This window comes from Thamnophis sirtalis, unplaced genomic scaffold (genome assembly GCF_051295495.1).
Source record: "Thamnophis sirtalis isolate CommonGarterSnake01/CBP01778 unplaced genomic scaffold, rThaSir2_p1.2 scaffold_6, whole genome shotgun sequence".
Classification (NCBI taxonomy): domain Eukaryota; kingdom Metazoa; phylum Chordata; class Lepidosauria; order Squamata; family Natricidae; genus Thamnophis; species Thamnophis sirtalis.
This window is the reverse complement of record NW_028261386.1, coordinates 4,741,838-4,886,016: the sequence shown is the minus strand read 5'-3', so window position 1 is coordinate 4,886,016 and position 144,179 is coordinate 4,741,838. Positions and strand designations below refer to the sequence as shown.

The following is a 144,179-nucleotide window of genomic DNA, read 5'->3' as shown; positions in this document are numbered from 1 at the left end:
CAACGCTCTTGCTTAGCAACCAACATGTTGGCTCAGAAACCCTGGCATTTGAAGCACGCAAGTCTTAAAGCTGTTAAATTACAAGACCCTTGCACCCCTAACCTTTTAGGAAAAAAAAACCCAGGGGTGTTCAAACTTGACAGCTTTAAGACTTGTGGACTTCAACTCCCAGAATTCCTCCTCTCGCTCTTCATCTTGATGATGTATGGATGGGTGGGGGGAGGGAGCTGGAACCGGTTCTAAATGGCACAGTAGATTTGTGGAACCTCTTCTATAGAAGAGGTTAGAACCCCTGGTCTGAACATCTGGCTGACTATGCAATGAGCCAATAATAGCGGCAACAATGAAAAGTGTAGCTCACAACAGCTGCAGACTGAACCAATACGGATTTAGTTTCAAAACAACTTTTGGCCGTGACCTGTTTCGGTCGATGAAGAGTGTTCTCATCAAGTAGTCGAAGGCATTCGTAAACCAAGCACTGCAACTGGACTAAAAATGGATAAAGCAGAAGCAAAACCAAAAAAATCTCCCATACCATCTATATTTTATTGTTTAAAAGGATTTAAATTACACTGCGGAAAAGGAAAACCACTGAAGTTGTGGGCATAAGAGCAGAATAAGACCATTTCAATGGTCATCAAGCACCAGTAGGTTGAAGCAATGTTTCTCCCAGAAGTCCACCCATCATCTTAAAGCATGCCAGTTAGGGGATTCTGGGAGTTGAAGTCCATCATCTTAAAGCATGCTGGCTTGGGAATTCTTGGAGTTGAAGTCCACCCATTTTACAGCATGACAGCTGGGAGATTCTGGGAGTTGAAGTCCACCCATCATCTTAAAGCATGCCAGCTGGGGGATTCTGGGAGTTGAAGTCCACCCATCTTAAAGCATGCTGGCTGGGGGGGGGGGTGTATGGGAGCTGATGTCCATCCATCTTAAAGCATGCTAGCATGAGGATTCTGGGAATTGAAGTCCACCCATCTTACAGCATGCCAGCTGGGGGAATCTGGGAGTTGAAGTCCATCCATCTTAAAGCATGCCAGCTGGGGGATTCTGGGAGTTGAAGTCCGCCCATCTTAAAGCATACTAGCATGAGGATTCTGGGAGTTGAAGTCCACCCATTTTACAGCATGCTGGCTGGGGGATTCTGGGAGTTGAAGTCCACAAAGCATGGATTGACCAGGGATTCCTGGGATGGACGTTCACCCATCTTAAAGCATGCTAGCATGAGGATTCTGGGAATTGAAGTCCATCCATCTTATAGCATGCCACCTGGGGGATTCTGGGAGTTGACATCCACCCATCTTACAGCATGCCGGCTGGGGGATTCTGGGAGTTGAAGTCCACCCATCTTAAAGCATGCCGGCTTTGGGATTCTGGGAGTTGAAGTCCACCCATCTTAAAGCATACTAGCATGAGGATTCTGGGAGTTGAAGTCCACCCATCTTACAGCATGCTGGCTGGGGGATTCTGGGAATTGAAGTCCATCTGTCTTAAAACATGCCGGCTTTGGGATTCTGGGAGTTGAAGTCCACCCATCTTAAAGCATACTAGCATGAGGATTCTGGGAGTTGAAGTCCACCCATTTTACAGCATGCTGGCTGGGGGATTCTGGGAATTGAAGTCCACCTGTCTTAAAACATGCCGGCTTTGGGATTCTGGGAGTTGACATCCACCCATCTTACAGCATGCCAGCTGGGGGATTCTGGGAGTTGACGTCCACCCATCTTAAAGCATGCCAGCTGGGGGATTCTGGGAGCTGAAGTCCACCCATCTTAAAGCATGCTAGCATGAGGATTCTGGGAATTGAAGTCCATCCATCTTACAGCATGCTGGCTGGAGGATTCTGGGAGTTGAAGTCCACAAAGCATGGATTGACCAGGGATTCCTGGGATGGACGTTCACACATCTTAAAGCCTGCTGGGTTTAAAAGGAGTTGACGTCCACACAGCGTAGGGTTTCCAAGATTGAAAAACATTAAGATGGAACATCCATCTTCTGAATGGTGCCGTGATGTCTAATTACATCATTATTCATTAAACAAATCTACGCCGACTCGGATATTATACAGTAGCTGAAAAATACACCTTTTTTCTTCCACTGTCATTAAAGGGGGGGGGGGGAGTCTACTTTGATTCAGCTCCTGATGACTTCATAGCTGCTTCCTTTTTAAAACAATAATAGGGAAATGTTTTTGTCTTCTTCCAGGATGTTTTTACACTTCCCATTCTAGCCTAAAGGCCGGGGATTTCCTGGGTACACTAATTCACACTCTACAAGGAAAATGCTCACTGGAGAAGAGCCTAATGCTGGGGAAGATGGAGGGCAAAAGAAGAAGAAGGGGACGACAGAGAATGAGGCGGCTGGGTGGAGTCACCGAAGCAGCCGCCGTGAACTTAAATGGACTCCAGAGGATGGTAGAGGACAGGAAGGCCTGGAGGAACATTGTCCATGGGGTCGCGATGAGCCGGACATAACCTCGTAACTAACAACAACAACAAGGAAAATGTCACCTAAGTTCAAAAGCTGCACCACGAAGCTTTCTCTGCCTTCTACCATTAGAGAGAGCAAAATCCTGTTTTCTAGGTCTGTTTTCTACTCAATTCCCCATTTTTCAAATCTTCAGTTCCATCCCTTGCGATGAATAAATAACATGTATGTTTTAAAAAAAAGTTTTGCTCAGACCTATAGATATATCAGTGGAACATCTTGCCTTCAGAAGTTATGGGTGTTCCAACACTGCAGATTTTTTTTTAAAAAAAGAGACTTGACAACCATTTGTCCGGAATGGTACAGCTAGTCCTCGACTTATGGCCACAACTGAGTGTAAAATTTCCATTCCCAAGTAACCCACTTGTTAAAGAGAGTTTTTGGCCCATTTGGATAAAAATGCCAAATCCAGCCTAAATACCTGGCTGACTGTGTGACAAACCGTAATAAACAACTGGAGCACCACGTGAATACCACTGGCATTGACAACTTCCCCATTGGTCAATTGCAAGAGGCAGCTTTACACAGAACAGCTGACAGCCAATGCTATAAAACATCAACATCTGTCTATCCCAAGAACTTGGGAAGGACTCAACAGGTGGATAAAAATGCCGACCTTTCTTGCCACAGGTGTTAAGTGAATCACTGCAGTTGTTGAGTTAGTAACATGGTTGTAAAGTAAATCTGGCTTCCCCATTGGCTTTGCTTGCCAGAAGATTGCAAAAGGGGGACCACGCAATTCCGGGGACACCGCAACCGTCATAAATATGAGTCAGTTGCCTAGTGTATGAATTTTGATCACGTGACCATGGGGAGGCTTCAATGGTCATAAGTGTAAAAAAGAGTTGTAAGAGGCTTTTTCAGTGCTGTTGCAACTTTGAACGGTCCCTTAACAAACTGTTCAGTAGGGGGTTGGACTAGAAGACCTCCAAGGCCCCGTCCAACTCTGTTATTCTATTATTCTGTTACATCCTCATTCCAAGGATCTGCACTTTGGCTCCAACAGCCACACCTTTCTCAAGCCACGTCTTTTCCGAACACTCCACCATAAGATTGCAGCATGGAAAAATATTTGCACTGATGTAATCCTCAACTTGGGATGTGGTGGCTCAGTGGCTAAGACGCTGAGCTTGTTGAACAGAAAGGTCGGCAGTTCGGCGATTCAAATCCCTAGCGCCGTGTAATGGAGTGAGCTCCCGTTACTTGTCCCAGCTTCTGCCAACCTAGCAGTTTGAAAGCATGTAAAAATGCAAGTAGAAAAATAGGAACCACCTTTGGTGGGAAGGTAACAATGTTCCATGCATCTTCGGCGTTGAGTCATGTGGCCACATGACCACAGAGATGTCTTTGGACAGCACTGGCTCTTTGGTTTTGAAACAGATGAGCACCGCCCCCTAGAGTCAGGAACAACTAGCACATATGTGCGAGGGAAACCTTTACCTTTTAGTCCTCAACTTAAGACCACAATCGGGACCAGAATTTCCATTCTAAACAAGGCGGGTACCTTTTTTTTGGGCGTTGTTAAACAAATCATCACAGTTGTTAAGTGAATCATGTGGTCGTTATGCGAATCCGCAGGTCGCAAATGGCAGTCTCATGACCCCGGGACGCTGTGACTGTCATGAGTACAAGCTGGTTGTCAATCATCTGAATTTTGAACACATGACTGTGGGGATGCTTACAACAGTTGTACGTGTGAAACGGGTCTCTAGTCAGTTTTTTCACTGCTGTTGTTAACTTCAAAAGGTTGTTAAACCAATGCTTGTAAGTCAAGAGCCAATTGAGTTAAAGCTGATTTGATTGTCAGCCTAAGGACAGAGCCCTCTTTTTAAAAACTGAATCAGTTTTGGAAACAACAATAGAGTTGAAAAGCAGGGTAGCAATACACTAAATCAGTATTTCTCCAGCCTGGCCATTTTAAGATGTACGGACTTCAACTCCCAGAATTCATGCAGGCTGGGGAATTCTGGGAGTTGAAGTCCACACATCTCAAAAAAAACTAGAATTGCATCAAAAAAACTAAACACACAACTCAAAAAACCTAGATCTTAGATTACGGTCTGACCTAAGAGTAGTACACACAATTATCTGCTACAACGTCCAACTTGTCAATGACTACTTCAGCTTCAACCGCACTAATACACAATAGATACACAATAGATGCAAACTCAATGTAAACTGCTCCAAACTCGATTGCAGGAAATACAACTTCAGCAACAGAGTGGTCAATGCATGGAATGCTCTACCCCACTCTGTTGTTACATCCTCAACCCCCCCCCCAACTTTAACCTTAAACTGTCTACTGTGGACCTCACCCCATTCCTAAGAGGTCGGTAAACGGGGTTTGCATAAGTGCACCAGCGTGCCTACTGTCCCCATTTATTGGTACCCATTTCCTGTGTTCTTATTCATGTTTATTCTTATTACTGTTATCTTGTACACGAGTGACAAACTAACGAAATAAATAATGAAATAAATAAACAACTAAATAAAATAAAATAAAGTGGTCAAAATTCAGAAAACTGCAGAAAATGACGTGTGTCTATTGAAAGGGATCTTCAATCAAGCCACAAGTCTTACAGTTTCCAATCCTGCTGTGCAGATGCCGGGGGCCAGCTGGGGACTCTCCAGATGTTGTGGACTCCACATCCCATCAGCCCCAGCCACAAAGTCAGAAGCCAGGGATTGTTATCCTAATCAGCCCCCAAAGAAGGGAGTTGAACGTCTCTAATCAAAGTAACTCAGAACATGCCAAAAAGTCAGTGGGATGTGGGTATTGGTCCAGGAGTGAGAAGCCCCCCCCCCCCCCCCCCGGTTCAAATCTAGCCACAACCATGGAGATGCCTGCAATGGCTTTGAGCCAGTCATCTCTTTCTCAACCCAGCCTACCTTGTTGTGTTGTTTTGAAGAGAGAAAAAAACCGAGAAGGGAGCCCTGCGCACACTGCCTCAAGCTACCGAATGAAAGACAGGATATAAAACCTAGGAACTAAATAATATTTGACGATGTTCCATGATCCTTTGTGATCCTAAACGCCTTTAATTTCCTGATCTGGGCTTGTTTTCCCTCTTTGCCCTGGGTTCTCACATTGAAACAAGCCACAGTGAGTCTGGCCTGGCTTAAGGAACCTAAGCCATCCTAGCTTACAAACCGTTGTTTGTGGCTTAGCCAGAGGATTGACCTCATCGTGGCTTAATGGCTCCTTCCCCCCCTCCCCAAACACAAAATGGCTTTTTTTAACACAATGCATCCATATTCCACCTTCGATTCTTGATGAAATGTTTTTCTCACCTCTCTCTCTCTCTCTCTCCTCTTCCTCCCTCCCTCTCTCTCCATCTCTCCTCTTCATTCCTCCCTCACTCTCAATCCTTCCCCCTCCCCCCTTTATTTACATGATATTTCTGAAAATCAGCAAATCGTTATGAAATCCCCCCCCCCAAAAAAACCCCAGCCCATTTTGGTCGAGGGGATGAAAATGCGGACTATTGAAAAACAACAACCGCAAAACCTTGGAAAGTTTGTCAGAGGCTGAGGAGGAGGGCAGGGGGAGAAAAACACACAAACACACACACACACACCGTTCCCCAACTACCCGAATCAGTCACAAACAACACAATCATCTGCGTTGTCTCGACTAAGGCGAAAATAATAATAATAATCCAGGCTGAATTGGAAAACCGGAGCGGCGCGGAGCGGCGGGTGGGATAACAATAAACCAGCATCTCCAAAATGCCATGCTCCGTTTCTTAATTTTTTGTTTGAAAAGGTCGTCTGTCTGTCTGTCTGTCTGTCTGTCTGTCTATCTATCTATCTATCTATCTATCTATCTATCTATCTATCTATCTATCTATCTATCTATCTATCTATCTATCTATTCTCTCTCTCTCTCTCTCTCTCTCTCCCTCCCCCTATCTATCTATCTATCTATCTATCTATCTATCTATCTATCTATCTATCTATCTATCTATCTATCTATCTATCTATCTATCTATCTATCTATCTATCTATCTATCTATCTATCTATCTCATTTAATTTGAATTCTCTCTCTTGCTTTGACAGCCGGACAGGCTGAGAAATCCAACCGGGCTTTTAAAAAGCTTTTCCGCTTCGCCTTTTTCCTCCTCCCCGAAAATAAAAGTCCTCCCGAGGTAACGAATTGCATCTCCCGAGCTTCCAGCGACTTTATTCGGCGCTTAAAAGGGCTCGGGGGGGGGGGGGGATTTTGACCCGCTGCCCCAAAGCAGGCTCCAAACAGTCGCCCTTATGATCGCCCCGCACAGGGAGCAGCACCCCCCCCCCAAAAAAATCCCTCCTGGCTGCCCCCCCCCAAAAAAAACTCAGGACAAAGAAACGGGAATGAAAACAGCAGAGCGGATGCTTCCTTCTCTCCCCCCCCTCCAAAAAAATAACACCTTAATTCTTGACTCCCATGTTTCCCACCAAGTCCTATTACTTTATTTTTTTCCCCTCCCCCTTCCAAACCCAACTTCAAACCACAACCGCCTCTCATTTTGTGCAGCAAACGATGAAGAGGAGAGGCGGGGGGGGGGGGTGTCACCCAACAGCTGGATGGTGTTTACAACTGAGAAGCCCCCTCCCCAAACTCCCCCCACCACCACCATCCTCCTCTTCCTCCCTCTACACCAGGGGTCACCAACCTCAGGGACCACTCAATTCATCATTTTAAATCCAGCGGACCACAAATATTTTTTTGTTTTAAAAAGATAAATAGTATTTATTTGGTGCCATATTTTTTAAAAATGCAAATGCTTTTTATCTCCGGACCACCCCATTTTTCTCGCCGACCCCCAGCGGTCCCAAGGGCCACTGCTCTGCACTCCTTCGGCTCCCACCCTCACTTTCCCAAAGCAAGGCGCTTCGGGAGCAAATCCACACACCACTTGTCAACAACCGCACGCAGTTTTGGTCTTGCCTCTTTCTCTGCCTTGGAAAGAGAGGGACTTTGTTCTGCCTTTGCCTGGTTTGGGGGGTTCCCCCCCCCCTCTTTCACAGGACGAGCCCCCCCCTCCTCCTCCTCCATCTCCAATCCCTGGCCACCCCATGCCTTACCGGTCCTGATGCGTTGAGCTCAAAGGTGCTTCTGCTTCTGGCTCCCTGCGAGGGCTTATGAATGGCTGGACGCCTCTGGTGTTAGCGAGCACTTGGGAATGTGCTTTGGGTTGGCCCTGGCAGCTGACAGCTCACCTCCCAGGCTCCGCCTCCTCTCGCCTGCCGCCCCGCTCTGAATGTGTGGTTTGTGAGTGTGTGTGGGTATGTGTCTGAACTACCCGGGGGTTACTAAGAGACGGCTGTTTGCGCTGAACCTGGAAAACCGCGGCTGCAGCAGCAACAGCCGCGTGGAAACATGAGTAGGATGAGTCAAAGGGAGTTGAGGGATGTTTTCGACCAATCTAGGGAAGGTTGGCGCTGCCCATCTCGGCAGGAAGCCCCCAGGGCCAGGTGTGGCCACGGCCTTGAGAAACAAACTCTCCCCCCCCTTCCCCAGTAGTGAAGTCATCCAAGTCCCCTGAGTTTTGACAGAATGCCAGCCAGGTGAGGCCTTGGTCTCCTCAAGAGAGAAAGGCCTGACAGGTCAGCATCCTTTGCTTGCTTGATGGTGGTGGAGGTATGAGTTGGCCCCCTCCTCCTTTCTTCAATATTTGAAGGGCTGCCACAAGGAAGAGCCCCCCCCCTTTCCCCAAAACTTATTTACCAAAAACACCTGTAGGCAGGACAAGAAACAATGGATGGAGACTAACCAAGGAGGGAAGCAATCTAGAATTAAGGAGAGAATGCCTGACCGTGAGGACAATTAACCAGTGGGACAAAATTGCCTTTGGAAATTGTGGGTGTACCCCCAACACTGTGGAGGCTTTTAAAAAGAGACAGGAGAGGACAGCCATCTGTCAGAAATAATATAGGCCTCCTGCGAAAGCAGGGGGGTTGGACTAGATGACCTCCAGGGACCCTCCCGACTCTCGTTTCTGTTACTGAGGTGATGGAGTTGTGCTACTGAGTACAGATGAGCAACAGGCAGGAGCCCCCCACTCCCCAAAATCCAAGCACACACTCTTAGGCTAAACTCACTTGTCTTACAGGATAGAGATGGGGGGGGGGGGACACTGAAATATATCTCCCCAGTTAGGAAGGGCATCAAGATGATGGAGTGACCCACTCATTCAGGATCCTAGATTGTCCTTTCAACCTTGCTTCCTCCGAGGTGGCGCAGTGGTTAGAGTGCAGCACTGCAGGCTACTTCAGCTGACTGCAGTTCTGCAGTTCGGCGGTTCAAATCTCACCGGCTCAGGGTTGACTCAGCCTTCCATCCTTCCGAGGTGGGTGAAATGAAGACCCAGACTGTGGGGGCAATTTGTTGACTCTGTAAACCGCTTAGAGAGGGCTGAAAGCCCTATGAAGCGGTATATAAGTCTAACTGCTATTGCTATTGCTATTGCTCTTCCCCCAGGTTGCCACCCCCCCCCCAATAGACACCTCAAGTCATTCAGTACAGGGAATCCTCGTCTGACGACCAAAATTATTGAACCGCAAACTTCCGTTGGGCTCAATTATTACAGATAATTCAATTGTTACAGACGGTTATGAGGGGAGCTTTGCCCCATTTAGAAGCTTCCCTGCCGCAGTTGTTAAGTGAATCACTGCAGTGGTTAAGTTAAGCAATGTTGCTAAGTGAATCTTGGCTTCCACATTGACTTCGGTTATCAAAAGGTTGCAAAAGGCGATCACATGGGAGTCGGTTGTCAAGGAGCTGAATGTTGATCACGTGACCAGGGGGGATGTTGCGACGGTCGTAAGTGTGAAAAACGGTCATAAGTCTTTTTTTAAAATGACATTGTAACTTCAAACAGTCACTAAATGAACTGTTGTAAGTCGAGGACCTCCTGTATTTGTGGCACTGTTGACATGCTGAGACCTTTGGGTATATTTTTAAGGTTCTCTCCGTTGGTTTTTTGCTGGTCTATTCACACTTTGGGGGGGCCTTCTCCCCGCTTCCTGTTAACTTCTCCTGAATGGAGGGGGCTGTCTGGCAGCTTCCAAGAGAACAAATTCACTATAATTGTATAAGATGGGGTGAAACTCATATCTACTTGCTGTAATCCAGGGGTGTCAAACTCAAGGCCGGGGTGGGGGGGGCGGATCTGGCCTGTGGGGTGCTAAAACCTGACCCACAAGCCATCCCCCCCCTTGGAAACAGTGAAGGACTGTCCTGTGGTGCTTCTGCCAGCGAAAACTTTTTATTTTTGACTCTTTGCTGGCCATCTGTCAGGTGCTCCTTCATTTAATAATCAAGAAACCACTCAACTCCATGCTTTAGAATTAAGTGTACTTTTACTAATTACAAACGATGAGTAGCAAAGCACAGCTGAGTCTGAGTAAAAAGGCACGAAAGCGATAGATATCATGTATGATTCAATCCCCTCCCCTTGGCACCCCATTTCATAGTCCAATAACAATTCACCCAACCGTCAGGTGGGAGATGTCTTCGAAAAGCATCATCAGGGTGGAATGCTGGACAGTTAGCCTTGGCGGGAAACTCCCTTCTTTCACATGCGCAGATAGATGGTCAGGACAGCTCCTAATAACAATCCTCCAGTACATAATGATTCCCCTCCCAAATACCATGCCCCCCCCTCCCCGTTTCAATGGCAGCCAAAAAGCAGCAGTGAAGCAGAGGCTGACACCATCTTATGGACCAAAGGAACTCAACGGAGCATTTAAGCCCAGGATGGCAAACTTATGGCACGCGTGCCACCGGTGGCACATGGAGCCCTCTCTGAGGGTGTGCGAGCCGTTGCCCAGGTCAGCTCCATCGTGCATTTGCGCGCACCACCCACCGGCTAGCTGATTTTCGGGTCTCTACCAGGAGACGCGTGCGCATGTATGGGGGAAACATCGGGGGGGCAGCGCCCCCCAGGTTCCATTTTTGGTGCCAGGAGGATTCAGGGAGGGCCTCTGGAACCGGAGGGAGACTGTTTTTGCCCTCCTGGAGGCTCGAGAAAGCCCCTGGAGCCTGGGGAGGGCAAAAACCCCTCTGTGTGATGCAGGAGACTGCACAGCGGAGGTTTTCACACGTGCATGTGCAGGGCGCAATCCATTGTGGGCACGCGCGCAATAGTGTGCACGTATAATTTTGGCACGCGAGCACAAAAAGGTTAGCCGTCCCTGGTTTAAGCTATTCAATTAATAATGCATCTTGGAAAATTTGGATTTCGTAATCCCAGGAGGGCTGAAAGGAGGTGGAGAATGACTGAATTGAGTGGCAAAGAAAAATTCCCACAGAAACAAGAAAATGTTGCACAGATCCCTGGTGGGAAGACGAAACCCTTCAAGGCCTAGTGGTTGGAGTCAGGGAGAGGCTTCCAAGGCAGGGAGAAAATGTGAAATCTGAAAAATGGATACCGAGATCACCTCTGCTTCTCCCTCCCCAAATCTGGGCATTTAAAAGGCCAGGCTGTTGCTCCATACTGTAGTCCTCATTTAGCAACTGCTGGAGAATTCTGGGAGTTGAAGTCCACAAGTCTTAAAGTTGCCAAGTTTGGGAACCACTGCTGTAATCCAAAGGAAAGCTGAAGCAAAATCGTAATCATAGGTGTGGTTTCACTTAGCAAATTGTTCACCTTGAGATGATGGCAGATTTCTTCATTTAAAGACCAAGTTGCTGGTCATAATTGTGGTGCTAAACACGGACTACCTATATACACCTGCAAATGTTTTTCAGAAGGAGCTTAACATAATGTTGAGGTGCACCAGTCATTTTGCAATCAGGATAGAATTTAATTTCCCACCTAATGGCCCAGGGGAATTGCACAATTCGCAAAAGTTGTGTAGGAAAGAGATATTGCTTGGAAAAAAAAAATCTCTTCTTGTTTTTAGTAGTCGTTTGCAACTGGAGTCGGAGAGAAAAAAAAGTATTTTCTTGGCTGTCTCTCTGTCTGTGACTTTTGCTTAACGAAAAGACATTTGCCCGTTTCTTAACTATGCTTTCAGATAGGTTGGAGAGACAAAACAGAATAACAGAGTTGGAAGGGACCTTGGAGGTCTTCTAGTCCAACCCACTGCTCAAGGCAGGAAACTTTATAGTATTTCAGACAAATGGTTGTCCAGTCTCTTCTTAAAAGCCTTCACAACTTCTGGAGGCAACTTCTGTTCCACTGATCAATTGTTCTGTGTCAGGAAATTTCTCCTTACTTCTACGTTGCTTCGCTCCTTGATTATGAACCTTCCTATTCTCTTAAATCCATTATTCTGTCTTTTACCTTTCACAACCGTGACCCGTCAAAAGCGCGGAGGACAAAATTGCGCTCGACGAAAGCGCGCATGTGACGTCATCACAGCGCGACGAAAAAAATTAAAAATTGAAATAAAATTAAAATTAAAGCAAGCCGATTCACATAAAGGTAAGGGTTAGGTTTAGGGTTAGGTTTAGGGTTAGGTTAAGGGTTAGGGTTAGGTTTAGAGCGTTAGCGTTAGGTTTAGCGTTAGGTTAAGGGTTAGCGTTAGGTTTAGCGTTAGGTTAACGGTTAGGTTTAGGGTTAGATTTAGGGTTAGGTTAAGGGTTAGGTTTAGGGTTAGGTTTAGGGTTAGGTTTGGGGGGGGTTAGGGTAAGGTTTTAGCTTTATTTTTACATTTTTCGATCACAGCGCGATGTTTTCGTCGCGCTGTGATGACGTCAAATGCGCGCTTTCGTCGAGCGCGATTTTGTCCTCTGTGATTTTGTGGTGGAACCTTCACAACAAGCAAGACCACACCTTCTATCTTTTCAGGGATTTGAAGAGGGCGATTGTGTCTGGTGAACTGTCTCTTCTAAGGCTAAACATAAATCGGTTCCTTCAATTGCATTTTGTATGACTATCATTTCTAACCTCTTGATCATAATGCCACTTTAGAAGGCCTTGGTAAGGCCACCCTTAGAATACGGCATCCAGTTTTGGTCACCACGATGTAGAAAAGATGTGGAGACTCTAGAAAGAGTGCAGAGAAGAGCAAGAAAGAGGATTAGGGGACTGGAGACTAAAACGTATGAAGAACGGTTGCAGGAACTGGGTATGTCTAGTTTAATGAAAAGAAGAACCAGGGGTGACATGATAGCAGTCTTCCAATATCTCAGGGGCTACCACAAAGAAGAAGGAATCAGGCTATTCTCCAAAGCATCTGAAGGCAGGACAAGAAACAATGGAGGGAAGCTAATCAAGGAGTGAAGCAACTTAGAATGAAGGAGAAATTTCCTGACAGTCAGGACAATTAATTGGTTAATTGTTAATTAGTTAAATAATTAATTGCCTCCAGAAGTTGTGAATGCCCCAACACTGGAAGTTTTTAAGAAGATGTTGGATAGCCATTTGTCTGAAGTGGTGTAAGATTTCCTGCCTAGGCAGGGGGCTGGACTAGAAGACCTCCAAGGTCCCTTCCAAGTTCCAACTTTGTTAATGTACTATATAATTTGTGTTGCCATTCTTTCAACCTCTTCCAGTTTCTCTTCTTTCTTCTTGGAGCCTGGTGCCCAGAATTTGTGGTCTGCTGTGACCAAAGCTGGATTTGTAATGCGAAACAATTATTTCCCTTGCTTAATTTGAAAATTATTCTGCTATTGATGTGGCCTAAAATTGTATTTGCCTTTTCTGAAGCCATGTCACACTTTTGGCTTATAATCCCTTTGACTTCAAATATATTTGAAATTCTTCTGGAGGTATGCTCCTTTGGGAAACAATCATTATTAGAAACTAGCCAGAAACTAGCCATGTTAAGTTAGTGTCATGGTTGTTAAGTGAATATGGCTTCTCCGTTGACTTTGCTTGTCGGAAAGTTGCAAAAGGTGATCACATGACCCTGGGACACTGCAACTGTCATAAAAACATGCCAGTTTCCAAGCATCCAAATTCTGATCACCTGGTCACAAGGATGGTGCAAAGATGGTAAATGTGAAAAAATGATTCTTTGTCTCTTCTTTTTAGTGCCTCTGAAACTTTGAATGATTACTAAATGAATGGCTGTAAGTTGAGGACTACCTGTACAATATCCTTGTCGTAGTTTCATGCATTTCAGGATGAGAATAACAGAATAACAGAGTTGGAAGGGACCTTGGAGGTCTTCTAGTCCAACCCCCCTGCCTAGCCAGGAAACCCTATACCATTTCAGACAGATGGCTATCCAACATCTTCTTAAAGACTTCCAGTGTTGGAGCATTCACAACTTCTGGGGGCAAGTTGTTCCACTGATTAACTGTTCTAACTTTCAGGAAATTTCTCCTCAGTTCTAAGTTGCTTCTCTCCTTGATTAGTTTCCACCCATTGCTTCTTGTCCTGCCCTCAGGTGCTTTGGAGAATAGTTTGACTCCCTCTTCTTTGTGGTAGCCCCTGAGGAATCAGAACACTACTATCATGTCTCCTCTAGTCCTTCTTTTTGTTAAATTACTAGACATACCCGAGAGAGTTTCCCAGCTGATCAAATCAGCTAAGAACTGGGCTTTAGGAGTTCTAATGAATCTCAGAACTGCTTGTTAGGAAAGCTTGTCCTACTATTCTTCCTTATATTCTTCCTTTAGAAGTGTATTCATCACTTTTAAATAAGGGAAGGTTAGGGTCCCACCCTTAGTCGGAGAACTTGGACCTCTGTGTTGCTTTGATCGCATCATTGCAACCATGAAACAATAGAAGGGGTTTTAGGGTGGCCTAGAGTGGGCTTGTAGACTTCAACTCCCAGAATTGAAGACGTGTGGCCTTCAGCTCCCAGAATTTCACAGCCAGCCAGTTGAGGTCCACAGGTCTTGGAGACCCCTGGCCTAGAGCAATAGATTGACTCAATAGTTTGAGTCAATCTCAGTAAGTTTAAGAATTGAAGCCCATGTATCGTAAGGTTCCTGGGTTTGCAAAACACAATTGTTGGCAAGACAGAGGATGCCTTATTCGATTCCATGGTCACGTGGTTAAAATTGGGAACTGACTCATATTTCTGAGGTTGCAGTGTCCCAGGATGACCTGATCACCTTTTGCAACCTCCTGACAAGCAAGATCAATGGGGAAACCAGCTTCTCTTAACAATCATGTTACTGCAATGATTCACTTAACACCTGTTGCAAGAAAGGTCAAAATGGGGCCAAAGGTCAAAAATGGGGCAAAACTCACTTAACCACTGTCTCACTTAGCAAAATAAATTTTGGGCTCAAATGTAGTTGTAAAATTCTATTCTATTCCATTCCATTCCATTTCCATTCCAATCTCCTATTCTATTCTATTCTATTCTATTCTATTCTATTCTATTCTATTCTATTCTATTCTATTCTATTCTATTCTATTCTATTCCATTCCATTCCATTCCATTCCATTCCATGTTTTCTATTCTATTCCATTCCATTTCCATTCCAATCTCCTATTCTATTCTGTTCCATTCCATTCCAATCTCCTATTCTATTCTATTCTATTCCATTCCATTCCATGTTTTCTATTCTATTCTATTCTATTCCAATCCCCTGTTCTATTCTATTCTATTCCATTCCAATCTCCTATTCTATTCTATTCTATTCCATTCCATTCCATTCCAATCTCCTGTTCTATTCTATTCCATTCCATCCCAATCTCCTATTCTATTCTATTCTATTCTATTCCATTCCATTCCAATCCATTCCATGTTTTCTATTCTATTCTATTCCATTTCATTCCAATCTCCTATTCTATTCCATTCCCATTCCCATTCCCATTCTTATTCTTATTCCTATTCCTAATATATATGGCCATCCATCCCACTAAATGTGACTATTAGCAGAACACAACCAACAACAATTAACAGCAATAGTGTAGTGGCTGTTAAAACAATTAAAACCAACATAAATAAAAAGTAAGTTTGCGGTAGAGTAAACTCCATCCAGGTACAATACCATCCTCTCGCAGCTCCTTCATGTTTATAATCCTGCCTTAAACCTGGATCAACTCAAGATGACATCATGTACTTAATGTTCTCACTCTTCTTTTCCGCACCAGAAACCCTGTGTGGTGGGCTGGGATGTAAGAGAGAGGGAAGGGATTGACCCAATATCTCCCAGCAGTGAACCATTACACCAAGCTGGCTCTCAATCTTGGATTTTACTTTGGGGTGTGTGTGTGTGTGTTGCTTTTGTCTGTTTTTGTGATCTTGACATCTCTGCTCCTCTGTTTCTTGCGGTGCACCAGGGGTCTCCAACTTTGGCAACTTTAAGCCTGGAGGACTTCAACTCCCAGAATTCCCCAGCCAGCTGGCTGGGGAATTCTGGGAGTTGAAGTCCTCCAGGCTTAAAGTTGCCAAGATCGGAGAGTACTGCTGTAGGCTACCTACATTAGAGTCTTCCAGAATTTGGACTGGGTACAAGTAGCATCCGTTTTAAAAAGCAAAACCTTTCTTTTTTTTACTACAATTCTTTTATTTTTTTTACAACTAAACCTAAAAGAAATAGTTCATTGGTTGATTTATAAATTAGGTTAATTCTGTGTATTCAAAGAACCGAACACACAGCCTTTTGAGGACAGATCCTTCAATCTGCTAGGGGAGACCTAACATCACAGTAGTTAAACTATTGGATAAGGATCTCTACGAAGAGAGATTTTCATACGGAGTATGACGTTTCTCAGTCATCAGCGTCATGGCCCCCTGCTTTTTCCAAAGGCAACTGGACTTTGCTTCTCCTTGAAGACATTTCACCTCTCATCCAAGAAGCTTCCTCAGTTCTGACTTTTGAACAAAGAACTGTTTCTTCAGCCTGGCGACTTGGGAGATGGGTGGACTTCAGCTCCCACAATTCCCCAGCCAAGCACGCTGGGAGTTGAAGTCCACCCATCTTCAAATTGCCACGGTTGGAGAGAATAAGATAAAAGGAGTTGAATTGAATTCAGCTAAGTTTGAGCCGAGTTCAACTCATCTGAATGCAATTCAAGTCAGTCCCTCACCACCACCACCACCCCATGACCTGAGGGACAGATTCACCCTAATTTTCTTATCAACAGTGTTAATTTGCCTTTGTTTTCTTCTTCTGGCATGTTTTATTGGTCTTCCTGTCTAGGACAGCCTGGGGATTTCCTGGTGTTTTCCCAGCCTTGTTAAATTAGGGTTAACCCTCTCTAACTTTAAAAAAAAAACCCAGCCAAGATCAGCATCTGTGCATCTCCTGACCTGCGATGACTTCCTAACAGGGAGAGAGACAATTTTAGATCTTCTCTTGATTTTAGAAACCAGCTGGACAACTCTTCCTCAACCTAACCTACCTCGCAGGGTGATGGTGGAGATACAATTTGGTGAGCGCCTTGTGTAAATAACCTTCAGCTGCCCAGGAGTAATCGAAGCAGTTAATTAAGAAAAATTCCTCTTAAGGTTGGTCTGCACCTTAGGGATGCAAATGGTTTTACCTAAAGTCATTTTTGGGACGTCAGTCCTGTGGCTAAACCTGGACACTTGGGTTTCCGGTTGGGCTGGCTTCAAAGCAACCCTCCTCCCTCGCTTTGACGGTTAAGCGCATGTTGGTTTGTGCAAAAGAATGGCACTGAGGCTTTTTTTTAATTCAGCCCGATCATGCTTGGAATGACGGACCGCCAACTCATTCCGCTTCTCCCGCCTGCAAGCTCATGTTCTCACATGTGCCAAAACACAGCGCACTCCCCCCCCTCCACTTTTTTTCCCCCCTCAGTTGCCTTGGATACCAAAACAATGTACTTTTCCCACATCCTCATTGGATGGAGGCTGGCAGAGCTGAATTCGCTGCCGTCTGACGTGAAACGCGCACCGACCCGAGCGGGCGGAAGGGCTGAAGGAGACCTCTTACCTAAGGAGGTTTTGCATCAGCTGCAGATGTTTGTCTCTGCAGCTGATCGAAGGAAAATAGCAGGTTGGCTACGCAGCTGACCATCCGGCGTGCTGATTCCAGGTTCGGGGGTCAAAAGGGCAGTGCTGGTTGACAGATCCCGAGAGGGGAAAATTTTAAAAAAACTGGACCACGTTATGATTACACTAAGGAGCAAAACCCAGTTGCATTTCAGCGTCACAAAATACCATCATGATCCTACGTGGTTCATTAGATTTGTAAGGTTGCCAAAGCAGGTGAGGCTTGCATCACTGCCATGATATTTATAGAGTATAGAATAACACAGTTGGAAGGGACCTTGGAGGTCTTCTAGTCCAACCCCCTGCCTAGGCAGGAAACCCTACACCACTTCAATGGTCATCCAACATCTTCTTGAAAACTTCCAGTGTTGGGGCATTCACAACTTCTAGAGGCAAGTTGTTCCACTAATTAATTGTTCTGACTGTCAGGAAATTTCTCCTTCGTTCTAAGTTGTTTCTCTCCTTGATTAGTTTCCACCCATTGCTTCTTGTCCTGCCCAGGGGTTTTGGAGAACAGCTTGACTCCCTCTTCTTTGTGGCAGCCCCCAAGATATCGGAACACTACCATCATGTCTCCCCGGGTTCTTATTTTCATAAACTAGACACACCCAGTTCTTGATATTTTTAACCTCCAGTCCCTAATCCTCTTTGTTGCTCTTCTCTGCACTCTTTCTAGAGTCTCCACATCCTTTTTACATCATGGAGACCAAAACTGGATACAGTATTCCAAGTGTGATCTTACCAAGGCCTTATAAAGTGGTATTAACACACTTGACGTGATCTTGATTCTAGCCCTCTGTTTATGCAGCCTAGAACTGTGTTGGCTTTTTTTCTGCAGCATACGGCTGGCTGATATTTAAATGGTTGTCCACTAGGATTTGAACACGGTCCCTGGGTTAAGAAAAAGTATGAGTACAGGTACTTCTTGACTGGCAACCATTTGTTTAGTGACCAAAGTTACAACAGCACTGAAAAAATGGGACTTAGGACCAGGGGAAGTGAAGGGCTGATTGGGGGGTTTGCATGGGTTCCAGAGGTGGGTTCCTACCAGTTCGGACCAGTTCGGCTGAACCGGTAGGAACTTGGCAGTCTGCATCAAAATTAAATCAGAGTCCAAGGCAGAACGTTCCTCAAACTTCCAATTGATTAAGAGAGACATGTTGGCACATCTGTGGAAAACCCGAATCTGAAAGCTTCCTGGGTTTTCCACCCAGTTGAAAGTTCAAGATCCTGCCCCCACATCCACAAGTCCATCACCTGGTCCAATCTCCCACTGCCACTCTGGCATTTCCACCCATCTAGTTCCGGTCAGACGCAGAAGTCACGGGTGTCAAACACAAGGCCTGCGGACTGGATCCTGGCCGTGATGTGGTCGGATCTGGCCCACCGGGGCCATTCTGGAAAATGTAAGGGGCCTGCCCACAATGCTTTGGCCCAGTCTACCCAGTGTGAAGAGGAAACATGCCAACAGTTTGGGGAGTGGCGTCAAGATGGCCACGCCCAATGAGTCAGCCACGCCCACTGAGTGGTGTCAAGCTGGCCATGCCCACCCAGTCGGCCACTCCCCAACCCCCGAGGTCAACCCAGCCCTGATGCGTCCCTCAATGAAATTGAGTTTGACACCCCTATTGTAGGTCATCTAGTCCAACCCCCCCACCCATGCAGGAGACCCTACACCATTTCTGACAGGTGGCAGTCCAGTCTCTTCTTGAAAGCTTCCAGTGATGAAGTTTCCACAACTTCTGAACGCAACTTCTGTTCCATTGTTCTCATTGTCAGGGAAAATATCCTTATTTCTAGGTTGAATCTCTCCTTGATCAGTTTCCAATCCATTATTCCTTCTCTGGCCTTCTGGTACTCTGAATAATAGGTTGACACCCCCCCCCCCTGTTCTTTATGACAGCCCTTCAAGTACTGGAAGCCTGCACTCATGTCACCCCTGGTCCTTCTGTTTGTTAGACTAGACATAACTAGTTCCCTCAATTGTTCATCGTGCAGTTTAGCCTCCAGACCCCTAATCATTTTTGTTGCTCTTCTCTGCACACTTTCTAGAGTCTCCAGATCTTTTTTTTTTTGAGTGCGGTGACTAGAATTGGGCACAGTATTCCAATTGTGGTCTTACCAAAGCAGTATAAAGTCGCCCTATTACTTCATGCGATCTTGATTCTATCCCTCTGTTGATGCAACCTAGGATTGTAATGGATGTTTTGGCAGCTTCAGCACATTGCTGGCTCATATATAAGTGGTTCAGTGGTAGGATTTGATTTTTTTTACACTACCAGTTCTGTGGGCATGGCTTGGTGGGCATGGCAGGGGAAGGTTACTGCAAAATCCCCATTCCTTCCCGATTAGCTGGGACTCGGGAGGCAGAAAACAGATGAGGGCGGGGCCAGCCAGAGGTGGTATTTACCGGTTCTCTGAACTACTGAAAATTTCTGCTACCAGTTCTCCAGAACTGGTCAGAACCTGCTGAATACCCACTTCTGAAGTGGTTGTCTACTAGGACACATAGATCCCTCCCACAGTTGCTATTGTACCACCTATATTAGTGACCTGACCTACTTCATTATGTGGGCTAAATCTTAGCCACTGCATTTATTTGACATGCTATACATTTGATTTATAGCAGTAGGCGTGAGCTTAGATGGACTTCAGAGGATGGTAGAGGACAGGAAGGCCTGGAGGAATGTTGCCCATGGGGTTGCAATGGGTCAGACACAATTTCGCAACTAACAACAACAAAATTTGATCACTTTTTCCTGGCTTGGCCTGTTGAACAAACCAGGAGCATCCAGTTACTTCATGATTCAACATATTGCGTTAAGTTTGAAAAGGGGTTAATTTAATTAGTCTAAATGTTTTTTTAGGATGCAGCCACAACAGACTGAAACTTTACCTATGTCTTCTGGAAAGTTATATGTGGTGTATTAATAACATGTCCTCTTTGCTGAAGCAGATGTGCGTATTACTCAGCTGTTGAGTCTGGTCCTTTTAAGTGGCATATACAGCTCTTCTACAATTTTGTATTATTATTATTATTATCATTATGCTTCTTCGCACAGTCAGCCAGTTCTTAAGACTGGATTTGCCATTTTTATCCACCTATCGAGACCTGGGGCTGCAATAGCACATAGACTTATATATTGCTTCACGGTGCTTTTATAACCCTCTCTAAGCGGTTTACAGAGTCAGCCTCCTGCCCCAAACAATCTGGGTCCTCATTTGACCAACCTCAGGAGGATGGAAAGTTGAGTCAACCCTGAGCTAGTGAGAATTGAACTGCCGAACTGCTGGCAGCCGGCAGCCAGCAGAATTAACCTGCAGTACTGCATTCTAATCATTGCGCCACCACGGCTCTCCCACGGGATAGGCAGATTTTTTTTATATTAATTTTTTTTATTTTTTATTTTCAAAACAAACACAACACATAAAATCTTCCTTCTTTACATACTGTAGAAAGTGTATCAATTGGTTACAAAAAACTTTTGTGCATCTCTTCCACAGTCATCAAGCATAATTCATATTAATTCAAGTATTCTAACTCAGATATTTATACATGTTACCGTCATCATACCTCCATTTTCATTCGACTATAATTGTTTAAATGTCCTTCATCATAAAATATACCAAGATTTAATACATAACCACATACTGGCCTTTCATTTGCTATTTCTAAAATCCTCCAATAACAGTGAATCCTTATGTCCTAGCTAAAAATCCATAATATTTAATAACAAAGTTTTCTATCCTTCTTTCCAAATCATTGTTTACAATTTACATCTCATTCCTTATATTGTATACACACACACACACACACACACACACACACACACATAAATCCCTTTATTTATTTATCAGCACAAATAAAAAACATATATATATATGAGTATGTATGTATGTATGTATGTATGTATGTATTTAGAGTTACAACCCCTGGTATGCCCAAATATGGGAGGAAGTCCACTGCTTCCATTCTCTGTCCATCAGCTTGTCACAAGAGACCATCCAGACAGAAACCCAATATTTTTACTGTTGCCTTTGTTACATTTGTCTTGTATTTGTGCTGATAAATAAATAAAGGGAGACTAGTATAGATCTATTTCAAGCTATTTAGCTCTCATCAGCTAGCCATACCCTTACTGGGATTAGAACCTGTGCTGTATTGCATCTTAGGCAGATGTGTTAAGCACTAAGCCACAGCGTTCTTCTCCTTATCAGCTGAGCCAGGGAGTAGGTATGTATTTAGAGTTACAACCCCTGGTATGCCCAAATATGGGAGGAAGTCCACTGCTTCCATTCTCTAACTCTAAATACATACCTACTCCCTGGCTCAGCTGATAAGGAGAAGAACCCTGTGGCTTAGTGGTTAACACATCCGCCTAAGATGCAATACAGCACAGGTTCTAATCCCAGTAAGGGTATGGCTAGCTGATGAGAGCTAAATAGCTTGAAATAGATCTATACTAGTCTCCCTTTATTTATTTATCAGCACAAATACAACACACACACACACACACATACATACATACATACATACATATATATACATACATACATACATACATACAGTATGTATGTATGCCTGCAGTACTGCACCCTAACCACTGCGCCAAATTCAGCCCTGTGTTTAAAGGAGGAATCAACCGTGGTTTTTCCTTGAAGTATACTTTACTATTAAGAAAAATAAGCCCGAGGTATATTCTAAGAAACACATTTTTATTGTAAAATAAATAACAAACAAGCTTACCAGCTAATAACTACATTTTGGCAAAGTTCCTAGCTTACCTCCTCGTGGCAGGCGAACAGAGAAAGGGGAAAGAGAAAAAAGAAAGGCAAATGGACACGCTCAGTAGAGTTTACAGACAAGTGTCAGTCTACCGTATATCTCAGAGTATGAGCACAGCTGGCAAAAACAACAACAACATCGTGACAGTCTTCACGTTATCTACTTTAAGGTCAGTGGTGGGTTGCAGGCAGTATGCCTGGTATGGGCATACTGGAGCCTGCCTGGAGCACCGAGTTCCATTCCGGTACGGTGCTCCGGAGGGCCCAACCACCTGCCCGAGCTCATCTGTCCTTTAAAGCTTTCGGTGCTTTGGTGCACGGCGCATACAGCGCCTGCGCGATGCTCTGCCAAGCAGCTGGAGCATCACAGAGTCTTGCGGAGGCATTGCTGGAAGGTACGACGCATGCACGCACTGCATGTGTGTGCGTGCGTGCTGCATGCATTCATGTGGAGGATGCTGGACCGGTTGCAACAGGATCCGGAACCCACCACTGGTTAAGGTTGAACAGCCCTCTCTCAACACCTCTCTCCAGTTTACAACACAGTCCTTTCAGCAGTTCCAAGATGGTTCCACACCAGTTTGTGCTATTCAGTTGACCCCGAGGGCACAGATAAACCACCAAATGACCGCAATAACTCTCAGAGAGAGCACTAACAACCAGAGGACTGCAAGGAATATAAATCCTTCCAATCTCCACCATTCAATTGTTGTCCCCAAAACTGGGCTCTTGCTTGGTGTCGAAGCAGATAAGTCACCAGACACAAGGTGTGATCTAGAATTATACTTTTATTCTGGCACCAAGATATAAGGACCCCGGTTTTGAAAAGCTAACCAATGGCCAAGATTAGAATCTTACAACAGTTTTTATAGTCAAGGAATGGGCGCATCCAACCCTTTGCCCTTCCCCTAATGCATGCATAACAGACAATATTAATTGGTTATTTGGATTTCAGAACCCCCCTGTTAGGTTAAATAGCTGTTATGACTCAGCAGCAGTCTTCTGTGAGTCTTTTCGGAATGCAAGATTAATGATGCAGCTGGGGCTCGTTAGTGGAGTTTTGGAGATAAAAGGACGGATGCTGCCACGCCCTGGCTGCAGGAGTCAACGTTCCTTGGTTCGTTCAACATTGATTGATCAGCGGTCATGGTTTATGTAAGATACACTTGGATAAGTGCTTTGTTTTCTGTAACCCTGATTCAAGGATACACTTGGAGAAGTGCATTGCGTTGTAAGAGTTTTTGTTTAGTATTCTGTTATCTCGGCAGAGACTGTATTTATGTTATTTTTGGGCTCACAGCCAGTTTGAGCCGAGAACTGATAAAGAAAGTTCCTTTTAAGTTTGTTTGCCCGCCGTTTGTTAACGAGCAGAGAAGGGGGGACAGAACAATAGCTAAATGTCACATCACCTGTTTTTCATCCCAGGTCACGGGTATCTTGCAAAGTGTGCCAGTCATGTGGGTTTTGTGGGTTTTCTTATAAGCGAGCTATTCTTGTTCCTAATATCCTGGCTAGTGGTTTTTAGGTGCTAACTTCTGTCTCGCTGTTAATGTGCAGCCCCCCCCCCTGTTCCTATTGCAGAGCAGAATAAAAGAACAAACAGTTTTTTCTGACGCAGCCCCCTCACCCCTCCACGCGACCTCCCTCTCCTTCCTCAGTGAGAGAGAGAGGAAAGGAGCAAAGCTCTTAATCGCCAAGGCAAAGAAATGAAGACAAGAGAAAATGTTTGATCAGAATTCATGTTCCTCTCGCTCATGTCCATTCCAGCCACACCTGGGTCCTATCTTCTCTGATCCCCAGGGCCTCCTCTGTGCATGCTTTCTGTCAACTGACCTTTCACAGTCAGAACTGAAGAAGCTTCTTGGACAAGAAGCAAAAGGTCTTCAAGGAAAAACAAAGTCCAGTTGCCTTTGGGACAGCCATGACCTGGATGACTGAGCGTCTCCATAGACAGCTGCTCCAGATGTTTGGGGTTTGCACCCAAGGGACCAGAGGTGGGTTCCTACCAGTTCGCACCAGTTCGGTAGAACCGGTTCGTCAAATCTACCGAACCGGTTAGAAGAGGTTCCACCAGTGGACCCGGAAAACAGGCCACACCTACAGAAGAAGTTCCAAAATTTTTTGAAACCCACCACTGGTCCTTGGATATGATTATTCTACACTATCATGCTCATATTTATAAAACTCAGTGCCTCTGTGAAAGGTAAGGATGACTACTGCATTTGTGGTGCAATCAGAACATTGCGTGTGTTGAAGTTGTTTTAACGCAAACCAAAGATGCCTTTTAAAAAACAAGTTGACATCCTATTCTTATGCATGCCAGGGCTGTGTGGGAGGGAATTTAAGGTGGTTCTGACAAGTGTCGTTGGCATCTTCATATCCGGTCACATGGCCGGCAAGCCACTCCCACCAGGTCACATGGCCAGAAAGCCACTCCCACAAAGGAGGCCACACCCACAGAGTAGGTTCCAAAAATTTTTGAAACCCACCACTGCAAGGGACCTATGACGATTGGCACTACTCTTGCAGAAAATGCCAGGCGTTAGACTTCTCAGGATACAGGAAAAGCTTATTTGGCAGCCAGGTTCAGAAAGCTAGCCCATGGCTTAGCATTGCAAGTTCTGAACAACCTTCATTATCGAAACACGCATTCTTATACATTCTCAAAAGCATTGCAACACGGAAATACTTAACACGTTTCTTAGTGGTTACCTTGAGGAGAAAGCCTTATAAGGAGATGGGGGTCTTACTTCTCCTTCTGTTTATGGAGTATGTGTCATTAACGAACTTTAATTGAACCTTGGACTTTTGACATAGGCTTTCGACATAGGCACATCTTGTGGTTAGGCACTGGCTTCCTGTTTCTTTTGCAAGATCCAACTCTGTCTATGTGGCTTTTAATATAGAAGTAAAGGGGCTCTAGAGCCAAGGTGATGCAGTGGTTAAATGCAGCACTGCAGGCTACTTCAGCTGACTGCAGTTCTGCAGTTCGGCTGTTCAAATCTCAGGGTTGACTCAGCTTTCCATCCTTCCGAAGTGGGTAAAATGAGGACCCGGATTGTATGCTGACTCTGTAAACCGCTTAGAGAGGGCTGAAAGCCCTATGAAGCGGTATATAAGTCTAACTGCTATTGCTACTGCTATTGCTCTAAGAGGCTGTCCAGCCTGACCCAGTAGGTTTCACACTTAATGTCCAAATCTCACTTTACGTCTGCTTTATCACTACCTTTGCTTTCTTCTTCTTCTTCTTATAATTATCCATTTATTTGCTGCCCATCTCGCGGTTCAAGGAATCTCTGAGCAGCAAAAGAAAACAAAAACATTTTAGGTAGCCTAGGTAGTATGATTAGGCCCTATTCAGAAACTTTCCTGCTTTCCTGCTGGTCAGCTGAGGACAAGCAATTTTCACAGCTTCAAAGAATGGCCCGTATCATGCAGCTCCAGATAATGAGGGTGGCCTTAAAAAGCAGGCAACCCATTTTTCTTAACAGATGCGGCAAACCATCGCCTATTATTTTGGCCTCCTTACAAATGTCTGTTGGATTATGTGTTGTTTCTTGTCTGGACATTTCAACCTCTAATTATGATTTAATCACTGGTTTAATAATAGATTGGCTGTAATAAAGCGTTCCTTCCTGCCCTTGTTCATTTGTTAGTTTTTGCACTTGTTCATTCATTCATTTTGGTATTTATTGATTCATTTTTGCACTTGTTCATTTGTTTTTGCATTCATTCATTCATTCATTCATTCATTCGTTCGTTCATTCATTCATTCATTCATTCATTCATTCACCCCATTGGCCTTTAGAAGATCTTTAAAAAATGGCTCTTTAGACCTGTATGTCTTTATATTTTGATCTTTTTCTTTTTTCCCCCCTTTCATTTCTTATTGCTTTCAGCTTTTTCTGGTCTCCCCCCCTTCCCCCCTGTAATATAACAGAATAACAGAGTTGGAAGGGACCTGTGAGGTCTTCTAGTCTAACCTCCTGCTTGAGCAGGAGACCCTATTCCATTCCAGGCAAATTGTTGTCTAGTCTCTTCTTAAAAGCCTCCAGTGATTCACAACTTCTGGAGGCAAGTTGTTCCACTGGTTAATTTGTTCTGACGGTCAGGAAATTTCTCCTTAGATCTAGGTTGCTTCTCTCCCTGATTAGTTTCCACCCATTGCTTCTTGTCCTGCCTTCAGGTACTTTGGAGAATAGCTTGACCTCCTCTTCTTTGTGGCAACCCCTGAGATACAATACAATACAATAGCAGAGTTGGAAGGAACCGTGGAGGTCTTCTAGTCCAACCCCCTGCCTAGGCAGGAAACCCTATACTGTTTCAGACAAATGGCTATCCAACATCTTCTTAAAGACTCCCAGTGTTGGGGCATTCACAACTTCTGGAGGCAACTTCTGTTCCACTGATTCATTGTTCTCACTGTCAGGAAATTTCTCTTTAGTTCTAAGTTGCTTCTCTCCTTGATTAGTTTCCACCCATTGCTTCTTGTTCTGCCCTCAGGTGCCTCAGGAGATATTGGAAGATTGTTTGTAGTGACTATTATTCTTAAAACTTTTAATATTATAGTAAAATCTGGAGTCTTCCCTTAGGCTTTACGGCTAGGATGTCAGTGGAACCTGGTTTGCAATTTTGCCTTGTGCTGATTGAGCTGTTGATTATATTTTCCTGGCATCTTTTATAATTTTTTCTATTATTTATTTGTATTGCAGTATGTATATTTCTGTCTTTGTTTTATTAGATTACTAGTAGATGTTTTATTAGATTTCAAGCAGTGGTGGGATTCAGCCGGTTCGTCCTGGTTCAGGTGAACTGGTGCTTAAATTGCTGGCTGGCCCTGCCCCTTCCTGCCCCACCCCTTCCAGGAGTCCCCACACGCGCTGTCTTGGCTCCCAGCTAAGTGCAGGGAGGGACATGGGGATGTATGTCGTGCTCCTCCCACTGCGGGCCGTTTCGGCTCCCAGGAGGCTGCAGGGGGGCCTACTAGGCCCAAAATGGGGTGTGTGGGGTATGTATGTGTGACATGCAACGGCCCTCCACCGCAGCCCGTTTTTGCTTCCAGAAGGTTGCAGGAAGGCCAAGTGCTGCCTGTCACACCAGTGGTGGGTTCCAGATCCCATTCCAACCAGTATGGAATGTACCGGAACAGTATCTGGTCCTCCGGGCAGGCTCCGGTATACTGCCTGCAACCCACCACTGTGTCAAACCCCCTGGTCACGGCCACCACAATTTTGAGAGGAGCTTCCTGTTTGGGGGTGGGGGGGGCAAAGCAGGGCACAACAAGAGGAGGCTCTATGGCAAGGGGGGGGTTCCGGTCAGCTCCACAATTGATAGGGCTTTCGTTTAGGACAGGTGGAAGAAAAAGGACGCTGCGCTAGGAAGAGACTCTAAGGTGGGGAAACCGGACTTCTGGTCAGCTCCAGAATTGAAAGGGGAACTTAGGTTAGGACCTTGGGGGCTCTTTGAGTGCTTAAGGTTGCCGACCTCTGCACTAGGTAAACATGATAAATAAATAAACACAGAATTATGCATATACTCACAAAATTACAACGGAGAAACAACTGCTAGTAACTTAACAAGTGCAATGATTCACATAAAGCAAATGTGGCAAATAAAAGTCGCAAGAGGGGACGAAACTCACAACACACATATCTCACTCAGCAACATCAACGTTGCGCTCAAATTGGAATCGTATGTTGAGGACTACCTGTATTTTAATCCTGGCACCTCAACTGGTGTTTGTAGGCCAGTATCCACTGCAAAAGCTCTTTGCTGCAGTCACATAGCTGCACCTTGGTGTGATCAAAGCAAAGATAACGGGGGAATGAAGAACTGTAGCTTGACAACTGATGGGCTGGTGCTAAGCTTCATTGGCTTCGGGATACCTGCCTATACCCTGAATGTTGCTAAACCGGTCGGATGGCAAGCTTGAAGCTTCACGGACCTCAAAAACAGCCAGTTATTCTCAATCTTTTAGCCTAAAAAAATATTTTACCAAGCCCCCTTCCTCCAGAGTGTTTGACATCAAGAGTTTAGAAAATTATTTGCTCCACATCAAGAGACCCCTTTTCCATTTTTATTCAAGGTATTTCTAATAGTAGGTTAATGTTGTGGCTCGGCAGAAACCTTTGGAGCTGCTATCAGACTCTGACAGCGAGGGGCCCTGTGAGTCAGGCCTGGAGAAGGCGGAGGGCCCTGGATAGGGTTCTGACTCCGAGCAGGGCTCAGAGAGACTAGTTGGTCCCCAGGTAATGACTGAGCCTTGGATCAGTGAGAGGCTGACACAGAAACCTCCTGTGAGTTGTTTCGGGATGCATGCAGGAGAAGGGCTGACTGACATAAGGAACAATTGAGGACTCACAGGAGATGATAACGAGCAGCTGTTGCTCGTTAGGATCTCCTCCTGCGGATAAAAGACTGATGGTGCCATGCCCTGGTTGCAGAAGTCAACGTTCCATTTCTATTCTAGTCAACGTTCTCCGTTCATCTGTAACCATCGAGAAAAGCACTTGGATAAGTGACTTGATTGATATACCCCTGTTTTGTAGCAGTTTATGAGTTAGGACTTTTGCCAGAGCATTTATCTGTGTTTATTTTGGGCTCGCAGCCAGCAAGAGCCGGGACTGATAAAAACATTCCTTTGAACGTTCTGTTTGGCTTTCGTTTTTGAATGGACAAGGTGGGGGTCAGAACAGGTTAATATGGTAAGAACTGGTCCACAAGGGAAGAAAATACAACTAGGATGCTAAACTCTGGTTCTGGTTTTTATTAGAGCCTCACATATGCTGACAGTCTATCCTGGGGTGTCAAACTCAAGGCATGCAGGTTGGATATGGCCCATGGGGCACTGAAATTTGGCCCATGGGGCTGGCTTGGAAATATGAAGAGTGCTGGAAATATGCACTGTCTCTGGCAGCTAAAATGGGCTGTGTGCCTCATTTTCACCTTCCATGGCCTGCAGAACTCTGCCGGGTGAAAAAAGGGCCAGAAAACAGGCTGAAAACGACGTGAAAAACAACCCCAAAACGCACTGAAAACGGTCCAGCAGAGTGCTGAAGGGTGAAAACGGGGTACAGGGGGCCACACACAGATCCCCCGTCAGTGGTGAAATTCAATTTTTTTTTACTACCGGGTCTGTGTGCGTGGCTTGGTGGGGAAAGATACTGCAAAATCTCCATTCCCACCCCACTCTGGGGCCAGCCAGCCAAAATGGGGCACGGGGGACAGGGGGGAAATTCAGCAGGTTCTGACAGGTTCTGATGAACCGGTAGCGGAAATTTTGAGTAGTTCGGAGAACCGGCCGGTTCTAACTGCTATTAGCAAACTAGTGTTGCCTGGGTATTTATTTATAGAGGGAAAATGTCCGGAACAAACGTAATTTCTAATGTTGGATTTTCCCCCTTACCAGAGGGAGCCCCCTTGTGGAGCACTATGAAGACGTTACCATGGCAACTCCACTGTGCAGGACACAGCAGAAGCCACTTTACGGCAGTAGAAGCCATTTTACGGCAGTACAGTAGAAACAATTTTAAGGCACAACAGGCTGTATCTTAATAGAAATACACCACCACACCCCACCGAGGGTTTTATGGATGTCTTACCCCAACAATATTTTTCTCCATAAGGTAATTCATCTGTGTGCCAAGTTTGGTTGAAATTGCTGAAGGCATTCCAGAGTTATGCTGAAAAATATACACATACACAGACACACAAGTTTTTATATAGAGAGATTACAGTCAAGACATAGGAAAGGTCTAACAACTTCAGCAGTGTTTATTCAGATTATTGGAAGACACGGTCATAGAAAATAAGAGTGGCATCACCTAGTGTGAGAACAGTGGTGGGTTTCAAATTTTTTTAGAACCTATTCTGTAGATGTGGCCTGCTTTGTGGGAGTGGCTTGCGACTGGGTGGGCGTGGCCAACTTGTAAAATGTGGTGAAACTCACTTAACAATGCTCTTGCTTAGCAACCAAAATGTTGGCTCAGAAACTCTGGCATTTGAAGCACGCAAATCTTAAAGCTGTCAAGTTACAAGACCTTTGCAGCTCTAACCCTTTAGGAAAAAAAACCCCAGGGGTGTTCAAAGTTGACAGCTTTAAGATTTGTGGACTTCAACTCCCAGAATTCCTCCTCTCGCTCTTCATCTTGATGATGTGTGGACGGGCGGGGGGAGGGAGCTGGAACCGGTTCTAAACAGCACTGTAGATTTGTGGAACCTCTTCTATAGAAGAGCTTAGAACTGGCAGGAACCCACCCCTGTGTGAGAACCTCCCCTGGATCTCAAGCTAAATCTCATAATTGTGAGGGGGAAATTACTACAGGTGCCTGACTGAGACTGTTACACAGCAAGCAATAGCAATAGCAATAGCAGTGGACTTATATACCGCTTCATAGGGCTTTCAGGCCTCTCTAAGCGGTTTACAGAGAGTCAGCATATTGCCCCCAACAATCTGGGTCCTCATTTTACCCACCTCGGAAGGATGGAAGGCTGAGTCAACCCTGAGCCGGTGAGATTTGAACCGCTGAACTGCTGATCTAGCAGTAGCCTGCAGTGCTGCATTTAACCACTGCGCCACCTTGGCTCCTGCAAGCATCAATAGCCAGAGAGAGAGAGAGAGAGAGAGAGAGAGAGGAGGGAGGGAGGGAGGGAGGGAGGGAGGGAGGGAGGGAGAGAGAGAGAGAGAGAGAGAGAGAGAGAGAGAGAGAGAGAGAGAACCATTCTTTCCTTGTTTTTCCATCTCATATTATTTTTTTGGCTGGGTTAACAGTGTGCTCCTACTTAGGCTACAGCTCCGAATGTAAAAATAGCGCTAGGCACAGCCAACATGACAACAAGGCGTTCAAAGGACCAGGCACAAAAACAGAGCCGTTCCTTGGTTCCCAGACTGAAAGCTCAGGAGAAACGAGGAAGATGCTGGCTTGTTCCATTCTCCCCAGCTGCTCTCTGCGTTATTTCAATCCAGCAGATCTAACAGTTGTCCTGTTTCCTATTTTGGTGGGAAGCTTTTGACAGTCATGGTTGCATCCTGCAGACGTCTCTCTTTTTATAACACTGCTGGCTGCTGGTGTGTGTGTGTGTGTGTGTGTGTGTGTGTGAGAGAGAGAGAGAGAGAGAGAGAGAGAGAGAGAGAGAGAGAGAGAGAGAGAGAGAGAGAGAGAGAGAGAGAGAGAGAGAGAGAGAGAATATGAAACTTCTGGATTAGGAGGCATCAAATTTATTTGGAGAAAATATATTTTTGTTTGCTAATTAAAATAGTACTCTGCCAACTGTTGGGCAGATCCACTTTCGGACTGTTTACAATGTCCCAGGCATTAATACTTTATATGAATAGAATAGAATAGAATAGAATAGAATATGGAATAGAATGGAATAGAATAGAATAGAATAGAATAGAATAGAATAAGGAATGGAATAAGGAACAGAATGGAATGGAATAGAATATGGAATGGAATGGAATAGAATAGAATAAGGAATGGAATAGAATAGAATAGAATATGGAATGGAATGGAATAGAATGGAATAGAATAGAATAAGGAATAGAATAAGGAACAGAACAGAATAGAATAAGGAATAGAATAGAATAGAATAGAATAGAATAGAATATGGAATGGAATGGAATAGAATAAGGAATAGAATATGGAATGGAATGGAATAGAATAGAATAGAATAAGGAATGGAATAGAATAGAATAAGGAATGGAATAAGGAACAGAATAGAATAGAATAGAATAGAATAAGGAATAGAATAGAATAGAATAGAATAGAATAAGGAATGGAATAAGGAACAGAATAGAATAGAATAGAATAAGGAATAGAATAGAATAGAATAGACTAGAATAAGGATTGGAATAAGGAACAGAATAGAATAAGGAATAGAATAGAATAGAATATGGAATGGAATGGAATAGAATAGAATAGAATAAGGAATGGAATAAGGAACAGAATGGAATGGAATAGAATAAGGAATAGAATATGGAATGGAATAGAATAGAATAGAATAGAATATGGAATGGAATAAGGAACAGAATAGAATAGAATAAGGAAAAGAATAGAATAGAATATGGAATGGAATAGAATAGAATAGAATAAGGAATGGAATAAGGAACAGAATGGAATAGAATAAGGAATAGAATATGGAATGGAATGGAATGGAATGGAATAGAATAGAATATGGAATGGAATAGAATAGAATAGAATATGGAATGGAATAGAATAGAATAGAATAAGGAATGGAATAAGGAATGGAATAGAATAAGGAATAGAATATGGAATAGAATATGGAATGGAATGCAATGGAATAGAATATGGAATGGAATAGAATAGAATATGGAATAGAATAGAATAGAATAGAATATGGAATGGAATGGAGTAGAATAGAGTAGAATATGGAATAGAATAGAATAGAATATGGAATTGAATTGAATGGAATGGAGTAGAATAGAATATGGAATGGAATGGAGCGGAAGGGACCTTGGATGTCTTCTAGTCCAACCCTCTGCTTAGACAGGATAAAAGGGTGAACTGCAAATGGGACATTGGGGGAAACATGCAAATCTTTGGAATAAGAAACATTTCAAGCTCTGTTCTGAATTCAAAATGAGTTATTCAGACCATGCAGGAAAGTACAGGTAGTCCTTGACTTATAACAGTTCACTTAGTGACCGTTCAAAGTTACAATGGCACTGAGAAAAGTGACTTACCACCGTTTTTCAGTTAGGACCTTTAAGGATCCCCGTGATCATACTGATCAAACTTCGGATGCTAGGCAACTGACTCATACTTACGACCGGTGCTATGTCCCAAGGTCATGTGATCCCCTTTTGTGAACTTCTAACAAGCAAAGTCAAAGGGGAAGCTATTAATTTAAGAACTGCAGTGATTCACTTAAGAACTCTGGCAAGAAAGTTCGTAACAAATTTCTCAGCAATTTTCTGCTCAAAATAAGTTGAGGGCTTACCTGTGCTCTTCATTGCTGCTTTTAAATAATAGGAATATTTAAATAAAAGAAGTAAAACTATAAAGTTATATTATTGCAATATATCATATTTTTGGAGCGTTCTTGGTGCTTTTTGAGTATGGTTGTTAGCTTGCAGATTTCAATACCCCACTATATAATGTTGTCATCATCACTGTGGGGTCAGCTTGCCCTGCCTGTTTTAGTGATGCGATTTTTCCCTCTTGGTGATTCCTTAATTATTGATTTCTGCCTGATTGTTTGTCTGGTATTGATCCCTGCTTATCTGAATGTTGGCTGCTGGAGGGGATTTTGTTCCTTTCCTAGGTTTTCTTATTGACTCTTTTGAACGGTATGTAAATGTGGTTTATCACTTTGTGTCTAGCGATGGTTGATTTATTGGACACCATGCTCCCAGGAATTCCTTATCATGTTTGGATTTGGCTTGGTGTAAAGTGCTAATAGTTTCCCAGTTGAAACTGTGACTGAGTCTGTCCATGCACAGTGAGATTAAGAAGTTTTTTATGGTGACTTCTGACTGGTAGCCGTCTGCCTATTTATTATCCCACCTTTATTATTTTTATAAATAACTCAAGTTGGTAAACATACCTAAAACTCCTTCCTCCTCCTATTTTCCCCACAACCACCCACAACCAGTGGCTAGCCTAAAATCACCCAGCCAGAACTCCCAGTCTCCTGGTGATTGGCCCAAAGTCCTCCAGTTAGCTTTCATGCTTAAGACAGAACTAGAACTCACATCTCCTGGCGATGGGCCAAGTCACCCAGCTGGTTTTCATGCTTAAAACAGAACTAGAACTCACAATCTCCTGGTGATGGGCCCAGTCACCCAACTGGTTTTCATGCTTAACCCAGAACTAGAACTCACAAATCTCCTGGCGATTGGCCCAAAGTCATCCCGCTAATTTTCATGCCTAAAATGGGACTAGAACTCACGGTCTCATGGTGATTGGCTCAAAGTCATCCATTTGGCTTTCATGTCTAATGCAGAACTAGAACTCACAGTCTCCTGGTTTCTAACCCGGTGTCTTAATTGAACTGACTCTCTTTATTTTTATGGTTATCTTCATGGTTCACTGTTGCCTGAACCCAGCCATTATCTGCCAGGAGACATACTTTAGTGCAGGAGTCTCCAATCTAGGCAACTTTAAGACCTGTGGACTTCAACTCCCAGAATTCCTCAGCCAGCAAAGCTAATTTCATAAAATAGTACTCTGCCAACTGTTGGGCAGAACCACCTTCGGGCTGTTTACAATGTCCCAGGCATTAATACTTTATATAGAATAGAATAGAATAGAATAGAATAGAATAGAATAGAATAGAATAAGGAACGGAATAGGGAACAGAATTGAATGGAATAGAATAAGGAATGGAATAGAATAGAATATGGAATGGAATGGAATGGAATACAATAGAATATGGAATGGAATAGAATAGAATATGGAATGGAATGGAATAGAATAGAATGTGGAATGGAATAGAATGTGGAATGGAATAGAATAGAATATGGAATGGAATAGAATAGAATATAGAATGGAATGGAATAGAATAGAATATAATAGAATATGGAATTGAATGGAATAGAATAGAATATGGAATGGAATAGAATATAGAATATAGAATGGAATGGAATGGAATAGAATAGAATAGAATAGAATATGGAATTGAATGGAATAGAATAGAATACGGAATGGAATGGAATAGAATAGAATATAGAATGGAATGGAATAGAATAGAATATGGAATTGAATGGAATAGAATAGAATATGGAATGGAATGGAATAGAATGGAATAGAATATAGAATGGAATGGAATGGAATAGAATAGAATATGGAATGGAATGGAACAGAATAGAATACGGAATGGAATGGAATGGAATAGAATAGAATATGGAATAGAATAGAATAGAATAGAATAGAATAGAATATGGAATAGAATAGCAAAGCTGTCTGAGGAATTCTGGGAGTTGAAGTCCACAGGTCTTAAAGTTGCCTACATTGGAAACCCCTGCTGTAGTGAGTCTGGCTCTGCCTTTTAAGAGGCACATAAAGAGGATAACATAGAACAGGTGTTCCTTTCTCACCATGCCTTTGAAAACATACAATGGCTGGATTTATACCCATTGCATGGATTTGAGTGGCACAGGGATATATTTAGAATGGTGCCATCTTTCCTTGGGAGCCTGTGTTTGCACCAATCGTGATGTCATAGAGAAACTTTTGATGTCGAAAAGCATCTTAATGTAACAAGGTAAAAGGGAAGACTCCCTCTGCTTATCCTGGACTCATTTGTGGCTGGTTTTCTGATTGGAATACACAGGTTTTCTGCTGCCATTTAAAAAAAAACAACTTGCCAGTCCATCTTACAATATTGGGATTTTAATACAGTTCAACCGTGAATTTTAAAACTCAAGAGTTGACACAGTGCTGTCAATCAAAAAAGAGGCTTTTCCAGTAAGTCCTGTGCTTTAAAGGTAGTCCTCAACTTACAGTTGTTCATTTAGTGACTCTTCTGGGCAACCGACATATACTTTACAACTGTTGCAATGTCCTGGGGGGTCGCATGATCGCCATTTGCAACCTTCCCAGGTGGCTTCCACAGCCAAAGTCAACGGGGAAAGCTGGATTCACTTAATGACTATGCATGGTTCACTTAACAACCATCGGTCATAATATTGGGCGTAACTCACTTAACAACCATCTTGCTTAGCAAGATCTATTCTGGTCCCAATTGTGGATTGGCATTACCTGTATTTTGTTCTGGATGGATTTTAATGCTTAATCCCAAGCGCAGCATAATAAGAGGTAGAATTGTTGCTATGCCATGTTCCTTTTTAGAAGTTTCACCAACCGAACTGCTGATTGTTACTTTTTGGAAAGTAGGACATACTTCCTAACGACAAGGCTCCCTTATTACTCCCTGAAGTGCTATTAGGGAATATAACACAGGGCCTGCAGGGTTATCATTTGACAAGTTTTTACTTTTCATAGCCCAAAATACACACATCCATTTTGAAGTCTAAAATGTCTTCAACATGCCCATCACAAAACAATCGCTGAGCCAAGGTGGCGCAGTGGTTAAAAGCAGCACTGCAGGCTACTGCTAGATCAGCAGGTCAGCGGTTCAAATCTCACCGGCTCAGGGTTGACTCAGCCTTCCATCCTTCCGAGGTGGGTAAAATGAGGACCCAGATTGTTGGGGGCAATATGCTGACTCTCTGTAAACCGCTTAGAGAGGCCTGAAAGGCCTATGAAGCGGTATATAAGTCTACTGCTATTGCTATTGCTATATGAACTTAAACATTGGGCGCTATCCAACAAAATGAAAACTAATGGTGAAAAAAATAAGGTTCTACATTTATGCAAGAAAAACGAAATGCACAGGTACAGTATAGGTGGTACCTTGCTCAATAGTAGTAACTGTGAAAGGGATCTTGGAGTCCTAGTGGAAAACCATTTAAATAGGAGCCAGCCGTGTGCAGCAGCTGCCAAAAACGCCAACACAGTTCTAGGCTGCATAAACAGAGGGATAGAATCAAGATCACGCGAAGGGTTAATACCACTTTATAAGGTGAGGCCACACTTGGAATACAGCATTCAGTTTTGGTCACCATGATGTAGAAAAGATGTGGAGACTCTGGAAAGAGTGCAGAGAAGAGCAACAAAGAGGATTAGGAGACTGGAGACTAAAACATATGAAGAACGGTTGCAGGAACTGGGTATGTCTAGTTTAATGAAAAGAATTGGGGAGACATGATAGCAGGGTCCCAATATCTCAGGGGCTGCCACAAAAAAGGGAGTCAAACTATTCTTCAAGGCACCTGAGGGCAGGACAAGAAGCAATGGGTGGAAACTAATCAAGGAGAGAAGCAACTTAGAACTGAGGAGAAATTTCCTGACAGTTAGAACAATTAATCTGCGGAACAATTTGCCTCCAGAAGCTGTGAACGCTTCAATAATGGAAGTTTTTAAGATGATGTTGGATAACCATTTGTCTGAAGGGTAGGGCTTCCTGCCTAGGCAGAGGGTTGGACTAGAAGACCTCCAAGGTCCCTTCCAACTCTGTTATTCTAACAAATGATAACATTTGTAGCTCAGGACTGAACTGTGGGGCCCTTGAAGCTCTCTGAGCTTGGTTGCTTTCTTGCAAGTCAGAGCTTCATGGTTTTCTTCATACATCCGAAGACATTTTGTTCCCTGGTGGCGCTGTGGTTAGAATGCTGCACTGCAGGCTAACTCTGCTCACAGGCTGGAGTTTGAACTTGACAGGGCTCAAGGTTGACTCAGCCTTTCATCCTTCTGAGGTCAGTCAAATGAGGACATGCTGACTCTTTAAACTGCTTAGAGAGGGCTGTAAAGTGCTTTGGGGTGTATATTATGTATCTCTTGCCGACCCATCAGAGCAGGGAGGCAGGGAATATTGTGGGTTCCATCCCAGAGGGAGATTCACCTAGTGGGACCCAGAAGGGCCTTCTCCGTGGTGGCTCCCTCTCTCTGGAACATCATTCCCCCAGAGATCAGAATGGCCCCCACTCTAATACTCTTCCAGAAGGTGCTGAAAACCTGGTTTTGCCAGCAGGCCTGGAGAACCCAGAGCAGGATGGAGCCCATTAAATGGCTTGTGTTATCTGCTGTTGCCCGGGCGGGAGGTGATTTTGTTAGTGTACTATATTAATTTACTAGCTGGATACCCGTGCTTCGTGATGAAACTATGTGATCGGGCAATGTAGGAGAAATCCTGTTCACTCCAGTTCAATCCGTTGGCTCAGTGGTGGTCAGTGATTGAAACTCATAAGGGAATATTTCTCCCGCCACCTTGATTCTAGAAGCAGTTCCATAGGTGGAAGGCGTAGACATTTTGGTGAGGTACCGATGTTTAGTACTGTGAAGAGCCATAGACTTCTCCGGAGCGAAGGAGTAGAACATCTGCCAGTTGGAACTGAGGTAATGGAATGTGAGGCAACTGGCAGTTGGAACAGAGTTCTTTTCAGGTGGGGAGGGGGAGCAGAACTGTAACCATTAGCATCAGAGCATGTTAATTACTGTATAAGAAATACTAATGATCTGATAGTCATTTTGAAAAATCCTTTCTTAGCAAGCACCTAGAAGCCAAGAGGAACATAAGTGCCAAATTTCAAGTTTGTAGGCTTTACGGTTCTGGAGATTTCGTGATCATGTGTGAGTGGCATTTGGCTTATATATATATAGGACTCTTTTTGTTAGTTTTTATTGTTTTAAATGTGGTTTTATATTCTGTAAGCTGCCTTGAGTCACCATGGGTGAATAGGCAGCAATATAAATCCAATAAAAAAATAAAAAAATACTTAGCCAAAGTTTCTTCTGTAAGTCAATCCCTTTCTCAAAACTCGTGCTCTCAATTTCCTAAACCTCACGGACACTCCCAGTTCAGCTCCTCCAAATACACCCTACACGCACCTAATGTTTGAATCCTTGATGCAGAATTTAGATACATGAAAGAGAAGTGATTGATAATTATTCCGCTCCATCCATCCTGAGCTGAAAATCCCTCCCTCCTTCTGAATGTTGTAATTTTAGAATGGGTAACACGAGCAGGCGGTGAAGGTCTTTATCTCCTCCTAGCATTCATGGAGCCTCTTGTGAAAAAAATGAAGAGGAATTTTTCTGCCGGTTCTCCCACACAAAAACCCACACAAAAGCCGAGCACAAAAATGTGTTTCAAGAAGCGAGTGTGAAGTGTTTCAGGCCTATACTTATGCCACCGGTAGCACTGAAGCAAAAATCTTCCACGCTTCTCTCTTAGAGCTACCAGAAGTGCAAGAAACACGCTACCCACTCATATTTTATTAATAGATTACATATCTTACCATTCTTTCCAAAAAAGTTCATAGCAGCACAGGGCACACAAATCGTTATACACCAGAGTTAAAAAGAACCGAGGAAATGTAAATGAAGTTTGCGAAGACATCTGTCTTTATCTTGCAACGAAACCCCAATCTTTGCTTCAAAAGCACAAGGTGCAAAAGTTTTCCCACCCACCCCCACAAAAAGTTTCTGATTTTTTTTTTCTACTAGGCCTTGGTGATGGATCCTTCTCGGATGAGGAAATCGTAGATCTTCCTGGTCTTGTTCACATCTATCTTGATCAGGGCTCGGGCCTGGGCAAGCCTGAGGCCTCCTTGTTTGTGGCACTCGTTGACTAAAGCGGCTTTGTACTCTAAGTATGCTCCCGGGACCAACCGTACGATTTGACAGAGCTAGGAGAAAGCACATCCGGTTAGTCATGTGTCCTACGCACACATCACCCGTTCTTCTTCGTTTTCTTCCTGTTTCCCACCTTCACCGAGGCTGCATCTGCTTAATAACCCCTCGATGTTCATTCTACCTCAGTGTTTCTCAACTTTAGCAAATTTTAAGATTTGTGGACTTCAACTCCCAGGATTCCCAAGCCAACCTCGTCACCCTCTCCTATATCCACTCGTGGCACGACAAAACCGCGGTCCACTAAAGCACGCCCAATTAAAGAGCGTCGCTGGCATCATCATCAGCGCGACAACAGCGACCGCGGAGAAAAATGGGCGCTTTAAAAAGCGCTTTGAAAGCAAGCCGATTCAAGTTAAGGTAAGGGTTAGGTTTAGGTTAAGGGTTAGGGTTAGGTTTAGGGTTAGGTTAACGGTTAGGGTTAGGTTTAGGGTTAGGTTAAGGGTTAGGTTTAGGTTAAGGGTTAGGGTTAGGTTTAGCGTTAGGTTAAGGGTTAGGTTTAGGGTTAGGTTTAGGGTTAGGTTTCGGGGGGTTAGGTTTAGGGGTTAATTTTAGCTTTAGCGCTCACAGCGTGCTTTTTTCATCGCACTGTGATGACGTCAGGTACGCGGTTTCGTTGAGCGCGCTTTAGTCGAACGCGGTTTTGTGGTGGAACCATATCCACTTACTCCCTTTCTCCCAATTTCAGTAAGACTGCATCTGCTTAATAATTCATTGATATTCGTTTTAGACTGATGATTCTCAACCTGAACAACTTCAAGATATGGGTGGACTTCAACTCCCAGAATTCCCAAGCCAGCATTGTCACCCTCTCCTCTTCACTTCCTCCCAATTTCAGTAAGACTGCATCTGCTTAATAACTCATCGATATTCGTTCCAGATCAATGATTCTCAACCTTGACTACTTAAAAAGATATGTGTGGACTTCAACTTCCAGAATTCCCCAGCCAGCATCATCCCTTCCCCATGATTGCATTGGGTGCACTCGGCAAGGAGGTCGCATTCATGGTCATTTGCAGCACCCTGCGGTCACATGACCACAATTTATGACATTTTTGTTGGAAAGTGGCATTTACTTCTGGTTTCTGACAAAAATGTCCCATAGTTAATAATGGGTCTGCATAAGACTGTGGCTTTTGCTTTATGACTGTGACATTCACTTAACAATTGCTGCAATACACACATTCCCATATTCAAAACATCTGGTCTCCATAACAGCCAGAAATTCTATTTTTTCCAAAATTGGCTGTGTAGGAAAATTCGCTTCCAATACAGCTAGGCGTTCTAACTCAAGAGACCTAGCGGTGCCTAACACAGGATGACTGACAGGTGCCAATCAGGCCACCTCTTCACACACACACACGCACACACACACCAACAGTAAGATCAGTCAGTCCTTTTTGGTACCTTTTCATAAACCTGGCTCTGGGCAGTCACTGTGGAATGTCTATACGCAGTGTTTTTCAACCTTGGCAACTTGAAGATGTCTGGACTTCAACTCCCAGAATTCCCCAGCCAGCGAATGCTGGCTGGGGAATTCTGGGAGTTGAAGTCCAGACATCTTCAAGTTGCCAAGGTTGAAAAACACTGGTCTATGGAGATTCTCAGTCATCCAGGCCATGGTTGTCCCAAAGGTGCTTTTTCAAGAAGCAACTGGACTTCCTTGGTTTTTCTCCTTGAAAACATTTCGCTTGCCATCAAAGAAGCTTCTTCAGTTCTGGCTGAATGGTGGGGAATGGAAGGACTGATATTTCCTGCAGTCTTCCTTCCATTCCCCACCATTCAATCAGAACTAAAGAAGCTGCTTGGATGAGAAGCGAAACCTCTTCAAGAGAGAAAAAAAATAACCCACACCAAGTCTAGTTGCCTTTTGAAAAAGCAATTTTGGGATTATTTGTGGAATGAGGTGTGCAGACAGCAGGCTTACATGCTAGACATTAATTAGATGACAAGCCCTCTGCGTCTTCTGGAGGCTGAAATAGGAGCTTATGAAATCTGCCCTTCACCTTAGTAATGCCAAAATAGTACCAGCAGATACTCAAATCTCTAACTCTCTTCTTAAGTTCCCAGGGCTATAATGACTGCGGTGGAGACACCGACTGCCCACTTTTCTCCATTTACACCAGGAGTGTCAAAACTCGATTTCACTGAGGGCCACATCGGGGTTATGTTTGACCTCGGAGGGCCAGGATGGGTGCGGCCTGCAAGACATCACTCACGGAGGGGCGCCTGAGGTGGCCTGAGCATTCTGCTAGTGAAAGTGGGGTCCTGACAGTGGTGGGTTCTGGATCCCGTTGCAAGTGGTACAGTGCACGCATGTGTACTTACCGCCTGTGATGCTCCAGCTGCTCGGCGGAGCGTCGCACAGGCGCCGTACACTCCATGCGCGAAAGCCCCGATCGGCTCAAATTCAGGTAGGGAGGACGGGTGGGCCCTTCAGAGCACCGTATCGGAACCTGGTGCTCCCAGCAGGCACCGGTACGCCCATACCGGGGCGTACCGGTTGTATCCCGCCACTGGGTCCTGAGCTCCGTTTTCGGCTGGGATGGTCTCCTGCAACTCTCTGCCAGTGAAAATGGAGCTCAGGGGGGGCCACGCACAGCCCTCATGAGCTCCGTTTTCGGCTGGGACGGCCTCCTGCAACCCTCTACCAGCTAAAACAAAGCTTGCGAGGACAGCACACAGCCCTCCCGAGCTCCGTTTTTGCTGGCAGAGGCACCACTTCGCTGTTTCCAGGGTGGCCCCATGGGCCAGATCTAAGCATCCTACGGGCCAGATCCAGCCCCTGGGCCTTGAGTTTGACACCCCTGCTTTATACTAATAAGAAAATGCTCTAACCCAGCAGAACAAAAGTGTAAACACCAAGGAGAATGAAGTTTCCGTCAAGGCTACAAGAACGTTATAGATGAAGAACGTTCACATGATACTCAGAGACATGAAAAATATCAGCTGAATTTGTCTTGAAAGTTTGGGAGATTTAGGGGGGAAAGGCAGCTAAGTCTCTTCCTTTTTTTTTTTTTTTTTTGAGAAGAAGGAAGAGAAATAACCCAAAATATGCCCATCTCATTATCTTAAGGCAGCGTTTCTCAACTTTGGCCGCTTGAAGATGGGTGGACTTCCCCTGCCAGCCATGCTGGAAATTCTGGGAGTTGAAATCCATCCATATTAAAGTACCCAAGGTTGAGAAACGCTGTTCTAGAATATTCTTTTGCCTCATGGAATTTGCTTTGGCTGGGGAATTCTGGGAGTTGAAGTCCATCCACCTTTAAGTGGCCAAGTTGAGAAACACTGTCCTAAAGGGCTTCTATTCAGGAATTATCAGGGAGTTGAGAGACGCTTTCAATATTGTTAAAGGTTATTTGTCATGCCTGCAAGCCATCTTTTCTTTTGGACTTCAGGCCTGCCACACTTTCTACTGTCTACTTTCTATTGTGGGAAAATGGGAGGGGGGGGATTGTACGGAGTTGGCTGATATGTAGCCATAACAACATTCTTCTTAGAAACTGAAGGTCATCTTTGTCTCTGCACCTGGCTGGAACTGGATGGGAAAAATCTGTCTTTGTGGCAGTGGAAGTTTGGGCCATGTGATGAACTTGTGGGTGTTGGGGTAAAATCGTGAACTTTCAACTGGGTGGGGAAAACCGGGAAGCTTTCAGATTGGGGTTTTCCCAGATTTGCCAACATGGCTCTTTTAATAAATTGGAACTTTGAGGAATCTTTTGCCTCGGACTCTGATTTAATTTTGGATGCTATTTGGAACCCTGACACCATTTCTCTATTATAAAATCTACATTCTTGCCCATTGGTACACAAGAAATTCATTTCTCCTAATTCCGCTGTGGGTCTTTGAAAAATAAAAATAACTGAGTTTATATGAGGGTGGCAGGGAAAATATTTAGGCCTTTACGTGTTCCTAGATATGGCATTTCCAGTGGCCACTTATCCACACAGGTATTGTGTGATTAGGGCTAATGGCACAAACCACATCAGTCAATGCCAGCATTTCAGCTGACCCACATTTGCAGGCCGATCTCAACAAGCAATGGTGGTTTCCTATGAAATAGTGATGGAAAAGATTACATCAGCAGGAAATAGGCAGCATATTCCCCATATTTGCATAACTGTCAGTCAATGCAGGAATTTGGGGCCACAAACACTTTGATGAGGTACAATCCACACGGTCTTAATGACACCAATAGTGCCGTATTTTTCAGAGTATAAGACGCTCCAAAATATAAGACGCATGTAGCTTTTGAAGAGGAAAATAAGAGGGGGGGGGGGAATCTACCTCTGCCTCCCAGTAATTTTCCTCCTTGCAGCAAACAGCAGAGAAGATATACACTGTTTGTGGTGTTACATTTCAGACTATACTTGTACAGATGTTGTTAAAATTGATGTGGCTTTCTGAAAGTATACACTATTCTCTGCTATTTAAAAGAAAATACAATAGCACTGGGCCTCTTCAGATCAAGCATTTATTTTAAAAGCTTCTTCACTTTGCTGTTGTCTATAATGATAATAAAGCAGTCTTTAAAAAATAAGTCTGATAGTTTGAACATTCTATAGGCATTTATAGTTATTGACTTGCCTCCTTGCAACAAACAGCCTGATTAGCAGAAGAAAAAAATATCTGTCTCTGCCTCCCAGCAATTTACCTCCATGCAGCAAACAGCAAGTTTCACTTTCAATTTCAGCAGGGGCCTCCCGATCATCAGCTGTTTCAGGCTGCAAGGATTGGCATAGCCTATTGCCCCCTCTGCAAGCCCCATTTTCTCTGTTTGCTGCAAGGAGGTAAATTGCATGGTGGCCGGTGGGTGGGCAGGGCTACATTCCGTGTATAAGACAAACCCAAATTTTCACCCTCTTTTAGGGTGCGTCTTATACTCTGAAAAAATGGTAATTTAACATGAGGGTCTTTGCAACCAGTCTCTGAATCTCCGTTACCTCTTTTTCCTTCTCGTTCAGCTTTTCCGTTCCAGGGAGACCGGTGAGGTTCAACGGAGGGGCACTTCTTCTACCTGTGGACAGGTAAGACAACCAGCTCTGGTTAGGAGGAGTCAGGGTTTGGAGAAGAAGCTCTCACAGTTATTTTCCACATGGGTGCCGAAGGGGCAGGCAGAGAGGTGAGAGAGTTAAAAAGGGGTCAGGTCAACCTGGCCCTGTCCTGAGAGGCCCATCAAATGTTAACCTTGGGGTGTGCAACTAGAATCACTAATGCATCCATGCGGAGAAGAAACCCAATGTTTTTCATCAAAGCAGCCTCTTGCTGTTTGGCAATGGACAAACCTGAATGCCATTAATTGCCAGTAAATGGGAGCCGTGGTGAGCTAGTGGTTAGCGTGCAGTATTGCAGGCTAACTCTGCTCCCTGCCAGGAGTTCAATCCTGACCGTCTCAAGGTTGGGCTCAGCCTTCCATCCTTCCAATGTTGGTGAAATGAGACTCCAGATTACCGGGGGGGGGGGGGGGGAATAGGTTGACTTTGTAAAAGGCTCCAAGAAGGCTGTAAAGCACTATGAAGCGGTGTGTAAGTCTACATGCTATTGCTAAGTAATCTGTGATTCTGGGTTGCCTTCCAATGCAGGGGTGGGCAACTGATTTTCCCAAGGGGGCTGCATGAGCAACTGCAACTGTTGTGGAGGGCTGAATCAATAGGGCTGTGAGCCTGCAGAGGAATGATAAGATAGATAAAATAGATTAACAGAGTTGGAAGGGACCATGTAGATCACCTAGTCTAGTGATGGTGAACAGAAACGTTGCACAGAAACGTTGTGCGCGCACTCGTCAGCGCCACGCTTTGGAAAAGCCAAACTTCCGATTTCTAACATGCCTGCCTGCCCAACAATCACCTGGCCGGCACACATGCACAGGCCGGTTTTCGGCATGCGCCAAGGGACTACGCTCTGGAAAAGCTGAACTTCCGGGTTCTGGCGTGCATGCACACCCGATAATCAGCTGGCCGACGCGCATGCACACACTGGTTTTTGGCACTGCCACACGGACAAAGGACAGCTGATTATTGCGCGTGCATGCACTCGCAAGACAAACCAGAAAGACAAGCAGGCAAAGCCGCGTGTGCTGGGCGACATGGCTTTGCATGCCACTTTGAGCATGCGTGCCATAGGTTCGCCATCACGGACCCAGTCCAAACGCCTGCCCAAGCGGGAGACCCTACGCCATTTCTGACAAATGGCAGTCCAATTGCTTAATCTGCAGGTAGAATACAGGTATAGTGTCCGCGTAAAGTTCCCACAACTTCTGAAGGCAACTTCTGTTCCGTTGGTTGATTGTTCTCACTGTCAGAAAATTTCTAGATTTGAATCTCTCCTTGATCAGTTTAAGGAATGCACGCATGCACGCATGTAAATTGAAAAATAAAAGCACTTTCAAAATAAAAGCAAGGGCCCAGGAGGGCCAGATGTTCCCCAGGGACCATAACGTCCAGGTCTGTTCCAAAGACACTAATAATTAAGAAATCAGATCAAGTTTCTTTTGGCAGCCTGGTAGGAAAAAGGGGGTGCCCGGGCCCTATTTGGCCCTGCCATCTCTAACCCTGGCAAGAAAACGTTGCTCTACCATACGGGTAGTCCTCAACTTGCAACCCCAATTGAGCCCGAAATGTCTTGTCTTGCTAAGCAAGACAGTTGTTAAGTGAGGTTTGTCCCACTTTACAGTTGTTAAATGAATCACTGCAGCTGTTGAGTTAGCCAGCTGTTGAGTCTAAGTGCCTCTGTTTTCCCCCTGACTTTGCTGGTCAGACAAAAGGGCGCAAGAGTCGATCACATGACCCAGGACAATGCAAATGTCATAAATGTGAGCCAGTTGCCAAGCATCTGAATTTTGACCATGTGGATGTGGCAATTGGTTCTAAGTATGAAAAACGGCCATAAGTCACTTTTGTCAGGCTTGTAGCCATCTTTTCTTTTGGATCTTTGGCCTGCCCCACTTTCTATTATTCTACTCTTCCTTTTCTATTATGGGAAAATGGGAGGGGGGATTGTACGGAGTTAGATGCTGTGTAGCCAAAACAAAATTCCTTCTAGAAAGCCAAGGTCATCCTTTGTCTCTGCAGCTCTGCACCTGACCGGAACTGAAAGGGTGGAACTGCCAGCATGGCAGTGGGAGATTGGACCATGTGATGGACTTGTGGGTGTGGGACCAAGATCTTGAACTTTCAACTGGGTGGGGAAAACCGGAAGCTTTCACATTCGGGTTTTCACTGATGTGCCAACATGGCTCTCTTCATAAACTGTAACTTTGAGCAAGACTTTGCCTTGGACTCTGATTTAATTTCAGAGGCTATTTGGGACCCTGACAACTTTCCTCAGTGCTGTGGTAATATCAAACGGTCACTAAACAAATGGCTGTAAGTCGAGGACTATCTCTTTACCCAAGGAGAAGTCTCCTGCAGTAGAAAGAGGAGAATTCAGTAATGGACAGGTTTGCCTTCTGCTGTATGCCTCTGCATTTTGATAGCAATCTAGAGAATTCAACAGGATCCCGTGGGATTTAAACATGCAGCACGATCGCAATCTTCCCTTCCATGGATGGGCTGTTCCATGGGAGAGGGAGTAGTTCAATTCTATCCACAACATCTAGATAGAACAAGGATAGAACAAGAAGCAACAAGCGGGAGCTTTACAGGAGCAGATCCCTACTTGAAAGGCGGAGGAAGATCCCGAGTTTAAATTATGAAAATTGGGAAGAGTCATGGAATTGGGGGGGGGGACGGGACTTGATTGTTGGAAGTGTTGCTGCCATTCCGAAGGGGGTGGGGCGGGGGATGCTTCTTGGGGCTGATTGCTTTGAGTGCTTTTGCTATAACCGCAGGGGAAATAAGGAGGGGGACTGGCAGTGGTGGGATGCAAATGGTCTAACAACGAGTTTGGTGAGCACACGCTTTGCGCTCCACACACATCCCACACGCCATACCACCTTGCGCTGCACCATTCTGCGGCCCGTTTTGGGCGTAGGAGGCTTCCCTGCACTAGGGCAACGTGGGGACTCCTGGAAGGGGAGGGGAAAGTGGGGCGGGGCCAGCTGGTTGTGGGAACTACCGGTTCACCGAAACTGGGTGTAACACTAACATCTGGTTCACCTGAACCGGCCCAAACCGGCTGAATGCCACCCCTCGGACTGGCCATCAGGATGGATCCCCCGCCAATTAGTTCCAGCCTGTTACTCAAGGCCTCAGCATCAGAAGGATGACCTATTATCACCATCCACCTCGGGGTTCTCAATAACACCCTTGTGCCATTGTATTGGCTATTGGTGGACACAGGGCACTGGTTGAATGGGGGAAATTAGCGTAACGCTTTACGCCGGAATCTTTTAGACTCCGCCTGACGTCTCTGCAAAAATCACTTCTGTTGGTAAAAATGTCTTTTGAAATACTGTCTGTTTCAAGAGTCATGCTTTCCCGGACGATAGCTGAGGCAGGTCCGTACAGAAATTTTTTAAGCGAAGCGCTGCTGATCTATGAGGGTCTATAAGACAGAGGTGTCCACCTTGGCAACTTTAAGCCTTCTGGACTTCAACCCCCAGGTTTTAAAGTTGTCAACTTTGGACGTCCCTGGTCTAAGAATTCCTTCCTGGACAGGAGTCTATATTTCCAAGCATTTATTTATAGCAATGAAGCCCCACCAAGTTATAGGCAGTCCTCAGCTTAACAACCCCAACTGAATCCAATATTTCCATTGCTGGGAGACAGTTGTTAAAAGTCCGTTTTGCCCATTTTACGACCTTCTTGCCACTGTTGTGAAGCGAATTGTTAAATTAGTAACCTGGTTGTGAAGTGACTATGGCTTCCCCATGGAGTCTGCTTGTCAGACGGTCGCAAACGATGATCACGTGATCCTGGGACACGGCAACCGTCGTAAGTATGAGCCAGATGCCAATCATCTGAATTCTGATCATGTGACCATAGGGGTGTTGCAACAAGTGTAAAAAATGGTTATAAGTCACTTTGTTCAGAACTATTATAACTGAATGTTCACCAAACAAACAGTTATAAGTTGAGGACTGCTGGTACAAGGTAATCCTTGACTTATGACCGGTCGCTTGGAGTCTCTTTGGAGTTACAACGGACCTCCCCAGGGCTGCTCATGACAGATTTGCATTTCTGATGGCCAACTCCCTGTGGCCACATGATCACATTTTGGGTGCTTGGCAACTGGCCGGCATTTATGGCTGTTTTCAGAGTCTCCTGGCCGCTTCCAGTTTCCAGCAAAAAATATCCCATCGGGGACAATGGATTTGCTTAACGACTATGGTGTTTGCTTACTGACTGCGTTATTTGCTTCACAACCATTGCAAAAAAAAAAGTTGTAAATTGGGTGCGATCTCATGACGACCCACTTAATGACCGTCATGATTTAGAGGTAGTCCTCAATTTACAACCACAATTGAGTCAAAATTTGCTAAGTGAGACAATTGTTAAGTGAATTTTCGGCCCCACTTTACGACCTATCTTGCCACCGTTGTGAAGTGAATCCCTGCAGTTGTTGTTAGTAACACGGTTGTTAAGTGAATCTGGTTTCCCCATTGAGTTTGTCGCAAGTGTGAAAAACGGTCCTAAGTCACTTATGTCACACAATTCACAGGTCAGTGCCATTGTTAACTTTGAAAGGTCACTAAATGAACTGTTATAACTTGACAAGAGCCAGGTGGCGCAGTGGGTAAATGCAGCACTGCAGGTTACTGCTAGATCAGCAGTTCAGCGGTTCAAATCCCACCGGCTCAGGGTTGACTCAGCCTTCCATCCTTCCGAGGTGGGTAAAATGAGGACCCAGATTGTTGGGGGCAATATGCTGACTCTCTGTAAACCGCTTAGAGAGGGCTGAAAGCCCTATGAAGCGGTATATAAGTCTACTGCTATTGCTATTGCTATTGACAGCTACCCGTACAACAATCATTCCAGACTCAGTTATGGGCGTTAAGTTGATGACTACCTATAATTGGCATTTCAGGATATTTTGCAGGAAAAGGAGCACATTAATGCATCCTTTTGTGTTATTCTTGGCATTGGCAAGAGCCGAGGTGGCGCAGTGGTTAAATGCAGCACTGCAGGCTACTTCAGCTGACTGCAGTTCTGCAGTTCGGCGGTTCAAATCTCACCGGCTCAGGGTTGACTCAGCCTTCCATCCTTCCGAGGTGGGTAAAAATGAGGACCCAGATTGTTGTTGGGGGCAATATGCTGACTCTGTAAAACCGCTTAGAGAGGGCTGAAAGCCTATGAAGCGGTATATATTCTCTGTGGCTGCCCCGGCCCTTTTGGAACGAGCTCCCCGTGGAGATTCGGACCCTCTTCACCCTTCAGGCCTTCCGGACGGCCTGTCCCAGCAAGCCTGGGGTTGAGTCCCCCCCCCCACTCGAATTTGCTGTGTCTGTTGTGCTTTTAAACTGTTTGTATTGTCTGATTGTCTTTGTCTTACTTTTTGTAATTTCCCTTCCCTTGGCTTTGTTCAGCCGCCCTGAGTCCCTTCGGGGAATAGGGCGGCCTACAAATTGAATAAAATCCAAATCCAAATCCAAATATAAGTCTAACTGCTATTGCTATTGTTGTAAAAATGGAACAAGGGATTTCCTTAGGAGAGGCCTGAAATCCAGTGGAATCCTTGTGGCTGTTGTCTGTTGGGCCCTATCTGGCCACACAGCAGACAAGCATTTTGGGCCATTCAGAGCATATCTGACAGGCAGGCTTCATTCTTCTTACTGGTGTCTGATTTTTCTGAGCAGGTGACACTTCTGACACCAGCAACGTTAAGCGGATGACTCAGACCGAAACCTGTTCACATTTATGTGAGGTAATTGCTAGAAAGAGGCCGCTAAGAAAATGAGTAGGAACACTTACTAAGCAAAGAGCTGTCACACAAGAGAAATGCCATCATTATTATTATGATTTCCCCTGAAATGAGGCTGAAACCGACAAGGTGGCACAAATCTTGTGCCACCTTCAAGATTAATGTATTTATATACACCGAAGGGAGGAGTAGAAGGATAGAAGAAAGAGGGGTAGAGAGGGTGGGAGAGAGGATTGGAGGGAGGGTGAGAAGGAAGGGAGGAAGTGTATCGGGAGAGAGGAGTGGTAGAGGGGGAGGGGAAGTAGGGTAGAGGGGAATGATGGTGGAAAGATGGAAAGTTGGAGGGGGGGGCGAAAGAAAGGGTGCATGGAGGGTCGAAGAGGTACATTGGGTTTCTATTTTGGAGGGTAATTATTGACAAGAGGAATAGCTGTGTTTATTGTTTAATGTTATATGGCCCCGGTTCTGTACAGCAGTGTTTTTCAACCACTGTGCCGCGGCACACTAGTGTGCCGTGACATAGTGTAAGGTGTGCCGTGGGAAAATTACTTTATATATAGTAAATATAGGCACAGAGTTAAATTTTTTTAACATTTTCTAATGGTGGTGGTGCCTCGTGATTTTTTTCATGAAAAAAGTGTGCCTTTGCACAAAAAGGTTGAAAAACACTGCTGTACAGTATATGTGTGACTGTACGAAAATGAAAATGGAAAATAAAACACCTTTACATTGGAAGATTAATGTATTTATGGTCCACCAGATGCCTTCACCGTGTTTTTTTTTTTCTGAGTTGGGACTATACATACACATACGAAGGAGTGGGTGGGAGAAAAGGGGTTCAGAGGGAAATGAAATGCCAGCGATAAATTACCTTAATGGGCAGTGGCTTAAAATGAAAAAAGAACAAAACAGCTTGCAAGTTTTTAGCTTGGAGCAAATGTAGGTGAGGAGAGAGAGAGAGAGAGAGAAGACGCCCTCCCCATTCAACAGCTACGCTTTCCTTTCCCTTTGAGATTCTACAAATAACGTTAATTACGAATGTGCTTCGCGTATGCCTCATTTGAGCTCTAGTGATTCCCAATTTAATATAAAGATCCTGACTGGGGAATGACATCTGAGGACTCATTTTATGGGCACATGCCGCACATTCTTGTGAACACATGTAAAACAATCACATACAGAAGTGTGAGTGTGTCAAAGGCTTGTATGTCATAAATGCTTCTTTGCAGTAACTTGTCAGGAGGGGGCCTGGCTTTCTTAAATCCAATGGGCTGATGATTCTGGAAAAATGTGTGGTGTGTGTGTGTCCCCGCACACTGCCTGCTTGTGCAGCCTTTTGCAATTAAACTGCTGAGAAAAACCCACGTCTGGGCACTAATAAGTGAAAAAGAAACCACAACTGCTACTTTTTTTTAAAATGGATGCTTTGAAGTCATCCAAAAACCATTTCCTGTTACTTCGAATGTATTGATTTTATATGTCAGGTGCATTTCATACTAGGGGCAGCTGATGCTACACTGGAAGGTTTAATTGGGTTTTAGTAGATGAGGATGCTGATTGTTATTTTACTGGGCCTCCGTTATGCTCAGTTAGAAAGCCCATGATAAACAAAGTGATGTCTGCAAGATAACAATCTCAGAGAGCACCAAGGACACAACAAAACGATTCTTGCTTATCCATTTGTGGCCTTCTACAAAGAAGGGAGGATCAGAAACCTGCCAGCCTTTCAGAACAATTTTCAATGAAGAACACCAAGGGCCTTTCTTTTCAAAGAGGAGAGATGTTGGAGTGCATTAATAATTAGGGATCCGGATTCCCTTTCCCCATTTTTACAGCATAACGACGGATGGATAGGCACAGAAGGAAATACCTGAATTTGACGTAATTGGTACTGTGAGATTCAGGCCGGAATCACTGTAAATAAAAAAAAAAGGAGCAGGTTAGCCAAAAGTAAGATCTGTTCAGCCTTAGCAGAAGCAAGAAACAGACTCCTTGTCATGAAAAAAAAAACCCTCTTTATTTACCTCTTGTGAATTAATGGTTTTCACCCAAGGAAAAGTCCAGGGAAGAGTCTTGCAAGGAGTGAACTGCAGTAACAGACCTTTATCAGTTCCTTGCTATAATTGAAAGGCTCTGAGCTCCCAGCCAAAAGGCTGCAAATTAAGTTCTGGAAAGGCAGTCTTTGTTGCAAGAAACAAAACCTTCGAGCAAAGTCTTCAGAAATACGAACTGTTGTCTCCTAAGACAACCACTCCCCTTTCCTTCTATTTATTCCCCAGCCAAGGAGGGGCCATTCAGCATCCACATTTGCTTTGCTTCCCAAGTCAACTCATTGTCCTCTGTTGTTCACCTCTCCTAACTGCTCTGCTCGTGCATCTGGAACAGGCCCCAGCTGTTCTTCCTCCTCACTCATATCAGCCTCCAAGGGCAGCTGCCTCTCTGGCAGACGGTCCTGGCTCTATCTCTGTGTCCGACGCTGAGCATCCATCAGAGATTTCCCCAGACTGACCCAAGTTCTTCCCCAACCTCCTCATTGTCTGAGTCAGCCGCCAGCTCCGCTGACAGCTGGCGGGCCAAAACAAGATCCAAATATTAAGAGTTAAGCAGAGCTTAAGGCAAAGAACATTTCTCAAGATGAATGAACTGATGCTCTGGCTGATTCCAGGCTGCAGCCCTTCAGGGAAGGCAGAAGAAAGGGACTTGACATAGTTGCTTCTTCAGCTGTATTTACAGGTACTCCTTGACTTATGACTATTCGTTTAGTAACAGTTTGAAGTTACGACACTGAAAAAGGGGACTTATGACCGTTTTCCACACTTAACAACAGTTGTAGCATCCTTGGGGGTTATGTGATCACAACCCAGAAACTTGGCAACTGGCATGATTTATGACGGTTGCAGTGTCCCAGGGACATGTGAAAAGCTTTTGAAACCTTCTGACAAGCAAAGTCAATGGGGGAAACCAGATTCACTTAACAACCGTGTGCTACTAAACAGCTGCAGTGTTTCTGTGGCAGGAAAGGGTGTAAAAAGGGGGCAAAAATCACTTAATGACTGCCTCGCTTAGCAACAGAAATGCTTGGCTCAATTCTGGTCGTAAGTCGAGGACTACCTGTCATTGTTTTGGGTTTTTTTTTGTCATATACCCTGTGGGCCTTCAACAGACAGCAGCTAAGCGATCTTTCTGGTATGAGTTTTTACTCTTCAGTTGCACAGAGTCCAGCTGAGCAACAGACCAAAAGAATAAAAGCTCTCTAAGCAATTGCCATCTTCAGCTTCTCCGCTGGCATCCTGCCATAAAATTCAAGGGAGCGGGGGGGGGGGGGAAGTAATTTGGGAAAGTGAGGATTAGGCATGGGAATGGGGAAGACAAAAGGAGGGGAGGGGAAACACAAGCGGATGGGAACCAGAGGTGTCAAACCGGAAAGGGCGACCCGTCAGGGACACATGGCCTGAGAACAGAATGCGAATCGAGAGACACCAACCCTCAAAGCAGTTCTCAAAGCATGAGGAAGGAACACAGGTAGTCCTCGGCTTACAACAGTTCATTCAGTGACTCTTCAAAGTTACAACGATGCAATGAAAAAGTGACTTGTGACCATTTTTCACACTGACAACCATTGCAATATCCACATGGTCACCTGATTTATGATCAGGTGCTTGAAAAATGGTTCATATTTATGATGGTTGCAGTGCCCCAGGATCATATGACCATATTTTGTGATCTTCCGACAAGCCAAGTCAATGGGGAAGCCCGATTCACTTAGCAACCGTGTCACTGATTTAACAACTGCAGTGATTCACTTAACAAAGGGGGCAAGAAAAATGCTAAAACGGGGCAAAACTCACTTAATAAAATTTCTCACTTAGCAACATAAACTCTGGGCTCGATTGTGGTTGTAAGTCAAGGACTATCTGGACTATTGGACATTGCTGGTCAAGGGGGGAGAGGGAAAGGGGAAAAGTAGTACACCTTTGCGTGGAAGTACTCAGATCTAGCTTTACTTTCACTTTAACCTCTTAACTGTAAACATCGTAAAAGATCCATTCGCTTCAAAAAACCTGGGAGTCTAGGGTCTTTCTTTCCTAAATGTCTAAGTCGGGACGGGTCTGACACTGTTTTGGCCGAGTTCCACAACCTTTTCCCTTTGCTGAGAAGGTAAAGACTTCTCTGCGACTTCTCTCTGTTGTCTGAAGGAATGAAGGAGCTCAGAAAAAACCAGCCACCTCTGAGAACCTGGCTGGAGGTCTCACGCTGGCCAGTTGCCAGCGTGAAAAGGAAGTTTCCTAATTCTTGGTCCCCACACTATGACTAGAGGTTGGAAGGATGTCAGCCACAGATGCAGGAGAAAGCCAATATTGGGTGGCACAATTTTCAGAAGCCAGAATTGGTTGGATCCCTGCCTCACTTGGCACATCAAATGCACATCCTGCTTCCCAAGAACAATTGCTCCTATCTTGGAACAGAAAATAGGAACACAGGCTTTTTGCCTGGAAGTGAGCCAGTCTGGTTTAGTGGTTAAAGCACCAGGCTAGAAACTAGGAGACGGTAAGTTCTAGTCCCGCCTGAAGCATTAAAGTCAACTGGGTCACTTTAGGTTAATCATCAGGAGATGGTGAGTCGTAGTCCCATAATAGGCCTGAACAGGCAGCAGGTTCACTTTGGATTAATCACCAGGAGACGGTGAGTTCTAATTCTGCCTTAGGCATGAAAACTGGCTGTGTGACTTTGGGCCAGTCCCTCTGTTTCAGTCCAACCCAACTACAAGATTGTTGTTATGGGGATAATCGGAGGAGGAAGGAATTATTAGGTATGTTCACAGGCTTGAGTTATTTATAAAAAATAATAAAGATGGGATATAAATCAATATATGCATAAGTAATAAAAGTATGAAAGATATCTGGTCCTATTCTGTTGTTTCACCCAAGGTTGGCAGAGCTCTTGAAAGATGAACATACTGTAAGGCTAACGGCTTCTTTTTCGTATTATGTGTCCATTCATTCCTGAAGCAAACCTGCCCGTTTAAAAAAATACCAATTTCCTTTCTTTTTTTCTCCTCTCAAAGCAAAACAGGACATACATGTCAGCTTGCCGGCTGAGCCACTGCTGGCAGGCGCTGCTGTCCTGGATGTACTGCAGAACTTCGGAGAGCATGGTGCGTTTTAGTCGCTCCTCTTCCCGCACCTTCTTCAGACGATCGTATGTCCTCGCACCTGTGTCCAAAGAACAGAAAGGGGAATTGTGGGTGTCAGAAGAGTGCTGGGGCAGATTTCCCCCCCTCCCCCATGTCAAATGAAAGAAAAACAGTTTTTCCCCTTAAAAAGTATGTCAAGACTGCCACCCTGCTTCAGCCATGCTTCGCCAGATGCCAGTCTGCCATAGGCATAGGAGAAGTGAGGATGGGATAAGGGGGGGATCAAAAGTACTTTTCTGCCATCCCGTGTTAGCCGCTGGCACTTTCATGGTCATGGCATGGAATGCAGCACCATCCAGGCTGCCAAGCCAGGGATTGTTACTGAAATAATTTGTTTGAATGTAATTGGACAGTTAAAGATAACTAGAGGAAAGATGGAGAGAAGGGAAAAGTTAACCAGATGCTTGGGGCGCGAAAAACCCAGATCCGGCTTTGCTACACTGTAATCACTTGGCTTTAGTAAAGTGTACGTTCATGAACAATGGATTCAAGAGTCTTTCTTTCCTAACTGACCAAGTTGGGATGGCTGACATGTAACCACATTTGGAACTTTACTATATTGTATGTGTTGAGAGCAGTGAAACTCTTATATGCAGAAAGGTGGAAAGATATGCTAATTCCCATTAAGGAAGAATGAATGGCAAAGGTGATAAGAGTTGGTGGAGAGGGAAAAATTGATTGTTTAATTTAAAGGGAAGACTTTAGCTAGATTTATTTTTAAGAAGCCCTGCATGGCATTGGACCTGGGTACCTGAGAGACCGCCTCCTGCCAATTACCTCCCAAAGACCGATTCGATCTCACAGGCTTGGCCTTCTCCGGGTTCCATCGGCCAGCCAATGTTGGCTGGCAACCCCCCGGGGGAGAGCCTTCTCTGTTGCTGCGCCGGCCCTCTGGAATGAGCTCCCCGTGGAGATCCGGACCCTTACGACCCTCCCGGCCTTCCGTAAAGCTACCAAGTCCTGGCTGTTCCGACAGGCTGGGGGCTGTTGAAATATCCAGCCCCGCCTCAATTGTGAATGTTGTGCATTTTTAAATTCTTTGTATTGTCTTATTTATTTCCCTTTCCCCCTGTTTATTGTGAGCCGCCCGGAGTCCTTCGGGAGTGGGCGGCATACAAAACTAATAAAACAAACAAACAAACATGTTGGAAACCACTTTTGGATTTGCTCAAAACGGAAAAAAAATTGAAATGTTGATTTTAGGTTTTGATGATTGAACTGATTTTGCTATTATACAAATGGCTTGAAGTGTTGTGTTCAAAAGGTTAAAGATGTTTTTAGTTTTTTTGTGTTTTTTTTTTTTTTGTATTTTACTGCAGCGAAAAAACTTGAAGTCACAATTTCTCTCTCTCTCTCTCTCTCTGTTTTCTAACTTTTTTTTAATGTATTTTAATTTTATAATGAAACTTAAAAGTTTTTTAAAGTAACCAAACTCTCAACTGTAGGAAGATAATACACATAAAAGACAGCGGTGCTAACCTTTATCGTTTAACGCACGTGGCCAATGAGTCATTAAAAAACATCCTAATATTTATCAGACATGTCAAAACTGAATACTTCTATAAATAACTCTTAGAGTTGTAAAAAAAAAAAAAATTCAGATGCAATGAAATCCAAGTGATTGACATTTCCTGTTGGGCTTTGAGAAGTCAACCAGATTTGCTGGAGAAAAATAACCTAGGGCCGTGATGGCGAACCTATGACACACATGCCACAGGTGGCATGCGGACCCGTCGCCCCAGCTCAGCTCCACTGCGCATGCACGCACGCCTCCCACCGGCCAGTTAATTTTTGGGTTTCTGCTGTGCATGCAGGGAGCGGGTGCAGGAGGCATGCGTGGAGGGAGGGGAGTCGCGTGCGCATATGCGGGGAGAAGCCCCCCTACCCAGTGGCCTGTTTTTGGTCCCCGGAGGCTGCAGGGAGGCCCACTAGATCCCAAAATGGGGCGCGGGGGGATGCACATGCATGCATGGGGGGCGGTAGGGAGTGCAGGGGGTGTCGTGCATACATGGGCAGGCTGCGGGGTGTGTGGCACGCGCATTGCATTATGACGGCACACGAGGACAAAAGGGTTAGTCATCACTGACCTACGGAGAGCTATTTTTCTCACAGTTACTGAGAATGACTACCATATATCAATGACTACCGTAGTTTATATTACGACAGCAACAACCATTGTTCTGCGCTGTTGTTAACTTTGAGTGGTGGTCACTGAATGGGTGGTCATTAAATGAGCTTGCTGGAAAAGACCAACCCTGTAGTCATTTACAGTGCCTGTCTTATACCTCGATGCGAAAACGAAGCTGAGCATCCTCCATTCTACTCACTGATTTCTGATTATTTTTTTTCCCAGTTTGAGACTGAAATGAATCCAGGGTTCGTTCCTATAGGTAAGGGGTGTCAAACTGGCGGCCCACGGGCAGGATGCATCGCGCGCACAGGCCAGGCCTGCCTCAGCACCGCAAATGGGAAAAACCTCACCAAACATCACCTGACAGCAACGTGAGATGGTGAGTTTGAGACCCGTGCTAGAGATTAGTTTACTATAGATGGCAGCAAAGTGGCTCACGAGGTTAGAACACTGGGCGGCTGGTAGATAGGCTTGCGTTTGAGACCTGTTGCTGCTGCAGGGCGGGGTGAGCTCCCGTCACATGCTCCAGCTCCTATAGCAATAGCAATAGCAGTTCGACTTATATACCGCTTCGTAGGGCTTTCAGCCCTCTCTAAGCGGTTTACAGAGTCAGCATATTGCCCCCAACAACAATCTGGGTCCTCATTTTACCCACCTCGGAAGGATGGAAGGCTGAGTCAACCCTGAGCCGGTGAGATTTGAACAGCCGAACTGCAGTCAGCTGAAGTAGCCTGCAGTGCTGCACTCTAACCACTGCGCCACCTCGGCTCCTTCCAACCCAGCACTTTGAAAGCAGGTGACCACGAGTAAATTAATGGGTAACACTTTATGGGGATATGAAAGGAGCCTCCAATTGACACCCCCCCCCCGGGGCAAAAGTGATGTCAACAGCAAATCCTCCAGCCACAGAAGACGTCAGTACTTCCAACATGAAAAAAAAAACATACTGTAAAATCAAGATTTAGCTGGGGATCCTGAATGGCTGGTTTGAAATCTCTCATATTGACAAATGTTGGGCACTGCTGACAGGAGGTCATTTTTCTTTCCCTAGCAGGAAGCTGCACTCTTAATGACAGGGCACATAGTTACTGTATTGACTGATGAAAGGACTCACATGGATTTGTGACTCAGCCAGCCTTGTTCTCAGGTGAATTGGTCACTGCTGCAGAATTTAGCAGCTGTCATCTGGGGCATCCCCTAAGCATCCGCCTTCTTTGCAGAAGGCTGGTTCTTCATCAATTATAATGACTTGAGCCTTTGTCACTAATAGTTTAGGTTTCAAAACTCACGTTGGCGTTTCTCATTTAGGGGTGGCAATACGACAGAACAGACCACAGGCAAATTCATCTATGCGGGGTAGTCTTCACTTAATGCTCATAATTGGGACCAGCCACTTGATCATTAAGTGGGAAATGAGGTGACGGCAAGGGCTAATGCCCTCGCTTTCCTTTCCATCGCGGCCAACTCACAAACAGCCACTTCGCCGCACGACAAGAACTACACTAATTATCAAAGAAATGGTGGAATAGAATCATTAAAGAAAGGATGCCAAAGGAGGGGCAGAAATGAAATGGGAAGGGCAAAAATTAAAATAATTTCTATTTATTTTAAATAATTAAATAGAATTGTGAAATTGTCCCGCAACTAGTGGTCTCGTGGTGAGTTGGCCGTGGCGACTTGTCCTGCGCTAAGTTGCCCATGATGAGTTGGCTGTGGAAAGTCGTCCCATTCCCGCTGTAGTCGCTAAGCAAAGCATCATGATTACAACTTACAAATTTGCTTCCATCATCTTTATTAACTCTATTTGGAGTGGTGTGGTGGAGCTCTCACCTCACAATCAAGAGGCTGTGAGTTCAATCCTAGGTAGAGGCAGATATTTCTCTCTCTCTGGGCACATCTGCTGCAAACTCTACATTGGCAACAGGAAGGGTATCCGGCCAGTAAACATTAAGCTCCATTTAGCTGCCCCAACTCCACTCCGATGCAAGGGATTTCTGCAAGGGTGGGTTCTGGGCTTCTGCTACTGCTGGTTCGCTCAGGGATGTGCTTTGGGCACGGGTGCGCTTGCATGCGCAGTAGTAAAAGAAACTGCTTTTGCACATGCGCAGAAGCAAAAAACAAAATGGCGGCGCCCACGGTTCGGGGGTGTGGCTTGCCGAGTTACTACTTACTCAGCCGAACCGGTATAGGAACCCACCTCTGGATTAGGGGATCATTAAAGGACAAAAAAAAAATCTTTATTAACTCTGTACCAAATCAGCCAGGTGTGCCAATGGCAATTATGTAACTGCGGGACAATGCAGTGGACGCCGTATATGTTTCAAAGTTCCAAATTTTAATAACATTTATATGCTGCCCAATCCTGTAGGACTCCGGGCGGCTAACAATACAAATAAATCAAAAGGAATAGAAGAAAGAAAAGATAGATTTAAAAACACACCATGCACTCCACTCCAAGTGGGGCTGGACCATATTTTGGGGTCAACAGCCCCAGGCCTGCCGGAACAGCCAGGTTTTAGTGGCCTTAGGGAAGGCCGCGAGAGTGGGAAGGGTCCGGAATATGTGAGAATCATATAGTCGCAATTTCATTTTTTCCACTCCTATAACTATGAAAGGTCACTAACTGAAGCAATCAGTAAACAAAGATTACCTGTACTAAACTTATGAGCGCACACTACACAATAATTTTTGCTGCTACTACAGGTAGCATTTACAACCACAATTGGAGCCCACACTTCTGTTGCTAAGCAACAATTAAGTGAGGTGCCCTCAATTTTATTACTTTTTTTGTCACAGTTACATGAATCACCCCAGTTGTTAAGTGAATCACATGTTTGGTTAGCAAATCTGGCTTCCCCCATTGCAACATTTGCTTGTTGGAAGTCACCTGAGAAGGTCACACAATGGAAATCATGTGACTGCAGGATGCCGCAAGTGCTCTATATACAAGCCGGTTGGCAAGGGCCCCAAATTTGATCACGTGACTGTGGGGGATGCTGTGATGGCCATAAGTGCAAGGACCGGATGTTAAGTCGCTTTTCACAGTGCCACTTCAACTTGTAATGGTTGCTAAAGAAATGGTTGTAAGTCGAGGACTACTTGAATTGCTACTATCCAGTATATACTTAGCAGGGATATCACCGAGCCAACAAAAGTGTGTCTAGTCAAGGCTCTGGTTTTCCCAGTTGCAATGGGTGGCTGTGAAAGTTGGACCGTAAGGAAGGCTGAGTGCCAAAGAATGGAGGCCTTTGGACTCTGGTGCTGGAGAAGAAGACTCCTGCATTGAGTCCCTTGGACTGCAAGGCCATCCAACCGGTCAGTCCTAGAGGAGATCCACCCTGACTGCTCTTTAGAAGGCCAGATCCTGAAGAGGAAACTCAAAGGCTTTGGCCACCTAATGAGAAGGAAGGACTCCCTGGAGAAGAGCCTGGGATAGACTGAGGGCAAAAGAAGAAGAAGGGGACGGCAGAGAAGGAGGCGGCTGGATGGAGTCACCGAAGCAGTCGGCGTGACCTTAAATGGACTCCAGAGGATGGTAAAGGACAGGAAGGCCTGGAGGAACGTTGTCCATGGGGTTGCGATGGGTTGGACATGACTTTGCAGCTAACAACAAGAAGTATATACTTACTGCAGAAATTGGTGATTCCTGCTATCCTGTATTCCTGTAGGCGTTTGATTTCAGTTCGCAGCTCAAACTCCACTGTGTTCCCATTAAAGTAATAGGAAATGAAAAAAAAAGCAATAAAGAACACATTAAGTTGTGGGTTTTTTAAAAAAATAAATCATTATTTGCATTTAAAACAGGTTATTTAGATACAACGTCTAAAACAAACACTGAAAAAAATCCACCAAACAGCAAAATGAAGAAGTAAGTGAAAAGTTAGTATGATTTTTTTTAAAAAAAATGATTAAAAAAAATATCTGGCTCTTTCCTTAAGCACTGTAATTATTTTACTAGGCTTGGATGAGAGTTTGGCTCTGGAGTGAGTTGGTTTAAGAGAGAATGAAGTCACCCAGGGAGATCTGATAGCCAAAGGGGAAATTAGAACTCATATCTCACCACCTTCACCACTGGACTGGGAGATTTTTAAGATAAGATAACCTTATTGCCATTTTTTTTTTTTACTGCTAACACACTGGCCCACATTAAAAATGAAATTCTGTTGCCTGCTCTGAAGGTGTATATCAGGAATCTTCAAACTTGGCAACTTTAAGACTTGTGGACTTCAACTCCCAGAATTCTCCAGCCAGCATAGCTGGCTGGAGAATTCTGGGAGTTGAAGTCCATAAGTCTTAAAGTTGCCAAGTTTGGGGACCTCTGGTGTATATCTACCCCAAACACATACATAACACACATATACACATGCTATAGACATACATATATACCTGCACCATATACGCACACACACACACACACATCACTGTCCATTTTGAATATGGAGCGGAAAGAGGAAACTTGAGAGTTCCACAGGAAACCTGAGTTTTATTTAAATGAAATATATTTTACTCATTTTATTTTTATTTATTAAATTTCTACGCTGACCTCCTCCTCCACAAAGTGATTCTTGGCGGCACCATCCCCTAGAGTCAGGAATGACTAGCACATATGTGTGAGAGGAACCTTTACCTTAAAGAACTAACTTTGTGCAAAATGTTTCAAATCAACCTGTTTTGAATGGGGAATGAGAATTTTTTTTATTTAAATTTTTTTTTATTAACAAACATGTAAAATACACAAACACACAAAACCTAAGACGTACACCACATTTACACAATACAATACGAACAGGAGCTTCCTGTTCTTTCTAATAGCAATCATCAATCGATACCGCTCACCTTATATTATTTCCCCTTCTATTGTATTTCATTTGGATTTCACCATTCTTAACCCTCTTATTTTACTCATAACTATTATTTTTTGAGTTTTGTTATATTCCTTCATTGATTCTTGTTTCTTTCCTCCATCCACCTATACCATTTATCCCATATATGGTAGAATTCTGATTCTTCTTTTCCCTGGATTTCTTTAGTTAGTTTGTCCATTTCAGCACAGTCCATAACCTTTCTTATTATTTCATCTTCGCTTGGAGTTAATTCGTTTTTCCATTTCTGGGCAAAGGCAATTCTTGCCACCGGGGAATGAGAATTTTATCTGAGGGACATTTCACTGGAAAAAGTTACTCCGAGACTGGAGTAAAAAGACCTCCAAATTAGTTCATGTATTAAATATTATTGTGGTGGGTAGAGCCCAGAAACTTCTTTTTTTAAAAACACAAGGATGAGGCTTTTGTTCTTACTTTCCTTATTAAAGGCGAGAGATCAATGTGTTTAATTTCTCTAATTGAATTGGGCTTATTCCAATACTCAGTGTGTCTGAATCAAGTCTTTAAAAACCCATTGCGCTGTTTGGGAAACGGAGCCCAGAACTGTTACACGTGGTATTTTGTTTCAGGAAAATAAAAATAAAATTGTTTAACTTCTAAACCACCATTATCTGACAAGATGATTACTGCTTTTATTTAGGGGCGGTTTAAAAAGGAAGCTGTGTGTTGATCACACAGGCTAGTATTTTATTTACATACTTATTTTCTCTGCTAAAATCCATCCAAAGCAGCTGCATAGTAATAATACCCATAATAATACCCATTCTAGTCAACGTATTTTATAATTGAAGGGCTAAACAATGTTATAAACAGACTCATCAAACAAAAGAAGATAAAATAAATCATCCACTCTTCCTTCTTAGGAACCATGGAGAGATTTCCAATTGTATTATACAGATAGTCCTAATTTATGACCACAATTGAGCCCAAAATTTTTGTTGCTAAATGAGACATTTGTTAAGTGAATGTTGTCCCATTTTACAACCTTTCTTGCAACAGTTGTTCAGTGAATCACTTCAGTTGTTAAATTAGCAACATGATTTTCCCACTGCTTGTCAGAAAGTTGCAAAAGGGGATTATGTGACCCCAGGATGCCGCAACCGTCATAAATACATGCCAGGTACCAGGCATCTGACCATGGGGATGCTGCAATGGTCGCTAAGTGTGAAAAATGGTCATAAGTTACTTTTTTCAATGCTGTTATAACTTCAAACGGTCACTAAACGAATTGCTGGAAATCGAAGATCACCTGTATTTATTCCTTATCCATTTTAGTTTGATTTTAAATGTTTTAACATGGTTATTTTTTCTCTTTTACAAAACATGTTGACTTATTGAAATATTCTATGACGGGTAGAGTTGCCTTAGAGGGAGATGGATGGCAAACCAATTTAATGAATAAATATAAATGGTTTAGCAAAAACAATAAAATGAAGACAGAAGCAAATACATTTCTGTCAGTCTGTACATTACAACACATTTTTTTCTACACTTTTTAAACTTAGCGAAGTTCCTATCTTACATCCTTCTCCAATAACAGAGCATAATTTGCCAAAAAGGTACAGGCAGTCCTCAATTTAAAACAGTTCGTTTAGTGACCAAAGTTACGACAGAACTGGAAGTGACCTATGACCATTTTTCACACTTACGACCGCTGCAGCATCCCCATAAACATGGGATCAAAATTCAGATGCTTGGCCACTGGCTCATATACATGACGGATGCAAATTCCTGGGGTCACGTGATCAGCTTTTACGACCTTTTGAGACGCAAAAGGGTGTCAATGGGGAAGCCAGATTCACTTAACAACCGGACTACTAACTTATCAACTGCAGTGATTCACTTAACAACGGCGGCAAGAAAAGTTGTATAATGGGGCAAAGCTCGCTTAACCAACGTCTCACTTAAGAACACGAACGTTTGGGCTCCATTGTGGTCGTAAGTCGAGGACAAGCTGTTTTTTTCTTCCTGGAAAGAAACGCAGCAATTCTACATCAAATGCACTTAAGATGGGTTTTACATTCATGCTTGGGCCATTCACCAGTGAAGAGCTCCTAGGTAAATAAATATGAATAAGGAAACCTTACGGGCATGGCTCTCTATGAATTTATCGTGTTCCGTTGGTCCTAATATTCTCGCAAAGCGCCTCATGCTGTCATAGAGATCTTGAATTTTCTTGGGGTATCTTCTTTCCAGAACTGGAAAACACAGAAGGAAATGTAGATTGAGTCAACCATGTGATCCTGAAGTCCTGTTTTCCCAGCTGTCCTGCTAAGACTTGAGAGACCGCCTGCTGCCAATTACCTCCACTAGACCTATTAGATCCCACAGATTAGGCCTCCTCTGAATTCCATCCGCCGGCCAGTGTCGACTGGCGACTACCCAGAGAGCCTTCTCTGTGGCTGCTCCGACCCTCTGGAATGAACTCCCCGTGGAGATTCGAACCCTCACCACCCTCCAGGCCTTCCGCACAGCCCTTAAAACCTGGCTGTTCCAACAGGCCTGGGGCTAAAGAGCTGTTGCCCCCGTCTCGAATGGTATGACTGTTGTGTTTTAAATTATGTATTGCTATGCTTTGTTTTTTAAACTTTTTGTCTGTATCCCCCTTCCCTGGTTGAGTTGTGAGCCGCCCTGAGTCCCCTTCGGGGGAAAAGGGCAGCATATAAATACAATAAACTAAACTAAACTAAACTAAACTAAACTAAACTAAGACAATGATGGCTAACCTTTTTGTTGTTGGGTGCCAAAAATGCAAGCGTGAAAGTTCAATAGCACGAGTGTGTGCCAGCACCCATAATGCAATGTGCCCCCCACATGCGCATGTGCGCACAACCCCCCCAGGCTCCCCCTTATGTGCGCCGCACTACCGGTGCACTACTCACCGCCAAGCTGAACTTGATATTTCCTCCAGGAGCCAGAGTAGGCCGTTTTTGCCCTCCCCAGGCTCCAGGAAAGCCTCCGGAGCCTGGGGAGATTGAAAAACAGGCCTAATGGAAGTTCGGAAACAGATTGTTTCTGGCTTCTAGAGGGCTTCTTGTGGGGGGGGGAGTTGTTTTCGCCCTCCCCAGGCTCCAGGAAAGCCTCCGGAGCCTGGGAGGGTGAAAATAGCCTTCCCATGCCCCCCTTGAAGTTCTCCGGAAGCCGGAAACAGTCCGTTTCCAAAATTCAGGTTGGGCCAGTAGGCCTGTTTTTCAACCTTTCCAGGCTCCGGAGGCTTTCCTGGAACCTGTGGAGGGTGAAAACAACTTTTCCCCGTCTCTCTGGAGAGGCTGAAGATTAGCTGGCCGGCATGTGCATGCGCGCTGGAGCTGACATAGGGCAACGACTCACGTGCCCGCAAAGATGGCTCCACGTGCCACCTGTGGCACACGTGCCAAAGGTTCGCCATCACGATGCTAAGATGAGACGGGTGTGTTTGTGTGTGTGGGCGGAGAGGTTGTCAAAAAAGTCAAGATGAAGGCTGCAACCATTTGATAGCAGCGAAGATGTCTGAAGACACTCCTGATTCAGGCTGCAACCCCAGAATTCGTAACGCATTCCATGATGCGAGGATCAGACGGAAGCAGCCAACACTGCCTTCTCCTTTACGGATTGTCCTCAATTAAGGACAAAAATTTGAGCCTGGCAATTACGGTCGTAAGTCTAGATGGTCATAAAGTGGGTCACCAATGTGCCCAACCTGATTTTATGAACTTTTGTTGCAACAGTTAAGCAAACATGGCAGTCGTTAAGCAGAGTAGAGTTTTCTACGGGCCAGTTTTTGCTGGAAAGTGGAAATACACACACCGGTTTCCAGAAGAAACTTCATAGATCACAGCTTTGCCAGTGTAAAGGAACGCTGCACCTTTAAAAAATAATGGTAGTCCTCAACTTACAACAGTTCATTTAATAGCCGTTACAACAGCATTGAAAAAAGGGGCTTATAACTATTTTTCACACTTATAATCACTGCAGTATCTCCATGGTCAGGTGATCAAAATTCACGCGCTTAGCAACTGGCTCGCATTTATGACGGTTGCAGTGTCCCAGGGTAATGTGACCACTTTTTATGACCTTCGGATAAGCAAAAACAGTGGGGAAGCCAGATTCACTTAACAACCGTGTTACCAACTTAACAACTGCAATGATTAATTTAACAATACAGGCAATTCTCGATTTACCACAGTTCGTTTATTGAACCATTCAAAGTTCCAATAGCACTGAATAAAGTGACTTAGGACCATTTTACATACTGTAGCATCCCCATGGTCATGTGATTGACATTTGGATGCTTGACAACTGGTTCAGGTTTATGACGGCTGCAGTATCCAGGGGTCATTGGACTATCTTTTGCGATCTTCTGACAAGCAAGCTCACTGGGGAAGTCAGAATCACTTAACCACGTTACTAATTTAACAACGGCAGTGATTCACTTAACAAATGTGGCAAGAAAAGTCGTAAAATGGGACAAGACCCACTTAACAAATTTCTCATTTAGCAAAATAAACTCTGGGCTTGACTGTGGTCGTAGGTCGAGGACTACCTGTAAGGGCAAGGAAGGCCGTAAAATGGGGCAAAACTCACTTAACTGCTGTCTCACTTAGCAACAGAAATTTGGGGCTTAGTTGTGGTCGTAAGTCGAGGATTACCGGTATTGCACATTTTAAAAAACGGAAATGTTTTTACATGGGAGCTCCCAGAGAAAGCTCAAACTGGCCAAGGAGCTGCTGATACAGTTCTACAGAGGAATTATTGACTCTCTCATTCGCATCTCTATAACTGTCTGGTTTATTTACTAACCCTGCGTTACTATTAATTTTCTCATTGTTCCTATCACCCGTCTCCTCTCACTTATGACTATAACCATGTTGCTTGTATCTTTCAATTTATATTGTTATTTGTTGCCTAATACAATTTGATAACTTATTAGTAACCCTGACTATTACTAAGTGTTGCATCTGATGATTCTTGATGTATGTATTTTTTTTATGTACACCGAGAGCTTCTGCACCAAAGACAAATTCCTTGTGTGTCCAATCACACTTGGCCAATAGAGAGTTTTATTCTAAAGAATTCCATTCTATTCAGAGACTTCTCACCTGTGTCTGCTTCAGTAACATAACAGATGTAGAGGGACAGATGTTTTCCTGCCCCAGAATCCTCCGACTTGCCTTTCATTTATCGCAGACACAACTACATAAAGCACCCGCCGTGGTTAAAGGGTGAACGCCGTGGCACTGTTTTTAAAGAGGCAACCTGACATTAAGATCAACGACTTCAAGTACTTACTCTGAAATTTTCTGAGATTGATTAGTCCGTGGTCTTTTATGATTCTGTAAGTTAAAAGGTGCTTATTAGTACTATTTCTAATCACGAACAAGCGCCAGCAACAAAAAACACCAACAATAACACCCTCTGAGAAACTGGCATCATGTTTCCCTTCGTGAGCTCCTCAAAAGGGCTGGGCAAGACTTGTTGGAACAGGTAGAAAAGTTTCCTCCCCTGGACAGGATGAACAACTGTATTTTTCGGACTATAAGACACACCGGGGTATAAGACGCACCAAGATTTCGAAGAGGTAAGTAAGAAAAAGACGTTTTTGCCTTCCCTCATCCCCCAGCAGCACTCGGCAGGCTTCAGCAGGGCTGGGGTAAGGCAAAAAAGCCTCAGTTTCTGCAAAACATGGCCCATTTTTTGCAAAAAAGGGGGGTGGGTGTGAGGCTTCGGGAGGCTAAAAATGGCTGTATTTGGTGTATAAGACACACCAACATTACAATACAATAGCAGAGTTGGAAGGGACCTTGGAGGTCTTCTAGTCCAACCCCCTGCCTAGGCAGGAAACCCTATACCATTTCAGACAAAATGGCTATCCAACATCTTCCTAAAGACTCCCAGTGTTGGAGCATTCACAACTTCTGGAGGCAACTTCTGTCCACTGATTAATTGTTCTCACTGTCAGGAAATTCCTCCTCAGTTCTAAGTTGCTTCTCTCCTTGACTAGTTTCCACCCATTGTTTCTTCTTCTACCCTCTGGTGCTCTGGAGAATAATTTGACCCCTTCTTCTTTGTGGCAACCCCTGAAATATTGGAACATTTCCACGTTCTTTGGGGGGGAGAGGTGCTTCTTATACTCCGAAAAATACAGTACTCATTTAGTAGAGTGACAGGCTGGGGACCTGAGGTTGCCTCCTGGAAGGAAAATTTCATTTTTAAAACCTTAGCCAGGTGTGTGTGTGTGTGTGTGTGTTTGTGTATGTGTGTTTAAAATGTTAAGGAAGTAGTAAGAATCCCACTTTGTTGTTTGAAGTTTCCATCTCCAAAGACCTGTCAAAATAGTGAACGTGTACACACACACACACACACACACACACACACACACACACACACACACACACACAAAATAGGACCATTCCACAATTTCATAAAAGTCACCTTTCCAAATCCCTAAAGTGAACATTGCCAGCAGCACCAAATGAGTGACATGGTGTTAAATGTCTGAATGCAGCGGATAAAATCTGCAAGTAAATTACCTCCATCACTGTAGGTGTTAACACTGTCTCAGATTTGCATAAAACAACACTAAAACAAGTTTCCATATGTACGTAGCTGGGAAAATACCTGGCATGGAGCAATGGGCAGAGAAGATTGGGGAGGGTGATGTTTCCCCTCTTATCAAGTCGACTACATTTATTTCCAGTTTTCTATTCTTCATTTTAGGGTTAATTCTATAAAGATAGCAGGATTAACTGCAATGATTTGCCTCAGAGGTAGGGAAAGGTGGCCCCCTTATGACTTGTGGACTTCAACTCCCAGAATTCCTGAGCCAAACGTGGCTGGCTGAATTCCTGAGCCAAACATGGGAATTCTGGGAGTTGAAGTCCAGCCATCTTCAAGTTGAGAAAGGCTGCTCTACAGCAGTATTTTTCAAGCTCAGCGACTTTAAGTTTCGAGCTCCCCGAGCTGGCTGGGGAATTCTGGGAATTGAAGTCCATACATCTTAAAGCTGCCAAATTTGAGAAACACTGATCTAGGCAGTTCAAGATGTACCGATGGATAGTCTTCAAGTTCCAACAGTTCATATAGTGACCATTTTGAGGTTACAACGACACTTACAACACCTTTGCAGCATCCCCGTGTTCGCATGATCAAAATTCATATGCTTAGCAACTGGTTCATATTTATGACGATTTCAGTGCACAGGAGTGACCCAATCTCCTTTTGTGACTTTCTGACAAGCAAAGTCAAAGGGGAAGCCAGGTTCTCTTAACAACCGTGTGACTAACTTAACTGTGGCAAGAAAGGCTGTAAAATGGGGCAAAGGTTTGATTGCTTCCAGTTTAGGAGACAAGGAGTCTGATAGTAACTTTCTAGGATGGAGCATTCGCTTTCTGCTAGCAACAGCAATTAGATTTACAGACAGTTTCATAACGCAAAGTCAATGGGGAAGCCAGATTCACTTAGCAACCATATTACTAATTTAAGAACTGCAGTGATTCACTTAACAATGGTGGCAAGACGGGTCATAAAAGGGGACAAAACGAATTTAACAACTGCCTTGCTTAGCAGAGGAAATTTGGGGCTCAATTGTGGTTGTAAGCCGAGGACTAACCATATATGTATCACTAGAGCAATTAACAAAATTGGGCTGTGTTGTAAAACATTTATCCCTTTCATGATGGGAGTCAATTTTTTTTTACTACCGATTCTGTGGGCGATTCTGTGGGTGTAGCAGGCTGTGGCAGGTGTGACAGCAGAAGGATACTGCAAAATCCCCATTCTCTCCCCATTCTCAGGGGAAGGATACTGTAAAATCTCAATTTCTGCCCCACTCCAGCGGAAGGATACTGTAAAATCTCAATTTCTACCCCACTCCAGGGCAAGGATACTGTAAAATCTCCATTTCCACCCCACTCCAGGGGAAGGATACTGTAAAATCTCCATTTCCACCCCACTCCAGGGGAAGGATACTGTAAAATCTCCATTTCCATCCCACTCCAGGGGAAGGATACTGTAAAATCTCCATTTCCATCCCACTCCAGGGGAAGGATACTGTAAAATCTCCATTCCCACCCCACTGCAGGGGAAGGATACTGCAAAATCCCCATTTCCTCCCAATCAGCTGGGACTCGGAAGGCAGAGAATATAGATGGGGGCGGAGGAAGCCAGAGGTGGTATTTGCCAGTTCTCCAAACTACTCAAAATTTCCGTTATCGGTTCGCCAGAACTAGTCAGAACTGGCTAAATACCACCTCTGATCTCTTTTCAAATGCTAGTAGGGAACTGCAATAAAGCTGCAAGGAACTTTTTAACAGTGGTGAAAGACTAGGGGAAGGGGGGGCGGGAGAGAATTGCCAAAAACTCACTTTTTCCGTCTTTGTCTTTCCTTTAACCGAGAGTGATAGATATCTACGACTGCAATCTTCAAAGCTGCGAAAAGTTCAAGGGAGAGTGGAAGAGAGACAAAAAGAAGAAAAATCCTTTATGCAGGAAATGTACATCAGCGATGGGGCGAAGCAGGATGGCAAAACTGACAGGATCACAACGCTGATCTACCATATCATCCCAGCACTTGATTGTTTTCTTGATAGTGAAGAACTAACATAACAAAGTGACCCGAATCCTGCTTTGAAAAGAATTCTCTTCCAAAGCACAGCCATCATGTGAGTCTCTGGGCCTACATAGGTTCTTATGGGTCCCTGGTGCTCTCTGAGCTTGGCTGTTTCCTTGCGGATGGTTCATGACCCAACTAGGTATTCACCCTCAGCACTGATGATGTTACCTAGACGGGTCATGAAAGGTCTGCAAGAAAACAACCAAGCTCAGAGGGCGCCAAAGGACCTCACGTTTCAACCCTGAGCTAAAATATTCTCTTCTATTGATAGTTTGAGGGAGTCAAACCATTCTCCAAAGCACCTGAGGGCAGAACAAGAAGCAATGGGTGGAAACTAATCAAGGAGAGAAGCAACTTAGAACTGAGGAGAAATTTCCTGACAGTCAGAACAATTAATCAGTGGAACAGAAGTTGCCTCCAGAAGTTGTGAATGCCCCAACACTGGAAGACTTTAAGATGTTGGATAGCCATTTGTCTGGAACGGTATAGGGTTTCCTGCTTAGGCAGGGGGTTGGACTAGAAGACCTCCAAGGTCCCTTCCAACTCTGCTATTGTATTTGTATTGTATTGATACCATCAATCATTGGGCCAGCAGAGATAGCCTTCTACGGATCCCATTGGTCAAAAAACTCCAATTACCGGGAGTCAGAAAATAGGGTAAGATCTGTCCCCAACCTCCTATCCTAAAGACCTGGCTTTGCAAATGGGTCTGGGGACCCAATGGGGAAGTTTGACTCTGGAGGTGGCTGGTCAATTGACAGCAGGCTCCACCTCCCCTCTCCCAACCCCCTGACTCTCTGCTCCCCAGTCGCCCATATCTGTGAGGGGAAAATAATGGGGACACCCTTCTAACACAGTAAAATTGTGGGGGGGGGGGGGAGGCTGAGATGGGTTCAATATTGACATGAATTGCCTGATGCAAATATAAAGGAACATTTGTAATCAGCACGTCCATCTGATGGAATGGGAACTGACATGGACACCGGAGTTCCCTATATGCCGAAATGAGCGGGGCTGAGGCTCTGGGAAAAGAGGAGGGGCCTGCTTAAAAAGGGACGCAGTGGCTCAGTGGCTAAGATGCTGAGCTTGTCGATCAGAAAGGTCGAATCGGTTCGAATCCCTAGTGCCGCATAACGGAGTGAGCTCCCGTTACTTGTCCCGGCTTCTGCCAACCTAGCAGTTCGAAAGCATGTAAAAAAATGCAAGTAGAAAAACAGGGACCACCTTTGGTGGGAAGGTAACAGCGTTCTGTGCGACTCTGGTGTTTAGTCATGCAGCCACATGACCACGGAGTTGTCTTCGGACAGCGCTGGCTCTTCGGCTTTGAAACGGAGATGAGCACCGCCCCTTAGAGTCGGGAACGACTAGCACATATGTGCGAGGGGAACCTTTACCTTTTATATTTAAAATACAGGTAAAAATAATGTTGTAATACTCAGGTTAAATGAGTGAAAAACTGCCTCTGTTGCTATCTCATGTACTTATGGCTTTAAGGAATATCATGAAATGTTGAATGATGAGAGGTTGCCAATTGGCCTCAAGCCATCTCTTTTGACTGCTTGACCCTCACTGCAATGTCATGGAAGTGCCTTAATAGCAAAGGCTTTATGTTTGCTATGCTTTAATTTCTAAGAAACCTCTGAATCCTAAAGTGAGATTTTTGTGGTATGCTGTCTGTTTAATTGTTATTACCATATTTTTCAGATTATACGATGCACTTTTTTCCCCTCAAAAAAGGGGGGGTGAAAGTCTGGGTGTGTCTTATACACTGAATACAGCATTTTCGGCCTCCTGAAATCCTGCCCCCTTTGCAAAAATGGCCCTGCATAGCCTTTAGGAGGCTTGTAGAGTACTCCTGGGGGCTGGGGAGAGCAAAAACGAGTGACCCCCCCCATTCTCCAGGAGAACTCTACAAGCCTCCTAAAGGCTATGCATGCCCCCCCCTTTTTTTTTGACAAAAAACGGGCCCATTTTTGGGAGGTCTGCAGAGTGCAAAAACTTTTTTAAAAAATTTGCCTCTTCAAACTATTGGCGCGTCTTATATTCTGGTGCGTCTTATAGCAATAGCAATAGCAGTTAGACTTATATACCACTTCATAGGGCTTTCAGCCCTCTCTAAGCGGTTTACAGAGTCAGCATATTGCCCCCAACAATCTGGGTCCTCATTTTACCCACCTCGGAAGGATGGAAGGCTGAGTCAACCCTGAGCCGGTGAGATTTGAACAGCCGAACTGCAGAACTGCAGTCAGCTGAAGTAGCCTGCAGTGCTGCATTTAACCACTGCGCCACCTTGGCTCTATATCCCGAAAAATACGGTAAGTGCAGCTATGCTCATAATCAGACAATAATAATGTGTCCCCTGACAGATCAATGTATTTTCTTTGTTCCTTGTTTGTTTTATTGTTCCATTATTTTACTTTCACTTTGTTTAAACTTCCTTTTTTTAAAATTGTTGTGGGCCAGCTAGAGTAGCTGGAAAGTGAAATAGATAATATATGTAATAATAACAACACACGTAGTCCTCAACTTACAACTGTTCATTTAGTGATCATTCAAAGTTACAATGGCACCGAAAAAGAAGCGACTTATGATTTTCACACGTATGACCGTTGCAGCATCCTCATGGTCACATGATCAAAATTCAGATGCTTGGCAACGGACTCATATTTATGACCGTTGCAGTGACCCGGGGTCATGTGTTCCCCTTTTTACGACCTTCTGACAGGGAAAGCTAATGGGAAAGCCGGATTCACTTGGCTCCACCACAAAATCGCGGAGGACAAAATCGCGCTCGACGAAAGCGCGCATTTGACGTCATCACAGCGCGACGAAAACATCGCGCTGTGATCGAAAAATGTAAAAAGCGAAAACCTTACCCTAACCCCCCAAAACCTAACCCTAAACCTAACCCTAACCCTTAATCTAACCCTAAATCTAACCCTAAACCTAACTGTTAACATAACGCTAAACCTAACGCTAACCCTTAACCTAACGCTAAACCTAACGCTAACGCTCTAACCCTAACCCTAACCCTTAACCTAACCCTAACCCTTACCTTTATGTGAATCGGCTTGCTTTAATTTTAATTTTATTTCAATTTTTAATTTTTTTCGTCGCGCTGTGATGACATCACATGCGCGCTTTCGTCAAGCGCAATTTTGTCCTCCGCGCTTTTGACGGGTCACGATTCACTTAATAACTGTGTGGCTCATTTAACAGCCGTGGTGATTCGCTTAGCAAATGTGGCAAGAAATGTCGTAAAAGGGGACGAAACTCACCTAACAAATGTTTCGCTTAGCAACAGGAACTTTGGGCTCAATTGTGGTCATAAGTCGAGGACTGTCTATAATACCATATGTTGTGCTTATGGTTGGCAGCAACCAGTGAAGGACGGTCCTTCAGTTGTGACTCCCATATGCTCATGAACAGCAGAATCCCACAGACCTTCTGACCTGGCATTGTTCCTTTTAGCTCTCTATAACCAAGTCCCACATTAAAGTTCGCTTTTTATATGCAGTGAGATTTTTCTCTATCAATCTTCTGCTTGTGTGACAGTTGCAAGGCTGTGAGCCTTTTTAAAAAAAAAGAAAGAAAGAAACTGTGGTTTTTATGCTCTTTGAGATGACTTTCATAATGTAATTATGCTACGGGCTGTTTTGGGATTGCCTGCCTTGAAATATAAATAAACCATACTGAGAAATAAAACAATCCCCTGTAGTGTAAGAATGTTAACATGCTGTGGGAAACATATGTGAAAATGTTCTAAAATTGCTATTTTTTAAAAAAAGTGACTAAAGTGAAATATGTATTTTCAGATAACAACGGAGAAAGAAAACCAAGTTTTTGTGTTTGTATCATTACTGTGGCCCAGAGTCACTTGTTGAGATGGGTGTTTATAGAAATCAAATCAAATCAATCCATCAAACATTTTAAGAATGACTGTTTCTGAGGATTCCAATATGGATATCAGATGACAACTCCAGCCAAATCTCTGTGGGTCTAGAACTAAGCACAGTTCAACCGGGTAAATATTTGGTGGGATATTACCAAGAAACTCTAGAGTAGTAATTAGACTGGCATTGATGATGTTACCTAGTTTGGTAATGAAACGTCTGCAAGAAAATAACCAAGCTCAGAGAGCAACCCAATGTAATTAAGAGTCAATTTTTGAAAAAAAGAAAAAAAAATCCTGGAAATAATTACTTGGCAACTATTGTTACTTCTGGTCTGTTGCCAAAAAAGCCTATGTGGACATTTTCATGAAGTTACTAGGAATTTAAAAAAAAATTTGACTCCAATACATTTTATTCCTTATGAAGTGGGGAAAAGAGGAAGTGTTCAGGATTTGGAAGCAAAACTCACCGTGTAAAAGGTCTGAGTCATCCTCTACAAAGTCTATGTCTCTTAAGTCCCATTCAGCATAATTGTCAAACTCCTGTGGAAAACAGATTTTTAAAAAAGAGGAATGGCTCCTGGTTAGCTTTGAATATCTTTAAATAAATATAATTCAACAAGCTGGAAGGCAGACAAATAATTGAGTGTGGCGAGGCTTGCTCATGCTTTACCAAGGCCGACTAAAGACTGAAGCTGATTTTTCTGAATATGTACGCACAACTCAATAAACATTCATTAGAGCAGCTGGATTCACAAAATACATTCAAAGAAACATTTGGCAGGCTAATCTGTGGTGAAGAGCACTATGTGCACATTCGTTGATTGATTGATTCAATTTCTATGGCGTGCCCAATTCAATCAAGTGACTCTGGGCAGCTTGCAAATGTAAAAATTTAGAACAACTTAAAAGACGTGAAAACAATAGAATCATCCATAAAATAAATATGTATAAATGTAAAACTGCAGCCTTGATGATTAATCGGCTAATAGCGAAGCCAAGCAACAGGGCCCTTCATACATTCTGAGCCCCAGGTCTGGCTACAGAGCCAAGTTTTTAAAGCTTTGCAAAGGGCCAACAGAGTTGGGGCCATTCTGATCTCTGCAGGGAGGATGGGGTGGGGTGAGGCGGGACAGGGTAGAATAGAATAGAATAGAACAGAACAGGAGTTGGAAGGGACCTTGTAAGTTTATCTAGTCCAAATCCCTGTCTATGCAGGAAACCCTACACCACTTCAGATAAATGGTTATCCAACATCTTCTTAAAAACCTCCAGTGTTGGAGCATTCACAACCTCTGGAAGCAAGTTGTTCCATTGATTAACTGTTCTAACTGTCAGAAAATTTCTCCTTAGTTCTAGGTTGCTTCTCTCCTTGATTAGTTTCCACCCATTGCTTCTTGTCCTGCCCTCAGCTGCCTTGGAGAATAGTTTGACTCCCTCTTCTTTGTGGCAGCCCCTGAGATATTGGAAGACTGCTATCGTGTCTCCCCTAGTCCTTCTTTCTATTAAACTAGACATACCCAGTTCCTGCAACCATTCTTCATGTTTTAGTCTCCAGTCCCCCAATCCTCTTTGTTGCTCTTCTCTTCACTCTTTCTAGAGTCTCCACATCTTTTTTACATTGTGGCGACCAAAACAGGTGCCACCTATACTTTACTTGTCCATTTGGTTTTCCTTGCCTAAATGTAGAACCTTACTTTTTTCACCATTGAATTTCATTCTGTTAGATAGCGCCCAATGTTCAAGTCTGTCAAGATCCTTCTGTATCATGCTTCTTCAGGTTGAAGTTAAAGGCCTTTTTGGCTCTTAGTCCCCATGGTTACATTTTTATTTTGGATTATTATAATTTTCAGCTTGCTGTTACAGGTGGTTTGCAACTCTCTCTAGAGTTTTGTAGGATTTTGTGGGATCATTTTTAATATCTTTGGATTATTGTACTGTTTTAATAAGGTTGTAATCTGCCCTGGGGGCTCCTGAAGCAGAAAGTTGGCCTGAACATTTGCAAATAAATAAACATTATAAGAGCAGAGGAGGGTAATAAAACTAGTAGAAAAAGTAGGTAAGCTCCAAATTAGCCTTAGCAATCTTTTACTATGAGAAAGTAAGACTTTCCATTTTTATTAATTAGAATCAGGTTATTAAAAGCTGGAACTCATCAAATTTGCAGATGACACCAAGCTGGCAGGAATAGCCAACACTCCAGAAGACAGGCTTAAGATACAGAAGGATCTTGGCACACTTGAACATTGGACACTATCTAATAAAATGAAATTCAATAGTGAAAAGAGTAAGGTTCTACATTTAGGCAGCAAAAACAAAATGCGCAGGTACAGTATAGGTGGTACCTTGCTCAACAGTAGTAACTGTGAGAGGGATCTTGGAGTCCTAGTGGACAACCATTTAAATAGGAGTCAGCCGTGTGCAGCAGCTGCCAAAAAAGCCAACACAGTTCTAGGCTGCATAAACAGAGGGATAGAATCAAGATCATGTGAAGGGTTAATACCACTTTATAATGCCTTGGTAAGGCAACACTTGGAATACGGCATTCAGTTTTGGTCGCCACAATGTAGAAAAGTAAATAATGTATTTATTGCTTGTGCAACCTTAAGCACAATGACATGTTAAGTCTGGTGAGGTGAGGTGAATCCAGTGGTAAGTCCCTACCGGTTTGTACTGGTTCGGCATAACCGCTAGCTCTGACTGCAAGCCGAGAGAGAACCGGTTCTCTGTTTGCGTGAAAGCGGGTCCGCCTGCCTGCCCCTGGGTTATACCGACCTTTATGGTCATAATTATGAATCAGTTGCCAAGCATCTGAATTTTGATCACGTGATCGTGGGGATGCAGCAAAGGTCATAACTGTGAAAAATGGTCATGTCACATTTTTCAGTGTCCTTCTAACTTCGAACAGTCACTCAACAAACTGTTATAAGTCAAGGACTACCTGTACATGAAAGTGGTTTTTAACCTTTTACTAAAGGTAAAGATTCTCCTCGCACATATGTGCTAGTCATTCCCAACTCTAGGGGGCAGTGTTCATCTCCATTTCAAAGCCGAAGAGCCAGCGCTGTCTGAAGACGTCTCCAGGGTCATGTGGCTGGCATGTGTCTCCTGACAGATCAATGTATGGCTGTAAATGCTCTAAATGCTCACGGAACGCTGTTACCTTCCCACTAAAGGTGGTCCCTATTTTTCTCCTTGCATTTTTTACGTGCTTTTGAACTGCTAGGTTGGCAGAAGCTGGGACAAGTAACGGGAGCTCACTCCATTACGCGGCACTAGGGATTCAAACCGCCGAACTGCCGACCTTTCTGATCAATAAGCTCAGCGTCTAAGCCACTGAGCCACTGCGACCTATAGCTTGTCAAAAAGAACTACAGTTTGCAAAAGAAGAGCAGCAGAATGAGGAATCTAATATGGCCCTTTCAGTTGCGTGTCTGCAGTGTGTGTTGCTCACTGCCATGGTTTCTGGTCCAATCAAGTAAGCGTCTGGGATAAAGTTATATTTATTCATAGCTAATCATAATACAGCTGTTTTAAACACAGACCCTGTTGGAAATTAAAAGTAGCTAAAACAGCGGTCAACTCAGAGACATTCTTACCTCAATGAAATCGGCTCTTGCTGGCATGTATCCTGCCATATCTCTAGAAAGAAGGGAATCAAAGGTTGGCCGGGGAGGATCTTCAGATGCTAGAAAAAATAAAAAAATAAAATGCATTGCCACAATTTCAAAAGCTTACCAAGAGTTCAGCAACCTTAAGATGTGTGGACTTCAATTCCCATGGTGGCTGGGGAATTCTGGTGGTTGAAGTCCACATATCTTAAAGTTGACAAGTTGAGAAGCACTAATGTAGAGAGAAATTGACTTTTTTTACAAGGAAAAACTATTCTGTTTGACTGTACGCTGGTATTTGCTATGGTTTATTTAGTTTCAATTTCTGTAGCTGCCCCCCCTGCAAGCAACTCAGCTTATAGTTAAAAGCCAACAATATAATCAAGTAAATGACGGTAGTAAAAAGAGGGGAGGAAAATCCCCAACAATTAAACAGACAAAGCAATTTGTAGCTGGTTCACACAAAGCTTGGTGATTGGGTCCAAGAGCAAGACCTTTTAAAGGTCTCGGGAGAGAAAGCAGAATCAGGCCATATGGGCTTGGGAGAATCCTATTCCAGAGAAAGCATGTTATCTCCTAGATCCCATAACATGACACTTTTTAATAGTTGGGACCCAAAGCATGCCAAAAAATCTATCAAACCCTACAGAATAGGGAGACATCGCTATCCGGAGAGGCAGTGTAGGAAATATGTGTCATTTAGGGCAGGGGTGTCAAACTCAAAGCCTGCGGGCCGGATTTGGCCCACATGGTTCTTAGATCTGGCCAGCGGGGCTGCCGTGGAAACAGTAGACGACCGGCCCGTGGTGCCTCTCGGGAGGGTCGCGAGCTCCGTTTTTGCTGGCAGAGGGCTATAGGAGGCCGTCATTTGGCGCTCTCACTGGCCTTCTCTGCTGGAGACAATGGATTACCCCCCAGCCCCGCCCAGGCCCCGACGGGTGACCCCCAACACGAGTGATGTCAAGCTGCCCACGCCCACCGACCTCCCAAGGTCAAACGCAACTCTGGTGCGGCCCTCAATGAAATCAAGTTTGACACCCCTGCTATAGGGATTTATAAATTAGCAACCAGAATTTTCAGTTGTATTCAGGAGCCTAGTGGTTACACACGTAGCTGATTAAAAGAGAGGTGACATGGGTGTACTGCAAACTGTCCATCACTATCACCTCGGTACACCCACGTTACACCTATCCTCCGCGAGCTGCACTGACTACCGATCGGTCTCCGGATATGCTTCAAAGTGCTAGTCGTAACTTATAAAGCCCTTCATGGTATTGGATCTGGGTACTTGAGAGACCGCCTGCTGCCAATTACCTCCCAAAGACCCATTAGATCACACAGGGTTGGCCTCCTTCGGGTTCCGTCCACCAGCCAATGCCACCTGGCTATTACCCGGGGGAGGGCCTTCTCTGTGGCAGCTCCGGCCCTCTGGAATGAACTCCCCGCAGGGATTCGGACCCTCACCTCTCTCCAGGCCTTCCAGAAAGCCGTCAAAACCTGGCTTTGCCGGCAGGCCTGGGGGTGATGAGTTCCCCTCCCCTCTCGACTTGTATGGTTGCGTGATTCTTGCTTACTTTAATTATCTGTATTTTTGGGTTTTTTTGTTCTATGTTCCCCTTTTCCCCTTTTGAATTGTTCGCCGCCCTGAGTCCTTCCCGGAGAAGGGCAGCATACAAATAATAAAATTCAATTCAATTCAATTCAATTGCACAGTGGGAATTTGGACCAGCTGTAGCTTCTGAGTGATTTTGAAGGCAGCCTAATGAACCTTCCTTCTGCAATTCTCTCAATATGTTGCACTGAGTTACAGGTAGTCCTTGACTTAAGACGAGCTGCTTAGTGATGGAGTAACAACACACACACACACATCCCACTGGTTCTAACATTCTAGTGGCCAGGGACTGCATCTTGGGTGCTTGGTAACTGGTCCACATTTATGGCCGTTTGCAGTGCCTCCCCGTCATCTGATTCTGTTTTATGATGTTTTGGCCAAAAAAATCCAGCATTTGCTTCCACTGTTAGCAAAAATGATCCAAAGGAAACAATGGTGTCAACCCTGAAATGAAGCTGGCTGAGACCATCTCGGAGGCTTCAGGGTTGCCAAACAACAGAGGGAAATAGCTAGATGGGGTTTTGTCACCGAAACAATAAAGTCTTCTTGTGGGAACCAAGGACATTCTCACAGGTGGCTGGCCAGAGGAGGAGTGAAGTAACCAAGCAACTGGACAGCACCTGGACTGGACAGCATGACCAGTGACTTGGGGGAAAGGGGAAACTTTTACTTTTTAATTAGGTGAAAGCTGCAGGAACTTTCATCAGTTGTGCCGATACGATGTATCCAATAAATTGTTGAGGAATTTGCCTGCTTACTAAAGGGATTCAAGATTTTTTTACTACCAGTTCTGTGGGCATGGGTTGGTGGGTGTAGCATTGCTTGGTGGGCATAGTTTGGTGGGCGTGGCAGGGGAAGGTTACTGCAAAATCCCCATTTCCTCCTGATCAGCTGGGATTCAGGAGGCAGAGAATAGATGGGGCGGGGCCAGCCAGAGGTGGCATTTGCCGGTTCTCCGAACTACTCAAAATTTCCGCTACTGGTTCTCCAGAAGTGGTCAGAACCTGCTGAATGCCACCTCTGCTTGGAACGCTGACAAATGAGTTTGCTTTATGATTGTGGCATTTGCTTTATGACCATGGCATTCATTTAATGACTGCTGAAAAAACCATAGTAAAAACGTATCCGGGGATGTGGTGGTCCTTTTTAAGACCGTCATGACTGATGACCATAATGGGCAGGCTCCCTTACGGTGTAAGTCAAAGGCTAGCACCTAGTTAAAGGTTTAAAAGGTTTAAAGGTTTATTGCATTTATATGCCACCCTATTCCCGGAGGGACTCAGGGCGGCGAACAAACCCAGGGGAGGGGGGTAGTACAGACAAGGTAACACAAACAGACAAAATACAGAGAAAAAATTTAAAAACAATCAACAGTCACACAATTTGAGCGGGGAAGGGAACTCGTCAACCCCAGGCCTGCCGGAACAGCCAGGTTTTAACGGCTATACAGAAAGCCTGAAGGGAGGTGAGGGTCCGAATCTCCGCGGGGAGTTCGTTCCAGAGGGCCGGAGCAGCCACAGAGAAGGCCCTCCTCCGGGTGGTAGCCAGTCAACATTGGCCAATAGATGGAATACGGAGGAGGCCTAATCTGTGGGATCTAATGGGTCTTTGGGAGGTAATTGGCAGCAGGCGGTCTCTCAAGTACCCAGGTCCAATACCATGAAGTTAAGCCTTTAGCTTTCAAAATTTCAAGCTAATGTGAATTCCGGCAGTGTTCATTTCAAAATCCCTAAAAAAAACCAAAAACCAACCCAGGTTAGGGCGGTTGGTATTTTCTTTTTCCTTCATTAAAGTACCCCCTTTTAAATTCCTTTTGTGGCCACGGACCACCGAGACTTAAAGATTTAAATCAAAACATTTCTTCAAGTCTTTGCAGGGGCCCCTGTGATGACATTGCGGCCTCCCAGGTAGGCCACAGGTGGAGAACCACCGTGATACAAATTTGTCTCTAACAAACCCGTTGCTATCAGCCTGAAGAAAGAAATCTTTTCATCTTTCTTTCTGGCTGTCACTTACCATAAAACGGAATGGCTAAGGTGGTTTGCTGCTTCTCCCCTGCCTGCTTCAGATGTAATAAGGAGGAGGCGAAAAGGGGGTTATTGATGAAATGTTTCATGTAATGCTTCTCACACTCTTCTTTCACCTTCGTGCTCATCTGGTTGGCTACGTCTTGCCTGTGAGGGGCCAAGAAACAAGACCAGTAACGTGCCTGGCTCATAACATCTCTTGATGACTATAAAGAAGTGCAATAACTGTTGATTCAGAACTGACATGATTTGGAGAACCCTGGAAAGGTGGGTTTTCTCCTGGACGGTGGCAGGAGCTCTCCAAGAGGTTGCACAGGCACAATCTGAACCACAGGCCATTGTTAATCTCTTACTTACTGGCATCAAAGGCCTTGCTCGAACTGTGGACCGGCGTTCCAAGGATAACCTCAAATTCCCTCTGAAACAGGGATTCAGCCGGTTCACACTGGTTTGGGCAAACCGGATGTTAAGTTTACATCTGATTCGCTGAACCGGTAGTTGCAAGCGCTGGCTGGCCCCGCCCACCCCGCCCGTCCCAGGAGTCTTCACGCGGCCTGTTCATCAAGCCAGGTAAATGCAGGGCCTGTGCGGATGTCAAGCATCCAAATGTAATTCGCAGGATCATAGGGATTCTGCGACGGTCATAAGTGTGAAAAAATGGTCATAAGTCACTTTTTTCAGTACTGTTCTAACTTCGAACGGTCACTAAACAAACTGTTGTAAGTTGAGGATTACCTATATGTGCTTTCTTTCTTCCCCAGTAAAACAAGTATTGGTTTAGGGCTGGGGTTCCCAACCAGGGGTGCGAGATGATATTCCAGGGGGTCCGAAAACTTGGGTTTAGACGTTTCAAAATTATAGTGTATATGCATAATTATATGTATATAATTATCTAATTTTGTAAGGCGTGTGAGCAGGGGTGGGATTCAGCTGGTTAGCACCAGTTCGGGCGAACCGGATGTTAATTTTATATCTGGTTCACCGAACTGGTAGTTGCAAGCGCTGGCTGGCCCCGCCCACTTCTCCCTGCCCCTCCCAGGAATCTCCATGCAGCCCGGTAAGTGCAGGGCCTGTGAGGAGGCTCTAGGAGGGCGAAAAACGGGCCTCCCGGAAGTCCAGTAATGGGTCCGTTTCCGGCCTCTGGAGCCTGGGAGAGGCCGTTTTCGCCCTCCCGAAGTCTCGAGGAAAGCCTCCAGAGCCCGGGGAAGGTGAAAACACTCCCCCCACCCCCACCGTGGTGCAGAAGGCTGAGTAGGCCACGCCCACCATGGCCACGCCCACCCAGCAACCGGGCAGAGAACCGGTTGCTAACATTTTTCAATCCCACCCCTGCTCTGAAACTCAACAGCATCCTCTCATCCATGGACCTGGTGCCTGCGCGGACCAATCTAGTCTAATGAAAAGAAGGACTAGAAGTGACATGACAGCAGCCTTCCAATATCTGAGGAACTGCCACAAAGAAGAGGAGGTCAACCTAGTCAACTGAGGTATGGTAGTGCAGTGGTTAAAATGCAGTATTGGAGGCTAACTCTGCCCTTAGCCAGGAGTTTGATCCTAGCAGGGCTCAAGACTGAAGCCTTCCATCCTTCTGAGATTGGTAAAATGAGAATCCAGATTGTTGGGGGCAACATGTAAACCGCTTAGAGAGGGATACAAAGCACTATAGAGTGGTATATAAGTCTAAATGGTATTGCTAGTCTCCAAAGCCTCTGAAGGCAGGATAGTAAGCAATGGATGGAAACTAATCAAGGAGAGAAGCAACTTAGAACTAAGGAGAAATTTCCTGATGGTGAGAACAATTAATCAGTGGAACAACTCTCTTCCAGAGGTTGTGGGTGGTCCAACACTAGAGGTTTTTGAGAAGAGATTGGACAACCATTTGTCTGAAACGGTATAGGGTTTCCTGCTTGAGTAGGGGGTTGGACTAGAAGACCTCCAAGGTCCCTTCCAACTCTGTTATTCTGTTAATCAAACAGGTCCCACATTCCTGTTGTGGGGTGAAGCATCCAAGAACTCCAAGGTCAACAAGGAGTGATCTACCATTGACAAAAGACTGATACCATCCACCAACTCCAGAGCACATCAACACTATTCCAAGATTTAAAAAAGCCAGTCTCACGTGTGACTCTAACTCCATGAGACAAGCCAGAGTTAACTTGGCTCAAGTCCACGGTAGCCTCGATTTATGACAACTGAGCCCAATATTTCTGTTGCTAATCAAGACAGTTCAGTGAGGTTTGCCCCATTTTAGGACCTTTCTTGCCACAGTTGGAAGTGAATCCTGTAGTTATAAAGTTAGTAACATGGTTGTTAAGTGAATCCGGCTTCCCCATTGAATTTGCTCGTCAAGACAGTCGCGAGCCCCAAGACGTCACAACTGTCATAAATATGAGCTAGTTGCCAAGTGTCCCAATTTTGATCACATGACCAAGGAGATGCTTCAATGGTCATAAGTGTAAAAAGTAAGTCATTCGCCACTTTTTTCAATGGCACTCTGTCACTAAACGAAGTCACTAAACAAATGGTTTTAAGTCAAGGACTACCTATAATACCTTTGTCTTCGCTCTTTCCCCTGGTTCCATCCTTATGACCATTCTAACAGATAGTCCTCGACTTAGCGACCATTCAAGGTTATGACTTATCTGGAGAAAAGGAGTAAGTTTTCACAGTCATCCCTCCTCTTGCAGTTACATGGCTGCATTTTGGGCACCCGGCTGCATTTACAGCCATTTGCAGCATCCTGGGATCACATGACCGCATTTGAAGACAGTTTTGATGAAAAACCGGAAGTTACGTTCGGGTTTTTGGCAAAACTGTGCCATAGCGAACGGGTTTGCTTGATATCCGGGACATTCATTTAACAAACCTCTGCAAAAAAAGGGTGACCGACCTGATTTACAACCGTTGTCATATGCTACTATGACAGCCCCATCGCTGTCATATGTCAAGGACTGCCTGTATATACCCACTGACATCTTGAAGATTCCCCCAACTGGTAAAAATCCTCAGCAGCTCTCACCAATTTCCAAAGCCACAGTCCATCACTGCTTCCAGAAGAGCCATTTCTTCTTGGGCGGTCCATGTGGGATCAAGGACGGGGAAATTAGAGGTCTGCAGTGGGAATCAAGTAGGAAAAGAAATCATTTGGCACTGCCATTGTGTAGGCCAGTGATAGAGAACCTTTTCGGCACCGAGTGCTGGAAAGGGAGCACTTCTGGGCCACGACCCGGAAGAGGAGCTCCCCAGGGGGCATGCGCGCGCTGGAAAAATAAACCGGAAATAATTTCCGGTTTCTGGTGTGTGCTGTCTTCCGGTTACTACCACGCATGCTGGCCGGCGTGGATGCTCATGCTGGGAAACGGAAGATCAGCTCTTCAGGTTTCCGGCACTGCCGCACGCACAAAGGCGAGCTGATGGTTGCATGCGCATGTGCCAGAAACCCCAAAGAGGAATGGCTGACGCTCCGCGTGCCAGGCGATCTGGCTTCACATGCCACTTCGGGCACACGTTCCATATGGGTGTAGGCTGATGAAATTCCATGAACCTCCATAGGAAGGAATTTTATTTGCATTTGCATTAAATATTTGTGTCAAAGTAGATATACATGTACAGACACATAAAAAGAGGGAGGGAGGGAGGGAGGGAGGGGGAGAGAGAGAGAGAGAGAGAGAGAGAGAGAGGGAGAGAGAGGGAGAGAGAGACGCACACCGATACAGAAAAATGAGACAGGGTTATTTCCTGGCAATAACTCCTTAAATTCCAATCGCTTTCTGGCAACTATTGGCAATCTGTTTTAGGCAATCCAAATATTGCATTTTGCATTTGGGTTTTTTATTTCTGTAAGTAGCCTTGAATCGCCATGAGTGAATTGGGCAATCATAAATGATTTCTTATTAAATAATAAAAAAATAAATAAGCTAAAGGGGGAAACGTAAGTTATTATCAGATGCTGGAGTTCTAGTTGCAGAAATACCTCACTTATTCCCATAAAGATGAACTCTGGAATTCCAAATACCATAACACAGAGAAAAGAACATTTAATCTATTTCATATATTTTTAATTGGAGAGATTAAGCAGAGCATGTTCAATTGTGGCAGCCCAAAGAAACTGTATAATTTCAAATGATGTGCAGTGCAGTACAGTGGTGGGTTGCTAACCGGTTTACTACCGGTTTGCTTGTGCACGCGCACGCATGCACAGAAGCATCCGGGTGGGTGGATGGAGCCTCCCGCCGCCGCCACTCCTGGTTTGGCCGAACCGGGCCGAACCAGCAACAACACACCCTGGTGCAGTGTCATCATAGTGATGAAAATGGAAAACCCTTAAACACTTAATTTAAAATTAAATCATTTTAATGCCCCAGAACCTATGAGATGTCATGAGAACTTGTGACACTTATCTACCTCACAAGGTTTTGATTCTTCTCTCACACACACACACACACACACACACACACACACACACAGTATGCATGTGGTGTGTGTAAAACCTCATTCTCTCTCTCTATACGCACATATACAGACAGGTAATCCCTGTTTAACAACTGTGTTGAATGGTCATCATTTGCAAATATGAGAGTAATGAGCAGTAATAAAAATTACTCTGCATTTACTGTACCACAACAAAAGCCGTCAGTGGGAAAATGATTAAAGGTCCAGGCAGTTTCAGGAAGAAGCTGGGAGCCTGGGAGAATTCTAATCAAGTAGTCCCAAAGGTGCTTTTTCAGGAGGCAACTGGACTTTCTCGTTTTTTGTTTTGAAGATGTTTTGCTTCTCCTCCAAGAAGCTTCTTCAGCTCTGACAGGATGGTGGGGAATGGAAGGATTTATAATCCTTGCAGACAGCTGGTCATTTGCATCCTTTTTTTTCCAAGGATCCTCTAAAAGGGTGCAGATTACCAGCTGTTCGCAAGGAATATTCCATCCCCCACTATCCTGTCACAACTGAGGAAGCTTCTTGGATGAGAAGCGAAAGGTTTTCAAAAGGAAAAAAAAACCAAGGAAGTCCAGTTGCCTCGTGAAAAAAGCACCTTTGAGACAAGCCCGGCCTGGATGACTGAGACTCTCTTAGAGACTTTTAATCAAGTAATTAAGCTTACAGAGCTGAGTTTTTTCACTTGCCCATGGCACAACAATCTCTCCATGTTGCCAGGGGGCAAAGAGGTGGTGGAGGAAAGGGGTGAGGAACAGGGCACTCTAGGAAAGAGAACTTTATCTGAATTTACAGGAGGGGAGTTTCCTTTCTCTTTTCTCTGTTCACTTAGCAACCATTTCAATAAATAACCGAGTCTTCAGAATCAGCAGTTAATAAATCAGGACTCACCCCCAGCCATACACATACCTATAAGAAAAGGTTTTTTTTAAAAAAAAAAAAGCCTTTAATTTTATGGCTCTTACTCTCTTCCTGCATTTGGATCAATGGTGGTTATCTCCAAAGGCCAAACCATCCTGGATATGTATATTCATAGTCCTTTTAAAAACATTTAAAAGAAATAATCATATCAGGATACAGCATTGACTGATGTTCTAAAGAGAGAAAGGGAGTGATTACAATTTTTATAGGGCCGTGATGGCGAACCTGTGGCACACGTGCCGGAAGTTGGCATGCAGAGCCATCTCTCCAGGCATCAGTGACGTGCGGTGAGGTTTATGGCTGGTGAGGCACTGACACAGGGGTTTCACATTTTTTTAGACTTGTGGACTTCAACTCCCAGAATTCCACAGCCAGGCAAGCTCAGTTCCTTGTTTTTCTCCTTTGCGAAAAAGTTTCCTTCATTCTTTTTCTTCTCCCTCCCCCCTTCCTCCCTCTCTCCCCGCTCTCTCAGACACATGCACACAGAGAAGTTGGATTGGACTATCTCTCATACCCCTTTTCCTCTCTCACTCTCTCTCTCTCAAACAAACACAAACACAGAAGTTGGATTGGAGCCTCTAAAAAAGCGCCCTCTACAGGAAGAGGCAGAACGACGTGCCTCACCTATGTCAGGAATTTTTAGGCTTTTAACCCTCGCTTAACTCTGCTCAAGTGATCATAAAACACCTAGTCAGACTAGATGAGGCATGTCGTTCTCTTGCCTCCTCCTGTAGAGGGCACTTTTTTAAACAGTTAAGCACTAAGCAGTCATCCACAGTGATTCTGGCAGCAACTAGCTCAGCCTGACCTCAGCTCTTGCCTTTTTCCTTTTACATTTTTTTTTTCTTTTCATGTTGACAGTGGTGAGGCTCTGCCTCCCCTGACTGCACACAAGCAGTCGCCCGTTGCTCTTCCGGGTTTCAGTGCACCGGCCAGCTGGTCTTCATGCACGTGGGAGCTCTGGAACCTGGAAGAGCAGCCGCCTGGTGAGCCAGGAAGATGATCTTCCAGTTTCCGGGGCAAACACACGCGCACCAGCCAGTTGGTCTTATCACGCGCAGGCGCATCAGAAACTGGGAGACCAGGTGGCACGCGCCGGAAACCAGATGATCATCTTCCCAGCATGCGCACTAGGTGGCTGCTCTTCTGACATGCGTGTGCACACCCTCCCGTTTCGGCTCTTAGTGCTGAAAAGATTCGCCAACACTGTTATAGGGTTTCCGAAAGGCTGTCTGACATGTCCTCCTAATTGGAGGGCTTCCTCTCACCTAAATTAGGCTGCTGAAATAAAATAAGTAAAAGCCCAGGAGATGGGATTTTGGTTCAGTTGTAGGGCTTTAACATTTCTCAAAGGTACTGTGAAGTTTAATTCTGTGTTTTGTGTACTTGGCTCCAATTGGTGAATCCCAATAAAAATAAAGTATGATTTTTTTCAAGAAAGAATTCTCTTGCCACTCCCTGCTTTACGCAACCTTAAAAAAAATTAATATGCAGGCCCACAACATAAATTAAAATATTTAAGTACAAAGTTTAACGCGCTTAGATGAAATGGTTGAGTGATTTGCTTTGATATTACTGACGTAATTTTAAGATTATAATCACAGGAGTACAAATACAAGTGCAAGAGGCTAAATATATGAAGAACGGTTGCAGGAATTGGGTATGCTTAGTCTAGTGAAAAGAAGGATTAGGGGGTGACGTGATAGCAACGTTCCAATATTTGAGGGGCTGCCAAAAAGAAAAGGGAGTCAAGCTATTCTCCAAAGCACCTGAGGGGAGGACAAGGAGTGATGGATGGAAAGTCATCAAGGAGAAAATCAACTTAGAACTAAGGAGAAATTTCCTGGCACTGAGAACAATTAACCAGTAGAAGAGGTTGCCTCCAGAAGTTGTGGGTGTTTCATCATAGGAGACTTTGAAGAAGAGACTGGACCCGCCACTGGAATAATAGAGGGTCTCCTGCTTGAGCAGGGGGTTGGACTAGAGGACCCCCAGGGTCCCTTCCAACGCTGTTATTCTGTTAAGTAGCTTTATATTCAATTTAGTTTCGGGTTTGTTCCAATGGGAATTGGTGAATTTCACTTTTGTTCATACCCGCAGGCATAGAAATTGGTACCCATGTGTGGCCCTAAAAAAACAACCCGATATTAAGCATACAAATGTCCATTGCTGACTAACATGGAGAATAGTCCAAATGAGTCCTTCTGTCACTGAGGCAAACTGCTACTTAACATGCTGACAATTTAAGAGTTCCAGTAGCACCCCACAGGAATTTTAAATAATGATGCCACACAAAGTAAACATTACTCAGGCTGCAATTATTGTTAGTTATGAAGCATTGTTACAGAATGCAACAAAAGAATTTCTTGCCAATTTAGCTGTCGGCCAGCTAATCCCAGAGGGAACATCGGCATGGGTGATTAAAATAAAATAAAGCAAAACTTGATTTAGCAGTGTTAATGGGTTGGAAAATGCTAATTGTTCTGCATGACAAATTATTAACAAAGGTATTTTCTGATTCAAACTCTACCTGAACAAAAGAATTACATAAGTAACATTTTGTTCAGATTTTCCCAACTGGACACATCAACTGGGGGTTGTGGAAATTGGTAGAAATTAACATTATTTGGAATCTACCCAGTTGGGGGGAAAAAAACAGGTTTATTATCTTCTAAGATTGATATGGACAGTCTACATTTTCCCAGCCTTTTCTTGGTGGTTCTTGCTAAATTAAACTACTGAAATTCAGTTTCAAACCGTCAAATTAATAAGCATGCTTTTTCCTCTCTGGAAAAAAACAAGGTGCAGGAGATTAATTGGAAGCTTCTGAGGTCCATTTTATTTGAGAACCTTCCAAAAGAATTTTTATTTTATATGTTAAATTTATTTGCTGCCTATCTCACCGTGGGGCTACTTCAGGCAGTTTACAACAATAAAAAGGAAGAAATGAAAGGAGTTTTCCCAGAACAGAAGATAATAGACCAATAAAAAGAACACAATGAGAACACATCGATATAACAGAAAAAGATGGAATGATGTAGGGCAGAGAACAAGGGGAGGAGGGCAAGGTGGAGTCTGCCATTAGCCCTTCAATCACCATAACTCTGGAACTCCTCGAGCAATTTCAACCAAAACTGTACACAGATGATTTACTCTCTTGAAAACAAATACTGTGGGGGTAAGACACCCTAGGCTGTGTGTGTCTGTGTGTGTTTTCCAGCATTACTTTGACTTGACACTATAGATATAATTCATTCCTTTTCCTGTCTAATACAGCATTAGCATAAATAAATACCCAGGCAACGCCAGGATTTCAGCTAGTAAATAATAAAAAATAAAGGTATTTTGAAAATTCCTTTCCCAGGTTTTTGATAATGACATCTTATTATTCTCATATTGCCAGTGAGTGAAATAATCATTTAAAAGGGTGGACCTAAGCATAAAACTTCCCCACACCAATTGATAGGACATATTCCATAAAGAGAGAGGGAGTTTGATGTACAGATAAAGGTGCTGGCTTAAAACCAGGAGACTTATGAGTTCTAATTCTGCCTTAAGCATGAAAACCGGCTGGGTGACTAGGCCAATCGCCAGGAGGCTGTGAATTTTAATTCTACCCTTAGGCATGAAAGCTAGCTGAGTGACTTTGGGTCAATCGCTCTCAGCCCAACCGAGTTCACAGGTTTGTTTTTTATGGGGGAATTGGAGGAGGAATGAGCATTAAGTATGTCCCCCAACTTCAGTTACTTGTAAACTGTTAAAGGCAGAATAAAAATCTAATTTTTAAAAAAAAGGTAAGCTGACAACTGATGAAAAAGCAAGACAGATGAATTAGAACTGTATATTTACCATTATTTCATAGGAATGGTCACTCTGATGCTTCTTATATTCAAATCCTCTTGTGAAACACTGGAAAACAAGGTTAGATTTTTTTTTCTTCTTCTGTTCTTGATACAAGCAGTTTTGAGGAAATCACAAAATATGGGGTCCCAGCCTCCTTTTCCCACCAATGCCACTTCATCCCAAGCAAAAGGGTCCTGTTATCGTTCCCATTTACAGAAACTTTTCTAGCAAACATTTTCCTTGTGCTGGCATTGTTTTGTTAAAAACGTCAAGAAACCACGCACCCAGGATAACGCTTGGGGAGGGCAGGGGGGGAACCCTTTCCCTTTCATTATAATTTTTTTTTAAAACAAACCAACACAGACAAACATAAAACATAAAACCATCTTCCAGTTTCGTACAAGGTGTCGATTGGTTACAAAACTTTTGTGCATCTTCACCATAGTCTTCACTTACAATTTATATAGAATCTCGTATTATCAACCTGATATATATGTGTACAATTATTATCATTGTTAAACATTTATTTGACTGTAACTATTATTGCTTCATTTTATGTGAGATATTCTAAATTCTGAATAAATTTATATTATGGCATTTCATTACATCATCCTAAATCCATCCAGTAGTAATACATCTTTATAAAATTCTGTAGCATATTTCACTTCCATATTTTCTTTGTCTAACCATTGATAAGATGTCCCATGTTTTATAAAATTGTTTATCTTTGGTTACAAAACTTTTGTGCGTAGTCCTCACTTATAAATTATATAAAATCTCATATTATCAATCTAGTATATATGTATACATTATTATCATTGTTAATCATTTATTTGATTATAACTATTATTACTTCACTTTATGCAAAATATTCTAAATTTAACCCTCTCCATTTCAAACCAGGTGAAGATAATCAATGTCCCAAATTGACAAGAATCTCTTCTGGAAAGAAAAAAAAAAAAAGAAGAGAATTCTTGTCGGTTTTCGCTTGCCCGGTCCAACAATGGAATAAGGACCAGCCTTGGCAGCCAAGAGATTATCCTTGCATTTCTCTTCTCTCTCCTTGCAAATATAACTTACCTGCAAGCAGAGCAGAAAAGGGGGAGGGCTGCATTCTGCACATTTGATGTAGGGTTCTGCAAGGTAAGAAGAACATCCTCGGCATGGCGGCTTGTCAAAAGGGTCACCTGAGAAAGAGCAAAATTAAAACAAATTTTTTATAAATTTAAGGGTAGGCTTCTCTTAGCTTCTTATCAGCAGAGCATTGGGTATGTATATGGGTGAAACCTGGAGGGTCGATCGTCATTACAAGGAACACAGCCAAAAGTTCTGCAATCTCTTATTTCATAATAAAAGGAGCCGAGGTGGCGCAGTGGTTAGAGTGCAGCACTGCAGGCTACTTCAGCTGACTACAGTTCTGCAGTTCAGCTGTTCAAATCTCACCGGCTCAAGGTTGACTCAGCCTTCCATCCTTCCAAGGTGGGTAAAATGAGGACCCGGATTGTTGGGGGCGATATGCCGACTCTGTAAACCGCTTAGAGAGGGCTGAAAGCCCTATGAAGCGGTATATAAGTCTAACTGCTATTGCTATAATTACACACACTCAGAATTCAATATACAGGTACCGTGTTTCCCCAAAAATAAGACAGGGTCTTATTTTCTTTTGACCCCCCCCAAATGTGCCCTTGGCCTTATTTTCAGGACATGTCATATTTTCGGGAAAACACGGTAGTCAACTTGCCTGTTTAGTCAAGAGTTCCCCAATGTTTCCGGCTTTGCGGACTGGAGAGGAGAGGAGGGAGGGGATGATTCATGCAAGCTTCCAGTAAGCATACGTGCAGCTCCATTTCCGCGAGCTACTTGCACGTGTGCCTGCCGTTCATGCAAATAGAGCATTTGTCCACATGCTCGCGCAAGTGAGGATGTGCGTGCATACTTGCTGGTTGTTTCCACGGCCCAATTGCAAAGCCCTCGCAGCCCACTAGTGGGCAGCAGTCCACAGGTTGGGGACCCTTGTGTTTAGTGACAGTTTGAAGTTACAACACCAGTGAAAAGAAGTGAATTACGACTGTTGCTCACACTTAGGAACAATACAGCATCCCCACAGTCACCTGATGAAAATTGGGATGCTTGGCAACCAGCATGTATTCACGACAATTGCAGGCGCCTGGGGTCATGGGATCCCCATCTGTGATCTTTCCAGCTAGCATGTCACAAGCAAAGCCACTGAGGGAAGCTTGATTTACTTTACACCTCTGTGATTCACTCAACTGTGGTGATTTTTCACTTAGCAATAGTACTTAGACTTACATATCGCTTCACAGCGCTGTTACAGCCTTCTCTAAGCGGTTTAGTCAGCACACTGTCCCCAACAAGCTGGGTCCTCATTTTACCCACCTTGGAAGGATGGAAGATTTGAGCGGCTGAACTTCTGGCAATTGGCAGTCAGCAGAAGTGGCCTGCAGTACTGCATTCTAACCACTGCACCAACACGGCTCTTGATTTGCTTAAAAACCGTGGCAAAAAGGTTGTAAAATGGGGACATGACTCACAGAACCACCATGTGAATTCTGGGCCCCAGTGGGATCGTAAATGAAGGACAGGCTGTTATAGCAATAGCAATAGCAGTTAGACTTATATACCGCTTCATAGGGCTTTCAGCCCTCTCTAAGCGGTTTACAGAGTCAGCATTATTGCCCCCAACAACAATCCGGGTCCTCATTTTACCCACCTCGGAAGGATGGGAGGCTGAGTCAACCTTGAGCCGGTGAGATTTGAACAGCCAAACTGCAGAACTGCAATTAGCTGAAGTAGCCTGCAGTGCTGCATTTAACCACTGCGCCACCTCGGTTATGCATGCCTCACCCATTCATCTGGATTTAGACAGTCCATTTGCTTGGGAGTGCAGAGTGACATTGACGAAAGTGATCTCATGATGTCTTTACTAAGCAAGGAAGAATGGGTCTGCTAGCACCATTAATTGTTACTGGATTTATTACGGTAGATAGTATCATGGACAAGCACTAGGACAGTGGGTGATGTTTTCCACTTGAACACTCTGTTTATCAATGCCAAAAGCGGAAATAAAACCACTAAGAAATGCAAACTACGTGGTGTTTTTACCCTTCAATTAAGTGGCCATTCAGGACACCAGTCATGAATGACAAGCATTTGGCGCCCTTGTGTTGATTAGCACACGTAACGAGGCCTTTGCCCTTAGTCATGGCCAGAGAGAATTCTCTCTTGACAAACTTGACCCTGGATTCTCTCCCTTTAAAATTCCTCTGTTAAAAAAAAACTGGCAACGTTCAGAGAAGCAAACATTTTGGAAATTTCGTTCCACCTGCCAGCGAGGGTTAAGGTAGGCGTTGCGAGGGCTGTCCTAACCCTTTCATTCCTTGCTTTGAGTCACCCTGCTGTCTGCTCCTAGCTCTGGAAGGGAATGGCTGGCAACAGTCGAGCTGTTGGTCAACCAAGCATCTTTACTGCCATCTAGTGGGTATACAAATGTTTGCAGGCCACCCACAATCGCCTGAAACTAGGGGTTCCCGACCCTTTTCTATACCTCGCGCCCCTAGAGCACTTCTGATATATTCTCACACTAAAGGGTGGGATTGAAAAACGTTAGCAACCGGTTCTCTGCCCAGTTGCTGGGTGGCCGTGGCCACGGCCTACTTGGCCTCCTGCACCATGGCTTTCGGGGGGGAGGGGTGTTGTTCACCCTCCCCAGGCTCCAGAGGTTCTTTTTTAACCTCCGGGAGGGCGAAAACAGCCTCCCCTGGGCTCCAGAGGCTGGAAACAGGCCTGTGTTTGGACTTCCGGGAGGCCCGTTTTTCACCCTCCCAGAGTGTGCAGGCCCTTCACTTACCTGCTGGCATGATGAACAGGCTGCATGGAGACTCCTGGGAGGGGCAGGGAGAAGTGGGCGGGGCCAGCCAGTCCTTGCAACTACCGGTTGGGCGAACCAGATGTAAAATTAACATCCGGCTCGCCCGAACCGGTGCAAACCGGCTGAATCCCACCCCTGCTCACACACTTTACAAAAGTAAATAATTATGCATATACACTATAATTTTGAAACTTCTAAACGCAAGTTTTCAGGGCCCCTGGAATATCATCTCGCACCCCTGGTTGGGAACCCCAGCCCTAAACCAATACTTGTTTTACTGGGGAAGAAAGAAAGCACATATAGGTAATCCTCGACTTACAACAGTTGGTTTAGTGACCGTTCGAAGTTAGAACGGTACTGAAAAAACTGACTTATGACCATTTTTGGACTTATGACCATTGCAGCATCCCTATGATCATGCGATTTACATTCGGATGTTTGACAACTGGTTCATATTTATGACTTATGTCTCACTTAACAACATAAATTTTGGGCTCAATTCTGGTCGTAAGTCAAGGGCTACATATATTGTAATAAAATGTTTAGTTGTTAAGTTGCTACTGTGTTTCCCCGAAAATAAGACAGGGTCTTATTTTCTTTTGCCCCACGAAATATGGCCTTGGGCTTATTATAGGGGGAGGGCTTATTGTTTTGGGGTTGCCAGGCAGCTGCTCCCTTGCGAACTGGCTCTCGATGAGCCGGGCACAGCCTCAGGGGAGAAGCAGCCATGAGGTGACCCCGCTCACGAACAATCACCCGGCAACCCCCCTCTACAGCCGGGCAGAGAGCCATTCACTGACCTAGGGGGTATCCCTAAGGCGCCAAGGCATGTGGCGCTCTGCCTGCTCCCGCGGTGTGGCACATTAGGGGTACCCCCTAGGTCAGTGCATGGAGCTCTGCCCGGCTGCAGAAGGGGGTTGCACGAGCGCCTGTTCTGTCCCCAGCAAGCATGCCTCCCAGCCTCACCATGCCCTGGCCCAGCTCTCCCTGTAGCACCAGTGTGTCACCATCGCGCTCTGAGCATAACTTTTTCTCTGGCTTCCAAACTCCAAAACTCAGTTGCCGAGTCTTCTAACAGCGGCCGCTCTAGGAGTGCGCTCCATGGTTGTGGGCCGGCTGCTGGACAGAGAGTCTTCCGGACAGAGAGTATTCCAGCAGCCGGGCCACAACCATAGAGCGCACTCCTAGAGCGTCTGCTGCTGGAAGACTCGGCAGTCGAGTTTTGGAGTTTGGAAGCCGGAGAAGAAGTTATGCTTGGAGCGCGGTGCCGCCGCCCTGGCCCTGCAGGGAGCCCCCTGGACAACTCTCCCCTCCGGCCAGGCAGAACAGCACTCCCCAACCTAGCAGTACCCCAAAGCAACGCGGCTTAGATACCGCTAGGTCGGTGAGCAGTGCTCTGCCTGACCGGAGGGGGGGGGTTGTTCAGGGGGCTTATTTTCAGGGGTGGGCTTATATTTTTGCCCACGTGAAAAATGTGGCAAGGTGTTAGTTTCAGGACGGATCGTATTTTGGGGGAAACACGGTATAATACCCTTAGCTATTTTTGCTACAAAAGATTAATTGGACTACTATCTGAGAGCTATATTCATATCTTGTTGTAATATGGTTCCTTGTGTAGGTGTGGGTCACCCATGGCCCAGTTCATACCAGGGCATGCAGAGCCACACTGAACCACACAGGAGAAAACAAACTCCTAAAACGCCATAGACCCCCAATCTGGGTCGTCGTCGCTCCATCTCAAGAAAGTCCGTGTCCTGTCTTTTCTCAACATTGGCCTCATGGGCGAACCACGGGAACGTTACATTATCTTTTCTCTACTGGAGAATTCTGGGAGTTGAAGTCCACAGATCTTAAAGTTAACAAGGTTGGACACCTCTGTTCTAAGTTGTCTAATTTCTGCCTTTTTTCACAGAAAGCAGAGAGCAGATCCATTTCTTTGGTGAAGTGTTTTATTTTAACAGGGCAACCTGGCCTTCCCCAATATGGGCCGGAGCATACTGCATCCGCTTTCATCTTTCAGCCCCAATCCAGGAGCCTTCGCCTTCTGCGACAAACTATTTTTCTGTTAAATTTTATATTTACTGACTAAGAAATAAAAGGAGACTAGTATAGATCTATTTCAAGCTATTTAGCGCTCATCAGCTAGCCATACCCATATTTGGGTAGACCAGGTTGCCCTGATAAAAAACATTTGATCTCTCCCCTGGTATAGTCGACAAAACTAGGAGAGATGGTGACTTAGAGGTTAATACATCTACCTAATATGTAAGTAGCCCAGGTTCGAATCCCAGAAGGGTAAGGCTAGCTAAATAGCTTGAAATAGATCTATAGTAGTCTCCCTTTATTTCTTGGTCGGTCAATATAAAATCTAACATCTCTGGTGTATTAAAAAAAAAGGCTAATGCATTTGCGCCACAGAAGAGCAGAATTGGAAGGGACATCACCAAGGGATTTTCCAGCTCTCTGAAATCAGATGGACAATTACTCCATCCTTAGCCTGTTAAAATCTCCAGAGACAGAGAACTCACAATCTCTACTCTTAAAATGGTTCCACAATATAAGGATATCGTGCTTCATGTACAAAGCATGTTCTAACTTCACCAAGCCATAGGGCCGGGATGGCGAACCTATGGCACGCGTGCCACAGGTGGCACACGGATCTATTTGTCAGGGCACACGAGGCGTTGCCCTGTCAGCTGGCCAGCGCGCATGCGCACGCTGGCCAGCTTAGTTCAGCCCTTTTAAAAGCCATTTTTCGCCCTACCCAGGCTCCAGAGGCTTTATGGGAGCCTGGGGAGGGCAAAAAGAGCCTCCTCCTCCCCCCCCCCGAAACTTTAGGAGCTTCCCTGAAGCCTCTGGAGAACAAAAAAACGGCCCTATGGGCAAACAGGAAGTTCAGGAACAGACTTCTGGTTTGCTCATACGGTTGGTTTAAGCCAGTTTAAGAAGGCTTCAGGAACCTTCAGGAGGCTTCCTGGGGGTGGGGGTGTCGCGCATAGCATTATGGGTGCAGCACGCCCGCACACGATCCCCCTGCACCTCCCCCCCCCTTATGGCACGCGAGCCAAAAAAAGTTCGCCATCGCTGCCATTAATGCTAAGTACTATTAAATTAACCTATTTAACCAAGGTTAAATACCATTCTTTTTTTTCCCTTTTAATTTCAGAGTTAGGATTACTTACTGCTGAATGAAGCCAGATGATCCATGATCCTTTCTAAGTTGTAAAGGCAATTGCCTTCTTTTGAACGATGCTTTATGGACACTCAGCCACTGCAACAAGGGGGGAAAAACAACAACACAGATCTAGCAATTTCTAAGCACTGAGAAGTTTCCCCCAGTTCCTCTCCATTAGATTCGAGTGAAACAAGCACTGCCTAACTCTAACCCTGTAATTCCTAATATTTCAAAACCAAACTATTAAGAGCCAAGGTGGCGTAGTGGTTAAATGCAGCACTGCAGGCTACTGCTAGATCAGCAGGTCAGCGGTTCAAATCTCACCGGCTCAGGGTTGACTCAGCCTTCCATCCTTCCGAGGTGGGTAAAATGAGGACCCAGATTGTTGGGGGCAATATGCTGACTCTCTGTAAACCGCTTAGAGAGGCCTGAAAGGCCTATGAAGCGGTATATAAGTCTACTGCTATTGCTATTGCTACTATTGCTATTCAAAACGAATCGTTGCACATAGTATGATGGGTAACTTTCTGTAGTTTCAAAAACAAATAGGAAATGGCTCCACAGAGTAAAGAGAACTCATTTTAGTGGTTAGCAAAGGGATTGAGTAAAGGTAGTCTTCACTTAATGACCACCCATTTAGCAACAGTCCAGACTGACAATGGTGCTCAAAGAGTGATACTTTTTAACTTGTTGTTGCAGCTGCAGTTGTTGAAGCATCTCCATCATCACATGATCCAGGCCCCGGGCAACCATCAGTTATGACATTACATCGTCCTGCAGCCGTGTGATCGCCATTTGCAACCTCTGTTGCTGGCTTCCAACAAGCAGGTAAGAAGGCTACAAATGGCAACCATGTGTTTCGTGCTAAACCATGGTATTATTGAAGTCGCTTAACGACAGTAATTGGAAAGGCCAGAACTGCTGTCATTTACTGGCATGGGATGTCACACTTCACACCCGTGTCATTTAGCGACATGAATTCCTGATTGAATCACAGTCGTTAAGCGAGGACCACCTTTACTTTGGTAGAATGAGGAAACGTATGGGGAAATTTTAAGATGTGTAAATACTGATAAGAAAGTTAGAATGCGTTACACAGCGAGTTGCAAGGAAAGATTACAGGTAGTCCTTGATATATGCCTAGTCACTTAAGAGACCGCTCAAAAGTTCAAACAGACATTCCCAGACCTATTTATGACCCAGTTTCAAAGTTGCCCCCCTCGCTGGTCAGAGCCGAGGTGGCGCAGTGGTTAGAGTGCAGTACTGCAGGCTACTTCAGCTGACTGCAGTTCTGCAGCTCGGCTGTTCAAATCTCACCGGCTCAGGGTTGACTCAGCCTTCCATCCTTCCGAGGTGGGTAAAATGAGGACCCAGACTGTGGGGGCGATATGCTGACTCTGTAACCCGCTTAGAGAGGGCTGAAAGCCCTATGAAGCGGTATATAAGTCTAACTGCTATTGCTATGTGATCAGATTTGGGGCATTGGCAAATGGCCCTCATTTAGGACTGTTTGTAGCATCCCCTGGTCACGTGACTATTTTGGCAAGTTTTGGTGTTTTTTGGGCTAGAAACTGATGTTTATTTCTGGTTTCCAGCAGAGGGAAAAAAACCATCCACTAGCTAAAATGGTTTTATTTAACAATGGTGGCATTCAGTTCACCACCACAAAAAAGGTCATAAAAGCAGGAGTGGTCATGTGATTTGCTTAACAATCCCAACCTACAAATGTGGGCTCATTTACAGTCGTAACCCGAGGATTACCTGTATTTGCCCAAAGAAACAAAAGTAGCTTAATTCAAGACTGCAGTTACACGTAGTTGGATTATAATCTAGTGCATGGGTGTCGAACTCACCGCATCACGTTGCTGTTTCAGGATGTTTTTCCCATTCGCGGAACTACAATGGGCGTGGCCTGCGCATGACGCATCCGGCCTGCGGGCCGGCAGTTTGACACCCCTGAACTAGTGGTTAAGGCACCAGACTAAAAAGCAAGAGATTGTGAGTTCAAGTCTTGCCTTAGCCATGAAGGCCAGCTGGGTGATCTTGGGCCAGTCACTGTCAGACTAGCCCACTTCACAGGGTTGCTGCTGTGGAGAAAATAGGAAGTACTGGATATATTTACCGCCTTATTTGTAAAAATAATAAAGGTGGGATAGAAATAAACGCATAAAAGTAATTGGAACGTGTTGGGAGTTGAGTGGTTAAGAAGTGTGTGATGTAAAACAAGGATTTGAGACACAATGAAGAAATGCTGAATGAATAGCAATAGCAATAGCAGTTCGACTTATATACCGCTTCATAGGGCTTTCAGCCCTCTCTAAGCGGTTTACAGAGTCAGCATATTGCCCCCAACAACAATCCGGGTCCTCATTTTACCCACCTCGGAAGGATGGAAGGCTGAGTCAACCCTGAGCCGCTGAGATTTGAACAGCCGAACTGCAGAACTGCAATCAGCTGAAGTAGCCTGCAGTGCTGCATTTAACCACTGCGCATGAAGATGGATCGAACACAATAGTGCATGAATAAGACAGAATGAACAAGGATTGCCTCACAAAACTAATATATCTCAGTCCTCGACTTACAACCATTTATTTAGTGACCATTCAAAGTTACAGCAGCACTGAAAAAAAGTGATTTACGACCAATTTTCAACTTATAGCCGTTGCAGCATCCCCATGGTCATGTGATCAAGTTAGATGCTTGGCAACTGACTCATACTTATGACTGTTGCTGTGTCCCGAGGTCATGTGATCACCTTTTGTGATCGTCTTCTGACGAGCAAAATCAGTTGGGAAGCGAGACTTAACAACTGTAGTGATTCACTTAATAAATGGGAAGCAGAAGTCACTTAACAAATGTCTCATTTAACAACAGAAATTTTGGGCCCCATTATGGCCATAAGTCAAGGACTATCTGTACCTGAAGGAAGAATGGACGATAAGGGGAAGAGTGAAAATCATGGATTACTGAAGAAGAAATCCCAAAGATAGGAATGGGAACAAAAGGCAATAGGTAAAGTGTTGTATGGATGTGTGTGGCATTCCCCAGCCAGCATGCATGGACAGACTTCAACTCCCAGAATTCCCCAGCCAGCATGTTGGCTAGGGAATTCTGGGAGTTGAAGTCCAAGCATCTTAAATTGCTGAAGTTGAAGAAACACTGTTCTACACCTCTATAAAGCCTCCTCTAAATAAGATCAACTCTTGGGGGACCCATGAATTGTTCATACACATGCAAGTTTTCTTGGAAAGTATCCCAAAGTGATTTGGCCCTTGCTTTCTTAAGTATTTTTCCAACTTTCCAGGCCCCGGGGAAGAAAAAAAACATTCCCCCATGCAAAATAAGACTGACGGAGTTTCAGATGGAATTAACACTGCTTGCCCCTAGAGGGCGACAAATCGCTACATCTCGTCCTCACCCTCAACCGCTTTCCTCCCTCCCTCCTTTCCTAGATTGCTGCTTACGTCAGCGGCACGCGCCGTCTCGTCCAATGAGCGGGAGCCGCCGCTGGCGCACGCGCAACCCCCGCCCGCGTGGCTCTTCGCGGCACGCGCGCCCCCCGCTTTTGCCGCCCTCCCCCTTTCATCCCCCCCCCGCCCGGCAACACCGCCGCGCATGCCCTCTTTCCGGCTCTTCTTTCTCCCGCTTCCCCCTCCCACCGAATCACCTCCCTCGGCTTATTTATTGTACTGATTTATTTCTTCCTTCACTCTTTTCGTTCCACCGAAGCCGGCTGGCTTTGCGCCTTACACCCTCGGCCGGCTTTCTGACGTTCAACGATACCTGCTCCGGACAATCACCCGGGCGGGAAGGTCCTTTAAATCTTTTCTCTCTTTTTTTCCTTGCCCTCCCTTGTTGATGCTTTGCCGGCGCGCACGCGCCTCCTCACGCTCCCGCTCGGACGTGCTCGGGCGCGATCGGGAGTGGGCGGGGCGCCGGGGAGGTCGCGCACGCGGCCCCGCCTTTACTCCCTCCCGGGGGGCCCCGCCCCCTCCTGCTTTCCCGCCTTTTCGAGAGAGCGCCTCCCCCGCGCGCGCCCTGTTGGCGGGCACGCGCTCTCCCTCATTCATTCATGCAGTTTTAGCATGAATGAATGAATGAGGGAGGAAGAGAAGGGCGAGACTATTTGCCCCGTTAAAAAAAAAGGAGACAATAATGGAAACAAGCACTCACATGCGAACTTCATTTAGCTCTAAAATGAACTATGAGCAATGAAAATGGGAAATTAATGAGCCAAATAATGCTGTGTGTGGTAAATAAATCAAGCGCTTCCCAACCTCAGACATTTAAGACCTGAGGACTTTAACTCCCAGAATTCTGGCTGGGGAATTCTGAAAGTTATAGAATAGAATATAAGAATAGAATAAAAATATGGAATAGAATAGAATATAGGAATAGAATAGAAAATATGGAATGGAATGGAATAGAATAGAAATAGAATAGTTTTCTTTATTGGCCAAGTATGATTGGGCACACAAGGAGTTCGCCTTTGGTGCAGATGCTCTCAGTGCACAGAAAAAGACACATTCTGGGAGTTGGAGAATAGAGGAATAGAATAGAGGAATAGAATAGAAAATATGGAATAGAATAGAATAGAATATAGGAATAGAATTCTTTATTGGCCAAATGTGATTGTGTGGGAAGTTATCATCCAGCCCACTCCCAGAAAAATGAAATATCTTAGGAAATATTGAAAAGGCAGACTATTTCTCTGGATGTGAAAAGAAGCATGTTTTAAAAGAGAATAGTTGCCTGTAGCTTCTTGCCCATCCACACTTTGTCAATAGGCCCATCAAGACTAGCCAGGCTAGCCCACTTTACATAATAGACTTCACCAGCAGCTACAGAAAGGCATGATAATATACTCAACTGACCACAAGGCATCTGAGAACTCATCACAGCCTAGAGAGTAGCCCCCTGCATGGCACCATGGGAGTCTGACAACCAATCAGAATACATTTCTTACACAGGGACAGGAAACAGAGAGGTGGAACTAAACAGGGTATAAAAAGCCTAGCAAGCCCCTCCCTCAGCCCTTCTCCTCTTCTCCACCTACGTTGAAACATGTGATCACCTTTTCTTTTCAAGGCTCAAGCCATGTGGCCCTGTCCAACAATAAACCATCTTTCCAAGCAGCCTCCATGTCTCCAGTGTCTTCTTCCCCACTTGGAGCTGAACCCAGAAGGACATTTCTTTCAACAATTGGACACACAAGAATTTGTCTTTGGTGCATATGCTCTCAGAGGGTCCGAATCTCCACGGGGAGCTCGTTCCAAAGGGCCGGGGCAGCCACAGAGAATATATACCGCTTCATAGGGCTTTCAGCCCTCTCTAAGTGGTTTACAGAGTCAGCATATCGCCCCCAACAACAATCCGGGTCCTCATTTTACCCACCTCGGAAGGATGGAAGGCTGAGTCAACCCTGAGCCGGTGAGATTTGAACAGCCGAACTGCAGAACTGCAGTCAGCTGAAGTATCCTGCAGTGCTGCATTTAACCACTGCGCCACCTCGGCTCTTTGTAACTTTGAATGGTCACTAAACAAATGGTTGCAAGTCGAGGACTACCTGTATCTATGGAGAGTCTCAACCATCTACTTTTTCAAAAGGCAACTGGACTTTTTTTTAGCCCAGTTGCTTTTTTGAAAAGAAGCTTTGGGTAAAGTTTCTGAGGTTGAGAAACACCATTTTGGGGGATCCCCACTCAGAGCCTGGCTCACAACCTTTTAAGTCACCCACTGAGTCCACTTATTCAGAATGAAATTCCAGTAAGCCTGCCAAATTCTGCTTTACAAGAAGCTTCTTTCTCCATTTCTTGCACTGATTGAGCCTTGCTTTCAGACTCCTCCCTCCCTCCCCATTCATTTGCTTTTCTTCTCTTCCTTTCATACTGTTTTCCTTCCCATTCCTTCCCTTCCTTAATCTCCTTCCATTCTACCACTCCCTTTCTTTCCTTTCCCTCTTGTTCTCTTCCCATTCTTTTCCTTCTTCTCTTCCATTCTACCCTTCCCTTATACCTTGTACTCCTTCCTTCCCTTCTCCCCTTCCTTATTCTCCTTCCTTTCTACCCCCTCCCTTCCACCTTGTACTCTTTCTTTCTTCTTTCTTTCTTTCTTTCTTTCTTTCTTTCTTTCTTTCTTTCTTTCTTTCTTTCCTTCCTTCCTTCCTTCCTTCCTTTCTTCCTTCCCTTCCCCCATCTCGATGTCAAAAGCGACTCTAGGGGAGGTGCACTACATTGTGCTGAAACACCCCAGGTTCCCCCAGCTTCACCCCGTCATCCTTAATCGACAGCAGCACTTCCAATCGCTATTACGTCCTTCCCATCAGAATTAAACGTGAGTGCCACATGCGTTGCAACAGGTAAAAACCCCGCCCGCCCCCATCCGGTCTCTAGAACTAGTCCCGGCCGGAACCTTTGTGGCGGCTGCGTGTTTCCCTCCCGGATCACTTAAAGGGGAAGGACCAGCAAGATGGCGGCGGCTGCCGTAGATCCACGTGGGGAGGCGAAACCTCTCAGCGCTGAATTGGAAGAAAACGATAGTGGTAAAGCTGGGGAAGGGATTTGCAACTGGTTAGCCGGCTAATGGATGGCCGATGGGGGACGAGGCGGCGGCAGTTGTGGAGAAAGCAAAAGCGTTTCTGCTTAAAAACGACGGACAAATCATATCCTGTATTTATAACGGGAAGTGTAGGATAAAGGGGACCCTATGGGGATGTCTGATTAATATCGCCTTCTTTCCCAGATCATCCGACCTGGTGCCTGTCGCTTTCCCATTTCTCAGCCTCTCACATGGTTTATGGGTCGCTCGCTTTTCTTGGGTTACCAATAAAGGAGAATATTTGTAGCTCGGGGCTGAAATCGAACGAAGAAATAAACCAATCCAAGAAAATGAGGGGCCCTTGGTGCTCTTTGAGCTTGCTTGTTTCCTTGCAGACGTCTCACGACCCAAACTAGGTAACATCATCAGTGGTAGGTACTGATGATGTTACCTAGTTTGGGTAATGGAAAAAAAAACAAGCAAGCTCAGAGAGCACCAAGGACCCCTCATTTTCTTGGATTGGTTTATTTCGTGGCTCGATATTAATTGCCCTACTAGAAAATAATAATTGTAGTTCAGAGAGGAGCTGTGGGGTCTTTGGTGTTCTCTGAGCTTGGTTGCTCGCTTGCAGATGTTTCGTTCTCCAACTAGCTAATAGGTAACATTGGTATTAGCAATGTTGCCTAGCAATGAAACGTCTGCAAAAAAACAACAACCGAGTTCAGAGAGCACCAAGGACCTCACTATATTAATTGATTCGCAAAAGGCAGCCTTGTTGCCCCTCTAAACCTTACACTGAGGTTTCCTCATAAGGTAGTGAAATTGAGAGATTGATTATGCTGATGTGGAACCCTAATAAATTTCCCCTGGTGGATGTTTTCAACTTGATCTTTCAAGTGTTATAACTTCACTTATAGCCACTGTAACTCAGTCCATCCTCCTGGCCGCTGGTTATCCTCGGCTCTGTCCTGTTTCTTTGGGATCTGACATTCTCTTTCATAGTGTTGCTTACACTATTGTGATCTTTGTAGATATCACAGCATCTGAATATTTTTAAAAGGCCTTTGTGGCTGCTCCTAACAAGTGCTACTCCATTGCATATTTGTTGATTGCTTTTTCTTTACTGTTAATGGGTAATCCTTAAAAAAGATATATACCTCTTCATTGTCAATCCTGATTGTTGTACCCTTTGCCATTAGATTGGTTGTCTTTATCTTTGATTTTAGGAGAAAAGATTTCCATTTTTTGGTGATCAAGTAGCCACATTAGTATAGTACAGATACAGTAGTACAGTACATAGTTGATGTTTCTTCCTTCAATTTTAAAACCATATCTTCTTTCAATCCAACTTCTCTTAATATACTGTATATTCAGACTTGAATAAATAAGGAGAGAGTATACATCCTTCTCTCACTTCTTTGCCAGCTTGGAAAACAGTGCTTTATGCTCCTATTCCTTAGGCCCAGTTTAAAAAGATATAATGATCAATAGTATCAAAACCCTCTGTGAGATCAAGCAGATTTAAATGGATTGTACTACCCCATCTTGGTCCTGTCAGAAATCATCTTACTTGTACAAAACACACATTCTCATTGTTTCCCTGAAATGATACAAGCTCCTCTTGTTCTTATGGGCTGTTAGTTTAAAAAAAGGGATGGAAGAGCCGAGGTGGCGCAGTGGTTAAATGCAGCACTGCAGGCTACTTCAGCTGACTGCAGTTCTGCAGTTCAGCTGTTCAAATCTCACCAGCTCAGGGTTGACTCAGCCTTCCATCCTTCCGAGGTGGGTAAAATGAGGACCCGGATTGTTGGGGGCAATATCCTGACTCAGTAAACCGCTTAGAGAGGGCTGAAAGCCCTATGAAGCAGTATATAAGTCTAACTGCTATTGCTATTGAATTGAATTAAGTAAATTTAGATAAAGTATTTTGGTTGTGGATATGATGCAAGTAACAAGGATATTTTGTTTCTTTTAGGTTCCGAGTGGAGTTCAGGGGTTCCAGAAGATAGCTTTTCAAGTGATGATGGAGAACAGGATGATGAAGTTAATGATACAGCTAAGACTCCAGATACCAAAGTTAAAGATGAAGAGGAATCCAAAGAAATGGGAAACGCTGGATGGGCTGAAGCCATGGCCAAAGTGCTTAACAAAAAGATTGCTAGTGATAAGCCCACTATCCTGTTGAAAAACAAGGAGCGGGATGTAGAACGAAAAAAAGAAAAGCAAGAAAGATTGGAGCAGAGGAAGAAGGTAGGGAAAGCAGTTGAATATTACTGCTAGTATTCAAGAGGGTGCGGTGATCATGCTCAACATGATCACAATTAAGATCAGAATTTCCATTGCTAAGCAAGGTGGTTGCTAAGTGACTTCCCCCTGATTTTACTTTTTTTGCCATCGTTAAGCGAATCACAGAACTTGTTAATCACAAGGTCATTAAACAAATCCAGACTTCCCCCACTGATTTTGCTTGTCAGAAGCTGGCTGGGAAGATTGCAAATGGTGATCACATGACCTGACATAGTGCAGCCATCGTAAATACATGCTGGTTGCCAACTGCCCGAATTTTGATCACATGACCATCAGGATGCTGTGATGGTCATTGTAAGTCACTTTTTTTTCAGTGCCATGGCAACTTTGAATAGTCACTAAATGGATGGTTGTTATATTGAGGATTCCCTATATGACAAAACCCTAATTTTGGCAAGTCATCTATTGTTAATTACCCAACTGTCTAGACTCTCTTGGATACATGGCAGCCATATCAATTGGATTAAAACATAAATGTAAATAATCTGTTGTTAAATATATAAAACAAATGTCTTAATTCTGTTTTTATGTTACAAAATTTAGAGGTTGTCCAACTTTAGGTGGGTCTGGATGGCTTACACTTTTGAAAAGTTGCTATCCAATAGTAACTATCGGGGGTGTCAAAGTCACGTCATCATGGCAACATCATGTGACTCATTGGGACTCCCCCCCCTTTGCTAAACTGGGCGTGGCCAGGCGATGGCACATCTGGCCCGCGAGCCAGGATTTTGGTAGCCCTGTTATATATTGTCCATGTTCGCTTAAACGTTGGGAACAAGCTAACATGCCACTAGGTATAGGATATTACATGACTTCTACCTCTCTGCCCCTTGGAGGATGAAAATATCTGTATTATTTTCATAGTGTATATCCTGTGTGACATACACTTTCAGTTTCCTTGTCATTAAGAGGCAGATGACACATCAAGTGTAATTGTTAAAAATACAGAACAAAAAAATAAAAGGTAAAACCATACACGGACAGAGAAAATAAATGCATTCCCCCCCAAACAACTGTCCGAGGCTCAACAAGGCCTGTAGAATGTTCAGGTTTTCAAAGCTATCCTGCCCAAAAAGTATACAAATCTAATCTTTGTTTTGCCCTATGGTTTAGAACAGGGGTGTCAAACTCAATTTCATTGAGGTCCGCATCAGTGTGTTGACCTCAGGGGGCTGGAGTGGGCGTGGCAAGGGTGGGCGTGGCCAGCTCGACGTCACTTGTGGTGGTGTTGGGGGTCACTTGTGGTGGCCCGAGTGCTTTGACAGAGAAAACGGGCTTCTGAGCTCCATTTTCAGCTGTGACAACTTTCTGCAACCCTCTGCTAGTAATTATGGAACTCCCGAGTTCCATTTTCACTGGCAGAGGCACCATGGGCCGGTCCTTCGCTGTTTCCAGGGTGGCCCCATGGGCCACATCTAAACACCATATCCGGCCCCCAGGCAAGTTTGACACCCTGGTTTAGAAGGAAGCCTTTTCATGGCTTCTCCCCAGTGAGACAGATCTTAGTTACATTTCTGGAGAGTATTTTATGAAGGACTTAAAATGCTGAGCAGCCTTCTAGTTATTTCATAGAAACTTTTTAAAATCTTCTCAGCATTTAATCAAAATTGTTTCAGAGTTAACAGCCGAAATATATAGTAAACCATATTCTTATCCATCTAAGGCTAGCCTTGAAGCTTTTCATCTCTTATTAATGACAGCATAATGAATGGAGCTACTAGTTGCTAAATATATAGAGAGACAGAGAGAGACAGAAAGACACAGAGAAAGAATCACATAGAGAGACAGGGAGGGAGGGAGGGAGGGAGGGAGAGAGAGGCAAAGACACACACACAGAGACACAGAGAGAGACAGAGAGACTCACAGAGAGAGAGAAAGAGAAAGAAAGGAAGAAAAAAGAAAGAAAGAAAGAAAAATGAGAGAGAGATGAAAGAAAAAAGGGACAGAGACAAAAGGAAAGAAAGAGAGAGAGAGAGAGAGAAAAAACACATGGCTGGCAAGCCACTCCCACCAGGTCACATGGCTGGCAAGCCACTCCCACAAAGGAGGCCACACCCACAGAGTAGGTTCGAAATTTTTTTGAAACCCACCACTGTATATATAGGACATATAGTGTAAATCAGTATTTCTCAAACTTGGCAGCTTTAAGATATGTGGACCTCAACTCCCAGAATTCCTCAGCCAGAAACCCAGTGAAGCTCCACCCCCTGGCAACAACAGTTGAACCATTGATGGACTCCTCATCCTCCTGGAGTCATCAGCCAGCTGACCAAACCGTATCTTCAGAGCCATTTTTAAAAAAGCATTAAGATGGGGGCCTGTCTTATCTCTGCAGGGATGATGCTCCACAGGGAGGGAGCCACCATGCAGAAGGGTCTTCTTGGTCCCATCAGATGGGCCTCCTTAAGAGAGGGAACCCGTAGCATTCCCTGCCCTCTTCTGGTGGGTCAGATAGACATAACTGGGAAAAGTCAGTCCTTCAAATAACCCGGCCTTGAGCTGTGTAGGGGTTTAAAGATGTAAACCAGCACCTTGAATTGGAGCCCCAAGCAAATCAGCCACCAATGCAGCTCCTGCAAGAGAATGTGTGCAAATCTAAAATTGCACAAAACCATGCAGGGTTCTGCATTTCAAACTAATGGAAGCTTCTGGATACTTTCTGAATTGAAGGAAAGCACATTTATTCTTCCTGCAGGAAAAAAAGAACAGACTTCCTGTGTCTTGCTCTTTGGTGTGGAAGAGTATCAGTAATCGTAATGGCAGCGTTCTCCTGTAGCAGATTATAGTTTGGAGGGCATTTTCACTTCATAACCTTTAGCTAGAAAAGGTTGATTCTTCCTCCAGTCCTTTCTTATAGAATGACTAATTTCTCCCCTGTGTTTTTAACCCCAGCTGAATAAGAAGCGGGAATGGGAAATGATGTGCCGAGTGAAGCCAGACGTGGTCAAAGACAAAGAAATTGAGAGAAACCTTCAGAGGATTGCCACCAGGTAAAAGTGAACATTTGGTCTTTGGAAATCTAGGTTTCGTCCTGTTTTACAACCTTTCTTGCCACAATGGTTAAGCGAATTGTTAGGAATATAATCTAACGGTTGGGTTGGCAATATATAAATAATGTGACAATGCTATACCTGTTTCTTTAAATCATACTGTAAAATGTGATTGATTGCTGTTTTCCTCAATCGGCCATAAGAGGAAGCCAGAACGACTGTTAGTTCTCTGTTAGATGCTGGGCTGATCTGATCTGATCTGAGTGTTTTGGAAGCTGGCTATTAGGAAGTGCGGTGAGCTATTGTAAGTTTTGCAACTGCTAGCAAACTTTGTGTACTGAACTGATTATATGATACTGGACTATGTTATTTGGATTATCCCTTAACTGAAAGACATTGATGACTGGCTGTCTTATCCGTGTATGACTTGGACTGTTTGATGGACTCTGATACCTCTATTTCCACGAAAGTAAAAGCCTATTCAAACTGCAGTGTCTTTGTATGCTGGTTTGTGTGCTCTCCAACACAACTCTCACAAACGCTTCTCTGAACGTGCTCACTCTCCCAACGGGGAGCTTACCTAACACTGCAGTTAAATTAATAACACGATTGTTAGGTGAATCGGGCTTCCCCATTGACTTTGCTCATCAGAAGGTCGCAAGAGGGAACCACATGACCCCAGGACACTGCAACTGTCATGAATCATATGAATCAGTTGCCAAAAGTTTGAATTTTGATCACATGCCCCTGGGGATGCTGTAAAGGTCGTAAGTGTGAAAAACTCATAAGTCACTTTCAGTGCCATTGTAACTTTGAACGGTCACTAAATGAACAGTTGTAAGTTGAGGACCGTGTATGTGGGTCTATCTCATAAAATATCAACGAAAGTATTCAGAAGTCTTATTAAAAAAACATAAAATATGGATTAGACCGTAATGTTTTAAGTAACTAAGCTGGATTTCTTTTCGCTTTGGAATAAGCTTGATAATTGAAAAAAAAAATATTTCTGATATCCTAACCCTACAGTTGGTCCTTGATTTAAAGCCATTTGTTTGTTGACTATTCAAAGTTACAAAAGCACTGAAGTGACTTACAACTGGCCCTCACACTTACGTAGAATTGTCACAGCATCCCCATAGTTACGTGATAAAAAAATCAGCACTTGGCAACTGGCATAAATATACAACAGTTGCAGGGATCGTGCGATTTCCATTTGTGACCTTCCCAGCTGGCTTCTGACAAGCAAAGCCAATTGCAGGGGGGGAGTTGGATTCTCTTAACAATTCTAGCCAAAAAAAAAAAAAGTGTGGGGGGGCCCCCCTAAAATTGGCACGACTCACTTAAGTGCTTTGCTTAGCAATGGAAATTCTGCTTCCAATTGCAGTTGTAAATTGAAGACTACCGTATTTTTCAGAGTATAGGACACACTGTAGTATAAAACACCAAAATTTTGAAGAAGCAAATTTTTAAAAAAAAGTTTTTGCATTCTGCAAACCTTCCCAAAACAGCCCTTTTTTGCGAAAATGGCCCCGTTTCCCCCCCCCCCCAAAAAAGGACATGCATAGCCTTTAGGAGGCTTATAGAGTGCTCCTAGGAGCTGGGTGGGGGGAAACGAGCTAAAAAACGGCCCATCTTTCACTCATTTCTGCCCTCCCCAGCCCCCAGGAGCACTCTGGAAACCTCCTAAAGATTATGCATGGCCATTTTGTTGAAAGGGGCGGGGTTTCGGTAGGCCAAAAATGCTGTGTTCAGTGTATAAGACGCAGCCAGATTTTCAGCCTCTTTTTTGAGGGAAAAAGGTGTGTCTTATACTCCGAAAAATATGGTACCTATAATTAGGGTTCCTTGTTGAGGCTGTGCCGAGAGTGGCCATAAACATTGCTTCTGTCATTAAACCTAGCTGCCTAATGATTCCTTTTCATTTCCAGGGGGGTAGTTCAGTTATTCAATGCGGTCCGGAAGCACCAAACCAACGTGAATGAGAAGATGAAAGAAGCCGGCAGCTCTGAGAGGAAGCGAGCGAAATTGATCTCCTCGGTTTCCAAAAGGGACTTCATCAGCGTCCTCCGAGGAACGGATGGAAAAGAAATGGAACAAAACCCTGCTAGAAAACCATCAAACAGCCGTCAGGTGAGGGGGGTTCAGTCATTTTTTTAGGTGCTGTCATAATTTTTTATTTATTTATTTATTTTTAGACAGACAGACAGGACATAAAACATAAAACCATCTTCCATTATGTACAGTCTGTTGATTGGTTACAAGGTTTTTGTGCCTCCTTTCCATAGTCATCACTTGCAATTTATATAAATCACATAATATCAAATCGAATATGTTTGTATACATTATCATTATACAGTTAGAAGAAAAAGTATGTGAGCCCCTTGGGATTACGTGGAGTTTTGCATGAATTGGTCATAAAATGTGCTCTGAACTTCATCTAAGTCACAACAATAGGAAAACACAGTCTGCTGAAAATAATACTACACAAACATTAGATGTTGACATGGTTTAATTGCACATAACATGTAAACATTCACAGTGCAGGGAGGAAAAAGTATGTGAACCCTTGGACTTAATAACTGGTTGACCCTCCTTTGGCAGCAATAACCTCAACCAAATGTTTCTTGTAGTTGCAGATCAGACCTGCACAACGATCTGGAGTAATTTTGGACCACTCCTCTTTACAAAACTGTTTCAGTGTAGCAATATTCTTGGGATGTCTGGTGTGAATCGCTCTCTTAAGGTCATGCCACAACATTTCAATCGGGTTGAGGTCAGGACTCTGACTGGGCCACTCCAGAGGGCGTATTCTGTGCTGTTGAAGCCATTTTTGTGTTGACTTACTTGTATGCTTTGGGTCATTGTCCTGTTGCATCACCCATCCTCTGCAGAGCTTCAGTTGGTGGACTGATGATCGTACGTTTTCCTGCAAAATGTCTTGATAAACACTGGAATTCATTTCCCCATCAATGACAACAATCCGTCCAGGCCCTGAGGCAGCAAAGCAGCCCCAAACCATGATGCTCCCTCCGCCATGTTTTACAGTGGGGATGAGGTTTTGATGTTGGTGTGCTGTGCCTTTTTTTCTCCACACATAGTGTTGTGTGTTTTTCCCAAACAACTCAATTTTGGTTTCATCTGTCCACAGTATATTTTGCCAGTAGTGTTGTGGAACATCCAGGTGCTCTTTTGCAAACTTCAAATGTGTTGCAATATTTTTTTTGGACAGCAATGGCTTCCTCTGTGGTGTCCTCCCATGTATTCCATTCTTGTTTAATCCTTATTGTAGATGTGTCAACAAAAATGTTAGCATGTGCCAGAGATTTCTGTGGGTCTTTAGCTGACCCTCTAGGATTCTTCTTTACCTCATGAAGCATTCTGTGCTGTGCTCTTGCAGTCATTTTTACAGGACGACCACACCTAGGGAGAGTAGCAAGAGTGCTAAACTTTCTCCATTTGTAGACAGTCTGTCTTACCCTAGACACATGAACATCAAGGCTTTTGGAGATACTTTTGTAACCCTTTCCAGCTTCATGCAAGTCAACAATTCTTGATCGTAGGTCTTCTGAGAGCTCTTTTCTGCGAGGCATAGTTCACATCAGACAGTGCTTCTTGAAACCAGTAAACCCACAACAGGTGTGTGTTTTTAAAGGGCAGAACAGCTGTCAGCAACACATCCAATATCATCACACTGATTGGAGTCAAGGTTGGCTCATTCCTGGCTCCAATTAGCTCTTGGAGACGTCATTAGGCTAGGTGCTCACATATTTTTCCTCCCTGCACTGTGAATGTTTACATGTTATGTGCAATTAAACCATGGCAACATCTAATGTTTGTGTAGTATTATTTTCAGCAGACTGTGTTTGTCTATTGTTGTGACTTAGATGAAGTTCAGAGCACATTTTATGACCAATTCATGCAAAACTCTATGTAATCCCAAGGGGTTCACATACTTTTTCTTGCAACTGTACCTCATTTTGACTCACTATTATTCTTTCATTTTAAACGAGATATACTAAATATTGGGTTCATTTATATTATAACAATTCATTACATCATCATCTTCAATCTATCCAATAATAATATATTTTTATGTTATATTCAGTATCTTTCTATTACGCTTGTATTGATAACATTCTCTAGTATCTTTCATTTCCATGGTTTTTTTTATCTAACCATTGATAAAATAAATCCCATGTCTTATAAAATTGTTTATCTTCTCTAATTTCAAATGTCAATTTACTCATTTCAGCACATTCCATTATTTTATGAATAACTTCCTCCTGGCATTTCATTTCATCATCCTAAAACCATCCAGTGCTGTCATAATCTTGAACAGTCGCTAAACAAATGATGCTAAATCAAAGACATTCTGTATATCAGGGGTGTCAAGGCCTGCAGTTCAAATCTGGCCCACGGGCTGCTTAGATCTGGCCTGCGGGGCCGGCCCAGAAACAGCAAAAGACCAGCCCGCAGAAACTGAGCTTGGAGTGTGTGTGTGTGTGAGTGCACTCCCCCCTCCGCTCCGTTTTCACTGGCAGAGGGCTGCAGGAGGACGTGCGGGAGACGCGCACTGACCCCCCCCCCCCCGGCTTCATTTTTGATAGAGGGCTATCAAAACAAATTAAAAATAAAACAAAAGGAGAAATGTTTCCCCTTTTACAATTGGGAGCATGCAAGGACAGGAAAGTATTTAAAATTGTATTGTTAATATTAATTGGGTTTGTTTTGGGATACTTTATTTAATTTCCTTTTTAACTTTTGTAATATGTGGTTTTTTTTAATGTTGTACGCCGCCCTGAGTCCTTTGGGAGAAGGGCTGCATATAAATCCAGTAAACAAGCAAACAAACAAAGGAGAGAGGGAAAGAGGAAAGACAAAGAAAAAGATGGGAAGAGAGCAAGGAAGGAAAAATAAGGAAAGAGGGGAAGGAAGAAGAAAGGAGAATGAAGAGGGAAGGGAAAAAAGGAGGGATAGAAGAAAGTTAGTTCCTTAGCACTTTGCCACCACGGGTGCCCGTGGCACAAGTCCCGTGTCACGCCCACCACGGCCACGCCAGCCCTCTGAGGTCAAACACAACCCTGATGTAGCCCTCAATGAAATCGAGTTTGACACCCTTGCTGTACATGGATTTGAAAAGAATAGGAATATTCTTTATTGGCCAAGTGTGATTGGACACACGAGGAATTTGTCTCCGGTGGATAAGCTCTCAAACAACGAAGTGATAAGTCAAAGTTATATCATAAGGTATAACCATAAAGATGCAAACCTCAAGTGATAAATCCTAAGATAGCAATAGGAGAAGGTAGTAGGAAAGATGAGAATGATAATAGCAATACAGCCGTACTACATGGGTAAATATCTTGAGGCATAAAACAGTGTTGTGGGAATTGGGTGTTTTAGCAGAGTCATGGCGTGGGGGGCGCGGGACTGTCCCTGTGTTTAGTTGTTTTGGCAAGCAATGCCCTGTGGAGGCATCCTGAGAGGAGAAGTGGAAAGTTTATGTCTGGGATGTGAGGAGTGGGGAGATATTTTCTCAGCCTTCTTTCTGGCTTGTGCAGTATGCAGGTACGTAGATCTTGACTTGCAACACTTCATTTTGTGGCAGTTCGAAGTTGCAATGGCACTGAAAGAAATCACTTATGACTATTTTTCATACTTAAAACCATTGCAGCATCTCCATGGTCACATGATTTAAATTTGGATGCTTGACAAGGGGTTCATGCTTCTGATGGCTGCAGTGACCCCTTTTGATAAGCAAAATTGACGGGAAAGCCAGGTTCCACAACCGTGTTATCAACAACTGCAGCGATTCACTTAACACATATGACGAGAAAAGTCGTAAAATGGGGCAAAGCTCACTTCGCAACATAAACGTTGGCCTCAATTGTGGTCGTACGTCCCGGACTACTTGTACCGTCTCATATCCACTTTTCAGTTGTTTCAGTTGTCATGCTGAATTTTCCTCTACTTTCCCTCTCCTAAATCCTCAGAATAAATTGAAATCTGAAGACGCCCCAGCCTGGAGCATATTGCGGGACGATTACATGATGGGGGCCTCGATGAAGGACTGGGATAAAGAAAGCGAAGAGGAGGACAATGCTGGAGGAGACACCGACATCAAGCAGGAGAGTGGAAGCGATTCAGATCGATAATAATCAAGAGTCATCCAGAAATCCAGCGGTACTTTTGATACTTATGTAGGGATGGGGCTTAAAAGATGCTTTTTTATACAGAGACCGTTTTTAGAGAACATGGGAGTTCTTGAGCTGGGCAGCCAATAAATTTAACTAAATAACAGTAATGAGTTAGCCAACTTCCTGTGGCAACGTTGGGTCAACTTGTGACCCGTCAAAAGCGCGGAGGACAAAATTGCGCTCGACGAAAGCGCGCATGTGACGTCATCACAGCGTGACAAAAAAAATTAAAAATTGAAATAAAATTAAAATTAAAGCAAGCCGATTCACATAAAGGTAAGGGTTAGGGTTAAGGGTTAGGGTTAGGTTTAGAGCATTAGGGTTATGTTTAGCGTTAGGTTAAGGGTTAGCGTTAGGTTTAGCGTTACGTTAACGGTTAGGTTTAGGGTTAGATTTAGGGTTAGGTTAAGGGTTAGGTTTGGGGGGGTTAGGGTAAGGTTTTCGCTTTTTTTTTACATTTTTCGATCACAGCGCGATGTTTTCGTCGCGCTGTGATGACGTCAAATGCGCGCTTTCGTCGAGCGCGATTTTGTCCTCCACGCTTTTGTGGTGGAACTGGGTCAACTCAGCCAATTGAAATTCCGTTGCATAGTTCCAATTATTTGTAAACTATCTGGAATCCTGAAGAGTTGTGTATATGCTGCACCTTTGCGGTTTGGAAGGAGATGGGTTTTGTAGTGGAAACTAGATTGACAGCCCCATCAAGCACCAATCATTATATCCGTCATTTTACTTTGCTGGTTTATTTGAGGTTTTACCGACTTAATGTCTTTATTTATACAGTGACTTAGTGAAAGCCTGAGATCATAAGAAGATTTTGCTACGAGTTGGTCTATAGTCACACCTGCTTGGCACCAGTTAAAAGCAAAGTACTTCAATTAGCTCAACAAAGCAAGAGTATTCCTTTCTTTCTTTTTGTTTCTTACGAAGAAACAGGTCAAATAGACTACTTCTGTAATAGGAGACGATGTATATTTATCCTTTCCCCTTATTTATAAAAGCATCTGTTAAGTGCTAATTTTCATTTGATCTATCTTAAATCTGAGAAACCTGGGGAGAAAACTTTCATTTGTAGTGTCAGTGGAAATGGAGGCGGGGGTGGGTGGGTGGGTGGGGGAAAATCCTATGATTCCTGCTGACTCATTCCATGGACTTAAGCAGCCATTTGGCATTTCAGAAGAAAAACATAATTAACAAAAAAGTTCTTTGTTATATAGGCTGTATATTTTTCCTTCTTTTCTGTGTATACAAATATTCCTCTGTAGTTGTTAAGTGAGCCCAATGTTCCCATGGTAGCAAATGGGCCGCTTGCTGGAAACCAAAAATAAAAATGTTTCCGGCAAAACCATTGTAAACCATGGGGCACTTGCAAACAGGGATGGAATCAAGATCACGTGAAGTGTTAATATCACTTTATAAGGCCTTGGTAAGGCCACATTTGGAATACTGCATTCAGTTTTGGTTGCCACGATGTAGAAAAGATGTGGAGACTCTAGAAAGAGTGCAGAGAAGAGCAACAAAGAGGATTAGGGGACTGGAGGCTGAAACATATGAAGAACGGTTGCAGGAACTGGGTATGTCTAGTTTAATGAAAAGAAGGATTAGGGGAGACATACAAATACAATAGCAGAGTTGGAAGGGACCTTGGAGGTCTTCTAGTTCAACCCCTTGCCTAGGCAGGAAACCCTACACCACTTCAGACAAATAGTTATCGAATCCCTTTTTAAAAACTTCCAGTGTTGGAGCATTCACAACTTCTGGAGTCAAGTCGTTCCACTAGTTAATTGTTTTAACTGTCAGGAAATTTCTCCTCAGTTCTAATTTGCTTCTCTCCTTGATTAGTTTCCATCCATTGCTTCTTGTTCTACCCTGAGGTGCCTTGGAGATTAGTTGGACTCCCTCTTCTTTGTGGCAACCCCTGATATATTGGAACACTGCTATCATGTCACCCCTAGTCCTTCTTTTCATTAAACTAGACATACCAAGTTCCTGATGGCATGTTCCATGATGGCAGTGTTCCAATATCTCAGGGGTTGCCACAAAGAAGAGGGAGTCAAACTATTCTCCAAGCGACCTGAGGGTAGAACAAGAAGCAATGGGTGGAAACTAATCAGGGAGAGAAGCAACTTAGAACTGAGGAGAAATTTCCTGACAGTGAGAACAATCGTGGCACGACAAAACCGCGGTCCACTAAAGCGCGCCTGATTAAACCGCGTCGCTGACGTCATCAGCAGCGCGACAACAGCGACCGCGGAGAAAAAAGGGCGCTTTAAAAAGCGCTTTGAAAGCAAGCCGATTCAAGTTAAGGTAAGGGTTAGGGTTAGGTTAAGGGTTAGGGTTAGGTTTAGGGTTAGGTTTAGGGTTAGGTTTAGGGGGGTTAGGTTTAGGGGTTAATTTTTGCTTTAGCGTTCACAGCGTGCTTTTTTCGTCGCGCTGTGATGACGTCAGGTACGCGGTTTCGTCGAGTGCGCTTTAGTCGAACGCGGTTTTGTGGTGGAACCGAGAACAATTAACCAGTGGAACAGAAGTTGCCTTCAGAAGTTGTGAATGCCCCAACACTGGAAGTCTTTAAGAAGATGTTGGAGAGCCATTTGTCTGAAGTGGTATAGGATTTCCTGCCTAGGCAGAGGGTTGGACTAGAAGACCTCCAAAGTCCCTTCCAACTCTGCTATTGTATTGTATAGCTATAAATGGACCAGTTGTTGAGCAGTCAAAATATAGTCCTGTGACTACCAGTTGGAGCAACTTTAGAACTTTGAACTTCACTAAGCAAGCAGCTGCAAGTCAAGGAGTACCTGAATATAACTATAACCTGAAAGAATAATGTATTGCTACATCAAGAGCAATAATACCCTGTTTTCCTGAAAATAAGACCTCCCTGGATAATAAGCCCAATCAGGATTTTGAGCGCATGTGCTAAAATAAGCCCTCCCCGAAAATATTGCAACACAGCAGCAGCCATGAGGTGACCACGCTCACTGCCTCCTGAACCTCAAAAATAATAGGACCTCCCTGACAATAAGGGCAAGTGCTTATTTCAGGGGTTAAAAGAAAATAAGACCCTGTTTTATTTTTGGGAAAACACGGTAGCTATTGCTCAACTTTGTATATTCATTTTTTTAAACTAGTCAGTTCCTAATATTTGGCTTCTTTCTCCCCATTAAATATAACATTACAAATAAACATATTAATACTCACCCTAAGCTGGGTCAGTAGAACATGGAAGTAGATGTAGCCTTTCAAGTTTCAATCCTACATTGTTGTCATATGAATTAATATCTATGTGTAAAGGGAAAAAAGGCAAGCATTTGCTGTTCTTAATGCAAAATTCATATCTTGAGCAAACAGTTGTAAAGAACTGAACCCTAATTCTGTCTTCTATAAAGAAAACTGAACAGAGGAAAAAAGATGCAAAATGTTTGCATATTGTACAGTATTATTTCTCTCTAAAAATCAATTACTGACACATTTGTGTGTCAGATCAAAAGTTAAGGGAGATGCTAAAACTTTTACAATATTGTGATTATGAAATTTGTATCTGTTTTTGTCCCCTATGATTAATGGGTGCAACCTGCCTAGAGTTACTTTGATATTTGGGGCAACAAAAAAAAAGATGAAATGTTAAAAGTGATTAAAGGTTGATACACATGGTAAAAAGTTTTATCTTCTTATCATATGTTTGTCCTGCTTCAGTAGAAAAAATTCCTAAATTGTATTGTGTTAAAATGGGGATGATGGACTTTCCTTCTGAAGTAATTTTTTTTTTAATTTGCATTTTGTTTTTCACCACTTAGCAGTTATTTTGTTTAGAGAAAGAACTGAATTATTTCCAAAAAGGGCACCCCTTCCCCTCCCCCAAAAAACAAAACTTAAAATAGCTGAGAAAAAGCAAAACATCCAGCTTTTGACCCCTTAAAAGAGAAAATTCATTTGATTCTCCCTCAGTGGCCTTCATATGTCATAGCCCTTTAATAAGATGTCATCTGACTTGTTCTTAATTAATTTCAATAATTTAACTGGATTAGATCATTAAAAGAAAAATAGAATAATAAAATTTTAATCAGACCAGATTTTGGCCTTTTTAAAGGGAAGATGCAGTGATGCAAAGCTTACATCTTACTCCTGAATCCACAGTTTGTAGGGGGAGGTGTTTCTAGTTCTGAATGGGACATTTGTCAACCTAATTTAAATTTGGATAATTATTTCCTTCCTTTAATGTTAGAAAACCAACTTTTCGTATGAGGCTCTTCTGATGGAAGCATTTCCACATGTATTTTTTTAAAAAAATGTTAAACTCATAATGCCATGTTACCATGTCTTATTTTTTCCCTTCACGTTCCAAATCTAAAACAATGTTTTCTTTTGTTCGTCCAAAATATAGCGTTGCTAAGCTTTCATTGCATGGCCTACAGTAACTCCTGCTGTTGTATGTGTGTGTGTGAGAGAGAGAGAGAAGGAGGGAGAGACAAACCCCATTTATTCTGAACAAGTAAAAAAATTTAAAAGGATTATTTTCTGCTCACTTAGACAAAACCCATCTTAAATCTGACAAACCCTAGTAAGTATGCGAAATGTTTTGAACTCAAAACAATTTGAACTCAAAATGATTTCATCTACTCATTCTGTTCTGAATTCAAAACATTTTGAGCTTGAAATGGGTATTTCTAACTTTATTGGAAATGATCAGTGGTGTTGTTTGACCAAGGAGGAATTCCTGTAAAGAGCATTGATTTATGAGCTAGCCAAGACTTTGTCAGAGCAGAAGAAACCAGTGGTTGCCAACAACCGAATGGAATTTGGCATCTGCTACAGTAATTGTGGCAAGCAACCGTGATTTCAAGTCTGTCAGCAAAGTTTCTTGAACAATTCACTTTCTCTAAAAACTCCATAATGTTGCTACTGTCTTGATTTATTATCCATCATTCAGAGCTAGCGGAAGGCAGATTTAACAACATTCCTCAGAACTTATTTATTTAAAAGAAAACATTTATAGGGCTGCCTGTCTACTAATCAACTCCGGGAAGCTCCCAATCAAAAGTTAAAACAGCATGTAAAATCATATTAAAACTATAAAATTAAACAGGCAAAATCATTCTTCTTTGTTTTGTCTTTTACTGCTTTGGACGTCGGAGGGAAATAACAATTCTGGTTTTTGCTCTTCTGACAAATTCAATGATTGATGCTGTTACCTGATGCTGTTATAATGTGTCCTTTGATCTCTCCAGGTCTGATCCCTCGTCCAAGTTGTGAGAGGTGGCAATAGGACAAAGTAAGGGTTTGCTAGGAGTGGGTGAAGGCATGGCATGCCCTTACGCTTCAGAACTCTGAAAGGAACCACGAAGGCCATCTGGAGCTACCCTGAAATGGCCTAGCTTAATTGGCTTGTGACTCTCCGAGGCTCCTTGCCAAGTCTTGCAGATATCGGCCTGGCAGCTTTCAAAGCCAGATAAAGTCTGTGACTGTAACTCCTCCCTTGAAAGACTTGGTTGGATGTGAATCAGTAGAATTCACAGTAAATTAATAAAAGAGTTTTTTGTTGGGACAAGGAGTTTGTTTCATGCTCTTGGGAAGTCTCGGTCAGAACACTACCAATATCCTGGCCCTGGACCACTTATGGCCTTATTGGTGAGGACCAGCACCTTGAATTGCACCTGGAAAGAAATCACAAGCCAGTGGAGTTCTCATAACACACCAATGTACTGCTCACACTGCTGCATTCTGGACCAGTTGAACTTCTGCTTGTGGCTCCCGTGCCACTAACTTACTTCCAACACACCCTGTTTTATTGTTCCTTACTTAAAGGTAATCTACCAACATAGAATTGGCCCTGATTAGGAACACTCCCAGCCAGGGAATCTAATGCATTTGATTAAAGATCATGTGGACAACCAAGACTCAAATGATATACTCTCAATTTACAAAGTTTTGCTACTTCACCTGAAACTGCACAGGGATCTATTTTAAAGCTGCGTAGATTAGAGGTCTCCTTGATGCTGGATATTAAAAGTCTGTAGCTCACAGCCAACTTTTATTGTGAATTACAACTGTTGTTTACAGCGACTGTAATAAACTTTTACCCCCTGCTATAAAACTTTTACACTGCTAGTGAATTCAATAGCCTGCTCATTTCTGAGCTAGACAAAAAGCTTGAACCCCCTCCAAAGCATCCATTTATGGTTGAGTAAATCCTGTGTCGGGCAAATAACAGAATAACAGAGTTGGAAGGGACCTTGGAGGTCTTCTAGTCCAACCCCTTGGTTAGGCAGGAAACCCTATACCACTTCAGACAAATGCTTGTCCAATCTCTTCATTAAAACTTCCGGTGTTGGAAGCATTCACAACTTCTGGAGGCAAGTTGTTCCACTGGCTTATTATTCTCACTATCAGGAAAGAGAACCAAGTCTATTTTTATTATAAGGTTACGTTCATAAAAGCTGTCAGGAAATTTCTTCTTAGTTTTAGGTTGCTTCTCTCTTTCATTAGTTTCCATCTGTTGCTTCCCTGTCCTGCCTTCAGGTGCTTTAGGATGACCCCCCCTTTTCTTTGTGGCAGCCCCTGATATATTGGAAGACTGCTATTATGTCACCCCTAGTTCTTCTTTTCATTAAACTAGACATACCCAATTTCTACACTTTGTATGTTTTAACCTCCAGTTCCCTAATCCTCTTTCTTGCTCTTCTCTGCACTCTTTCTAGAGTCTCAACATCCTTTCTACATCGTGGTGACCAAAACTGAATGCAGTAGTCCAAGTGTGGCCTTACCAAGGCTTTATAAAGTGGCATTAACACTTCATGGGGTCTTGATTCTATCCCTCTGTTTATGCAGCCTAGAACCGTGTTGGCTTTTTGGGCAGCTGCTGCACATGGTTGGCTCATATTTAAATGGTTGCCCACTAGGACTCCAAGATCCCTCTCGCAGTTACTACTATTGAGCAAGGTACCACCTACACTGTACCTGTGCATTTGGGGTTTTTTGCCTAAATGTAGAACCTCACTTTTTTCACCATCGAATTTCATTTTGTTAAGATGGCATCCAATGTTCAAGTTTGTCAAGATCCTTCTGTATCTTAAGCCTATCTTCTGGAGTGTTGGCTGTTCTTGCCAGCTTGGTCTCATCTGCAAATTTGATGAGTTCCCCATCTATCCCCTCATTCAAATCATTGATGAAGATGTTGAAAAGTACTGGGCCTAAAACAGAGCCTTGGGGTACCCCACTGCATACTTCCCTCCATGGAGATGCAGTTCCATTGACTACATATTGAGTGCATCCAATAAGATTCCCTTGAGGTTAATTCTTTTTGTATTCCAGCCTAGAGATGAGAATTTAAGGGTGGCATGGCAAAAATGGGCTGTTCCTACACCTTTTCTGGATTCCCCCCTATCATCCTGTGGGTGAATTGGGCATTAAAAAAAACAGAGAAGGATAACTTGTGGGCAGTTTCACAAAATGGCTGCTGTGGGTGAAGCTTGACCATGCAGCAAGGTAAATGAGTGCAGAGATATTTTCCAGTATGCTACTTAGCCCCACCACCACTAATGCGCTTTAGGCCACCCGCAAAATTGATTTTTATTTCTGGCCACACACACTAAAATATAGATTTGGTTATTCAGACCATGTCCCAGATTTAAAATAAGAAAGACATTTTGATCACATAAGTGACTTTTTTCAGTGCCGCGTAACTTCCGATAGTCACTAAATAAATGGTTGTAAATTGAGGTACTTGAGAGACTGCCTGCTGCCAATTACCTCCAATAGACCGATTAGATCCCACAGATTAGGCCTCCTCCGAATTCCATCCGCTGGCCAATGCCGACTGGCGACTACCCAGAGGAGAGCCTTCTCTGTGGCTGCTCCGACCCTCTGGAATGAACTCCCCGTGGAGATTTGAATCCTCACCACCCTCCAGGCCTTCCGCAAAGCCCTTAAAACCTGGCTGTTCCGACAGGCCTGGGGCTAAAGAGCTTCTGCCCCCCCCCCTCGAATGGTATGGTTGTTGTGTGCTTTTAAATTGTGTATTGTTCTGTTCGTCTTTCATCCCTTATCTGTACCCCCTTCCCTGACTTGGATTGTGAGCCGCCCTGAGTCCCCTCCGGGGAAAAGGGCGGCATATAAATGCAATAAATTCAATTCAAATTCAATTATTTGAAATAGTTTTGCCACAATCTAGAAAGTTTTGCAAACAGAGGTATAGAATCAAAATCACATGAAGTATTAGTACTGCTTTATAAAGCCTTGGTAAGGCCACACCTGGGTGACTGCATCCAGTTTTGGTCACCCCATTACAAAAAAAAGATGTTGCAACTTTGGAAAAAGTTCAGAGAAGAGCAAATAAGATGATAAAAGGCCTGGAGACTAAAACATCTGAAGAACGGGTTGCAGGATTTGGGTATGGCCAGTCTAGAGAAAATAAAATATACTTACAGGGGACATGATAGCAGTATTCCAGTATTTGAAGGGCTGCCCCAATAAGGGGGTCAATTTATTTTCCAAAGCACCAGAAGGTGAGGCAAGAAATGATGGATGGAAATTAAGAATAGAAGCAACCAGGAATTAAGAAGAAATCTCCTGACAGTGAGAACAATTAACAGTTTAATTTAATAATTTAATTTAATTGAACAGCTTACCTCCAGATATTGTGGGCGTTTCATCACTGGAGGTTTTTAAGAAGAAATAGGACAGGATCTCCTGCTTGAGCAGGGGGCTGGACTAGAAGACCTCCAAGGTCCCTTCCAGTTCTTGATTTTGATTCATTCCTGGTTTCCAGAAATACAGCAGTTTGGAAACATTCCCGCCACATTTTATCAATCTTTTAAGTGTGTTTGGCTGAAGAGCATCTCGTTTTGTAAATCCAATTATTTACGTCAGCTCCCTATTGGGACAAACTTTTATGCAATGTTTCATTTTAAGCTGCTTAATGATTACATCTAGATAATATATTGCAGTCATTTCAAATTTGCCTCAATCCAGTTTGAAAGGCCTCTGAATTACAGAAGAGTTCACCTGGGGTAGAACTTTGTGAATGTTACAACATAAAGTTGCCCCAACACTCCTTTCTCTACCAACAGAAATCTTACCACCTATAGCAGGTAGCCTAATTACATGGGACAATCATTCTGAATTAACACAGCTCTTAGTAAAGGAAAAGCATAGCTAATACTGTAATCCTAGCCTAAACTCTGTTCTTTTGCAATGTGCTAGAAAGCAACACTAACATTTCCCAGAAAGTGGCTTCAACAAACTTACCTCTGCAGATTTATACAGCTAGTCCTTGACTTACAACAGTTCGTTTAACGACCGTTCAAAGTTACAACCACACTGAAAAAAGTTACTTAGTACCAGACTTCGCAGCAATATCCCCACGGTCATATGATCAAAATTTGAGTGCTTGGCCATCAGCATGTATTTACAATAGTTGTAGTGGCAAGCAAAGTTTTTTTTAACAGATTAACAGAGTTGAAAGGGACCTTGTAGGTCATCTAGTCCAACCCCCTGCCCAAGCAGGAGACCCTACACCATTTCTGACAGATGGCAGTCCAGCCTCTTCTTGAAAGCCTCCAGTGATGAAGCTCCCACAACTTCCGAAGGCAACTTCTGTTCCATGGGTTGATTGTTCTCACTGTCAGAAAATTTCTCCTTATTTCCAGGTTGAATCTCTCCTTGGTCAGTTTCCATCCATTATTCCTTGTCTGACCTTTGGGTGCCTTGGAAAAATAGCTTCAATAGCTTGATTAACTTAATGACCACATGGTTCACTTAACAATTGCAGCAATTTGCTTAACCACCATGGCAAAAAAGGTGTGTACATTTGGGAACGAATCCCTTAACTGCCTCACTTAACAACAGAAATTCTGGTCTCAGTTGTGGTCGTAAGTCGAGGACCACCTGTTCTCTTGCATCAGGAAAAAAATGGTTCCCTCTGAAAAACAGCACAACGGTCAGCAAGGTTAGGGTTATGCTCCCTTTAAGTAGTTACAATATACAGGGTTTCTTTTGTCCTCCAAACATAAAAATATTGATTTGGATTTGGATTTGATTCAATTTGTAGGCCGCCCTATTCCCCAAAGGGACTCAGGGCGGCTGAACAAAGCCAAGGGAGGGGAAATTACAAAAAGTAAGACAAAGACAATCAGACAATACAAACAGTTTAAAAACACAACAGACACAGCAAATTCGAGTAGGGGAGGGGGACTCAACCCCAGGCTTGCTGGGACAGCCAGGTCTTCACGGCCGTCCGGAAGGCCTGAAGGGTGGAGAGGGTCCGAATCGCCACGGGGAGCTCGTTCCAAAGGGCCGGGGCAACCACAGAGAAGGCCCTCCTCCGAGTAGTCGCCAGCCAACATTGCCTGGCAGATGGAATACGGAGGAGGCCTAATCTGTGGGATCGAATGGGTCTGTGGGAGGTAATCGGCAGAAGGCGGTCTCTCAAGTACCCAGGTCCAATACCATGAAGGGCTTTATAAGTAATAACTAGCACCCTGAAGCGTATCCGGAGACCAATAGGTAGCCAGTGCAGCTCGCGGAGGATAGGTGTAACGTGGGTGTACCGGGGTGCACCCACAATCGCTCGCGCGGCTGCATTCTGGACCAGCTGGAGTCTCCGAACACTCTTCAAGGGCTGCCCCATGTAGAGCGCAATGGAAGATAAAGTGCCTTGTAACAAGATTCACTTATTGTGGGAAGGCACGACAATTTGTTTAACCTGATTGCCTTTTGTAGTGAGTGAATTCTGTCTCAACCTGTTGTGTGAGCCGACAATTGAGATGGACTTGTGCAAACTATGTCTTGACATGTTATATGTATTACAGACACAGAATAGAGAAAGCAAGCCGCAGAAGGAAGTTGGCCATATAATTATTACCCTTTGGGTCACAATCCAGTATTTGCTCAATTGCGTAACTCAAGAGCGCACATTGTCAGTAATCAAAAGTATGAATACGACCTTTGTTCAGAGGCATTCCCATGTCATGCTAACCCATAAAATAATCTTAAAAAGTCGTAAACCCAGTCTTGACACGCGATAGGCTGGATTCATACGACCCATTGGTCTTATGACTCAGCGGTGAAGGCTGGCGTTAAATGAAACACAGATAGCCCTCAATGTCAATGGAGATTCTCAATCATCCAGGCCATGGTTGTTCCAAAGATGCTTTTTTTTCCAAGAGGCAACTGGACTTTCTTGGTTTTCCTTTGAAGGCATTTCGCTTCTCATCCAAGGAGCTTCCTCAGTTCTTGGATGAGAAGCGAAATGTCTTTAAAAAATAAAAAAAACACCAGAAAGTTTGAGGGTGGAAAGGAAAGAAAATAATTAATAAAATTAATAAATAAATAAAATAAGAGAAGGAGAGAGGGTGGGAAGGGGAAGAGAGGAGTAGGGGGGGAGAGAAGGGAAGAAGGAAGGGACAGGAGAGGAGGAAGGAAGGAAGGAAGTAGAGCAGGGAGGGAGGGAGAAAAGAAAGGGAGAAATAAGATGGTGTTAAAACAGGCAGTGGAATGAATTGAATTGAATTGAATTTATTATATATCTATGCCGCCCTTTTCCCCTAAGGGGACTCAGGGCGGCTCACAATCCAAGTCAAGGGAGGGGGTACAGATAAGGAATAAAAAAGACGAACAGAACAATACACAATTTAAAAGCACACAACAACCATACCATTCGGGGGGGGGGCAAAAGCTCTTTAGCCCCAGGCCTGTCGGAACAGCCAGGTTTTAAGGGCTTTGCGGAAGGCCTGGAGGGTGGTGAGGGTTCGAATCTCCACGAGCTCGTTCCAGAGGGTCGGAGCAGCCACAGAGAAGGCTCTCCTCCGGGTGGTCGCCGGTCGGCATTGGCCGGCGGATGGAATTCGGAGGAGGCCTAATCTGTGGGATTTAATCGGTCTATTGGAGGTAATTGGCAGCAGCATATGGTCAATGGTCAATAAAGCAGCTCAAACTGTATACTTGTATCTTTTAAATGGAATGACAAATGTACAAGAATGGCAAATGTAAAGAAGAATAATAATTATGTGAATGTATACCTATAACTGTATGTAGGAGAATAAAAAAATAACTCTTCAAAAAAAACCCCAGAAAATCCAGTTGCCTCTTGAAAAAGCACCTTTGGGACAGGTAGCCCTCAACTTAACAATCACGATTGGTACCCAGAATTTCAGTTGCTAAACAAGCTGATTGTTGAAAGACCTATACTCAATTTTACAACTTTTTTTTTTTTGCCAGTTATTAAATGAACCACGAATCTGACCTCCCCCAGTGACTGTGACTGTGACTGTCATCTGGGAAGGTTGCAAATGGGAATCAGATGACTCTGGGATGCTGAAACCATCATAAATACACGCCTATTGCCAAGCAGCTGGTTTTTGACCACATGAATCTAGAGATGCTGTGATGGTCATAAATACGAGGACTAGATTATAACTCCCTTTTCTCTGTGCTGTTGGTATTTTTGGTTGCTAATCAAATGGCTGTAAGGTAAGGAGTACCTGTAATAACCATGTTTTCAAATTCTATCAAAGAATCTGCTAACTGTCAGAATGGTAAATACAGGTAGTCCTCGACCTATGTCCACAACCGAGCCCAGAATTTATGTTGCTAAGTGAGATATTTGTTGAGTTTTGTCCCGTTTTACGACTTTTCTTGCCACATTTGCTAAGCAAATCACCTCAATGGTTAAATTAGTAATACGGTTGTTAAGCGAACTTGGCTTTCTGATTGACTTTGCGCATCAGGAGGTTGCAAATGGCAGTCATGTGGCCCTGGGACATTGGAACCGTCACAAATATGAGTCACTTGGCGAGCGTCTGTAAATCACATGACCATGGGGATGCCGCAACTATCGTAAGTGTGAAAAATGTTCATGTCACTTTTATCAGTGTAGTTATAACTTCAGTCACTAAACAAACTGTTGTAAGTTGAAGATTACCTGTACAGTCTACCTTCCCTTATAAGCTCTCAGTGCAGATCAATACATTTTACAACAAGTTATGTATGCCCTTGTGTATGGGATTTTATTGAAATTCAACATTTTTTATTGAATTCAATTTTTTTGAAACTGAAGATCACGGCATCCGGCCGCTCTCAATTCCTGGCAAATAGATGGGGAAGAAATTGAGGTAGTGACAGATTTTACTTTCCTGGGCTCTAAGATCACTGCAGATGGGGACTGCAGCCAAGAAATTAAAAGAGGCTTGCTCCTGGGGAGGAAAGCTATGGCAAATCTGGACAGCATACTAGAAAGCAGAGACCTCACCCTGCCAACAAAAGTGCGTATAGTCAAGGCTGTGGTTTTCCCAGTTGCAATGATGGCTGTGAAAGTTGGACCATAAGAAAGGCTGAGCGCCAAAGAATGGAGGCCTTTGAACTCTGGTGCTGGAGAAGACTCCTGCGAGTCCCTTGGACTGCAAGGCCATCCAACCGGTCAGTTCTAGAGGAGATCAACCCTGTCTGCTCTTTAGAAGGCCAGATCCTGAAGATGAAACTCAGATACTTTGGCCACCTAATGAGAAGGAAGGACTCCCTGGAGAAGAGCCTCATGCTGGGAAATCCTGTGAGTGTACAAGACGGATGGCATGTTACAGAATATGGAAGTCTTGCTAGAAAAACTTTGAAACCTCCTTTCAGAAGGGAGCGACACAAACAGACCATGAAATGGGTGTGTGGGATCTCTTAACTATGCTTTGAGCTCTAAGCACATAGTTTAAAAGCAATATCCTGAAATAATGGGAGGCGAGCTTCCTATAATGTTTTCCACTGTCCTCACCACTCTCTGTAAGGACTTTCAATCTGAGCCAGTGCTGCCTCCAAGTCCGGATATTGGAAATTTAGTGAACCAAGCTTAACATGAGCCTATCTATCTCCGGCCCTAGGTCTCAAACCTCGGAAACACAATCACAACCGCTTTATTTCATGTCCTTCTTATTTCTCAGGCTCTCCTTCCACCCATAGCTAAGCCAATTAGGCGTTACGTATTTATATTGATACGGTTTCCCGATTGCTTATTTGTATCCTATAACAATCACTAAGTGTATCTTTTTATTCTTGATGAATGTATTTTATTCTCCTTATGTACAATGAGAGCATATGCACCAAAGACAAATTTCTTGTGTGTCCAATCACACTTGGCCAATAAATAAAGAATTCCATATTTCACCAGTGACAATAATGTTTCTATTCTATTGCATTCTATTCCATTCCATTCCATATTTTCTATTCTATTTATTCCTATATTAAATTCTACTCCATTCCATATTTTCTATTCTATTCCTATATTCTATTCTATTTTATTTCAATTCAATTCTATTCCATTCTATTCCTATATTCTATTTCAATTCAATTCTATTCCATTCTATTCCTATAATCTATTCTATTTCAATTCAATTCTATTGAATTGAATTGAAATAGAATAGATTATAGGAATCTATAAAGAGCCAAGGTGGCGCAGTGGTTAAATGCAGCACTGCAGGCTGACTGCTAGATCAGCAGTTCAGTGGTTCAAATCTCACCGGCTCAGGGTTGACTCAGCCTTCCATCCTTCCGAGGTGGGTAAAATGAGGACCCGGATTGTTGTTGGGGGCAATATGCTGACTCTGTAAACCGCTTAGAGAGGGCTGAAAGCCCTATGAAGCGGTATATAAGTCTACTGTTATTGCTATTATTGCTATTCCATTCTATTCCTATATTCTATTCTATTCCATTCTATTTCATTTCTATTCTCCAACTCCCAGAGTTCCCCAGCCAGAATTCTGGGAGTTGAAGTCCTCAGGTCTTCAATGTCTGAGGTTGAGAAGCACTTGATTTATTTACCCCACAGAGCATAATTTGGGCCATTCAATCCCCTTTTTTCATTGCTCCTGCACTTTTACATCCAGGAAGCCAAACTGATGCTCGGCAATTGCCACGTGCATCTTTCGCGCAGACCAAGCTCGGGTGCGGGGCTTCCACCCACGCGTCGGGAGATCGTGGCTGCCCCCCTCCACTCGCAGGGGGGGAAATCACCCTCTATGGCAGTGTTTCTCAACCTTGGCAACTTGAAGACGTCTGGACTTCAACTCCCAGAATTCCCCAGCCAGCATTTGCTGGCTGGGGAATTCTGGGAGTTGAAGTCCAGACGTCTTCAAGTTGCCAAGGTTGAGAAACACTGCTCTATGGGACCCCCACCCCATCATCTCCAGGTTGCTGCCACTTCCCCAAGCTTGTCACCCGCTCCTGGGGACGCCCAGCGCGGCTCCAGCCAGACCCGAGTAGCAGCCGCAGGAGCAGCAGCAAGTTACTCCTGGTGGATTCCCCGCCAGCCAATGACCAAGCGGGGCGATCCGCTCAGGCCACTGCCGTCTCCTTATTGGCTCCTCCCCCCAGGGCTGCCCTGATTGGTGACGCCCACGGCTTGGGGTGAGTGCGCCGCGCCAATGGGGAGCGCGCGTGTGGCTTGCGCCGGGGACGGGGAAGTGGGTTGGGGAGGAGGTGGAGGAAGGGAGGGCGCCAGAGAGAGAGAGAGGCAGCCGGGGAGGGGTTAGAGGGGATTGACCCGGAGTAACCTGCCCCATCGCCCCAGGCTCGGGAGGGATGCTTCTAGCGGAGGGTGGCCGCCGAAGGGAGCCCGGCAGACCGCGGAGAGCCAGTAGAAGGCTTCGGCATTTGCATTAGTTGCAGAGCGGGAGCCAGCAGCAGGAGGAGCCTTGCCTGCGGCCGGGCTCTTGCATCCATGCGCTCCCACTGAATGGGAGAGCGCCCGCCCGCCGCCTCGTCCACGCCGCCCGCCAGAGCATCCGCCGTTGGCTGCGCCAGGCCCGGAGAGCGCGGAGAGGATTACCGCTGGTGGCCCGCGGGCGCCTTCAGGTGAGAGAAGGGCGCCCCCTCTAGGGAGGGAGCCGCTATGGGATGATCGGGGTCGAGGGGGGGAACCCCCAAACTCCCCCATCTCCAAAAGGGGGGGAGCCCCCACTCCCCTCTCTCTCCCTCTTTTCTCCTTCCCTCTTCTCGCTTTTGTTTCGCTTCCTTCCCGCTTGCTGGGGATCGAAAACAGGTGGTCCCTGGCACGGGATCTTCTCCAAGGGCGCCGGGGATCCAGATCGGTTTAGAAAGTGACTAAGGGATCTCCCAACCGGCTCATGCCATGATCCTTGTCCTCCTCTATCAAAACACTTCTAAACCTCAAGGTTTACAAAAAGAAACATTTGCTGGCTGGGTGGGAGGGAATCTGGTGGCTTAAGCCGGGCGAATTTGGGGAAGGTAAGTTTAGAAACAGTAACAGAGTCGGAAGGGACCTTGGAGGTCATCTAGTCCAACCCCCCCTTCTCACGCAGGAGACCTGTACACTAGGGATTTGAACCTCTCTGATCGACCAGCTCAGTGTCTTAGCCCCTGAGCCGCCTAGTAGGGCTCAGTCCAGGGGTTTGGGGGGGGGGATCGAGAGAAAGGGATCCTTTTGGGAAAACATGAGAGACTGGGATCCGGCTCCAAGGAAAGGAGCCACAGAGCTTGTTCTCCGCCCCCAGAGGGAAACAGCGGGACAAGTGGTGCTGGAACAATCCCTGTGTAAATAAGCCGGCTGGTTTGGGAACGGATGCTGATGATGAAATTGTAGTCAGACACGTCTCTGAATGAAAAGTTAAAATGGGGAAAGTCAAGATCGTTTCCCCCCCCCACTTCCACCCCTCCCTCAGGGAACTACGGACTTACAAGCCGTGTTTCTCAACTTTTAAGGTGTGTGGACATCAACTCCCAGAATTCCCCCAGAGTGGATGGTGGCTGGGGAATTCTGGGAGTTGGAAGTCCACGCACCTTAAAAGTTGCTTAGGTTGAGAAACATTTCTTTAAAAAGTGGCTGAAGTGTCTTCCCTCTGCTGAGTCTGCACTTGTATTTCATTGGGACGTTCTTAACAGACATGGAAATCTCAATCTTGGCCTTCTTACTGACCAAGAAGTGAGTGGTTCAGGATTTTAGGAAGCTGAATATACTGGACCTTCATTCCTTGCTTTCAGAATATTTACAGACCCCTCACATCCTGGACATAATTTTTTTCAACTTTTACCCTCAAAACCACCAGAAAAACTAAGGCACAAGGACAGCCCCCCCCCCCCGCCCCAATGTCATCACTCTGCTAAACAACTAATTCCAATAACACTGTCAATAATTTACCGAGACTGTATTGCTATTATTCCTCTCTTCTTTCCTAGTATCTATCTCTCCCCACTGATGACTATAACCATGTTGCTTGTATCTTTCAACTGATATTGGTTTTTTTTATGTTCAAAAGTTTTATTTCTTTTAAAACAAACATTTCATCATTCCTCAATCAATAAGACATCGAAGTACAGTTTTTTGTATGTCAAAATAATTCTAGTTTACCACCAAATTCTTGTCTAGCCTAATGCATACCCCTCCCTCCCTCTAACCATGTTGCTTATATCTTTCAATTTATATTGTTTTTATTGTTTCTTAGTACGATTTGATAGCTTATTAGTAACCTTGACAATCACTACGTGCTGTATATTTTTATTCTTGATGAATGTATTTTATTCTCCTTATGTACACTGAGGGCATCTGCACCAAAGACAAATTCCTTGTGTGTCCAATCACACTTGGCCAATATAGAATTCTATTTCTATTCTATCCTATTCTATCTTTTCTATCCTATTCTATCCTATTCTATTCTATCCTATCCTATTCTGAAGGATGTGGGGGCATGGATTTTGGCAGAACAGATCAAGGCCCAGCTCTCAAATCTCCATGGAGGAAGGGATCTTTCAAAGGGCTCAAACTAGAAGGAAACACGGAGACCTTTTAGTAAAGGAAATAGATCATTCGATAGGTGCTTCAGGGATGGAAAGTTGGCTAGAGGCTTTTCATTACCTTCTCAACATATTTTCTCCCAGTGCCTCAGTCCTTTTTATAGATCTGGTTGCTGGTCAGAATGAAAAATCAAGTGAAGGATCTAGAATGGGCTAGTAGATGGTCTCCTTTGAGTCGAGTTCCTTAACACGGACCCTAATCTTGTTTTTGACAACAATAGCAAAGTGATTTAGCCTTGTTCTTTATCTTATGTATGTTCTGTTCTGTTCTTTTAGTCAAAAGCCCTGGGGTTTTTTGGGGTGTGTGTTTGATCACATCTCCAAGGAAAATCCAGCTTGTACCAACTTATTTATTTAATTAGATTTTAATTCCATCTTTATTACTTTATAAGTATCTCAAGGCAGGGGACATACATATTTCTCCTTTTCTCCTCCTGCCTTTCCCACAACCACCCTGTGAGGTAGGTTGAACTGAGAGAGAATGACTGGCCCAAAGGCTTTTTCATGTGTAAGATTTACATTTCCAAGGTCAACTAAAATTTGACTTTTCTCTCTTTCTCCCCTTTCTCTCTCTTTCCTCTCTATCTCTTTTTACTTTCTTGCTTTCTCTTTTGCTACATCGCTCTCTTTTTTTCTTTCTCTTTCTTTTCCTTTCTCTTTCTTTTTCCTCCTTTCTCTGTGGCGTGGCATGATTTGAAATGTGCTGAGTATTCTCCCCAAATGCCCAAACTGAAATAATATATAAACATCTGTGTGGGTAGCGATGGGAATGTGAACTAAAATGGTTTGATTAAGATCTTTCCTGAAGCCAATGGTCTCTACTGGGTGTGAAAACATCTGTTCGTGTGTTCGGTTCTGACTTTCACAGTCTTTTAGAATTCAAATCTCAACCAGCTGCAATCCGTCTTGAGTACTTTCAAAGTTTTTCATCCAAAACCTGTGGTCTGCCGCTTCTTAATTCATTTTTTAATCTTCCCAGAGATTATAGACAGGATAAACATTTTCTGTACCATCATCCATGTATTTGTTGAATAGAATTGCAAACGAGTCTTGCACAATTATGGGCTGCAGAGTTGCAGAATGGTTCATAATACATATCCACTTTGCCATGGATTAAAAAAAAAATGCAATTTCTAGAATCAGAGAGGTCTCAAGGCTGTGATGTAGCCTCTGTAAATTTTCCTTCCTTAGAATTATTGTGTCAGTAAAGGAGAATATTGGTACTCAGGGTTGAAATAAAGAGTCTTTGGTACTTTATGAACTTGGCTCTTTCCTTACGGACCTTTCGTTACCAAACTAGGTAACATCCTCAGTGTGAGTAGGGAGTGGAGTTGGTTCTCATTTTATATAAACAGAGAGCAAACCCCACTCCGTTCTAGCACTGATGATGTTACCTAGTTTGGGCAATGAAACGTCAGCAAGAAAACAACCAAGGTCAGAGAGCATCGTCAGTGCATTAAACTAATTAATATCAAGCAAAGATTATAATCATGAAACCTGTCATCAAAATACCGTTTCAGTTTTTGGATTTCCACCCTGCGTTTCCCTTAGCATATATAAGACGCGCTTCTCTGATTTTGTCACCACAGCAACAACCTTATGAAGTAGATTTTGCAGAGAAAGGGACTGGCCCAAAGTCACACAGGTGCTCCCAGGCCGAAGGGTTATTGGGAACTAGATTCCTCTATTCCAGGGGTGTCAAACTCAAGGCCCGTGGGCCAGATCAGGTCCTCAGGGTGGTGAAATAGCAATAGCAATAGTTAGACTTATATACCGCTTCATAGGGCTTTTAGCCCTCTCTAAGCGGTTTACAGAGTCAGCATATCGCCCCCAACAACAATCCGGGTCCTCATTTTACCCACCTCGGAAGGATGGAAGGCTGAGTCAACCTTGAGCCTGGTGGGATTTGAACAGCCAAACTGCTGAACTGCAGCCAGCTGAAGTAGCCTGCAGTGCTGTATTTAACCACTGCGCCACCTCGGCTCAAATCTGGCCTGTGGGCCGGCCTGGAAATAGCAAAGGACCGGCCCGCGGTGCCTCTGCTAGTGAAAACAAGGGTGTGGGGTGAGATCCCTGTTTTTGGACTGGATGGCCTCCTGCAGCACTGGATGGCCGAAATGGGATGTGAGGAGCCCACACGTGCCCCCCTCCCGCGTGCCCGTTTTAGCCGGCAGGGTGCTGCAGGAGGCGTCTTTCTCATCTCACCCACCTTCCCAGGGGAGAAATCCACTTACCTTTGCTACTGGTTCGGTAGCAATGTGAACACGCGCATGCGCAGAGGGTATGATGATATCCGGGCGGGTGGGCGGAGCCTGCTACCGAGCACACCTGCAAAGCAGTGGTGGGTTTCAAAAAATTTTGGAACCTCTTCTGTAGGTGTGGCCTGCTTTCTGGGTCCACTGGTGGAACCTCTTCTAACCGGTTTGGTAGATTTGACGAACCGGTTCTACCGAACTGGTGCGAACTGGTAGGAACCCACCTCTGCTGCAAAGGTAAGCAAACAGCGAGGGGGGGGGGAATTCACTGTAGCACATGATTTAGAGTTAGAAAGCAGGAAATCCTGCTTTCTAGATAATATGAATTGCGCGTCACAGCTGATCGTCAGAAAAGCATTTTTTTTACTACCGGTTTCGGGGGAACCGATCCGAACCAGCAATAGCAATAGCAGTAGACTTATATACCGCTTCATTGGGCTTTCAGCCCTCTCTAAGCGGTTTACAGAGAGTCAGCATATTGCCCCCAACAATCTGGGTCCTCATTTTACCCACCTCGGAAGAATGGAAGGCTGAGTCAACCCTGAGCCGGTGGGATTTGAACCGCTGAACTGCTGATCTAGCAGTAGCCTGCAGTGCTGCATTTAACCACTGCGCCACCTTGGAAATACAGTAGCATTTCACCCCTGTACCTTCTCCCCTACCCCCCGGGCTGGCTCGTGGAGGAGAACTACAATGCTGATTCAGCCCTTAAAGAAATCCAGTTTGATACCCCTGCTCTAGTCCTACTTTAGCCCCTTAATCATTCTGTTGGAAGTTTGGCTTTATAACATGCGTGTCAACGTCACATTGCCGTCACATGACGTATTTCCCCCTTCGCGGAGTTGTGGTAGATATAGCTTGCGTGTGATGCATCCATCTTGCGGGCTGCCAGTTTGACACCCCTGCTCTATAATGTGGTGGTTAAACACATGAACCATGTGATGATAGAAATTTCGATTAAAATGTAGATCCTGCCTCTGATAGCGAATAGCAATAGCACTTAGACTTATGTACCGCTTCACAGTGCTTTAAAGCCCCTCTCTTAAGTGGTTGACAGAACCAGCATATTGTCCCCAACAATCTGGATCCTCATTTTACCGACTTCGGAAGGATGGAAGGCTGAGTCACTCTTGAGCCTGGTGAGATTTGAAGGGCCAAACTGCAGGCTGCCGGCAGTCAGCAGAAGTAGCCTGCAGTACTGCACTCTAACCACTGGGCCACCAAGGCTCATAATACTTTACCTATTCTGTCTGTGACAGACTAGCAAGTACCCATTTAATGGATTTATCAGAATGGAACATCATTTAATAGCTTTCATTCGTAGCTGAATACAGGTAGTCCTTGACTTACAACCATTTGTTTAACAACTGCTTGAATTTACAGCAGCACTAAAAAAAGAATCATTTAACAAACCGGGGCTTTTATTTACAACCGTCGTGGCACTCCTTACAGTCAAAATGATCAAAATGATCAAAAAAACACATGATCAAAATTCAAGTACTTGACAAGGTGGCAGCATCTTGGGGTCGTGGGAAACACCGATCTAGATAATTTATTTAATTAAGTTTGAGTGACTTAACAATGTAAAAAAAACCAATGTTGAATGTATGTTGAATTTACAGACAAACATCATCTTACACAGGAAAATAATCCTGCGAAACATTTTAAGAAGCTATTGAATTATAAAATGAAAAGGTGGAAGGTGCCTTAGAGATTATGTACTCTGACCATCTCACCAAGGAGTGGAGGTGGCACAGTGGTTAGGGTGCAGTACTGCAGCCACTTCAGCTGACTGCTAATTCTGCAGCTCGGCGGTTCAAATCTCACCGGCTCAGGGTTGACTCAGCCTTCCATCCTTCCGAGGTGGGTAAAATGAGGACCCAGATTGTGGGGGCAATATGCCGACTCTGTAAACCGCTTAGAGAGGGCTGAAAGCCCTATGAAGCGGTATCTAAGTCTAACTGCTATTGCTATTGCTATCTGTCCCGTGTAAAATCTACCAGAACATCTCGGATAGATGACCATTCAGTCACAGGTGAAGGAGACTATACCTCTATCAGCTAACAATTCCTGTGGTCAGGAAGTAATTCCTGGTGTGTGGTGCTTGGTGCTTTCTGAGCTGAGTGGTTTTCTTGCAGACGTTTCATTACCAAACTAGGTAACATCAATGCCAGAACGGAGTGAGGAGTCTATTTCTGAAGTCTAGCCTGAATCCTCTTCCTTCTGATTTAAACTTTATGATTCTATTCTTAAGTCTGTTAACTATTCTGTAAGATAAGGTTTCAGATATTTGAAGATTGCTATAGTATCTCCTCTTAGTCTTGTGTGTGTGTGTGTGTGTGTGTGTGTGTGTGTGTGGTTATGCTGGGGTTAAATTCTGCATATACATTAAATACATTAACAGAATCTGTTCCAGGTTTCCAACCACAGGGACTTAGGAGATGTACCTTCCCTTTGGAAAATTCTCCATTTGCTTCTTAAAATTTGATTGGCCCCTGTCTCTTTTACTCTTTAGGAAAGCTTTTAAAAATTGGCTTTTTCCCAGTAGAATGCATAAGCCTCTCTTGCAAGATGCAGCATCTATTAGATTTCTTTGCTTTTGGTGTGTTGTTTTTTGCTTTCTTCTTAGTAATATTATTGGTTTCAATTATAGATGACATTTTCTTTTAGCTTTATTTTAGTTTGTTGCCTATGAGGTTTTTTGTTATTATAAATTTTAATTTTTACTGTTAATCTCTACTGTTGATGTTGATACCACATTGTTTCATGGAGTTGGGTGCCTTCTAAATCACATCAATTAAAAACCATCTAAATTGGTAAATAAATACAAGTAATCCTTGACGTACAACCACAGTTGAGCCTAAAATTTCTATTGCTAAGTGACACAGTTGTTAAGTGAGTTTTGCCCCATTTTGCAACCTTTCTTGCCACAGATGTTATGTGAATCACTGCAGTTGTTAAGTTAGTAACGCAGTTGTTTAGTTAATCTGGTTTCCCCATTGACGTTGCTCATCAGAAGGTTGCAAAAAGTGATTCCTTGATCCCGGGACACCACAACCATTACAAATATGACCCAGATATTGATCGTGTGATCATGGGATGCTGCAACAGTCAAAAGTTGTGAAAAATGGTCATGTCACTTTTTTTCAGTGCCCTAGTAAGCTTGGTCGCTAAATGAGTGATTATAAGTCAAGGACTACCGTCTCCGTGGTCATGTGGCCGGCATGACTAAACGCTGAAGGCGCTCGTAATTCTGTTATCTTTCCACCAAAGGTGGTCGCTATTTTTCTCCTTGCATTTTTACGTGCTTTCGAACTGCTAGGTTGGCAGAAGCTGGGGCAGGTAACGGGAGCTCACTCCGTTATGCGGCACTAGGGATTCGAACTGCCAAACTGCTGACCTTTCTGATCAACAAGCTGAACATCTTAGCCACTGAGCCATCAAGTCAAACGGACTTACGAAAGCATTAAAAACCACAGAAACTTGGTGCCAAGTCAAACATGTGCAGTCATCCAATCTTATCTTAGGGATTTGAACCGCCAAACTGCCGACCTTTCGATCGACAAGCTCAGCATCTTAGCCACTGAGCCACTGCGTCCCTTGACCCGTTAACCATCCCTCATAAGTTTGGTCTCAGATCGTTCATCATCTTGGTAATCTTCCTCTGAACTTGCTCAATTTTGCCATTGTGTTTGATTTGAGCTTGATCCTAATGGAGTCAAGCCAGCATCGATGCACCCAAAATAAGGGCTCAGGAAGACCTCTTCCCTATCTTAAGGCATCTGAACTTTTCCAGAAGCACAAAGTTTTCTCAACAAGTGACCAGAGCAGTTCCAAAAAAGGAATGATATGACATTATATGGCTTTGTGGAAATACCATCTCCAAGAAATCATAAACAGAGATTTGAAAGAGACACCAGTAACAATAGAAAAAGAAAGGGAGGGAAGAAGGAAGGAGAGGAGAGGAGGAAGGAAGTAGTGAAAGGAGGGAAGAAGGAAGGGAAAGGAGAGGAGGATGGAAAGGAGAGAAAGAGAAGGAGAGACAGTAGGGAAGAAAGAGGAAGAGTGGAGGAGAGGTAAGGGAAGAAGAAAGAGATAAGGAAAGGTGGGTAGAAGGGAGAGTAAGAGAAGGAGAGGAGGGAGGAAGGGAGAAAACAGAAAGAGGGAGAGTAGGAGGGGGAAGAGAGGAGGTAAGAGTAGGAGAGAGGTAAGAGAAGAAAGAAGGGGAAGGAGAGGAGGGAGGAAGGAAGTAGAGAAGGAAGGGAGAGAGAAAAGAGCAAAAAGAAAATAAGGTGGTGTCATAATAGAGGCTTGGGATGGTAATCAATACAATCGAAACTGTATAATTTCTTAAACGGAATAACAATAGTATAAGATGGGCAAAGAAAAAGAATAACCATGTTTACCTGGAATTGTATGTATGTATATATAGCACATTAGAGATAAACAATATTTGGTTATAAATATAAATTATAGAAAGGGAAAATACTAACTGCAAAGAAACTGATACGGAACTGCCCTATGATTTTTGATGGAACCTTTGGTTCCTATGTTGTCCTAAGTCATGTGTTTGTTGTTGATGTGTTTATGTGTGTAAAATAAAAACTTTTTTTAAAAAAAGGGACCAGAGCAGTTCCATTGCTAAGCAACATGGTCACTGAGAGTGGAACATCATGTAGCTCTGATAGACGTAATAGCGTTTCCTCCGATGGGGTCATTAAGCAGTTGTGGGTGGTGAAGTGAGTCACAATGTAATGGTGACTGGCAGTTTTGCAAAAGGCTTCTCCATCGATTCCACTTTTGATGAAATGTTCAAACCTTGGTCGTGAGCCAGCAGGAATGCTGCAATGGGCATAAGTGGAAGAACTGGTCGTAAAAACCGGGTGTTGTGGCCCGCCAGCGGCCAGTAGAACTGGCAGCAGATTCGGACAGTGAGGAGGTTGGGGGAGGAAGATGGGCCAGTCCTGGAGTCTGGGGAAGGCTCTGATGAGGGCTCTGTGTCCGAGGCAGAGAGGGGGCCAGAGCCGTATGCCAGTTATCAGCTGCCTTCGGAGTCAGACATCAGTGAGGCAGAAGAACAGCTGGAGCCTGGTCCCAGTGTGCGCATGCACAGAGCTGCCAGAAGGGAGCAGCTAAAAAACAGGAGTCGGCTTGGGAGTAAGGCCACAGGCAGGGCTGGGTTTCAACCGGTTCGCACCGGTCCCTGCGATCCGGTTGGTCGCCGAACCCGGAAGTAAGTAACTTCCGGGAACGGCGAAGCCCCCCCCCGCGCCCGCACGCGCCCGCACACCCGCGCCCGCTCCTTACCCGGTTTTTTTGAATTTCGCGCTTTCCACGCATGCGCAGAACGCCTGCGCGATCCTCCAGGAGCAGCTGGAGCATCGCGCAGACGCTAATACGCATGCGCACGCCACGTGCGTGCACACGCGCGCCGCGTGCGCGCGCGAGGACGCCGCCGGCCTCGTTCCAACCGATCCGGTTGGAACGGGGCGAGAAACCCACCCCTGGCCACAGGTAGATGGTGAATGGCCCCTCCCAGAGGATATAAAAGAGGAGCGAGAGGGGAGGGGAGTTTGCAGGAGACAATCAGTTCGCTTAATTGGTTCGTGACTCTCTGAGACTCCTTGCCAAGTTTTGCAGATCTCGGCCTGTCAGCTCTCCAAGCCAGATAAGGTCTGTGAGTGTAAATTTAAAAAAAAGAGGTTTATCGGGAGGAGGACTTGGGCTTCGTGCTGCTGGGAAGCCTAGGTCAGAACAGTGGGGTTGTTTTTTGGTGCCATCGTAACTTCAGACAGTCACTAAATAGGCAGTCGTTAAGCAAAGACAGCTCATGTCTTTAAAAGAGGAGGACAGTCCTAAATGGTTATTATGCAAGAGAGCTTCGGAGCAATTTCCAAAGGATTGTGCATACTTGGAGATTATGGATTAGAAGTGGACTTTTGCAATAATAACGCAAGAATATTGTGGGGTAGCATTTGCCAGAAAAACTTTATTGCAGGTCTCAATTATTAGCAAGAAGGTCATTCTTAGTACGGCATTTCTTACCAAGGTTGTTAAAAATGGAAACATGATGCCAGAGGGAAGGACTAGAACCAATTTGCAAACTGCAAAGTGATCCAACTAGTCATCAAGGTAAAGTTTCTGACTGTACAACAGCCAGGCTGTCAAATGAAGAGATGAATTCCCTGCCTGAAGTCTCTAAATCAGTGTTTCTCAACCTTGGTAACTTGAAGATGTCCGGACTTCAACTCCCAGAATTCCCCAGCCAGCGTTCGCTGGTTTTTGGCTCTTTTTCTTTTTTTCTTTTTATTTTATTTTTATTTATTTTCAAAACAAACATACAACTCCTCCTTCTTTACATATTGTAGAAAGTGTATCAGCTGGTTACAAAAGGCTTTTGTGCATCTCTTCCACCGTCATCAAATATAATTTATATTAATTCAAATATCTTAATTCAAATATTTATTATATTAACATCATCATACCTCCACTTTTATTTGACTATAGTTATTGAAACATCCTTCATCCTTAAATATTCCAAGATTTAATACAGAACCACATGCTGGCATTTCATTTACTTATTTGTAAAATCCTCCGTTAACATTAAATCCTCATATCCTGTTTTAGCTAAACATCCATAATATTTAATACCAAAATTTTCTAATCCTCCATGTATATAATTTATTATCATTATCCTTTCTTTATTTAACTATAACCTATATCATAACATTTTCCCCCTATTAGTTAAAACTTAACTGTATCTAGTTTTGTTTTTTTATTATTGTTGTTATTAATAATCTTTATATATAGTCCAAAAATATTTCTAACCTTCCCTTCTCATACCCAATTATTACTTATCGTAACAGTTTTTGGCTCTTTTTCATTGTCCAAGAGCAGTTGGCAACAGCATACATGCCCATAGACAGGGCTCTATGTGCCACTTCTAGCACACATGCTATAGCTTCACCATCAGAGCTATAGGGCACTGCACACCAGAACAACTAGACACAAAGTCATTTCCCCCCCCAAATGCCATCACTCTGCTGAACAACTAATTCCCACAACAGTGTCAATAATTCACCAAGACTGTATTACTATTATTCTTCTCTTCTTTCCTAGTATCTATCTCTCCCCACTGATGACTCTAACCATGTTTATTTATTTATTTATTATTAAAATTTATATGCCGCCCAATCCCGAAGGACTCTGGGCGGCTTACAAAAGAAGAAAGAGGAGAAAGAAAAGGAAATAAGAAAAGGATAGTTTAAAATTCACAGGACACACATTCGTTCTAATCGGGGCTGGACCTTAACAATGAGGTCTTATATATGTTGCTTATATCTTTCAATTTATATTGTTTTTATTGTTTCCTGGTATGAATTGATTGCTCATTAGTAACCTTGACTGTCACTAAGTGTTGTATCTTTTTATTCTTGATGAATGTATTTTTATTCTCCTTATGTACACTGAGAGCATCTGCACCAAAGGCAAATTCCTTGTGTGTCCAATCACACTTGAACAATAAAGAATTCTATGCTTTGCTATGCTATTCTATTCTATTCCATTCCATTCCATTCAGTTGCAGGGACTTCAACTCCCAGAATGCCTCAGATAGGATTCTGTCCACCAATTGCCAAGTTTGAGAAAGATTGTTCTAAACAGGAATTGGACATTCATTTGCCAAAGATGCTGTAATCGATGTTGGGTTGGACCCAATCTGGATTGGATGATCTCTAAAACCCCTTCCAATTGTATTACATTTAT

General features: G+C 44.0%; 3 protein-coding genes and 1 long non-coding RNA gene across 4 annotated transcripts in view; 2 read left to right on the top strand and 2 right to left on the bottom strand.

The window, feature by feature from the left end:
- Positions 1-38,800: 38,800 nt before the first annotated feature.
- TADA2A (transcriptional adaptor 2A) lies at positions 38,801-102,259 on the bottom strand. The gene is made up of 16 exons (XM_087717133.1): positions 102,129-102,259; positions 98,353-98,441; positions 92,362-92,468; positions 91,288-91,347; positions 85,106-85,197; positions 82,076-82,233; positions 78,436-78,524; positions 75,307-75,379; positions 70,697-70,760; positions 67,623-67,666; positions 64,442-64,552; positions 61,100-61,171; positions 55,227-55,359; positions 52,017-52,060; positions 44,290-44,363; positions 38,801-39,341 (listed from the first exon to the last, which is right to left on the bottom strand). Exons 2-16 carry the CDS (start codon positions 98,375-98,377, stop codon positions 39,156-39,158), a joined length of 1,332 nt encoding a protein of 443 aa, XP_087573259.1. The 5' UTR covers positions 98,378-98,441; positions 102,129-102,259; the 3' UTR covers positions 38,801-39,155.
- A 2,511-nt stretch (positions 102,260-104,770) lies between these two features.
- RRP15 (ribosomal RNA processing 15 homolog) lies at positions 104,771-116,524 on the top strand. Its single transcript, XM_087719066.1, has 5 exons — positions 104,771-104,886; positions 106,858-107,132; positions 110,082-110,179; positions 112,108-112,309; positions 116,173-116,524. Exons 1-5 carry the CDS (start codon positions 104,814-104,816, stop codon positions 116,332-116,334), a joined length of 810 nt encoding a protein of 269 aa, XP_087575192.1. The 5' UTR covers positions 104,771-104,813; the 3' UTR covers positions 116,335-116,524.
- Positions 116,525-117,735: 1,211 nt separating this feature from the next.
- On the bottom strand, positions 117,736-125,589 carry LOC148044845 (uncharacterized). Its single transcript, XR_015696859.1, has 3 exons — positions 125,001-125,589; positions 119,575-119,655; positions 117,736-117,868 (listed from the first exon to the last, which is right to left on the bottom strand). It is a non-coding gene; the product is annotated as an uncharacterized LOC148044845 (long non-coding RNA).
- A 6,288-nt stretch (positions 125,590-131,877) lies between these two features.
- Positions 131,878-144,179, top strand: part of ACACA (acetyl-CoA carboxylase alpha) — a 305,545-nt gene continuing 293,243 nt past the window's right edge. Inside the window, exon 1 of the mRNA XM_087717132.1 lies at positions 131,878-132,204. Within this exon, the coding sequence (XP_087573258.1) occupies positions 132,086-132,204 (119 nt within the window). The 5' untranslated portion in view covers positions 131,878-132,085. The remainder of the gene's footprint in view (positions 132,205-144,179) is intronic.

What these genes read in the sequence shown, in the direction of transcription:
- TADA2A (XM_087717133.1), bottom strand. Translation starts at nt 98,377, where the DNA reads ATGGATCATCTGGCTTCATTCAGCA. An exon ending in TCATCTGGCTTCATTCAGCA is followed by an intron (nt 92,469 to 98,352) that starts GTAAGTAATCCT and finishes GCTCTTTCTCAG; the next exon opens with GTGACCCTTTTGACAAGCCG. An exon ending in ATTCATAGAGAGCCATGCCC is followed by an intron (nt 61,172 to 64,441) that starts GTAAGGTTTCCT and finishes ATGGGAACACAG; the next exon opens with TGGAGTTTGAGCTGCGAACT.
- RRP15 (XM_087719066.1), top strand. Translation starts at nt 104,814, where the DNA reads ATGGCGGCGGCTGCCGTAGATCCACGTGGGGAGGCGAAACCTCTCAGC. An exon ending in CTTCAGAGGATTGCCACCAG is followed by an intron (nt 110,180 to 112,107) that starts GTAAAAGTGAAC and finishes TTTCATTTCCAG; the next exon opens with GGGGGTAGTTCAGTTATTCA. An exon ending in AACCATCAAACAGCCGTCAG is followed by an intron (nt 112,310 to 116,172) that starts GTGAGGGGGGTT and finishes CTAAATCCTCAG; the next exon opens with AATAAATTGAAATCTGAAGA.